This window comes from Ailuropoda melanoleuca, chromosome 10 (genome assembly GCF_002007445.2).
Source record: "Ailuropoda melanoleuca isolate Jingjing chromosome 10, ASM200744v2, whole genome shotgun sequence".
Classification (NCBI taxonomy): Eukaryota; Metazoa; Chordata; class Mammalia; order Carnivora; family Ursidae; genus Ailuropoda; species Ailuropoda melanoleuca.
Genome location: NC_048227.1, coordinates 58675880 through 58820058, shown reverse-complemented (window position 1 = coordinate 58820058; position 144179 = coordinate 58675880). Strand labels below are relative to the sequence as shown.

The 144179-nt window shown below is 40.7% G+C and overlaps 2 protein-coding genes across 7 annotated transcripts in view; one reads left to right on the top strand and one right to left on the bottom strand.

Moving 5' to 3' along the window:
- The window catches only part of SESN1 (sestrin 1), a 109538-nt gene extending 90659 nt beyond the window's left edge, over positions 1-18879 (top strand). For 3 of the 4 annotated variants that reach the window (XM_019797635.2, XM_034668956.1, XM_002917342.3), the window contains 9 exons: positions 4348-4413; positions 5184-5384; positions 5961-6143; positions 7841-8083; positions 12043-12190; positions 13330-13442; positions 15533-15723; positions 16988-17132; positions 17747-18879. In XM_019797635.2, coding sequence (XP_019653194.1) covers positions 4348-4413; positions 5184-5384; positions 5961-6143; positions 7841-8083; positions 12043-12190; positions 13330-13442; positions 15533-15723; positions 16988-17132; positions 17747-17833 — 1377 coding nt within the window. In that variant the 3' untranslated portion in view covers positions 17834-18879. Of the gene's footprint in view, positions 1-4347; positions 4414-4710; positions 4783-5183; positions 5385-5960; positions 6144-7840; positions 8084-12042; positions 12191-13329; positions 13443-15532; positions 15724-16987; positions 17133-17746 lie in introns of those variants that run through there. The other variant, XM_019797637.2, reaches the window with a different exon arrangement.
- A 23128-nt stretch (positions 18880-42007) lies between these two features.
- Positions 42008-142376, bottom strand: ARMC2 (armadillo repeat containing 2). Of its 3 annotated transcripts, XM_034668953.1 has the most exons (18): positions 142123-142376; positions 134191-134451; positions 133642-133714; positions 124516-124687; positions 117574-117781; positions 104357-104433; positions 99853-99951; positions 95616-95791; positions 90696-90798; positions 89201-89424; positions 76873-77018; positions 72744-72843; positions 58676-58991; positions 52627-52749; positions 52204-52317; positions 50255-50387; positions 49777-49937; positions 42009-43741 (listed from the first exon to the last, which is right to left on the bottom strand). In XM_034668953.1, the coding sequence occupies exons 2-18, from the start codon at positions 134406-134408 to the stop codon at positions 43584-43586; spliced, it is 2601 nt and encodes an 866-aa protein (XP_034524844.1). In that variant the 5' UTR covers positions 134409-134451; positions 142123-142376; the 3' UTR covers positions 42009-43583. The 3 variants fall into 3 exon arrangements, with proteins under 3 accessions (XP_034524846.1, XP_034524844.1, XP_034524845.1); XM_034668954.1 differs by lacking the exon at positions 52627-52749; XM_034668955.1 differs by lacking the exons at positions 124516-124687; positions 142123-142376 and having other exon boundaries at positions 42008-43741; positions 134191-134222.
- Between the last annotated feature and the right edge of the window lie 1803 nt (positions 142377-144179).

Below are 144179 nucleotides of genomic sequence, written 5' to 3'. Positions count from 1 at the left end.
CTGTGATTAGCATCTACATCTGCTTTTTAAACAAGGCCATTTGCTGTTGGCAGTTCTTTCTGCCTCTTGGTGGATTGGCCAAAATTTGTTCAAAGTCTGCAATTTATTTTCTTTAACAGCTACAGATAAGGCATAATTGAAGTAACCTTTAGGAAGTTATGAAATGCAGTTAGTTTGGCTTATTGAAGACCTGCAGTGCCTTTTTTAAATCAGTACCTGCTAGAAAATAGGGGGGGTAGTAACTAATTTTGTCATGTTGACTAGGAAAAGAAGTGTTTTAAAAATGAATTTTCCAGAAAATTGAAACTTTTAACCTTTTAGAAACCAAGAATACTATTGTATGACAACAGTGGTACCCAAAAGGACCTTTAAGGTATCAAAAACTCTTAAAGAGGCTCAAAAGAGTAATAATTAAAGACACCGACTCTGGAACCAGATTTCCTAGATTCGACCTCTACCTCCACCACTCACTAATACTAACTGAGCTAGGTGCTTGATTTCAAATTGTGTACATGTATTTATAAAACATTATGTGTAATTATTTTGTATTTATAATTGTTATGTAAATATTATATATAATTTGATATACATAAAAATATAAATCATTTGTAAAATGATCTCCTTCCTGCCTAAATCTGGACTAGGGTAAGTTGGAATGGAGTCTTAGAGTTCATTGTGTCATATTCTTGTATCGCTCTCATGTACCTAGTCTATTAAGAAAGAGAACAAAGGACAACTTTTTGAGTCTAGCCTTTAAATATAGGAGAATAAATTGATGTGAGTCTAGAACACTACTCGTTCCCATTTTATCAGTCTTGATCACCTCTTTTTGGGAAAGACTTGATTTTTTTAAGTATATGGGTGTCTCCCTTCTCCCCTCCCCCCAGTCTTTTCTTTCACTTGCTCTCCTTTTCCTTCTTACCATTTCCCTTTCTGCTTTTAGGGATTGGCACAAACCTCTCACAGCCTCTTCAGCCTGGTAGGAGATTGATCCAGGTAGTCTAAGTGTGATCTGGGTAAAATTCTATTTTACCTGGAACTATCCTTAAGTAAAATATGAAATCTCAAATGTCAGAGACTTTTCCCATTCCTTTCTTCAGTTTTTCTACTTTGTCTCCAGCTTTCTCACCAGACTGTTCCTCATCAAAGAGTGAATGTGACCTTAGCACTAAGAAGTTATTAGCATAATGGGTCTGTCATTCTCAAGAATGTCTGCTTTTGACTAACATCCTGCTTTGAAACACATAGTTTTTCATTCTAAAAGAATATATTTCTAAAGGAACCAGGAAGGAAGGTTTTGCCCATTGAGGGCAAGGAATAGGGAGACAGTGATACCAACATAACCATTAAATTTGGCTGTAGGGGTGGATTTTCACAGACTTGAGAATTACATAGGACCATTGGGGAAGATCCTTGCCATACCTACAGGAAAACATTCCATTTCTGAAACATTGATAGCCAGTTTCTTGGAATTCTAAAGGTATTCTTTTATGATAGTCAATATATTTTAGGCATAGAAACAAAACCAAATAATATAATTCAACCTCTTTGTTTTGAGGCCCATGTACTATCAGTCTTGTTATTAAAAATATGTGTATGCCACCCACATGTTGCTGTAGTTGTAAAATAAAGTCCTAGAAATGGAATTGCTAATTTTCCCCCTCTCCTTATAGACAGTAACATAATACATACGTATTATGCACTTTGTTCCTCCCACACATACACACTATATGTATAGTGTGATATATATATATATATCTTGGAGATCTTTTAAAGCTAACTCATGTGGAATTGCTTCATTCTTTGTAAGGACTACATGCTATCCTAGTCTATGGTCATACTACATTAAAACAGTACTGTTGAGAACTTAGGTTGTTTTATATCTTGTATTGTTAGAAACAATGTTGCAGTGATTGTCTTTTTACATATGACATTTCTGTGAGTACCAGTTAACATTTAAGATGAAATTGTTTACTCAAAGGATTTCTGACTTTTTAATTTCATTATTACAAATTGCCCTTTATAGGTTGTAGTAGTTTATACTTCTTATATATTTCTTGATCTTATTTCCTCACACTTCAGAACACTCCCATCAGAAATGTGTAAGTAATAAATGACTATTTCTCCACCTCCTCTTCAGCACAGCCTGTTATTAAACTTTTTATCTTAAGCAATCTTGTGAAAAAGAGTACCTCAGTGTAGTTAACTTGAAGTTTTATTGTGAGGTTGATCATTTTTCAGCCATTTGTATTTCCTTTTCTTTGAACCGCCCATGTCCTTTGTTCATTTTTCTATCAGGTGGTTGGGGGTTTTCTTTCTGATTTGTAGAAATCTTCATGTATTCGAGAAATTTAGCCCTTTTGATATAGGAGTTGCAAATATATTTTGCAGTTTTCTGTTTGCTTTTGACTTTTTATATGTTTATTTTTCCCATGTGAAAGTCTTTTATGTCATCAAACTTATCAGTCTTCATTTTATAACGTCTGGGTTTTATGGCATTCTTAGGCCTAACTTCATTCCATGAGTGTTTTCTTCTAGCACTAATGTTTTCTTATTTTTGTTTTTACACTTACCTCTGATTTATTGTGGAGTCAAGTATGATTTATGGTTCCAACTTCACTTTTTTCTGAGTGCCTATCTAGTTGTATCAAGATTATTTGTTGAATAATCTATTTCTCCTCCTTTTGAAATGCTACCTTTTTATATACTAAAGCCTCAAGAATAGTAGTGTCTCTTAGGTATAAAATGAATAATAACCCCTTGAAATGGGTGTTTTCCTAAAATGCATTTTATTTAAATAAGATAGTGAAGAAATGAGAAGGAATAAATACTGATTTTAACTTTAATGTTTTGCCCAATATATTTTGTTGGAAATCTATGTAATTGGATCAGAAATTCAGCATTAGAAAGGCTAACAGAGTCATTGTTTTATATAAATGGCTGCATTTGTGCCAAGATGATGTATTGAATAGCAGGAATGTGGGTTTTTTTCTTGCATTTTTTATAGACTATTAAAATCAAGACATGCACATGGCCAGACCAGTGAATTGAGTGCCTCCTCTAATGAAGGGTAGAGTTAGAACGTAAAGTGTGGAATAACCAGAGTAAGACATCACTGGCTTCCAGGACTTGGCTATTTGAATTATATTTCATAGATTTAGTTGGCAAGTATAGCCTACTTTGAATCCGAGTCTTAAGTTCTCCCAGTTAAGATTTTCTTCAGTTTTGTCCTGCATGCTTAATTTTTAAAAATCCATTCTGCTCAAAAGGTTTTCATTCACTTGGACCAGATTTTTTGAATTGCTGCCACATACTCATCTCTGTTTGCTGACCCCCCCCCTTTTTTTTTCTTTGAAAGGAACATCCTGAAGGACTTTTGGAAGCAGTAGAGTGTAGAAATAGTATTTGTATGTAATTATATAAGCAAGGGTTAATATTTAGATGTGTAAACTCTAGAAATTTTTTTGGTTTTTTTTCCGAAATCAGATTGATAAGACATGAACCCCCCCCCAAAAAAAACTTACATTATTTCAGTTTTGTTTCTGTAGCACTCTGTATTGGGAGAAAAGATGAACCCATATGCTTATCAGTTTTTGTTAGCCACACTATACTGTCACATAGAATCTATTAGAATCCTATATTTTAAGTACAGGATTCTAGATTCACTATGTCAAAGGGCCGAAAACCTTTATTTCTTAATTAGTTGAGCTTCTCCAAATTATAAGTAAAGTTGATAACATTATAGTATGTAAAAAATTTAAAGCAAACTCACAAAATTAGTTTCTCTAAGATTGTTTTACTCTGCCACAGAGAAAACATGCCCTGCAGTACTTTCTCTTTTGTGGATTTAAGTAACTACTTTCTATTTTTCATAGTATTTCTTTTCTTATTGTGAAGCGTTATTATAGATGTAATAATAATTACACTCTTTTTAGTTTAAGACATCTAGGTAGAAGTTAAGGCTTTTTCATTTCCTGACAAGATACACAGGGATCGATGTTTTGGTTTGAGTTTTGGATGTACAAACACATTGGTCTTATTTTGTATCACTGACAATCCACAGGGTTGGTTGCTATGTGCCGAACTTTCTGTTCTAGACTTTCTGCCAAGTACTTCATGCAAAACTCTGGTTTTAGTGAAGCAGGTTTTATTGTTTTTAGTTAGTCATAAGCTCTTGTCAGCTATGCGATGCAAACAGAGGAGTTGGTATGTATATATGGCAATGAAAACAAACCACCAAAACAAGCCTGTCTCTGTTCAACTGGTTGTTTTTCTCTCCCATTCCTGTAGCCTCAGTTCATGTTGTTTACTGCTGGAGGCTTAAGATGGTGTAATTTTCTTTTCTAGGAACTTGGAATTAGAATTCCTCGACCACTAGGACATGGACCAAGCAGATTCATCCCAGAAAAGGAGGTATGTTGTTTGTGAAAGTACATAGTGAACTGTATGCTTTTAAGGAAAAGCTTTCATGACCCACATCTTGGCATCTGAACAACTGTTGGACAACAACATGTTTTACGCAGAGTTGATCACAGTTAATCATCATGCTTTGGCAGTGACTCTGTGGGCTTAGAAAGCTGTTACAGTCATGTTGATTTCTAGTATTTCATGACGCTTTTCTAACACCCATATTTAATCAAGGAAAGGTGAGACTTGTTTTTGACCAGTGATGCTCCAACTCCTTATATTTAGATGTGTAGGTGTGTGCCTATCAGCTGAGTTAGTCTTGACCATTTCCACAGACTGGTATCAATGCAAGACTGGATCTTTAATTCTAAATATGTAAAAGCTCTTGTGCTTTGTTTTCAAAGATTGTTTGATATTACTTTTGGTTCTCCTTAAATGAGAGAGACTAGGCGTTATAAGGAAAGGGGAAAGGCTTTAGTGTCTGTTTGCAAGCTCTGCAAATTTGATAATCTAAATCTGCTGCTTTGTCTGGATCCTGGCCAGGTCTGCAAGCCGCCTATCTAGACGGCCTTTAATGTTCCACCTTTGTTTATCTCCTTCTACACAATATGTGACTGTTTATTCTTCTATCCTGCTACTAGTGGAGTTATATTTTCAGAGTTATAACATCCTTCTGAAGTCAAATTTAACCTGCTTCTAGATGACACTTAAAGAAAATAGGTATCTAACACCAATTTACAATTTATGTAACCATGGTTTTCCTCTCTTTCATACAGATTCTCCAAGTGGGGAGTGAAGACGCACAGATGCATACTGTATTTGCAGATTCTTTTGCTGCTTTGGGTCGTTTGGATAACATTACATTAGTGATGGTTTTTCACCCACAATATCTAGAAAGTTTCCTAAAAACTCAACACTATCTACTGCAAATGGATGGGCCATTACCCCTACATTATCGGCACTACATTGGAATAATGGTTTGTAAACATTATTAATCTTTTTAAGAGATGATTAATGCTTTAAACACAGGGATAAAAACTTATATTCTGACTTCTCATTGGATTCCTGTTAGGTAGTATGTGGTTTTCCTCTTTCTAAATAAGTATACTCTCAAGTTTAACAGTAAAAAAATATGTATTTATATACTCTTGAGAACCATTTTCCATTAAATGAGAATAAAGAACACAAGATCTGTTCCACTATTAAAAATAGTTCACATTGACATAAGTGGTGCTATTCTTGTTCAATTTGTAAATTATACTTTATGGTTGGCACCTTAAATGAAGTTTGTTAATCTGAGGATCTGAAAGTTGTTATATAAATACAATTTCTAAGGCTCAAATACTTTTATCAGATATTTTGTTTGTTCTTGGGATATTTCTGAGGTGCTTTCTATGGTATATGTGATTTTTTTTTTAATGTTTATATGAAACTGCATTTCTGTAGTTTATGGAAAATTTGCAAACATACTAATCAAAAACTTGCTGTTTTACACATCATAAAGGAAGATTTTAATATTTATAGTTAGATTGATCTTTTTGTTTTCTCTTAAGGCTGCAGCAAGACATCAGTGTTCCTACTTGGTGAACCTCCATGTAAATGATTTCCTTCATGTTGGTGGGGACCCCAAGTGGCTTAATGGTTTAGAGAATGCTCCTCAAAAACTACAAAATTTAGGAGAACTTAACAAAGTGTTAGCCCATAGACCTTGGCTTATTACCAAAGAACATATTGAGGTAAGTAGAAGTAAGGTATCTAGGGTGTCACTTAGAGTATTTTTTAAAAATACTTTATTTTTTAGAGCAGTTTTACAGAAAAATGGCACAGAAAGTACAGCGTTCCCATATTCTGCTGCCTTCAGTCCCCCCCCATCTTTCCTATTAACATCTAGCATTAGTATGGTATATTTGCTGTAATTAAAGAATCAGTATTGATATATTAGTATTTACTAAAGTCTGTAGTTAACATTAGGGTCCACTCTTTGTGTTGTACAGTTCTATAGGTTTTGACAAATGGAGGTCATCTATCCACCATTATACCCCTCTGTGTTTCACTTATTCATTTCTCTCTCCTTCCCCCTGAACCCTAGCAACTACTGTTTGTTTTACTGTCTATAGTTTTGCCTTTTCCAGAATGTTACATAGTTGGAATCATACAGTATATAGCCTTTTCAGATTAGCTTCTTTTACTTACCAGTATGCATTTAAGATTCCTCCATGCATTTTCTGGGCTTGATGGTTCATTTCTTTATTACTGAATAATACAATGTATGGAGGTACCACAGTTTGTTTGAAAGCCATCTTGGTTACTTATAGTTTTGAGCAATTATGATTAAAGCTGCTATAAATATTCACATACAGGTTTGGGTTTTTTTTTTTTTTTTTGGTTGACAAAAGTTTTCAACTTGGATAAATAACTAGGAATGTGATTGTTGGATTGCATGGTAAACCTATGTTTAGCTTTGTAAGAAACTGTGAAACAGTCTTCTGAGGTGGCTGTACCAGTTTGCATTCCCACCAGCAGTGGGTGAGCATTTCTCCACATCCTTACCAGCACTTGATATATCAGTGTTTTGGATTTTAGCCATTCTGATAGGTGTGAAGTAGCATCTTGTGTATCTTTTTCAAATGGCATTTAAACTCGTTCCTTCTGGTTCTGTTTATTAGTAGAATAAAGGTAGATTGACATTCTGTAAACGTCACTACCATGCAGTAAAAATTCTTAAAAATACAACATATTTTTGGGCTTATCTTTCTATTTCATAGAACATTTAGATATTATTACATAATTTAAGCATCTTATTAAGGTTTAAGATTTGAATATGATTAATGTAGTGTCTATTGTAGTGTCTGGTAATGCAAAATTACAAAAGATTATAAAAGTTATGAAGCAGAAGGGATACAGATTTGTAAGACTTTGAAAAATCGTAGACTTTACCTTGAGCATAATTTTTTAAATAAATATAATTTGATTTAGGAATATTCAGAGTCAAGTTGTTCAAACTACTGTCTTTAAAATTCCTTGAGAAAGCTTGATAATAGAGAAAAACACAGGCATATTTTACATAGTAGCTTTCACTTGAAATACATTTGGATTGAGACTTTGAAGTAACAACAGTTAATGCATTCATAATCCAGCATCTGAAATAGGATGGATTTTGCTTAAAAGCAGCTACCCTATTACATTTTTAAATCAGGATTTCAGAAAATCAAAATAATGGAAGTGTCATTATCAGGTTATATTAAGCTTTATTTGTAAATACATAATCCGTAAAAAATTATTTTAGCAAGTTCTGGGTTCTACATGTCTCAAATTTTAATTTTACTCTAGGTTTTATATAGTGACTAATCCTGTTTTAAATAAAGATGAACCATTCACTTTTACCAACTCCATAACCCAGTATATAAATATGTTCTCATTTTTTTTTCTTAAGGGACTTTTAAAAGCTGAAGAGCACAGCTGGTCCCTTGCAGAACTGGTACATGCAGTAGTTCTCCTCACACACTATCATTCTCTTGCCTCATTCACATTTGGCTGTGGAATCAGTCCAGAAATTCATTGTGATGGTGGCCACACATTCAGACCTCCTTCGGTTAGTAACTACTGCATCTGTGACATTACAAATGGCAATCACAGTGTGGATGAGACGCAGGTCAACTCAGCAGGAAATGTTTCGGTAAGTATTATCTGTTACAGGATCATCATAAGACTAATCGCAGTAATTGCTATTTTATTATTTTTTTTCATGTGACTTCTTAGAAAACCCACCCTGTGAAGTCCGTAGAGATATTAGGCCCCTCTATCTAATCATTCAGCAAGTTCCTCTAAATGCCCAGCACTAGTTTAGTGCTAAGGGATGTATACAATTTTAAGACCCTCAAATAATTTCAGAATCAGGAGCCATCAGCATGTGCCCCATCAGAGCCAGCTAGTATTGGATGGCGCTGCAGTAAGGGGAGGCTGAGACCATGCAACTTGGTGGTCCAGGACTCCCTGATGCTGATCATTCTTTTCTTTCCTTTTGCATAAAAGAAACAGGCTGGTTTCTTAGTTATCTTTCAGAAGACTTAATCAGCCTTTACCTGGAAATTTCTCCTTTTAAAATTTTTTCATGTTTAACTTGGCACAAATACATATAAAAGTGAAAGTAAATTTATTGAAATGTTTCCTATTCCTTCTCTTCTCTGGCTTTTATATTTTTTCTCAATTTTGTTATTCCTTTGAAACAGATTAAAACAAGTTGAATTTTTTATAAACAGGTTTTAATTTCCTGAATATGACGAGTCAAAATTCCCTTGCATTCTTTTGCTATAGTGAAACTTTAGTTCTTTTTCCAAAGAGAAATCACAGAAACAGCATCACAGTCTTCTGAATACTTTGCATAGATTTTGTAGGTTATATTATTCCTTTGAAACAGATTTAAACATTTGAATTACCTTTAATGTATATATTTGACTGTGGGCAAGTTACCTAACCTCCCTGAGCCTCTTTTCTTTCATGTCTAAATAAAGGTCAAACACAAGGTTGAGGTTTAAATGAAATGTCTATAAAGAAGTGAGGGGCGCCTGGGTGGCACAGCGGTTAAGCGTCTGACTTCGGCTCAGGGCGTGATCCCGGCATTCTGGGATCGAGCCCCACATCAGGCTCCTCCGCTATGAGCCTGCTTCTTCCTCTCCCGCTCCCCCTGCTGTGTTCCCTCTCTTGCTGGCTGTCTCTATCTCTGTCGAATGAATAAATAAATAAAATCTTTAAAAAAAAAAAGTGAAAGGCTTAATACAGATGGCATTTATCAGGTCCTAAATAAGAAGTAGCATTTACATATTGTGAGATTAGCATATAAGGGAAATATTTTTCCCAGAGTTGATCACTGCCTTGCTGACAGGGTTCAAGACCATCAGTTTCACCCTCTGTTGAGCTACGTGGATTAATGTTATAGGCCCGTCTATACCCACTGGTTATTTATTAAAACATAGGGGTTATGATATGGTGTAAGGGGGAGTATATATCAGTTGCTAGGATGCTTGGAGTTGGATTGTTGTCCTTCCCCACCTTTGACTTAGTACAAAGCTAAAGAAAATAAAGGGGTGGGAGGTGCCTCACAGCGCCTTTGGAAGGGCCAGAACTTGCCTTAAATCTTCCTCAACCAATAAGCATTTTGTCTATTAGTGCTTGAGAGAATTTGAATGTAGGATGGGTTTAACTTCTCAAAAGGAAAGGTATGTACCACTTTTATTTATATATATATAAATAAATAAAAGTGAAGAAGCCACTGCTTAATGCTAAAATGGTATGTAGTACATGAGTATGCCTTGTTTCATTATAGAAAATTCCAGAACTTGCACTGTGTGTGTGTGTGTGTGTGTAGAAACGCTTTCCTGGATAGCAGATGAATGAGCAGTACCTTTCCTTGTATGTAGGTACAGTTGGTACTGTGTGTGTATGTACTATGGACTACTTAGAAGTAGGTTTTTGAATATAACAAGTCAACTTGAGTTGTATATTTTGGGGAATCAGTTCACTACAAATTGTGACTGTAAACATTGTACTGTAAATGTTTCGTAGTTTTCCCCCAATAAAATTTTTGGGGAAAAGGGTAAAAAGAAAAAAATAGCACAAGGCTAAGAAAAAGTACTTGACTATTTCTAGGTATCCCTCTGTTACATGAGATAATAGTAAAATCATAGAAATTTTAAATTTCTCTCGTAAAGTCCTCATTCTCAGGTGTCGAGTTGGCTATTTTAAAAGGTTTACACCCCACACTGATGGCACTTGTCAGTGAGCTGATAAAGTTTATTCTGCACGTACGTATCAGATACCTGACTCAGTTCTTCAGATACAAATGCTAAAAAACCAAAAAGAATTTCCTCATAGATATTAACATTTTAATATTAAAATGAAATGCTTTTTTTTTTTTTTTGCACTAACAACTTTAACAGATTATTCAAGGAGCAAAAGAAATACACTTTCCTTTTCCTCTTATTTCACTGTAAATCTATCAAATTGTCTTTCCCAAAAATGCTTACAATTTGGGCTACTCTAGAAGGAAGTAGATAAACAATACAGATAGTCTAATGAAAGATAATGTGAGTTGACAGAAACCTTGATTGTTTGTTTTGTTTTAACCTTGGGTCAGTCTTTTTTTTTTTTTTTTAAGATTTTATTTATTTATTTGACAGAGATAGAGACAGAGAGGGAACACAGGCAGGGGGAGTGGGAGAGGAAGAAGCAGGCTCACAGCGGAGGAGCCTGATGTGGGGCTCGATCCCACAACGCCGGGATCACGCCCTGAGCCGAAGGCAGACGCCCAACCACTGTGCCACCCAGGCGCCCCTGGGTCAGTCTTTTATGCAACATAATCCTTTTCGGACCTTTCTTATTTGGTTACCAACTCTGTCTCGGGAGTATTTAAGGAGATGTATGTACCAGAAGAATCTTCAATACACCATAGAAACACTTTCCAACACAAAATTTTGAGAGAAAGTGCTTACTATAGGGTATTTTGATGTAACTGTTAGAATAATATGAAAATATAAAGTGCTAGTAGGACAGACTGTCTCTTAATATAGAATTATCCTGATGAACTTTCTGCAACACATGTCTACTATGTGCCAGGTACTATGCTAGGCTCTGACTATATACTAGTAAATTAAACAGACAGGTCCCCTGCCCTTATGAAGGTTTGGTCTGAGGGAGGCAGGCATTAAACCAGTATCATGCAGTAACAATACAAATTGTATTTGGTGCTCTGAAGAAAGGGCAGAGTGCTGTGTGAGAATAGGGTGGCAAGGTTTAGGATGGGGGATAGGACAGGAAAGGCATGTAAGCTGACACCTGAAGGACCAGTCGGTATAAGCCAAGAAAAAGAGTATAAGAGTAGGGGAAAGAACATTCCTTGTAAAAGATACTTATAATGGGGAAAACTTAAGCTTTGTATTTGAACAGAGATTTGAAATTGGAAGATACCTTACTATCTGTTTATTAAGATAAATTCCACAGACTTGATCCCACTTTCATAGTAAGGATGCAAGGGTGTATAGATAAATATTTTTTTAGGCTAGTTCAAGCCCAGTTGGCCAGTCCTCGTGTGTCAGACCTTACTACAGATGTTACTGCTATAGTCATCCCAGCAAGTGACAACTGCCAGACTCATTTGCAGAGGTCAGGTGGAGAATTCCAGCTCTGTAAGGACAGTTTTCATTCTTAATTGGTAAATTAGAGCTGATTACTGTAATTTGAAGATGATAGACACATGTTGACAATACGCTCAACGTGCATAGGTGATCCAAAACCACTTATACTTTGTATCTTATTTAACTGAGCAGTTCTGTTTATATTGTCAACTAGTTTTAAATTTTAATTCTTAAAACTTGGCATTAAGAGTAAGACATTATTACTGATTTTATAAGGTAAAAATATGAGTTCTTAAAATAATTTTTATTTTAAAATCTGCATATCTATATATGTCACAGGCCAAAATAATTCCATTTTTTAATCATTCATGTACTTTAAAATCATAAGATCTATTTTTCCTATATTCTGTTAATTCTGTTTCACAAGAATTTGTATCTTAAGAGAATTTTAAAATTTCATCCTTTTGCTGACATATGTAACATTAATTGTATTTTTTCTCTTTAGGTAAGTGATTCCTTCTTTGAGGTTGAAGCCCTCATGGAAAAGATGAGGCAGTTACAGGAATGTCGCGATGAAGAAGAAGCAAGTCAGGAGGAGATGGCTTCACGTTTTGAAATAGAAAAAAGAGAGAGCATGTTTGTCTTCTCTTCAGGTAAAAGCAATCATTACATAGTCAACAAAATTTCTGTTGCTCACAAAAAAGAGCCCCACTTTAAAGAACTTAAATAAAAGTTTTAAAACATCAATCCAAATATGTTTTTCCTTTTAGAGAGGCTATCATTGCACAGGTATTCCTACTTATAAATAAAGCAGGCAGCCGAGAGAAGGAAGTTACCGTATCAATAGCACTAGACTGAGAGAGGACATTTGATTTGAGTTTTAGTACTGCAATCACTGCCAATAAGCTTTGTGAATGCTGTCTTTTTCCTCTTTAAAATTAGGAAAGTGAGTTCATAAAGCCCTAAGGTTGCTTTTCAGCTTTAAAATTCAATGATTTGTGCAGAAGAGCTCTTTATTAGACAACTAACAACAAACTTGAATCCGTTATGTTTGGCCTTTATATACAGGCTTTAGGATTTAATATTTAAACCAGGCAATTTAAAGGGAAAAAAGTTGAAGTGTCTCAAAATGTATTTTGATAACAGAGTGGGATAAAGAGTATATGTGTTAGAAGCACCAAGTTTCCTAATAGCAAAGAAAAAATCAAATTTGTATGAATGAAGGTTGGATGTTATCTTGTTTCTCCTTGAGGAAAAGTTTTTGTTTCTATTTTCTTTAGACAATCCCAGAAAGGCTTAGACCAGTTCAGGAAACATTGTAAAAATGATTCATCATTCCAGAATTGTTTCTAGGACCGCCGAGGTGTGTTAGATCATATTATATATTGTAGGACATTAATATTCAACCAGAAATAGTCCAAGTGCTAAAGTATAGAGCATAGATGATTTATCACCATAAAAATTATCCTAAAGCGTGTTCAAACTTTGTGTACATTCTTTTAAAGTAGAGCTTAATATCTAAAATTGGAGTGGGGACGCAGAGGGTATATGAAAGAGAGGAATGCAAAGCATAGAAAAGTCACCCCGTGAATATTTTTTATAACATAGAATCTTACTACATTCCGTTTACTGGATAGAAGCTATTTCTCTTTATGGTTTTAAGACTTTATTTTAGTTGATTACTCTGTCTGAGAAAGGGTTATCCTATTTTCCTTGTTATAGGTAAAATGAATTTTAACTAGCATCTTGTTTTTGAAAAGCTTTCAGTGGCTTTTTTGTTTAATTATTTCAGATGATGAAGAAGTCACACCAGCAAGAGATGTATCTCGTCACTTTGAGGATACTAGTTATGGCTATAAGGATTTCTCTAGACACGGGATGCATGTTCCAACGTTTCGAGTTCAGGTAAAATTGCGACTTACTGTTGATGGGTTAGAAATATGTCAGTCTGGCCTACAATAAGAAAAAGTCCCCTAGATTTGAGAATTAACAAAATGTTGCAGAAAGAAATAACTTTTCTATGTCAGGCAGTTCCCTTAAATATATTTATTGTATTGTTAAAGTTCATAAACCAGTTGATCAGAAATCAAAACACATTCATCCATAAAACTAAATTACAATAGTGGGTTAGGTTCCCAGATAGTGTGCTAAAACTCAAGTTCCTAATATATCTCAACAATGAATAATAGCAGCGTGTAATGTATAGCACTGGTTTTTCTCCCCCTTTCCTATTGAGCCCCAGTGTTCAAATGAGGCCCTGACATGCACCAGGCCTGAGTGACTGGAGAAATGTCCCCAGCAACTCAAGTATTATATATATGTGGGTGGAAGGAAAAAAGATGAAAAAAAATCAGAAGTGAAAGATGTGCTTTATTCTTTTTAGGGAGATTAAGTTTTTGTTTTTAATTTGGGTGAGTTCTTACAGATAGCATAGAAAATAAATCATGACAATTACAGTATCCTAATTCCCTTTAAAATATGTACTGAATGTTATTTGAAGCAATGAGAATTTTTGAGGGCTTTAAATTTAAGCCTTGGGAGGATTCATGTAAATGTTATTCTAAAATTACTTAGCACTTATCTCTTAGAGTGAATAAAATTAGTGATGTAGGGAGTAGAATTATTGTTGATAGACCCAGATTCTTTAGCTCCCAAGTCACTAACTTTAAGTATACAGTAGAAGTTCCTCAGTACGACTGTGTATATATTGAGTGCATGGAAACTTAAGGACCTAGTTGTCCTCTAGGATACCAGGCTCCTTCTTTGTTTTTGCTTGGTAGGAGGCACTATGCTAAAAGTGCTTTGCAAACATCTCTCAGGAGCAACAGTAGCTAATAGTCTCTGGTTCCACAGTAAAAGTTGAGAATCATCATTTAATTAGCAAATATTTATTCTGTGCTCTAAGCTTTGTAAGGCTGCTTTCAATCCAGTCTATTAGTATAAACATACTGCAGCCTAAGTGTATTTTTTAAATAGTCTATTGTAAAAATATTTAGAGAGGTAAATATTACATTCAGATGAGTTGATATTCCACCTTCCTCAGTTATTGTGAGGGGCTAATGTTAATAACTTATCAGAAATATGAAAACTTGAGACCTATAATATTTTATTTCTTTGCTCAAGTGATAAAGATGGTGTTTACAGGGACAAAAATTAGGTACAAGGAAGAGTTATAGAGTATTTCTACTTGGTGTATTGTAATTGTGTCATGAAATATAATAGCATTGAAGAGATTGTGTGGACTAGAAATTTTATGGAGGAAGTTAGGATTTTAGAGATTTCAATGGTCCAAAAGCATGGGCAGTGTAAAGCAAAGGAGACTGTAGGCAGTAATTGAGCTTAGGTTGAGAGACAGAGTGAGGGAAGGGATCGTAAAGAAATTGGCTGGGCTGCTGAGTGCTTCAAGCAAAGGATTCCTACTTCTGATTAGTGGGAAGCTAGTTTAAAATTGGTCAGGTTTGTAGGTTTTGGGACCAGAGTGATAACATCTCAAAGAGGTGTTCCAGGAAAATTAATGTGAGAGCAACACGGTAGTGTAGGGGCTTATTTATAGCTTGAGGTAGAAAGAAAGAAAGCAGGAAGATTTAATGGAGGACAACTAAGAAACTTAGGAGGTAGGAGGAAAAGAAACGAGTGGTGGTTGTTTTGAATTAAAAATTTACAGAATTTGAGGACCACTGGAATAGCTGCATTGATGGAAATGGAGAGAGGACTCCCAAGATAGGTTGCCTCTGGAAGCTAAAAAGGGGTGGCCTATGTGTAAGAGAGAAAGAATTCTATTGATTTTTAAACTCACTGAGTTCTAAAAGCTTTGCATACTGCAGTATAGAAATTGAAAACATCAGATTGTACTGCAAGTGAAGCTGGGAGCTAGGACGCACTGGAAAGGCAGTGGATTCCAACTGGATTCCAGTAATCTCACCACACAACAGAGCAGTAGACATAGAACTATACTTGGCTACATTATTCGCATTTGTTCTGTTTTCTGTATTTAGGACTATTGCTGGGAAGACCATGGTTATTCTTTGGTAAATCGCCTTTATCCAGATGTGGGACAGTTGATTGATGAAAAATTTCACATTGCTTACAATCTTACTTATAATACAATGGCAATGCACAAAGATGTTGATACCTCAATGCTTAGACGGGCTATTTGGAACTATATTCACTGCATGTTTGGAATAAGGTTAGTCTGTTATGTTTATAAAGAAATATTTTCTTTTGGGCTAAATTATTCAGGTGCTTGGAACACAAACGCACACAGATGCATATATACAAATACTCAAAACCATCCCTTCCCCAGTAGCTTATTTTTGTGCTGCTTATGAACCACTGTCTTCTAGCTAGGCAGGAGGGAGAGTTAGGGACATGGACAAGAGTTACATGACAGATGCCTCCAGGGAAGGGGAGAGCAAGCAAGCTGGTCCTAGAACATAGAGGAGAAGTTTGTCACCAAACATCTTTGGTATCATCTCCTTCTTGGAATTTAGTACCCTTATCGTGCCCTCCTAGCTTCTGAAGAGTACCTACTCCTGTGATACATCCTCAAAATGCAAAACGTTCATGTCCTGTTAGGTATTCAGCCATACTATGTTATATAGGAAGCGCAATCATGATTGGTGTGTGTGTGCACACACACACACACCACTTCTAACATATACATACAAACTCCATACTAAAGGACTTTTTGATTATTTTAGCTGTAAAATCAGGCTTTCTTTTGCTGTTCACTTTATCAGTGACCAGACTATTGATTCAGCCTCCAGAATAGTAGAGCCAGCTTTGCAAGAGCTTTTTCCTTTTCCACTGCAAACAAGTAAGAGACTTCAGTCCCTGGTTGTTCTAGAAACCATCAGCCACTGGGGCAGAGCAGACACTGGTGCATACAGTCATCTCGGCTTAAAGCAGAACAGCCTATCCTAAGTGTACACACTCTGAGGCCATGTGTAGATCATCCTTCCCTCTGGAATAATCATCTGCCAACCCCTCACCATTTTTTTCCTCATCTGATCCCAGAAACTCCTGGAAGCATGAAGGAAAAAAAGGATAATTGTAATTGTTTTCATTTACCTAAGTGGATTACCATCTATATATCATTGCAACAGTAACCAATAAGAAATATTAATTTGTGGAATTCTTCAGCAATACTGAAACTGTTTCTGCAGTTTCTCAGTGTGTTTGCTTCTTATGATTATAAATATATACTGTTGCTTGGGTACTGGCAAATTTTCTGTTCATCTCCCTAACTTCTCTGTTTCTTATCCCTTTATATTCACTGATTCCCCCTCCCAATTGAACATTGTAAAGCAGTTATTTGCAGGGAGGACAGAGCTGCCCACACAGAGAGGGAAGAAGAATTTACTACTAACTTATTTACTATTAATTTACTATCCATACTTTCATAAGAAAACATACTATGTTGAAAATATTCTTGTTTTGTCTTTTAACAGATATGATGACTATGACTATGGTGAAATTAACCAGCTATTGGACCGTAGCTTTAAAGTTTATATCAAAACTGTTGTTTGCACTCCTGAAAAAGTTACCAAAAGAATGTATGATAGCTTCTGGAGGCAGTTTAAGCACTCTGAGAAGGTGAGTACCTATTGTGGTTTGCTCTTTAACTTCACAGTGATTCTCATTCTCCTGCACCTAACCTAATGGCCCTCAGATCCTTTCCATCCCCTCTTCCAATCCAGAGAAGAACATTCCTGCGCGTCTGTCTCTGGTATCCCCAGGAAGGAATCTCATTATAGTGTTAGAGTAAAAGAATAAAGACAGGGAAGACAGGTGGCTGGCCCCACTTCAGAAGTGCTGGCATGGCTGTCACTGCTTGGGAGAAGGAAGACCATTTTGCAAGAACTCTTTTTTAATTGCTTATAGATAGAAATGTTTGGTCTTTGAGCCATCTTTTTAAAATTAAGTTATTAAATGATGATTTGGCAGGGAAGTTGGTATTCTAATAAAGCCATGTGTAGATGTTCTGAAATGTAACAAACTTCCAAGAAGAGGTGTGATCAGATATAAATGTAAGCCCAATATCTATCCAGAAAGAACATTAGATGGCTTTCATTTTGAGGCAGAGTCAAGACTTCTAAGTTGTTCAGTAGCACACAGAAAATGTACTTAGTTTGGGGGTGTATTAGATGCACTGAAAAACTGGGAATGCTTATAACCCTCCCTTACATAATGTTGTGTTTTATATTCAGGTTCATGTTAATCTGCTTCTTATAGAAGCTAGGATGCAAGCAGAACTCCTCTACGCTCTGAGAGCCATTACCCGCTATATGACCTGATGCCTTTCCTCCATTAAAGATAACGGAATGATCAGCAGATATAGTCTACAAGGGGATGGTACCAAGCCCCAGGACCAATGGTAGATAATTCAGAAATGCATTGTGCCATGATTCCTTTAGTTTATGCTATGTTACTGTGGAAATACCACTGCTGGCACGAGCAGTGAATCCTTGGCAGCGTTCAAGTGTAGAGCTGTGAAGAAGGGCTGCCGTTCACAGTTTTTGGCTTTTTGACAGTACAAGATGCTGTATAACTGTTTTAATACAGCAGATAGTAACTCTCCAAATCCTGCTGCTTTTATGTCAAATAAGATAACAAGAATTGGAGCATGCGAAGAATGGGACTTGGATAATGACATAAGCTTTTTATACATAAAGAATTTTAGATCTTGGTGCTGCTATTTCTGCTGGTGGAATGAATAGAGTGGCTGTTCCAGTTAAGCTATTAGTAATAAAAGTGAACACTGCTACTATCTGAGCCTACATACCTAATTTGTGTGGTTTCGAATTAAACTTGCATATGTGTTAATTTTTTTGCATCTAAAAAAGCATAGAATTATTACAGCTCGGCAAAGGCCATTTTGATGGTAACAGTTCATTTCTTTCATTGGATGAGTTAAATTACAATGGCATTCTTAAATGAAAGTGTATAAATTATAAGAAAAGCTAGCTATCTTTTGATATGCTGTTTCCCAAGATTCTCTGACACTGGAGGGCAGCTGTCTTGTGCAGTATTTTGTTTCCAGCACTGAAGTTGTGGAAGTGTTGCTGTAGACTGCTGCGCAGTCCCAGGTGCATTCTGCCCCTCTGCTCCTGCCCGCCTCATGGTCCCCACCTTAAAGATTGTGCAGCTCTTTAAATGATAAAGCTGGAAAATATTTTTAGTCAGGTTATCAAATTTGATTTACAAAAATGCTAACTTTGAAATGCAAAAAAGATTTAAAAAAATGTATTAAGTATACTTTGTATTCTGGAAGTGTGAATTGCTTTTGAAGTCTGTCAGTATTATTGGTATTTTTCAATAAAGAATTTTTTCTCCAATATTATGTGCTGTCTCAAGCTCTTAAGTCATGACTTCACAATCAGTTACCATTCTGAATTTCTATTTACTTTTTATTAGCCAAGTAGATTCACACTTAAATAATGCTGTAATCAGATGAGACGCTATTAAAATGGGGGGGGGCATTAAAGGTTACAAAGGAGAGTGCACCTTCATGATCTTATCTAAGACTATTTTATGGCCTCATGCCTTGTCCCTTTTGAACTGAGATGTTTTAGAGTTCAAATAAGAATTAATAGAAACAAAGGACACTGGGCTGTCTCAGGCCCGAATAATTGATCTGTAGACCTGTTGAACCTTGCCATATAGGACAGTGCACTCAGGTTAATATTGAATGTAAGCTAGAATGAAAATTGTTGGGTGGCTCAGTTAAGCATCTTTCTTGGGGTCCTGGGATCAAGCCCCACATTAGACTCCCAGCTTGGCAGGGAGTCTGCTTGTCTCTCTCCCTCTACCCCTCCTCCCTGCTCATGGGCACGTGCTCTCAAAATCTTTAAAAAAAAAAAAAAATTGTGTTTGTTCAATTATTTTGGCTGTAATTTTTAGAAAAGGAGGCACAGGTATTATTCTATTACTGTAAAATTTTCTTAACCAAAATTTGATGAAATTCACTAGTTGGTCATCTAACAAACATTTTGTTTGGATTTCCAGTGTCTACAGTATGTTGTCCTTTAATTTGGTGAATGTATTAAACTTCTCTCCCACCCCCTTTTTTAAAAGAAAAAAAAGGTTGAGCATGAGACTTTTGATCTTGGGGTTGTAAGTTCGAGCCCCACATTGGGTGTAGAGATTACTTAAAAAGAACTGGATTAGAAACAAAAGCTAATTAGAGTGACAACAGAAAAAATGATACTGTCAAATTTAAATCATCAAATTAAATCAAGACCTAAATTTAATCAAAGCTGTTATAATAACCCTGTTACTCATCAAAACATTTGAGCTTGATCTAGTGCCTACAAATTTATAATGGATGGATGAGAGTAGGGAGGCACAATTTTAAAAAGAAGTGGGCCCTGCTTTCAAAGTTACCTATTCTGGTTAGAAGACTAGACTGTTGTTCTCAATATATTTTATACTTAAACAAAAGTCCATTTCTAATTAGCTTACAATAATATATACATGGTCCTGTAATTTTTAACTTCATGTAAATGGTGGTGATAATTTCAAATTCATTTAAAAGCATAGAGATTTTTCTAATGGTTTAGGTATATCAAATTAGCTTTAAATAAAAAACTTGTTAGATAAGCATGTTTTCCATCAAGATACTGTGAAAGTTTAATGGCATATTTGTGACTAGTGAGTATCAAGGGATAGCAAAAACCAAGTGAATAGGAAGTGACATCACCAATGAAGTTCCGGGTTCTCGTTTCCCATGGAGACACTGAGTTAACAACAACACTCAGAACCAAAATACATTTGTGAAGACTCTAGAACCCAGTTGGGAAGCTACAGCACCCAGGCAAACATAAAACCAGGAGGAAGCTATACCAAAAAGTGTAGGAAAGTTAACAGAAATACGCTTATCCTAGCCCCTCTCCCTACTATAGGCATAGCATGGCACAAATAAAGTCCCAATTCTTGGCTCCTCCCTCAGGGCAGGAAGAAAAAAGTAGAGCTTGCGTCCAACATTCTGGCTTGTCTTGGGGCTGCTTGAGACCTGACTTGGAGCACTAGTGGGAGTGGTGGCGTGGTTTGGATGCTTATCGGAAGCCACTGAAAACAGAAGTGAGCACACCAATGCATTAGAACAGCAGTGAGTTTACAGTTTTGCAGGCACTGCAGAGGTTGCAAGAGAGTACAAACAGTAAACTAAAAACTGAAACAGAAAAGTCCTGAGAAGAAACAGGGGCAAGCCTCTTAGGAAAATTCAGTTATAAGCAGATGTATATCCTGAAATGAAGCTACACACACAAACTCAGGATACATCCCCAAAAAAAGTTTTGAGAGGTTCCAGAACTTCTAGCTAGGCTGATGGGAAAAGCCATTCTGTAAAAGCTGGAAGAGGTGACTATTTGTCAAATGCCCAAATTCCAACAAAGTTCACAAAACATATAAAGAAACAAGGGAACATGGCCTAATCTACAACACAAATAAAAATCTCCAGAAACTGACCCTAAAGAAATGCAGATCTCTGAATTTACTGACAAGAATTTAAAACAATTGCCCTAAAGATACTCAATGAACTAAAAGAGAACAAGATTGACAAATGAGGAAAACAAGATGAGATTGTTGTCGAAGAGACAAACTATAAAAAAGAACAAATTATAAGCTGAAGAAAACAATTGAAAAAATTCACTAGAGGAACTCAACAGGAGACTGGATTAGACAGAAGATAGAACCAGTGACCCTGGAGACAGGTTATTTGAGATTATCAAATCAGGGGGACAAAAAGAAAAATGAAGTGCAGAGAGCCTAAGGGACTTACGGTGCATTATCAAGCAGGCCAATATACATGTTGTTGGAGAACAGAGAGCAAAAGGAGCAGAAAACTTTAGAGGAAGAATGAATGAAAATTTACCAAATTTGAGGGAAGAAATGGGCATACTAATTCAGGAAGCTCAACAAATTCTAAGATAAATCCAAAGAAACCCACAGTGGACACATTATTACCAAACTGATGAAAGTCAAAGAAAAACAATCAAAGTTGTCTTGTACAAGGGAGCATCTACAAGATTTCAACAGGTTTCTCAGCATAACCTTAGAGGCCAGAGGGGCACCTGGCTGGCTCAGTGGGTGGAGCATGCAACTCTTGATCTCAGGGTTGTAAGTTCAAGCCCCATGTTAGACATACAGATTACTTTAAAAAAAAAAAAAAAAAANGAAGAGCCTGAGTGGGGCTCGATCCCATAATGCCGGGATCACGCCCTGAGCCGAAGGCAGACGCTTAACCACTGTGCCACCCAGGCGCCCCAAAACTGTCCTTTAAAAATAGGGGACAGGGGCACCTGGGTGGCACAGTCGTTAAGCATCTGCCTTCGGCTCAGGACATGATCCCGGTGTTGTGGGATCGAGCCCCACATCAGGCTCCTCTGCTATGAGCCTGCTTCTTCCTCTCCCACTCCCCCTGCTTGTGTTTCCTCTCTCGCTGGCTGTCTCTGTCTCTGTCAAATAAATAAATAAATAATCTTAAAAAAAATTTTAAAAAATTAAAAAAAAATAAAAATAGGGGACAAATTAGGACTTTCCCAGAATTCATCTGAGGAAATTTATTATCACTAGACCTGCCCTACAAGAAATGCTAAGTCCTTTCGGTTGAAACAAAAGGATGCTGCAGAAAAATGCAAGGCCATATGAAAATATAAAATTACCTGAGAACAGTAAATTTGTGACAAATACAGAACTCTATATTATTGTAATTTGGGCACATAAATCCACTTTTAGTTCTTGTATAAAATTAAAAAGACAAAAGCATAAAAAATATAAATCTATGTTAATGGGTATAAGATATATAAAGATATAACTTGTGACATCAGTAACAAAGTGGGGGTGGCCAGAAATGTAAAGGAGTGGAGTTTTTGTATGTAATTCAAGATATCAGTTTAAAATAGATTTTTATAGCTAAGATCTTTTTATATAATCTCCATGGTAATCACAAAGAAAATATGTCTAGAATTTACACAAAAAGAAATGAGAAAGACATCAAAGCATGTCACTACAAAAAATTTAATGAAACACAAAGGAAAAGGGGGGAAATGCTATAAAATGGACAAAAATGCTATAAAAACATAAAGAAAACAGTTAACAAAATGTCAATAGTAATTCCTTCCCTATCAGTAATTACATTAAATGTAAATGCATTGAATTCCCCAAAAGATATAGATTGGCTCAATGTCATAAAAAAGGATCTAACTATATGCTATCTATGAAAGACTAACTTCAGGTCTAAGGACACATAGGCTGAAAGCAAAAGACTGGAAAAAGGTATTCTATGCAAATGGTAACCAAGAGAACAGAAGCTAGCTATACTAGTATCAGACAAAGCAGTCAATTCACCATGAAGTTATAACAATTATAAATACATAGGCAACAAATACTATAGCACCTAAATATATGAAGCAAACAACAGAATTGAAGAGAGAAATAGATAGCAACACAATAATAGGATTTTCAATAACTCACTTTTCATTATGGGTAGAACAACCAAAAGAGGAGTAAGGAAACAGGATTTGAATATCACTTATAGACTAGTCGACCTATCAGAAATATATAGAACACTCTCCATGCAACAACAGCAGACTGCATATTCTTAGGTGCACATGGAATATTCTCCAGGACTGAACACGTTACGCCACACAATGAGTCTTAACAAAATTTCTAAAAATTTAAATCAGAGTAACTTTTTGATCACAATGGAATAAAACTAGAGATCAGTTGTAGAAAGAAAAACTGGTAAGTCCACAAGTATGTGGATATTAAACACATTCTCAAAGAAGAAATCACAAAAGCAAATAGAAAATACCTCAAGGCAAATTAGAATGAAAACACAACATACCAAAACTTACGGGATGCAGTGCTAAGAAGTTTATAGGTATAAATCCTTATGTTAAAAAAAAAGGATCTCAAATCAACAATCTACCTTCACACTTCAAGCAACTAGATAAAGAAAAACGATCTAAACCAAAGCTTGCTGAAGGAAGAAAATGAAATTAAGAGCAAGAATAAATGAAACTTAGACTATAGGGGGGAATCAATAAAAACTAAGAGTTGTTTGAAAAGATCAACAAAATTGAGAAACCTTAAATAGATTAAGAAAGAAGACTCAAGTAAAATCAGAAATGAAAAGGGATATTACAACCAATATAACAAAAAAAGTATTACAAAAAAATACTATGAACTCTATGCCAACAAATTGGATAATTTAGAAACACACAACCTACCAAGACTGAATCATGAAGAAACAGAAAATCTGAACAGACCTATATCTACTAAGACGACTGAATCAGTAATCAAAAACCTCCCAACAAAGCCCAAGATCAGTTTCAGTGGAGAATTCTACCAAATGTTTAAAGAATTAACACTAATTCTTAAACTCTTCCAAAAAATTGAAGAGTGGAGCACTCCCAAATTTATCTGGAGTCCAGCATTATCCTGATACCAAAGCCAGACAAAAGAGGAGCTTGGGAAGATGGCAGAGTAGGAAGACCCCGAGCTTACTATGTCCCACATTTTCAAATAGATATCATCCACATCCAAGTCAATAAACCAGAGAGTGATCTGAAGACTGGAAGAACAAATGCCACAAATACAGAGAAGAAGCTACATCTGAAAGGTAAGGAAAGTCAGAAAGGTGGAGGGAGGCTGCTCACAGGAGAGAGGAAGCCGCATGTGCAAAGAAGACCAAGAAACAGGCCCTCATACCAGAGAGCTCACATGGGGAAGACTAATCCCCATAACATTTGGCTTTAAAAACCAGAGGGGCTGGGGCACCTGGCTTGCTCAATCAGTGGAACGGGAGGACTCTTGATCTCAGGGTCGTGAGTTTGAGCCCCACATTGGGCGTGGAGCCTACATACATACATACATAGATAAATAAATAGATAGATAAATAGATTAATTAATTAGTTAATTTTTAAAAAAGCAAGCAAGCCCAGAAAGGCTGAATTCTGTGACTTTGTAAAACCAGTGGGACTTGCAAGTGTCTTATCAGATAAAGGGCTAGTATCCAAAACCTATAAAGAATATATCAACTTCAACACCCAAAGAACAAATAATCCAATCAAGAAATGGGCAGAAGACGTGAACAGACATTTCTCCAAAGAAGACACACAAATGGCCAGCATGCACATGAAAAAATGCTCAACATCACTCGGCATCAGGGAAATACAAATCAAAACCACAATGAGATCCCACTTCACATCAGTCAGAATGTTAAAATGATAAGTCAGGAAACAACAGATGTTGGCAAAGAGGCAGAGAAAGGGGACCCTCTTACAGTGTTGGTGGGAATGCAAGCTAGTGCAGTCACTCTGGAAAACAGCATGGAGGTTCCTCAAAAAGTTAAAAATAGAGCCACCCTATGACCCAGCAATTGCACTACTAGATATTTATCCAAAGATACAAATGCAGTGATCTGAAGGGGCACCTGCACCTCAACAGTTATGCAGCAGTGTTCACAACAGCCAAGCTATGAAAGAGCCCAGATGTCCATCAATAGATGAGTAAAGTGTATGTGTATGTATACATACATACACACACACACACACACACACAAAAACATGCAATGGAATATTACTCAGCCATCAAAAAGAATGAAATCTTCCATTTGCAACAATGTAGATGGAACGAGAGGGTATTATACTAAGCAAAACAAATTAGTCTGAAAAGACAATTACCATATGATTTCACTCGTGTGGAATTTAAGAAACAAAACAGATGAACATAGGGGAAGGGAAGGAAAAATAAAAGAAGATGAAAATAGAGGGGGAGGCAAACCATAAGAGATGCTGAACTCCAGGAAACAATTTGAGGGTTGCTGGAGGGGAGGAGGGTGGGGGATGGGGTAACTGGGTGATGGGCATTGGGGAAGGCACGTGATGTGATGAGCACTGGGTTTTATATGCAATGATGAATCACTAAATTCTACCCCTGAAACTACTAATACAGTATATGTCAGCTAAGTTGAATTTAAAGAAATACTTTTTTAAAAAGGCACTGCTGAATTGTACACTCTAAAAGGATAAATTTTACAGTATGTGAATTTTATCTCAATAAAGCTGCCATTTAAAAAAAAAAGTGGGACTTGAAATGTGGAGCTTTAAGTCAACTGACACAGCACTGGGCAAGCCAAGAGGGCAAGTGATAGCTGCGTCACTACCCTTGAAGAGACAGCAGCCTATGTGGAGAGGTAACCTAAAAACAGCAGTTTACACAATGCTGGGGGCAAACAGGAAACAGATCAGTTCATACTAATTTTGGAGCATGTTGGGTCACTTCTTCGAAAACAAGGGAGCTGGCAAGCGCCATTTTCCTCCCCTGCCCCCGAGCATAAACAAAGAGCCATCTGCGGAGCTGGGGCTGCACAAACTTTCTACCTAACCTGGTAGCAGTGTACCACACCCAGTTCTCTCAAGGACTCACCCACTCCCAGCCTGTCTCAGCCCTGGGCCCAGGGAAAACTTTAAGCCACACGAGTGCACCATCCAGCTGCCAGGTGCACAGCTGCCCCTGCACATTGTGCCCAACTGCCACACTCTGCCCAGCCGAGCACCCCCAAACACCCTCTTGTGCTGGCTGACCATGCCCAACCTCACACCCCCACCAGGGCGCACAGCCCTCAGCCATCACAGCATTTCTGGGTTTCCAGCATAGGACTAGTGACCCAGCACAAGTTTTGCTAACACTGCCACCCTGCTCCCAATTATCCCAGCAAGCACACTCCCTCAGAGCTGGCCTGCCTGGATCCCACTAACACCACAGAGAGCAAGCACAGCCCACAACAGGCAGAGAGTCAGTGCAGACAACTGCACTGAAAGGAAGAGTGACTCAAGCACAACAGCAGGGCATAGGCAGCACACATAGGATACTCTCCTGAAATGCCAGGTTCTGGTGAACAGGGAACACTGCAATGCAAGGCATTCTAGGACGCCTTCATAAAGTCACAACTTTCAAGAGCAGAAGACACAACTGACTTTCTTAACCCACAGAAACAGAGAGTCAGACAAAATGAGGAGAGAAAATTTTCCCAGATGAAAGAATAAACCAAGGCCACAGCCAGAGATCTAAGTGAAATAGATATAAGTAACATGCCGGATAGAGAATTTAAAATAATGAGCACAAGGATACTCATGGAACTTGGGGGAAAAAAGTAGAACATGAATGAGACCCTTAACACAGAGATAAGGAATAATACAGCAGAGATAAAGGGCACAATAAACAAAATGAGAAACACGCTTGATGGAATGAACAGCAGGATGGAAGAAGCAGAGGAACAAATTTGTGACCTAGAAGACAGAGTGATGGAAAGCAAGCTGAACAAAAGAGAGAGAAAAGTACTATGCAAAATGAGAATAGACTTAGGGAACTCCGTGACTGCATCAAATGTAACAATATTCACATTACAGAAGTCCCAGAAAAACAGAGAAAAAAGGGGTAAGAAAATCTACTTGAAGAAATAATAGCTGAAAACTTCCCTAACCTGGGGAAGAAATCAGATGTCCAGATCCAGGAGGCACAGAAAACACAAAACAAAATCAACAAAAGCAGACCCACACAAGACATACTGTAATTAAACTTGCAAAATATAGTGATAAAGAAAAAAAATTAAAAGCAGCAAGACAAAAGAAGTCACTAACTTACAAGGGAAAAACCATAAGGCTACCAGGAGATTTTTCAACAGAAACTTTGTAAGCCGGAAGAGAGTGGCATGCTATATTCAAAGCGCTGAAGGAAAACTCTGCAGTCAAGAATGTTCTATCCAGCAAGGCTGTCATTCAGAATAGAGGAGACATAAAGAGTTTCCCAAACAGAAACTAAAGGACTTCATGACCACTAAATCAGCTCAACAAGAAGTATTAAAAGGGACTCTTAGTGGAAAGGAGAGATCAAAAGTGACAGTATAGAGATAGGAAACACAAAAGCTATAAAAATGAATATTTTTGTGAAAAAAAAAAAAGAACTCACAAAAAGTTTATAAAATATAATAACATATCTAAAACACGGGAAGGAGAGGAGAGAAGAAGGAGTTCAAACTCAAGCAACCATCAGCTTAATACAGATTGCTATATGCAGAAAGTTATATACAAACCTAATGGTAACTATATATCAAAAAACACTAATATGAGAAAAATAAAGAGAAAGAAATCCAAACATATCACTAAAGAAAATCAGCAAAACATGAAAGACAAGAAAAGATCAGAGAAAATCTTCAGAAACAACCAGAAAACAAGTAATAAAATGGCAATAAATACATACCCAGCAATAATTACTTTGAATGTAAATGGACTAAACACTCCAATCAAAAGACATAGGGTGACAGAATGGATTAAAAAAATAAGATCCATCTATATGCTGCCAACAAGAAACCCATTTTAGACCTAACGACACTTGCGGATTGAAAGTGAAGGGATGGAAAAACATCATGCCAACGGATATCAAAAGGAAGCTGGAGTAGCAATTCTTATATCAAAAAAAAAAAAAAAAAACTTTAAAACAAAGACTGTAACAAAAGACAAAGAAGAACACTATACACTAATAAAGGGGACAATCCAACAAGAAGAAATAACAATTGTAAATATTTATTCACCTAACATAGGAGTGGCCAAATACATAAAACAGTCAATAAAAAACAAGGGAACTAATTGGTGGTAATACAATAGTAGGGGACATTAACACCCCATGTACAGCAATGGACAGATCATCTAAACAGAAAAATCAACTAGAAAATAATGGCTTTGAATGACACATTGAAACAAATGGATATAACAGATATATTCAGAACATTCCATCCTTAACAGCAGAATACACATTCTTTTCAAGTGTACGTGGAACATTCTCCAGAATAGATCACATATTAGCCCACAAAACAAACCTGAACCAATTCAAGATTGAAATAGTACCATGCATATTTTCTGACCACAATGCTATGAAACTAGAAGTCAATCATAAGAAAAAATCTGGACAGACCACAAATACATGGAGGTTAGATAACCTGCTACTAAACAATGAATGGGTAAATCATGAAATAAAAGCAGAAATAAAAAAAGTACGTGGAAACAAATGAAAATGAAAACACAATGGTCCAAAACCTCTGAGATGCAGCAAAAGCAGTTCTAAGAGGGAAGTTTATAACAATACAGGCCTACCTCAAGAAGCAAGAAGAATCCCAAATAAAAAAACCTAACCTTGCACCTAAGGGAGCTAGAAAAAGAACAACAAAACCTAAAACTAGCAGAAGGAAGGAAATAATGAAGACCAGGGCAGAAACAAACGATGTGGAAACTTAAAAAACAATAGACGATGAAACCAAAAGCTTGTTCTTCGAAAAAATAAAATAAAATTGATAAACTTCTAGCCAGACTTATCAAGAAAAAAAGAAAAAGGACCCAAATAAAATCACAAATGAGAAAGGAGAAATAATACCACAAAAACACAAAAAATCATAAGAGAATACTATAAAAAACTATACGCCAACAAACTGAACAAACTAGAAGAAATGAATAAATTCCTAGAAACATACAAACTACCAAAACTGAAACAGGAAGAAATAGAAAATTTGAACAGACTGATAACCAGCAAAGAAACTGAATGAAATTGAAATAAGTAATCAAAAAACTCCCAACAAAAGTTCATGACCGGATGGTTTCACAGGCAAATTCTACCAAACATTTAAAGAAGAGTTACTACCTATTCTTCTCAAACTATTCCAAAATCTTAGGAAAGGAAAACTTCCAAAATCATTCTATGAAGACAACATTACCCCGATACCAAAACCAGATAAAGACATCACAAAAAAAGAACTACAGGCCAGTATCTCTAATGAACTAGATGCAAAAATCCTCAACAAAACACTAGCAAACCAAATTCAACAATACGTTAAAAAAGTCATTCATCATGATCAAGTGGGATTTATTCCTGACTTACAAAGATGGGTCAATATTCACAAATCAATCTGATGTATCACATCAATCAAAGAAAGGATAAGAACCATAGGATCTTTTCAATAGATGCAGAAAAAGCATTTGACAAAGTAAAACATCCATTCATGACAAAAACCTTCAACAAACTAGAGTTACAGGGAAAAACCTCAATAAACGGCATCTACAAAAAAAAAAAAAAAAACCCACAGTTAACACCATCCTCAATGGGGAAAAACAGAGCCTTTCTCCTAAGGTTAGTAACAAGACAAAGATGTCCACTCTCACCACTTTGATTCAACAGAGTACTGGAAGTCCTATCACAGCAATCAGACAATAAAAGAAATAAAAGGCATCCAAATTGGTAAGGAGAAATAGAACTTTCACTATTTGCAGATGACATGATACTATATATAGAAACCCCAAAGACACCACCAAAAGACTGCTAGAACTGATAAATTCAGTAAAGTTGCAGGATACAAAAATTAATCTACAGAAATCTGTTGCAATTCTATACAACAATAATGAAGCAGCAGAAAGGGAAATTAAGAATCCCATTTACAATTGCACCAAACATAAAAAGATACCTAGGAATAAACCTAACCAAAGAGGTAAAAGACCTGTACTCTGAAAACCATAAAACATTGATTAAAGAAACTGAATTAGATACAAAGAAATGGAAAGACATTCCATGTTCATGGATTAAAGAACAAATATTGTTTAAATGTCTATACTACACAGGGCACCTGGGTGGTACAGTCAGTTAAGCATCCGACTCTTGGTTTCAGCTTGGGTCATTATCTCAGGGTAGTGGAATTGATCCCCAAGTTGGGTTCTGGGGTCAGTGCAAACTCAGCTTGGATTCTTTCTCCCTTCTCCTTCTGCTCCTCCCCTCACTTGCATACACATACACACACACACACACACACACACACACACACACACACACACTCTCTCTCTCTCTCTCTCTCTCTCTGAAATAAATAAATCTTAAAAAAAGTCTATACTACCCAAAACAATCTAAAGATTTAATGTGATCCCTATCAAAATACTAACAGCATTTTTCATAGAACTAGGACAAACAACCCTAAAATGCGTATGGAACCACAAAAGACCCCAAATAGCTGAAGCAATCTTGAAAAAGAAAAACAAAGGTGGAGGCACAACAATTCCAGACTTCAAGTTATATTACAAATCTGTAGTAATCAAAAGATTGGCACAAAAAAAGACACATAGATCAATGAAACGGAGTAGAAAATCCAGAAATAAACCCACGATTATATGGTCAATCTTCAACAAAGCAAGAAAGAATATCCAGTGCGAAAAAAGACAATTTCTTCAACAAATGGTGTTGGGAAAACTGGACAGCAACATGCAAAAGAATGAAACTGGACCACTTTCTTACACCATACACAAAAATAAATTCAAAATGGATTAAAGACCTTAATGTGAGACAGGAAACCATTAAAATCTAGAGGAGAACACAGGCATTACCTTCTTTGGCATTGGATGTAACAACTTCTTTTTTGTATGTCTTCTGAGGTATGGGAAACAAAAGCAAAAAAAAAAAAAGCTATTGGGATTACATAAAAATAAAAAGCTTCTGCACAGCAAAGGAAACAAAGAAACTAAAAGGCAACCCATAGAATGGGAGAAGATATTTGCAAATGACATATCCAATAAAGGGTTAGTATCCAAAATATAAATAACTCATATAACTCAACACCCAAAAAACAAAAAATCCAATTAAAAAATGGGCAGAAGACATGAACAGATATTTTTCCAAAGACATCTAGATGGCCAAGAGACACATGAAAATGTGCTTATCCTCACTTATCAGGGAAATACAAATCAAAACTACACACTTGTCAGAATGGCTAAAATCAACAACACAAGAAATAACAGGTTTTGGTGAAGATGTAGAGAAAGGGGAACGCTCTTGCACTGTTGGTAGAAATGCAAACTGGAGCAGCCACTCTGGAAAACAGTATGGAGTTTCCTCAAGAAGTTAAAAATAGAACTATGCTACGATCCAGCAATCAAACTACTGGGTATTCACCCCCAAAATACAAAAACACTAATTCAAAGAGATACATGCACCCCTATGTTTATAGCAGCATTATTTACAATAGCTAAATTATGGAAAGAGCCCAGGTGTCCATCAACTGATGAATGGATAAAGAAGAGCTGGTGTGTGTACACGTGTACACACACACACTGGAATCTTACTTGGCCATAAAAACAAATGAAATCTTGCCATTTGCAACAACATGGATTGAGCTAGAGAATATAATGCTAAATGAAATAAGTCAGGCAGAGAAAGACAAATACCATATGATTTCACTCATGTGCAACTTAAGAAATGAAACAAACAAGCAAAGAGAATAAGAGACAGAAACAAATCATGAAACAAATTCCTAATTACAAAGAACAAACTAGAAGGGAGGTAGGAGGGGGGATGGGTTGAATAGATGATGGGGATTAAGGAGTGCACGGTCATCACGAGCACTGGACGATGTATAGAAATGTTGAATCACTATATTGTATACCTGAAATTCATATAACACTGTATGTTAACAAGAATTAAAATAAAAACTTAAAAAAAAAACATAACAAGAAAACTACAGACCAACACCCCTCATGAATACTGATGCAAAAATCCTGAACAAAGTACTAGCAAAGAAAATTTAACAGCACATTAAAAGTATGAAGTAGGATTTATTCCTGAAATGCAAGGATGGTTCAACATCCTACCAATGATCAACACACTACACCACATTACCAGAATGAAGAAGGGACAAAAAACCCCATGATCATCTATATTGATGCAGAAAAGGCATTTGACAAAATTCAACACCCTTCCATGATTAAAAACACTCAACAAAATAGAATTAGAAGGAAACTACCTGAATGTAATAAAGCCCATATAGAAAAGCCTATAGTTAACATCATATTCAGTGAAAGACTGAAAGCTTTTCTTATAAGATCAGGAACAAGACAAGGATGGCTACTCTCACTGTTTCTATTCAATATTGTTCTGGAAGTCCTGGCTGGGAAAGTTAGGCAAGAAAAAGAAAAGGCATTCAAGTTGGAAAGGAAGAGTCAAATTATCTGTTTGAGGGTGACATGATCTTTTATCCAGAAAACCCTAAAGATCACACACACACACACACACACACACACACACACACACACAAACACACACACACCTGTTAGAATAAATTCAGCAAAATTACAGGATACAAAATCAACACACAAAAATCAGCTGAATTTCTATAACCTAAAAGTGAACAATCTGAAAAGGAAATTAAAGAAACAATTCCATTTACAATAGCATCAAAAAGAATAAACAGTTAGGAATAAGTTTAACCAAGACGATGTAAGACTTGCACCCTGAAAACTACAATACACTGCAGTGAGAAATTAAAGAAGACATAGGGGCACCTGGGTGGCTCAGTCAGTTGAGTGTCTGCCTTCTGCTCAGGTCATGATCCTGGAGTCCTGGGGCTGAGCCCCACATGGGGCTCCCTGCTCAGGGGGGAGCCTGCTTCTCCCTCTGCCCCCTGCTCTTTTTCTCTATCTCAAAATAAAACAAAATCTTAAAAAAAAAAAAAAAGAAAGAAATTAAAGAAGACACAAAAAAATGGAAAGACATCCCATGGTCATGGATAGAAAGACTTCAAGATATTGTTAAGATGTCAATATATCTACAGTAACCTACAGATTCAATGCAACCTCTGAAAATGCAATTTTTTGCAAGAATAGAAAAATTCATCCTAAAATTCATATGGAATCTCAAAGGCCCCCAGGAGCCAAAGAACAAGGTTGGCTTATTGCAGAAAGATGGCAGAGTGAGAGGATCCTGAGCTTACCTTCTCTCACGGACACACCAAGGCAACAGCTACATATAAGGCAACTCACCCTGAAAATGACCTGAAGAATGGTAGAACACATCTTTGACAGTTAAAGACAAAGAAGAACCCACACTGAGAAAGGCAGGAGGAGAAGAGATGTAGTCAGGAATGAAACCTCCAAGATGGCCACCCACAGCAGGAGGGATATCACAGGTGTAGATGTTCTCCCTGTGGAGCAAAGAGACTAAGCCCCACATTGGGCATCCTGACCCTGAAGACCTGCACTGGGAAAACAAGCCCCTATAATGTCTGGTTTTGAAAATCAGTGAGGCTTCACTCCAGGAGAGCTGGAGAGCTATAGGAAACTAAGACTTTGCTCTTAAAGGGGTAGTGGTTTATGACACTGTCCAAGACCCAGCACAGAAACAACAGTTTGAAAAGTGTTTGGATTATACGTGAAAGAGATTCATTAACTAATTTTACGATATGTGCCAGAGAGGCAGAGATCTGTAGGAGCTTTCTCCAGGAACAGAAATGCAAATAGACACCAATTTTTCTTGCCTTCCTTCAGCCTAGCTGGCCAGATGCTGGCAAGAGCCAGTTCTATTGTTTTCCAAATACCCTGCTAGTAATGCTCATGTTGCCCTGGCATTTCTTTGAGGACCCGCCCCAGCAGCCATCCCTCCAAAAATGGCTCCACCCACACCATACCTGGCAGGTAGCCTCAGTTAAGACCAGCATCCCCCAAAAGTCACTAGTGCCCCACCACACCCAGTGGGCAGCCCTAGCAGTACTGACACCCCTCCGAAGCAAATGCTTCTTTGGGAAGGGGGTGAGCTAGCCTTACCCACCAGCATGCTTGCAATAGTCATGCCAGTCATTGCAGCCAGCCACACCAGGCGCCAGCTCTGCCTACCGGTTTGCCTGCAATAGCTGCACTGGTCATTGCAACCAGCCACGCCAGGGGGCCAAATCTGCCCATCAATGCACCTGCAATAGTCATGCCTGTCATCAAAACCAGCCACACTGGGAGCCAGCCCTGCCCACCAGTGTGCACACAGCAGTTGTGTCATAACAGGAGGGGACATGCAGCCCACACAGGGGACACCACAAGGGCGCTTGGTTCTGGTGACCAGGGAGAATGGGGGCCCACAGGATGCTGTCTACATAAGGTCACTCCTTTCAAGACCAGTAGACGTAGCTGATCTACCTAATACATAAAAACAAACAGAGATTCAGACAAAATGACAGCACAGAGGAGTATGTTCCAAATGAAAGAATAAGACAAAAATCTCAGAAAAGAACAAAGCAAAATAGAGATAAGAAATCTGATAAAGAATTAAAAGTAATGGTCATAAAGATACTTACCAGATTTCAGAAAAGAGGAGACAAACTCAGTGAGAACTTCAACAAGGAGAAAGAAAATATAAAAAAGGACCAATCAGAGCTGAAGAATATAATAACTGAAATGAAAAATACCCTAGAGGAAATCAACAGCAAATTAAAGGATGAAGAAGAATGGATCAGTGATCTGGAAGACAGAGTAATGGGAAGTATGCAAGCTGAACAGCATAAAGTAAAAACAATTTTTAAAAATGAGGATAGGTTAAGGGGTCTCTGCAACAACATCAAGAATGAAGACTTTACATTATAGGAATCCAGAGGAGAAGACAGAAAGGAACAGAAAACTTGTTTGAAGAAATAATAGCTCAAAAATTCCCTATCCTGGTATAGGAAGCAGACATTCTGGCCTAAGAATCACAGAGACCCCAAACAAGTTGAACCCAAAGAGGTCTATACCAAGTCACATAATAATTAAAATGTTGAAAGTTAAAGGAGAGAATCTTAAAAGCAGCAAGAGAAAAGCAAATAGTTATGTATAAGGGAAATCCCATTAAGTGATTGGCTGCTTTGTCACCAGACACTTTGTAGGCCAGAAGAGAGTGAGTGGCATCATGCATTTAGTGCTGAAAGGAAAAAACTCTGGCCAAGAATACACCACCTGGCAAGGTTATCATTCAAAACTGAAGGAGGGATAAAGAGTTTCCCAGACAAAAGTTAAAGGAGTTCATCCCACTAAATATTAGAAGAAGTGTTAAAAGGATGCTTTTAAATGGAAAAGAAAAGGCCATAACTAGAAGTTAGAAAATTATGGAAGGAAAAAATTCACTGGTAAAAGCAAACATATAAAGGTATAGATGAAACACTTCTAAAACTAGCATGAAGGTGAAAAGACAAAAAGTAGTAGTAAAATCAATTATATTTATAAAAATTAATTAAGGGATACACAAGATAAAAATATGTAAACTATGACATCATATACACAAAATATGCAGGGAATAAAAAATATAGTGCTTTTAAAATGTGTTTGAACTTCAGCAACCATCAACTTCATACGGACCGCTGTACACAGAGGGTGTTCTCTATGAGCCCCACGATCACCACAAACCAAAAGCCTGTAACAGACACCCAAATAATAAAGAGAGAGGAATCCAACTACAAGACTGAAAGTCATCTAATCACAAGAGGCAAGAACGAGAGAAGAATAAAGGAACAGAGAACTAGAAAAACAATCAGAAAATAATTAACAACATGGCAATAGGTACATACTTATCAATTAACTGTAAATGAGCTAAATATTCCAATCAAAAGAATGAATGGATTTAAAAAACAAGATCCATTTATATGCTGCCTACAAGAGACTCATGTCAGATCTAAGGACACAGAAAAACTGAAAGTAAAGGGCTAGAGAAAGATATTCCATGGAAGTGGAAAACAAAAGCAGGGGTAGCAATACTTACATCAAAATATATTTTAAAATAAAGACCATAACAAAAGACAAAGAAGGGCATTACCCAATAATGAAGGGATCAATCCAACAAGAATATAAAACAATTGTAAATATCTATGCAATTGTAACATATCTAAACAATAGTAAATAAATATTCAGGAACACTTAAATATATAAAACAAATATTAATAGACATAAATAAAGAAACTGACAGCAATACAATAACAGTAGGGGACTTTTCATGCTCTACTTACATCAATAGATAGATGATCCAGACGGAAAAGTCAATAAGGAAACACTGGCTTTGAAAGACACAGACCAGAATGACTTAACAGATACAGACAGAACATTCCATTCAAATACAGAATACATTCTCTTCAAGTGCACATGAAACATTCTCCAGGACAGATCACATACTAGGCCACAAAACAAGTCTCAGTAAATTTAACATCAAAATCTCATCAAGCGTCTTTTCTGACCATGACATTATGAAACTAGAAATCAATTACAAAAAAAAAAAAACTGGAAAACACAGATATAAGGGGAGGCTAATCATGCTACTAAACAACCAATGGGTCAATGAAGAAATCAAAAGGAAATTAAAAAAAAAAAAACTGGAGACAAACAAAAATGGGAAACAATGGTTCAAAATCTTTGGAAGCATCAAAAGCATTTCTAAGAAGGAAGTTTATAGCAATTTCAGGCCTACCTCGGGGAACAAGAAAAACTTCAAATAAACCGTCTAACCTCATACCTAAAGGAATTAGAAAAGGAACAGAAGCCAAAGTTAATAGAAGGAAGGAAATAAAAAAGATCAGAGTGGCAATAAGTACAGACTTAAAAAAAAATAGAAAAAAAAAACAATTAAACTGAGCTGATTCTTTGAAAAGATAAACAAAATTGATAAACTTTTAGCCAGACTCATCAGTTGAAAAAGATAGGATTCAAAAATAAAATCAGAAATAAAAGAGAAGTTACAACTGATACCACAGAAATACAAAGGATAATTAGAGAATAGTATGAAAAACTATATGCCAACAGATTGGACAAACTAGTAGAAATGGATAAATTCCTGGAAACACAATATTCCAAGACATAATCAAGGAGAAATAGATAATTTGAACAGGCCGATTACTAGTTACTAGTCAGTAATCAAGTAACTCCCAACAAAAAGAAGTCCAGAACCAGATGGCTTCACAGACGAATTCTACCAAACATTTAAAGATGAGCTAATACTTATCCTCAAACTATTCCAAAAAATACAAGAAGGAGTGCTTCAGATTCATTCTATAAGGCCAGTATTACCCTGATACCAAAACCAGACAAAAAGACACCACAAAAAAAGAAACTAATAGACCAATATCCCTGATGAACATAGGTGCAAAAATACTCAGCAAAATCTTAGCAGACCGAATTCAAAAATACATTTACAGTGTCACTTATCACGATTAAGTGGAATTTATCTCAGGGATGCAAGGATATTCAATATCCAAATCAACATGATACATCACATTAAGAAAATGAAGGATAAAAAACATTTGACAAAATTCAACATCTGTTCATGATTAAAAACTCACAACAAAGAGGGCATAGGAGGAACATACCTCAAGATAATAAAGTCCATATATGACAAACCCACAGCTAATATACTCAATGGTGAAAAACTGAAAACTTTTCCTCTAAGATCAGGAACAAGACAAGGATTTTCCCTTTCACCACTTTCATTTGATATAGTACTGGAAGTCCTAGCCACAGCAACCAGACAACAAATAAAAGACACCCAAATTGGTAAGGAAGAAGTCAAACTATCACTATTTGCAGATAACATGATACCATATACAGAAAACCCTAGTGACTTCACCGAAAACCTATTAGAATAAATGAGTTCAGTGAAGTTTCAAGATACAAAATTAATATGCAAAAATCTATTGCATTGCTATACACTAATAACAAACAGCAGAAAGAAAAATTAAGAAAACAATCCTATTTACAATTGCATCAAAAAGAATAAAATACCTATTTTGAAAACAATAAGACATTAATGAAAAAAAATGGAAGAAAACACAAATAAATGGAAAGATATACCATGCTCATGGACTGGAAAAATATTAAAATGCACACACTACCCAAAGTAATCTACAGATTCAGTGCAATTTCTATCAAAATACCATTAGTATTTTCACACACCTAGAAGAAATAACCTTAAAATTGTGTGGAACCACAAATAATCCCAAATAGCCAAATCAATCTCGAGAAGAACAAAGCTAAAAGATATCACAACCTCAGATTCAAACTATACTACAAAGTGATCAAAACAGTATGGTACTGGCACAAAAAACAGACACATAGATCAATAGTAAGGAATAGAGAACCCAGAAATAAACCCACACTTATATGGTCACAAGGACGTGATAAAGGAAGCAAGAATATACAATGGGGAAACAACAGTCTCTTCAATAAATGGTGTTGGGAAAATTGGAGAGCAACATGCAAAAGAATGAAACTGGATCATTCTTACATTATACAGAAAACAAACTCAAAAGGGATTAAAAGACCTAAATGTAAGATCTGAAACCACAAAACTCCTAAAAGAAAATATAGGCAGTGAACTCATGGACATCAGTCTTAGTAATATTTTTTTTGGATCAGTCTCTTCAGGCAAGAGAAACAAAAGCAAAAATAAACTGTTGGATTACATCAAACTAAAAAGCTTTTACACAGTGAAGGCAACCATGAACAAAATTAAACGGCAACCTACTGATTTTGGGAGATATTTGCAAATGATATATCCAATAAGGAGTTAATATCCAAAGTACATAAAGAACTCATTCAACTCAAAGCCAAAAAACCCCCCGAAGAATCTAATTTAAAAATGGGCAGAAGACCTGAATAGACATTTTTCCAAAGAATGGACATACAAATGGCCAACAGACACATGAAAAGATGCTCAACACCACTAATCAGGGAAATGCAAATCACAACCACAATGAGAGATCACCTCACACCACTCAGAATGACTATTATCAAAAGGACAAGAACTAACAAGTGTTGGCAAAGATTGGGAGAAGAGGAACCCCCTGTGCACTATTGGTGAGAATGTAAATTGGTGCAGCCACTATGGAAAGCAGTATGCAGGTCCCTTAAAAAATTAAAAGTAGAAATACCATATAATCAAGTAATTCCACTACTGGGTATTTACTCAAAGAAAAGGAAAACACTAATTTAAAAAAATATATGCACCCCTATGTTTATTGCAGCATTTTTCACAATAGTCAAGTTATGGAAGCAACCTAAACATCTATTGATAGATGAATGGATAAAGATGTGGTATATATACACACAATGGAATATTATGCAATAATAAAAAATGAAATCTCACTATTTGCAACAACATGGATGGACCTACAGGGTATTATGCTAAGTGAAATAAATCAAAGACAATTACTATATGATTCCACTTACATATGGAATCTTAAAAACAAATGAATAAGCAAACAAAAAACAGAAGCAGACTAATAAATACAGAGAATAATCTGGTAATCGCCAGAGTTGAGGACATGGGGGGGATGGGAAAGATAGATGAATGGGATTAAGAGGGGGGCACCTGGGTAGCTTGGTTGGTTAATCGTCCCGACTCTTGGTTGCAGCTCAATTCATGATCTCAGGGTTGTGTGATGAAGCCCCAAGTCAGGCTCCATGCTCAGCAGAGAGCCTGCTTGAGATTCTCTTCCTCTCCCTCTGCTCCTCCCCCACTCACTCACACGTGCACACACACACTCTCTCTCACTGTCTCTCTCTCTCTCAAATAAATCTTTTAAAAAAGGGGATTGGGGCGCCTGGGTGGCACAGCGGTTAAGCGTCTGCCTTCGGCTCAGGGCGTGATCCCGGCGTTAGGGGATCGAGCCCCACGTCAGGCTCCTCCGCTATGAGCCTGCTTCTTCCTCTCCCACTCCTCCTGTTTGTGTTCCCTCTCTCGCTGGCTGTCTCTATCTCTGTAGAATAAATAAATAAAATCTTTAAAAAAAAAAAAGGGGATTAAGAGGTACAAACTAGTTATAAAGAAGTCATGGGAATGAAAAGTACAGTGTAGGGAATATAGTCAATAAAGTTATAATAACTTTGTATGGTGACAGATGGTAACTATACTTACTTTGGTGAGCATTTCATAAGGTAAATTGTTGAATCATCATGTTGTATACCTGAAACTAATATAATATTGTAGGTTGACCATACTTCCATAAAAAATAAAAAAAAAATGTTGGAGGTTTCACATGGCCTGATTTCAAAACACATTACAAAGCTAGAGTAATCAAAAGAGCGTGGTACTGACATACAGACAGACATATAGAGCAATGAAATAGAACAGAAGCCCAGAAATAAACCTTCACGCATATAGCCAAATGATGGACAAGGGTGCCAGGAATGTTCAATGAGGAAGTGACTGCACTTCAACAAATGATGCTGGGAAAAGTAGATATCCACATGCAAAGGAATGAAGTTAATACCCTTACTTACATCACACGCAAAGATTAACTAAAATGGATTGCAGGCCTAAATGTAAGAACTGAAACTATAAAATTCCTAGGAGAAAACAGGGGAAAAGCCTCAGGACATTGGATGTGTCAGTGATTTTTTGGATATAACACCAAAAGCAAAAGTAAAAAAAACCCTAGAACTACAACAAACTTAAAAACTCTGTGCATCGATGGGGTGCCCGATTGGCTCAGTTGCTAGAACGTGCAACTCTTAATCTCGGGGTCATGAGTTCGAGCCCCATGTTGGGCATAGAGATTACTTTAAAACAAAACCCAAAAAACCTTCCGTGCATCAAAGGGCACAATCAACAGAGTGAAAAGGCAACCTATGGAATGGGAGAAAATATTTGCAGATCATATACCTACCTGATAAGGGGTTAATACCCTGAATACATAAAGAACTCCTTCAATTTAACAACAACAAAAAACCCAAATAGACCAACTAAAAAAATGGGCAAAGGACTTGCAAGGACATTAATCCAGGGATGATATACAAATGGCCAACACACATATGAAAAGATATTCAACATCACTAATTATTAGAGAAATACAAATCAAAATCACAATGAGCTATCCCTTCACACCCCTTACGATGGCTACTATAAAAAACTTAACAGGTGTTGGCAAAGATGTGAAGAAATTCGAACCTCTGCGCACTGTTGGTGGTAATGTAAGACAGTGCAGCCTCAATGAGAAACAGTTCAGATATTCCCCCCAAAATTAAAAGCAGAACTACTCTATGATCCAGTAATTCCACTTCTGGATGTATACCCAAAAGAACTGAAAGCAGGATTTCAAAGAGCTATTTACACAGCCATGTTCAAAGCAGGATAATTCACCATAGCCATGACCTAGAAGCAAACCAAATGCCCATTGACAGATGACTGGATAAACAAAATATGGGATCTGCATAAAGGAAATATTACTCAGCTTTAAAAAGGAAGAACGTCCTGTCACATTCTTCAACATGGACAAACTTGGAGGACATTATGCTAAGTGAAATAAGCCAGTACAAAAAGAGAAATACTGTATGATTCCACTTATGTGAGGTATCTGAACTAATCAAATTCACAAAGTAGAATGGCGGTTGCTAGGAGCTGGGGCGGTGGGAAGAGGATATGGGGATTTTTTTTTTTTTAACAGATACAGAGTTTAAGTTTTACAAAACGAAAAAGTTCTAGAGTTCTGTTGCAGAGCAATGTGAATATACCTAACATTATTGAACTGTACACTTCAAAATAGTATGGTCAATGTATGTTACAGGTTGTTTTTTTTTTTTTTAATCACTTTTTTAAAAAGGCTGGGGCTCCTGGCTGGCTCAGTCAGTAGAACATGTGACTCTTGATCCCAGGGTTGTGAGTTCGAGCTTCATGTTCAATGTAGAGATCACTTGAAAAATAAAATCTTTTAAAAAGGGGCGGGGGGAAGGTAGATGGCTCCAAAAGGTCCAGCTTGCATAGGAGTCCGAAGGTGAGGAGTTTACATGAAGGAGAACAGGTAGTGGTACTCTTACCATGAGTTATTATATTAGTTATAAATACTGAGGGGGCTGTTTGGGGGGGGAATAGTTTCATCTTTTTCACTGGAAGTAGAACATATAGCCTGCTATGGATAAAAAAAATTTTTAAAGACTTAGATCCTTAAATCGTTTTGACATGAGCCCATCACACTATACAATAAGGCGTGTCCCCAGGGGATTTTGCTGAGCCCTCGCCAGAGACAAGCCCCAGACTAGAAGGGCCCTAGGAAGGTCTATTTCTTCCTGGAAATGTAGGTATTTTCTAATGGTCTCTGAAAGCCATCCAGTCTGGGGTACCTGCTTTCTTCCCATTACTCTTGGCATTTTGGAGGGTGAGGAGCCATTGATAACAGCTTTTCTCCAAGCCGAACAGTACATCTACTTTTATTTCCAAATCTTCACTTGGCTAAAATGGGATAATGGTAATCTCAGTTTCTTTGGCTTTCGTCATTTATTCAAAGGCCAAACTTACCCTGCAAAGAATGGCAAACTAATAAGCTAATTACCATCATAATGTTACCATTTATTGAGCACCTACTAACCACATCAGACACTGTGCTAGGCAATTTGCCCATTTAATGTTCCCCCCCCAAACTGAACTATAATAAAATATTCCCATTTTACAGTTGAAGCTAAAGAAATTAAATTGCTTGCCCAAGTCTGAAGCAGGAGATAGTGAGGATTCAAACTGAGATCTGCCATATAGCTAAGCCTAGACCCTTTCTAGGACATTGTATCACCTCCCTACTCACAGAAAGTTACAATTAGAAGGACTGTCTGGTCTCGTCCTTTTATTTCAAATGAGAAGAAAGAGGTAAAATACTCTTTTTTCCATCTATTTTCCTTATTTAATAAAGAGTAGATTGTCCAAAGTAGTCTTTTCTATATGTTTCTGCTTACTCTTGCTCTTAATAGAAGAGCCAGAAAAATCCTAGTACCTAACCAGAAAATTATTATTAGAGGTTACAAGAATCAGTAATGTTAATGAAGGAATGTGTTCCTCATAGTGTTGACCACCACTCTTCCTATATGCAAAAATCTAATTTCTTCATTGCACAGTTCATTTAACTACTGAGCGGACAAACGCTTAAATTCCAGAATTGTTAAATCGGGATTTTAAGATTAGAATTGAAGTAGTGAATAGAGAACAGAAGAAAAAGTCATTTACTTAGAAAAACCATGGATATATTTTCATCTTACATTTCTCACAGCAGAAAGTACACTTATATTCATTTTTCCATAATACCTAATGAGAATAAAAGCTTATTTCTTTTAAAATCCTTAGACTACTCCCTAAAATCAGTATTTGAAGAACTTTCAATATTTGTCACTACCGAAAAACAAATGTCCGTGTCTGTTACCACTGCTTAAGAATGAAGGAGACCTGACTTCCTGCTCCTGTTGTTAAATCTGCATCGTGTTAGAAAGAAGGAATAGGCAGGGGTTCCAGGAAGGTGTGATGACTCTGAATTCGGTTTAGAAGCTGCTGTGCCACAGGCTTGAATTCTGTTTCCCACTGGAGTTTGTGATAGTTTCTTAGGTCTTGGTCAAAACTGCCATCCAGGGCTAGCTCTTCATCTGTATTGGAAAAATTAAAATTACAGCAATTATTTGGAAATGTAATCCTATTGGATAAAGTTTAATTTTTGTTGGCAGAAGTTAAACTCATCCTGGGTCATCTCTGATTCCAATACGACACACGGATACGCTTTGGGGATTAAGATTTTTTTTACAGAAGTAGTTCTTTACTGTCTTTGGTGCTTTAAACTAGACTTATTTAAAAATATTCATAATCTCTTAATAAAAAGGATAATAATCTTCTCAAAAGAAAAAAATCCTAGGTTGAAATGAGCTCTTATTTCAACTAATCCCAAAATGTTTCTATGTAAGTCCGCATCCTGAAGTCAGATCACAATTTCTCAGAAGAGACAAAATATTAATAGTTACTTCCTTATCTGCACATTAGAAAAGTTAATTACTTTAGCGATTGGCAGATATAAAAGGAATCGGGAAGTCTTTGGGGGAAAGTAGCACAGTTGAATTTGACACTGTAAACTTGACTTTAAAGTCAATTTTGCTGGCTTCAAAGTAGCCCCAACGTGCTGCTTTGAAAAGGCAATGCCCCATGCTCTTGCCAATAACAGTGAATAGGAGACTTTGAGAATCCCAAGGAGTATTAGAATCCCAAGTCACTCTATGTATAATGCAAAAAGCGCTAGTAAAGAAAAAAAAAGTGAAATTACAACCTTAATTTGCTTCTTAGTCCAAGGGCACCCTGAATTCTGCAAACATCATAAGTATATCCAATCCAAATAGGAAGATAAACGGCCACAGAGGTTTCTGTGCCAACCTGCCACACCATTTTTACCTGTTTATATTGGGCCTCACGCCCCATGTGAAGGACTTCAGGAAAATGCACCGGCCTGCCAGTCAGAAGATTGGCTCTGCCACTTCTGAGGTCTGTGGCAGAGGCGGACTTTGTAAGTGGGAACCACTAAGCCCAAAAGTGACCACAAATATTGCTACTTACATAACTAGCAAACTTTTTTCCATGGGGCCAATTAAAATCCCATTGTAAAATGCTTCATCACTGTTTACATCGAATTTTCTACACTGACTATCTTCCTTGACCCTGTGTACTTTGGCACCGTTGGTGTTAGCGTCGGCACTCAGAATAAGATAAGGGGGCCTGGAATCCCCGTTTGTACCCTCCCCTCCTCTTCTCCAACCAAGAGGACAGCTATGCAGCACTGAGATAAGTTCTGGACAGACACAAACACTTCAGCGAGGTGCTCCACGGAGGCCTGTGAGCAAACCTGGATCTCCCCACCCACACGCTAACCAGGGCCTTGAGAGGACAATGCAGGTGGCTTCTGGTGCCTCAGAGCCCTTCCCACCGGGCTACTTCCAGACAAGAGCAGCCTGAGACACAGCACTTTCAGATTTCTAGATCATCTTCTGACTCACTCTTTTCCAGGTTTTCTGAGCACACACTTCTATTAAACAATGAATTCTCTTATTTTATGCCCTTTTTTCCCCAAGAGGTTTAGGGCCAACAGCTCCCCAGGCACTGGGCGTTTCCCCTGCCCCGGGGCTTTGGTTGGATTTAGTAGGTTTAGCAAATCTCGAGTTGGGTGTTTTGGGGCTTTTTTCAATCTAAGGTCAAGACTAATATTACTTTTCTTGAGGTTTGGCCTCGGATTAGTTAATCCACACTCAGACCCTATTAATTTGTAAATCGGGTTAGACACCATAACAAAAGTGGCCAAATAGCTACAGGGAAGAGAAAAGCAGTCTGTGGTTTGAAAGTCAGTACAGCAAATACCTAAGAAAGTGCCCCTCTGACGGCTCAGTATTACATTTTGGAACTTTACTGCCAAGAATGCCAGAGGTGAATTCAAGAACTATTTATTGACATCTGTGATTTTCAAACTCTTGACTGTGACCTAAAAAATACATATGTCATGACTGGACATTGAGACTTACCAACTTATGTATAAGTCACTGTTTCACAATAGTATACTTAGCTTTACCACATTTGCTATATTCTGATATTTTCTTCCTTTGCTACCTCGTTTTTTAAGGATGCTGGACACGTGTGAAGAGCACGGATTGAGATAACCAAACATTCTAAAGCTTTCTTCGTGCAAAGCACACTTCTAATACTAGAACTTAAGGCAAGGTACTCAAAAGGTATAGAAAGAGGTAAGGAACTCAAAACGCTAAATTTCTTGGTGATCATTACATCAACATCTCTAACATAGTTTCAGTATTCTGCGGTATCAGCAAAAGCTTGTCCTGCTCACTGCGCTATCTTGCAGCTTGCGGTTGGCACCAGGCAGCTACTGAGGGTTTAATTATTGCCCTATTATAAGGCACAGTCCTCACGGTCCATGCTGTTTGGCGTGGGCTTATTAATGCAATTTTCTTTCTTTTTTTTTTTTTTTAGAAATTTAAGTCATCTCTACACCCAATATGGGGCTCGAACTCACAACCCCGAGATCAAGAGTTGGATGCTCCACCGACTGAGCCAGCCGGGTGCCCCTTTAACGTGATCCTTTAACTTGAACATTGGGCCCCACGCTACCCCTTGTCTCGTAATGTAGGTGCTAAGTGGCATATACTATAGTGAACAAAACACAACCTGTGTACTTTACGTTCACAATACACGCTCTGATCACCAGTTGCCAGCTCCTGTGAGAGCAGCTCAGGGTAGACTAGGGCGCCAGGGTACAGCACTTAAGAACTTCAACATAAATACACGGCTAATGAGTTTGTAAGAAGTGACTGCAATCATCGGGAAGTTTTAGACAACATATGTTTTAAGCCACTTTCCAAAAAGAAAGTCAGCCTCCCAATGTCCCAACCATGTGGAGGACCATTAGTTTCTCCTTCCACCGCCCCCCATCCGCCTCAGTCACCCAGCAAGAAAAACTCAAATAACTTATGTTTCTATATTGATTGCCTTGTCGTCATCTCCAAAAACAGTGCTCACGCTTCAGCATGGGGCTCTGTGACATAATGGCTCAACCTGTTTCCCAAATGAGTGGCTTTTTAGCTGTCTTTGTGAAAGGATGGAAATTCAAGCCCACTCTCACCCCCATATCCATAGGGCTTGCTGCTGTCCGACTGGTCAGACACAGCTGCAACCCTGTCAGAAGTAAGGGTCTGTGGAGGGAGAAACCAGGAAATGGCCCAGTCCTGAGGGTTTGTAAGGAAGGCCTTTGATCATGTGAGAAATCCCTGACACACGGTGCTGGTTACTTGGCTCCCTAATCAACTGGCTTTATTTTTGTTATCCATGCCACAGTTCCCTTCCAGGGGTTGGCGTGGGGATTTAGAAAGTTAGCCACTCCACAGGCATCTATCAAGGACCTCCTTCATAGGCGGCAATATCCTTTCCCTAACGTGGCTCAACTGGAGTGGGGAAACAAGATAAAAGTTACAAATCAAGAACACAGGAGACGTTACACCGTTCATGATTGCTATTTAAGAAGTACAGATTTCCTATGACTAGACCGCGGACTTGGAAAGGGTTGTGAGAAGGGTCTGCCGGGATAGGCAGCACCTGGTTAGGCAGGTTAGGGGTACGGCACACGCAAAGGCTCGGTGGTTGGGGAAGCACAAGGAGAGGCCGACCTGGTCCTAAGGGAAGGCCGAGGGAGCGGGGAGCAGCCACTAGGCCTACTAGAATGAAACACCTGCCAGGTTCTGTACCTGCTGAGAAGCTGGCCATGCCCACACCAGCTTCCAAGGGGCCCTTGTAGCCCGTGGGCCCACCATTTTGTTATTTATGGTTGGCTCCTCCAGACCTAAGTGCCCAAGGAAGCCAGGGCTAGCCTGCGGTGGAAGCAGCTGCTGCCTAAGCCCCGAAGGCCCTATAGCCCAAGGGAGTGATGCACAGACCAATTACACCTCTTCCCCAAATGGGAGACGAATAGAAAGGTGAGCCAACAGCGGAGGAGTGTCACGCTGAGGGCAGCAAGAAGCCCCCCTGAGATAGCTGAAGTCAGGACCAAGTGGGAGCTTACAAGCCCCCCTGAGATAGCTGAAGTCAGGACCAAGCGGGAGCTTACAAGCCCCCCTGAGATAGCTGAAGTCAGGACCAAGCGGGAGCTTACAGGCACTTCTTGCATAACAGCAGGGACAGAGCAGAGCTGCGTCCCCAGCAGGGTGGAGCGGATGATGGCCTGCTGCTGAAGCGGTCCGTCAGGGACTCCGGTTTCATCTGAAACGACTGTCCAGGTCCTGAGTGCCTCTCCAGGAGGTTTTGGGTGATGTGCCCCCTTTCCTTAAAGTCCTTCCTTAACCAGGGCAGGGGTTCTCAAGCCTGGCTGCCTAGCAAACTCAGCTGGGGAACTTTGGGGAAAAAATGCAGATAATGGGCCTCACCCCCAAGTTCCTTAAATCAGAATTTCTGGGGATGGGGTCAGGATAAGTGTGTGTTTTTTAAATTCCACACCTGATTCCAATGTTCCGCCACACTTGAGAGCTGAATTAAGACAAGCTGAGCGCAGACTTCAGCTCCTGGCACCTGAGAGCTCAGCATTCCCAGAGCACACCATGAACCTCAATAATTGAAAATTGTGTTTTTTCTTACTCCTACACACACACACACACACACACACACACACTTTTACCAGGAGAAAGCAAATTTCACATCAACTTAGCAATCCTGAGCCTTTCAGATAACTTCTGGTTCTGAGTTCCTGTTTAATAACACTGTTAACAACACTTAGAATTTACAAAGCACCTTCACGGCCCTGTTTTGAGGACCTGCTGTGTGGCCGGTGCTCTGCCAAGCTCTCTGCACACGTCTCCTCCTTTACGGCGCTAATAACTCTGCAAAGTGCCCATCAATTGCCCCTAGCTTAGAGACGAGAAAATACAAATTCAGGGAGGTTAAGCACAACGTCAAAAACTTAGAAGTGACAAAAGCAAGGTTTTAAACTCCAAACTGGTCTTTTCATGACACGCTCTGTTTGATCTTCACTACTCCCTGCAGCACGGCAGGGTTACCATGTCCCCATCGTACAGACGGGAAGACAGGTGCTGAAATTCTCTTGTCGAATCACAACATAAGAGAACATGGGGATTTGAATCCATGACTGCTGAGTCACACTGGGCCTTTCCACGTGGCCTTGCTGATCCAACACAGTGGCTGGGTAATGGCAGGCACATTGCCTCCGTTTGGGGGAAAGGATTGTTGAAAACACTCATTTACTTACTCAAATCATTGTTTTTAGACCTAACCCAGGACCAAAAAAAAAAAAAAAAAAAAAAAATCTCCAAAAAACCTTTTTTTAAATGTAAGGAACTATCCTCTTTCCATTGGTTTCTATCAGTGATTTCCTTCCTTTCAATGGTCTGAACCCCACTGTAATGTCAAAATAGTTTCACAGACACCCTTCCACATTATAATTGATATAGCTATTAATTAAAACGTATAGCTGTGGAGGTACCTGCATGGCTCAGTCACTTAAGCTTCCCACTCTTTGCTTCAGCTCAGGTCATGATCTCAGGTTCGTGAGATCAAGCCCCGCGTGGGGCTCTAGGCTCAGGGGGGAGTCTAAGATTCTCTCTCTTCCCCTCTCCCTCTGTCCCTCCTCACCCCCGGTGCTCTCACTCTCTCTCAAAATGAATAAGTAAATCTTTAAAATAAAATGTATAGATACATTAAAACCATGACTTAATTCAGAAGAGCTTTCAGCCATATTTCTCAATTACAACATCTATATATTTTTAAACAGCAATAATTTATGCTGAGATCTTTGATTCAGGCAGTCTATAAAAAAATGCAAAAAAAGAAAAGAAAAAGCGACAGAAATCATGACAGTATCCAATGAGTTAAAAGTCCTTGTGCCCCCACTGTAAATAACATTCAGCCTCTTCCAGATACTTCCAAATTTACACAGCTACTCAAACACATACCAATCTTTATTCATGCAGGTCAGAGAAAAAAACAATTCTCTTACTCTGATAAAACTCACGGACTCACAGTCAGAAGTTATACGCAAGTAATGAATCATGGAACTTTACATTGAAAACTAGGGATGTACTATATGGTGACTAACAATATAATAAAAAAATTATTAAAAAAAAAGAAGTCTTACCTAAAAATGATGGCAGCAGGACTAAGAGTGTGTTGGTGTCTTCATCTCCAAAACATGATGAAGCATTGGTGATATTTTCACTGAAGTTCCATAAAGTTTTGCAAACCAAGCAGGCCAGCTGCCAATCGGTAGGACCAAAATGTCTTAAACAATCCACCAACCTGAGTTTTTAAAAAGTCAAATTGAGAAGTCATTAAGGTCAGAATCTCTTTAATTTTCATATTTTTAGCATAATGATGATTATCCTTCCGTATTATTTAATATGTATTATATGTAATTTGGTGATTATTTTTAAGCATTTCACATCTACAAACTTAAGTAGCTACAAAGTAGCAATAACCTACTTCTGAATTATTTTAAGAGTCTTAGTTTGGCGGTTCCAAACGCTGAAATACCTCCACCCTGGGAGAATGACAAGAGGGGCCCAAGCTCCCTGGGGAACTATGAGAAAGTCGGGACTCCATGCCTTGAAACTTACTTTTTAATGCCACCTCCTTCTTTTAGGATGACACGCTTGTCTTTATCCACAGTGAGATTTAGGAGAACGCCACAGGCAGAAAAGCAAACATCCTGATGCTCGGCATCCAGCAGAGCGATCATGAACTTATGTACTGGGAGGGTAGAGAAAAAACGCGGACCGATAAAGCTCAGGGTTCCCAGCTGTGCCTCAGTTTACAAATGGCAAAGGGGGAAATGGGGAGTGGCTTACAGAACTGGAAACTGCTAGGGGGCTTAATCCATTCTTCCGAAGGCTTTCGCCATGCCCAGCTGCGGGCCCGCCAACACCCGCTGCACTAGAACCTGCCCCCGCCCCAGGTCCTCGGTCCCCAGGTAGTGCTGTATCTGACCCAGGCAGCAGCTCCCTCTCCAGGGCACTGATACAGTCCCTTCTCATAGAAAAGGGGAAAAAAATCTTGGGTCCAACCACACAGGTGACATTCATCTCTAACATCTGATTCTTCTCAAAGGCCCTTTTGAACCTTCACCAGCAATTTTCTTTAAATACACAACCCTGGGGCAGGAGAGTAGGCTCCGGTTGAGATCTTCTCTAAAGTCTTCCAGGGTTTGTAAGAGAAGACATGCTCAGGGGGCTGGAAAGCAGCCCGTAGCAAGGTAGGACTTCCAGGGTAGGGGGCAGCTCAGGGCAAGACAGGCCCCCCACCTTTGGGAACCACTTTCCTTTACTTCCAGGAAATGGAACTCTTCGTCCTGTTTTCTTCACACCCCCAGCAGGGGCAGGGCAAAGGGCTGGGGGAGGCTGGATAAAAGTGTGTGCTCTGGGGCTCCTGGGTAGCGCAGTCGTAAAGCGTCTGCCTTCGGCTCAGGGCGTGATCCCGGCATTCTGGGATCGAGCCCCACATCAGGCTCCTCCACTGGGAGCCTGCTTCTTCCTCTCCCACTCCCCCTGCTGTGTTCCCTCTCTCGCTGGCTGTCTCTCTGTCACATAAATAAATAAAATCTTTAAAAAAAAAAAAGTGTGCTCTGCCTCCTCCTGTTCTCCCCCACACCTGACAGGTGGCCATCCTGCTCTGACTAAGCTCCCACGGGTGGGTCACATATGTGTGTGTGTTTCAGAGTCTAAAGAATGGGGGCTCCTGGGTGGCTCAGTTGGTAAAGCGTCTGCCTTCAGCTTAGGTCGTGATCCTGTGGGGGGGGGCATCCAGAGATCGATCATAAACAATACTCGTGATTGTTATGCATGTTCTAAAACCTATTTAATGGCACTATTCTTTATATACCCTCCTATCACTAGCTCTTCGCTACTGTATTACATGTCTGAGGCTGATTCATGTTGATCCATGAAAATCTAGTTCACTTATTTTAATTGATGTAGAACTTTTTTTTTTTTTAAGTAGACCCCACTGCCCAGTGTGGCGCTCAAGGCAGGGCTTGAACTCATGACCCTGATGAGATCAAGACCTGAGCTGAGATTAAGAGTTGGATGCTTAACCAACTGAGCCCCCCAGGCACCCCAATATAGAACTTTTTGTTGCATGAATGTCAGAATGTATTTTACACTTAGGATTTTTCCATTTTTTGCTATTACAAGTCATACTGTTATGGACGTTCTAGTACATGAAGGAGAATGTCTCTTGAGTCCATTCTCAGGGACAATAGTGATGACTATAGATTACTTGTTTCCCTTAAACACACACACACACACACACACACACACACACACACACACACACCGTCTCAGAGCTCTGAAGACCACTCACAAAGGAGAGAGGAACAGTGAGAACACTGCCCAGATCTATCTTGGCATACCGAGCTGAAGGCCTTAAGTTCAGATGGAACAGAATGTAAAGCACTACTCGTCCCAGAGCAGAAACAAGTATCACATTGTCATTACCCAAGCTCTAAAACTGCTTAGCTGTTTATTGGCAAGAAGAACATGTTTATGAACATTAAGTGCCATTAACTCACCATTTTTCTGCACAATGAAATCGCAGATGTCATGGTCCTGGGAGAGGTTTCCAAAAACACGCACAGCCTCTAGGATTCCATCCATATTATTACTCACAAGAAGCTTTATGAGCACTGGGTTTGGGGACCAGAGAAAGAAAATCAGTGAATTTAACCTTTAATGTAAAGGCTACCAGACACCAGCATCGTACTAAATACCGATAACTCAAAAATCTTAAAGAGACAATAAAATACAAAGTATAAGGGACTTTAGCAAGAACTAAGACCCTAATTTTCCCCCATATTCTGATTTCTTAGGAACAAATCAGGCTCTTTGATATTTGTACAAGAAATCAGAAAATATGAATGACACCAGTTCTATGTTCCATTAATAAAGTCAAAGTCTTAAACATTCATCTACCCAAACCCAGTTCTGAACCTTACATTCAGCAATATATAGCTTTTTGTCTTGAATTACAGAATTCTTCACTTGATAGTAAGATAAGTTGTTGATTGTGGCCGTAGTATTGATCACCAACTCCTCACAATCCTCAATTGACTTGTATTCTGAAAGAAGAGTAAGGAGAAGAGTAGAGTATGGAAGACTCATTGCTGGGGCAGAAATATGACCTCCTAACTGCCCCAAAGCAGAGCCAGGGCCAAGCCGTTGTCCCAGACGAGGTCTGTGCAAGGGCACTATTTGCTGCTTTACCTCCCAGGACTCTTCCTGCAGGGAAATGCACCAAACACAGGAGACCACTCTTGACCAACTTCTAGAACACTCTAAGCTCAATCCCTCCCCTCAGGGGTTCTGGAAAAACTGGGCTGATGTAGGCCCTGTGACTGTAGTCAAGTGAGGGCGCCAACACACTGGCAAGCCGAGCTGTGTCTCATCCCCACCGGTTTCCGGGGTTCCTCGGCTCTCCTGGGGGCTCCACCCTGGGAATGTGTGCCTCACACCTCCACCTGTCAGCAGAGTGACCCTGAGGGCATAATATCTCCATAACTCCTACCCATGCTGCCCTCCAAACACAGAATCTGATCACTTTTCACCTCCTCTACTACCTTTTAGCCCATCCCTCACCTCTTAACTGGCTTTTTGTCTTCCAGCTTCCTCCCTGAGTCTATCCTTAACACGGCCATCCTTTCAAAGTAAGTCAGCCAACATCACTTGTCCTACTTGGGCCTCAGGCTCCCTGGGCGGCCCCAGTTCTTTCTATTGTGGGGGGTGGGGCCCAGAGGGAGAGGAAGAGCAAGGATCTCGAGCAGGCTCTACGTCGATCTCACGACCCCGAGATCATGACCTGAGCTGAAATCAAGAGTTGGATGCTTAACTGACTGAGCCACCCAGGCGCCCCTGGGCAGCCCCAGTTCTAACATCTCAGGCCTCATTTGCTGTTCTAGCCCTTAGGTCCCCAGTGCCAACCACACTGGTCTTGCCTCCCCCGCTTTTTTAAATATATCAGCATGATCCTGCCTGAACCTTTGCACTGCTATTCCCTTCTAGAATATACTCTGTTTCCAGTTATCCACGTGGTTCACCCCTCACATCCTTCAGGTTGTTGCTTAGATGTCACTTTATTGAACATAGTTTCCTTAACTTTCCTATATAAAATAGCATCCATTACTCTCTTCCCCCAACCCTATTTTTATCTGCTCCATAGCACGCGTAATCATCTGACCTGTTATGTGTTTAACGTTTATCTTCTAGTCCTAAAATGCAAGCTCTATGAGACTAGGGATCTGTCTGTTTTATTTATTGTTGCGTTCTCAGCAGCTAGAACTGGGTCTGGCACATAGGGGGCTCAATAGATAGTGGCTGAATGCAGCAACAAGTGAAGGATTGAACTCTTACTCAGCATGTGAGACCCTTAGTAATTCTGCCCCTGCCTTCCACTCAGCCTCCAGACTCATCTCCCAGCAGATGCAGAAATGCCAGTGAGGAGCCCAATTCCCCCACCCCCAGACTGATGACACGAGACCTTGGGCAGTGTTCGGGGACCTGGTTTTTTTCTCTTGCCTTGGAAGGAGAATTCATTAGCTCTCTAGGAAAGGAAAGGGTAGCTCTTCTGTGTCACCACCTTTCCTGTAGCGTCTGGGATCTAGGGCAAGAGGGTAGGTACTCACAGCTACCAGGCATCTATCACAGCAGCACCAAGCGCCGTATGCGCACTTAGCCCCACAAAATTAAATGACGAATAATGCTTTAAATGCACTTACGAGCATTCGGACCCAGCATAATTCATACTCTGAAGGTCCATCTGTGTCAACTCAAGTGCCCTAACAAAGTACTACAGATTTGGGGCTTACAAAGCAGAAATTTCTTTTCTCACAGTTCTGGAGGTTGGAAGTCTGGGATCAGGACTCCAGCATGGTTGGGTTCTGGTGAGAACACTTCCCGGCTTGCAGAGGGCCTCCTTCTTGCTGTCGCCTCACATGGTGGAGAGAAAGCAAGAGCAAGCTCCCTGGCGTCTCTTCTTATAAGGACACCAATCCCACCATAAGCACCCTAGCTTCACGACCTTGTCTACCCCTGATTATCTCCCAAAGGCTCCACCTCCAAATACCTTCACACTAAGGGTTAGGGGTTCAACATATGAAGCTGGGGAGTGGAGGATACAATTTAGTCCATATTAACCTCCTAATATCTCATTTTACATGTGAGAACACTGAGGCTGACTCGGAGCTCCTAGAAAGCAGACACTACATGTTTTTAAACCTTGTGATGCACTGAATGTCTGTGTTCCTCTCCAAATTCATATGTACAAACCCCAGTGTGAAGTCACCCCCAGTGTGACCGAATCTGGAGCTAGGGCCTGAGGGGAGGCGATGAGGGGTTAAACGAGTCATCAGGAGGGGGCCCTCATCCAGTAGGGCTGCTGCCCTCATAAGAGGGGGAAAGCAGCATCTACAAGACAGAAAGAGCATCCTTGCCAGACACCAACCCTGCTGGCACTTGACCTTGGGTGTCCAGTCTCCAGAACTGTGATGTGAGAAAATAGATCTGTGGTTTAAGCCACCCTATCTGTGATAGTTTGTTATACAGGAGCCCGAGCAGACTAAGATAAACCTCCTTTAGCATAGGACTCAGTATGCACTAAGGACTCAATAATGGATCTTCATGAAGAGCAGGGGGCAAAGTTCAAATGTCACCCCAAAACATCATTTTCATCAGGTATTAATGTTTCTTACAACAAGAAGATATTTCAGAGCCCGGTAAGTAGTAGCTAAGTTGATCTCTCTGTGCGGCAGTTGATTTCCCTGCTCACTGGTGGGCAGGGTGCCTGTGGGAAATGACAAGGCCTGAACAGCGGAGGGGCATGTTAGAGACTGAACTACGCCCTCCCCAAATTCATATGTTGAAGACTTAATGTAACTGTATTTGGAAATACAACTTTTAAGGGGTAATTATGATTACATGAGGTCATAAGGGTGGAATTCTTATCCAATAGGGTTGGTGGCTTTTATCAGAAGAGGAAGGAGGATGCCTGGGGGACTCAGCTGAAGCGTCTGCCTTCAGCTCAGGTCATGATCCCAGGGTCCTGGGATGCAGTCCCCCATCGGGCTCCTTGCTCAGTCTGCTTCTCCTTCTCCCTCTGTCTGCTGCCCACCCCCCCACTTGTGTGTGTGCGCGCTCTCTAACAAATAAATAAAATTTAAAAATAAATTTAAAAATAAATTTTAAAAAAAGAGGGAGAGAGAGAGTGCATGCTCTCCAAGTGCACATGCCAGCAGAGATTGTGTGCGGCCACAGCGAGAAGGCAGCCATCCTCAAGCCAACAAGACAGACCTCCCCAGAACGCAGCCATGATGTCAGCCTGATCTCAGACTTCCGGTCTCCAGAGTGTGAGGAAATAAATCTGTTGTTGAAGTTACCCAGTCTATGCTATTTTGTCATGGCAGCCCTAGCCGACTGGGATGGGTGTTGGTACCACGAAGTGGGCTGCTGCTGTAACAAGTCCCTAAAAGTGTGGCAGCAGCTTTGGAACTGGGGAATGGGGGAAGCTGGAGGAGTCTGATGTACATGCTAGAAATATGAAATTTTAGAGACAATTCAGGTGAGGGCTTAGAAAAAAAAGAGAGCAGGAGAGAAAGCTTCCATCTTCTTAGGGAACACATCCATAGTCATGAACAGAATGTTGGTAGAAATATGGACATAAAGGCCACTCTGGTGAGGTCTCAGATGGAAATGAGGAACAGCTTACTGGAAACTGCAGGAAATGTGATCGTTGTAAGGTGGCAAAGAACTTGGCTGAACTATGCGTCTAGCGTTTTGTGAAAGTTAGAATTTGCAAGCAACAATATTGGGTATTTAGCTGAGATTTCTAAGCAAAAGTGTTTGAGGTGTGGCTTGGCTTCTCCTGACACTATAGTAAAATATGAGGAGAGAGATGAATTGAAGAAAGAATTGTTTTTTGGGTTTTTTTTTTCAAAGATTTTTAAAATTTATTTATTTGATAGAGAGAGAGAGACAGCCAGTGAGAGAAGGAACACAGGCAGGGGGAGTGGGAGAGGAAGAAGCAGGCTCCCAGCAGAGGAGCCTGATGTGGGGCTCGATCCCAGGACTCTGGGATCACGCCCTGAACCAAAGGCAGACGCTTAATGACTAAGCCACCCAGGCGCCCCTGAAGAAAGAATCGTTAAGCAAAAGGAACTGGAACCTGAAGATCTGGAAAATTTTCAGTCTACCCTATGGCAAAAAGTGAGAAAGCATGTGCTAGAGAGAACCAAGCGTGCATTTGGAATATCATTCAATACAGAGTTTCTGTGATTCTATGAGCAGAAACACTGCCAGTTTGAACGGAAAGCTCTGAGACAGGAAGGCTATCCTTGCGTGTACAGATCAGGAGAAGAGAGCTATTGAGCTGTGAGGGGGCATTATTTTTACAGAGGAGTGGAAATGACCCCAAAGGTGAGTGAGAGATCACCAGGGCCACCGCCTCGGTTTCAACAGGCCAGACATTTCCCCCCCCCGCCGGCGCCCCACAAGCCCTGAGGACAAGACCAACCTGCAGAGCCCCGGCACCCTAACTGACAGAGAGGTGGAAGCCAGACCACTGCCCCAGTGGGTCGATCAGGAAGGCAGAGCACTGAACCAAAGACGATTGCTTTCAAGTCTTAAAATAAGGTGGAATTCACCTTGCTAGCTTGTAGACTTGCCTGGGAAGTGCCACCTTTTCCTTTTTCCCTCTTTCTCCCTTTGGAATGGGAATGTCTATCCTAGGGCTGCCCCACCCCTGTATTTCGGAAGCATGTAATCTGTCCGGTTTCACAGGTTCACAGGAGAGGAATTCTTCCTCAGGATGTATGGTATCTTGAGTCTCACAGTATCTGATTTAGATGATATTTCAATGAGATGTTGATCCTTAAACTTTAGAGTTGATGCTGGAATGAGTTAAAATTTTTGAAGCTATTGAGATGGAATAAGTGTGTTTTGCATGTGAGAAGGACATGAATTTGGGGGGGGGCAGGAGCAGAATATTATTGACTGAATTGTGTCCCCTCCCCCAAATTCATTTGTGGAAGCCCTAACCTCCAACGTGATTGTAACTGGGGACAGGGGTTTTAGGGGGGAAAGTTAGATGAGGTGGTCAGGGTAGAGTTCTTATCCGATAGAACTGGTGGTCTTAGAAGAAGAGAAAGAGAGAGAGAGACCAACCTCTCTCTCCCTGAGGGCACGCTCAGAGGAACCGCCATGTGATGACCTGGTGAGAAGGCAGCTGTCTGCAAGTCCAGAGGACAGCTCTCATCCCAGACCCCACTGGCCGGTCCCCGACCTTGGGCTTCCAGCCTCCAGAACCACGAGAAACAAATTTCTGTGGTTTAAGCCACCCAGTCTGTGGTAGTTTGTTATGGAACAGTGCAGTGGCGAATAACGGGGGGAAAGGGGACCTGAACAACTGGGGACCATAATTACAGATACTGTAAAAACCTGTAAAAGAAAAAGATACCCTCTCATCATGTGGACTAACCCAGGAAAAATTAAGGATTTTAAACTCTTTGTGCTTAGTTTGGCCAATTTCTGGCAAGTTGATCGGTACACTTTTTTTTTTTTAATTGTGATAAAATCCACAGACCATAAAATTCACCCTTTTCAAGGTGTATACTTCAGTGGGTTTTAGTAACTATTTTTTCTTTTTTTTCTTTCCTTTTCATACATATATATGTATATGTATGAAAAAATATATTTTAATATATTCTTTTAAATCTGGATTTTCAAATTTAAAACATATATGTATGTATACATATGTATACATTATAAATTTATAAAATTTAAAACATGTATATATATGTATACATACATATATATATGAATTACTTTGGGGGCAGTTCTGAACAGAAGAGGAATTTTCCTGCGTGCAGCTGAGAAGGCTCACTCAAGTGAGCCCATTGCGCCCCTGAAACCCTCACCGGGGCGGGGTGGGGGGGCGGGCGGCAGGGTGTCACGGGACTGCGCCCCCTGCAGGCAGCAGCCGGCCGGCGCGGGCCTTACCCAGCGTGGCGAGCAGCAGGCCCACGGCGCGCGGGCTGGCGGCCAGCGCTGGGCCGATGCCAGGGTGGATGGCTAAGTTGGCGAGCACGCGGGTCAGCTTGATGAGCACGTCCTCCGCCTGGGCCCGCGGCCTCGGCGCCTGGCGCTGCTCCGCTCCTGCCGCCCGCTTCTCCGCACACTGGTCCAGTTGGTAGAACGTATGGAACAATGACAGCAGGGTCGGGATGCTCCCTTTCTCTTTGGAAAACTGTTCGCGAGCCTGGTTATTTTTCGCTGTCAGGTTGCCGAGGATAAAGACAATACGGACGACTAAATCCTGCAGTAAAGGGAAGACGGTTACAAGTGCACAGGGGCCGGGAAGAGTCGTGCAAAAGAGTACAGTATTTAATTTATTCACGAGTTAATTAATAGTAGAATGGAACACATCTGGCTTCTACTAACTTGTCTAGCATTTGATTCCCAAGATTGGTGCAAATTGACGGAGGAGATTAAAAGCATTTGGCAACAATGAAAGAATACAAACTGAGGGATGCTATTAGCAAGGGCTATTAACTTCAGATCCTTCATCTGAAATTCTGGCTGGCCTTTTTTTTTTTTTTTTTAATCCCCCAGAGAACAATTAGTTGAGTGGGATAAGATTACTGACAAGGTGTTATGTAAATCTAAGTTATGACACTAACAGGTTTCTTGAACACCCAATTCTTTCCCCAAGAGTCCACCTCCTGGGGCGCCTGGGTGGCACAGCGGTTGAGCGTCTGCCTTCGGCTCAGGGCGTGATCCCGGCGTTATGGGATCGAGCCCCACATCAGGCTCCTCCGCTATGAGCCTGCTTCTTCCTCTCCCACTCCCCCTGCTTGTGTTCTCTCTCTCGCTGGCTGTCTCTATCTCTGTCGAATAAATAAATAAAATCTTTGGAAAAAAAAAAAAGGTCCACCTCCGACTGAAGCATTGTGTTTCTAAATATCGGGTGTTCCCACAAGGGTTCCTCAGATTAAGGGAGGCTTCTCCAGCTGGGGCTCCGGAGACTTCTGAGGTAGGATAATCTTTGCTGTGGGGGCTGTGTTTAGCACCAGTATTCCTGGCCCCTACTAGAGATGCCAGTAGCGCCTCCCCAGAAGTCACGACCAAGAAGGTTTAACCATTTTTTTTAAGAAGGCTTCACACCCAACATGGGGCTTGAACTCACAACCCCGAGATCAAGAACTGCATGCTCTACCAGCTGAGCCAGGCAGGCGCCCCACAACCAAAAAGGTTTAAATGTCCTGGGGGCAAAATCACCCCCAGTTGAGAATCACTGTGTTACACAAATATACCACATTATTTTTTTTAAAAGATTTTATTTATTTATTTGACAGAGAGAGAGACAGCCAGCGAGAGAGGGAACACAAGCAGGGGGAGTGGGAGAGGAAGAAGCAGGCTCATAGCAGAGGAGCCTGATGTGGCTCGATCCCATAACGCCGGGATCACGCCCTGAGCCGAAGGCAGACGCTCAACCGCTGTGCCACCCAGGCACCCCAAATATACCACTTTAAAGCAGTTCTTTTCTTTCTCAACCAGGGTAGTGGTTACGTGGGTGACACCTTTATCATGATTTGCTAAATTGTGCTTGTGTGTTTTATGTACTTTCCTGCATATCAGCTATATTTCACAATAAATAAATGTTTCTAGAAATCCCAAGCTGAGAACAATTTACAACTAAACAGGATACAAAAACAACTCCGTTCTTAATTCTACAACAACAGACAAAGGAGTACAGTTGGCCTTCCCCCCTACCCACCGATGATGAGGGAATTCCTCTGGGAGGAAGAGACTTTAAAGGACACTCACGGAAGAGCTGTAACTGATCTGGGTGCTAACTCTCATTGTGCCAGGCGCTGTGCAATTTGACAGACAAGACACTGGGGTTTGTAGAAGCTGCCTTGTCACACAGCTAGTGAGGAGTGAGGCAGGGTTTGAACCCAGATTCCCCCTGAGCTGGAGTCCTTTCTATAGCCAAGCCCTGCCTCCCACAGGGCCTGTCCTGTAGGATCGCCTTTGCCTGGACTTTTGGAGAGCACTTAAGGAATTATCTCCTTTTAAAATGCAAATATGTGGGGTGCCTGGGTCCCTCAGCCTGTTAAGCCTCTGACTTTTGATTTTGGCTCAGGTCCTAATCTCAGGGTCTTGAGTTTGAACCCGGGAGTCGGGCTCTGCACTCAGCTCAGAGTCCGCTTGTCCCTCTCCCTTCTCCTCCCCACTTGCAGGCAGGCTCTCTCTCAAATAAATAAATTAAATCTTTCCCCAAAAAAGTAAATAAAAAATAAAATGCAAATATGTCACCAGGAGGGATTCCCAGTAAACCGGCTTTATCAGATCTGTAGTAATTAGCAGCCTTAACCAAAGGGGACAAAGGGCAAAGGCCTGGACCTGTTATAATGGGGAGCCAGGTCTAGCTGGGACCTGGGAGTGAGGGCGGGAAGCACAGGAACCGTGTGTGGCAGAGAGTGGAGGGTCACAGACAAAGGACAAGACTTCTGGATTTGCCTGGGGCTACTTGGCCAACACCGACTTGTTGCTGCTTGTTTTTGAAAGAAAAGTTTTCCCTGGCACTGGCCGAGAAGAAGCGAGGCCGCTGCTTGTGCAGCTGGGAACCATTTGTCAACATGAAGAAAGTCGGAGGCTAACACGCCAGCAAGTACTGGAGCTGGTCCAGGAGAGAGGTCACACTGGGAAACACCTCCGCTCAGCACGCAACCAATGGCAGCCAGTCATCCAGTTGGGAGAACCCGCTCCTGGGCTGCCGGGAGCCCGAATGCCAGTCCATAGATAAGTCTGAATGCTGGGGGCCTGGGAGAATACACTCACAGGAACAATATGAGACAAGGGGCTCTGAAAAGCTTCTAGTCTATTTGTGAAGACGAGGCTAACATATGTGGGATAAGAGCAAAGACGAAGAGGGCCAACCAGGAAGCCAGACACGGAAAGGGATTAGGATCCCCAGCTTGAGAGCCAGGCGGTCTGGTTCATACATGTGACTTCACTTAGCCTCTCCGTGCGTCCATTAACTCATTTGTAGAATGGAGAAAATACTGTATCGTGAGGGCAAACAGACAGAACGGGGAAAGCACAAATCATGAGGAATGATTCGGGCACTATCTGAACCATTTTCATGTACTATCAATAACACTTTAGTAGCATTAAACTGTGTAGGACAGACCCGATGGTCTTGGAGAAGTTTGTATGAAAGGATGCCCAGGGAACAGTAAGTGTGTGTGTGTGTGGGGGGGGTGGTCAGCAAAATTACCTCCAATGGATTTGAATTCCACCTTGAAAAAGGTGTGAAATACAGCTCTCTGGAGGGGAGGATAGGGTGGGTTGGCCAGTAGAAAGCAGTGGGTCTTGAGAAAGAGTACCTGGGACAGTCCCCTTCCTCGGAACTGGGGTCACTTTGTCTGTCTCTGATCACCAGATGGTTCCCTAAAAAAGCTGAAGTCTGTGGGTCTTACATCTAACACAAGCAACACAATTTCATTACAATACCCATCACTTCACGTAAAACCAGTGGTTACTTCACATAATTCCTAATAGCAGAGGCTCCTCCCTGGGTTCTGGAAGGAAAGCACGCCTCCACCCTGGCCACACCCAACAGAAGAACAGGACATTTTCCAAACCGGACAGAGGGTGTTTCTGAGAATTAGGTTCCTCAAAGGATATTCCATTTTATATTATCTAAGCTGAGGAACAGGAGCTTTTTGCATCAACTTTGGTGTATGATTTCTGATTAAAGGCACGCCACGTGAGTTCTACCTCTGAAAAATGAGTACCAGTCAGCCATGATGGTAGCAGCAGCAGCCATGAACACACATCATTTGTGATGAGCTAGGCACTGTTCCAAGCATTTAGATACACAAATTAATTCATTTAAAGTGATAACTTGTAGTCCTTTCATCTGAACACAGCTGTTCCAAGCTCTACAATCCAGGTGGTCACCTCCCTCCTGCACTTGACAGTAGCCCCGTCGATGTTTCTGGACTTGACACTGTTCCCCGGATAGTGTGCCTCTCCCATCTCCTCAGAAGCACGGTAAGCAAAACGGGGAAGACATTCTATGTGATTCTGAACGACTTCTTAACAAATTTAAAAAGGAGTTGTATTCTTTTTCCTAAGTCCTATCAGGCTACTCCGTTTACCCCGTAAAATGTCACAGCTGTCTTTGGAAGGATGCTGGACTATTTCTTCTCTCTTCTCCCTCTTCCCAGGCCTTGCTACTTCACCTCTGCCTCCCCGTGTTTGTTCTCCTCCTTCGTAGAACCAGCAGGTGTCTCGGGCCCTGTGCCGTCTCTGCCCATCATTGCTGACTTGCCAGGAGTATTCAGACCACATCATCCCAGGCTGGAGAAAAAGGCAGCTTTCCGTAGAGATCACTGTCCTTCCAAATTCAAAGGAACTCTGTCCACTGTCACATGTGGTCTAATCTGGGGGAGACTAAGTCCTGCTTTTCTCCTTTGAAAAATTCCCTCAGCCCCTTCAACTTCTAAAATTCTTTGATTGTAGTATCTGTGTGGACCCTAACATGGCACAGATTATCGAGCCCCGCGTGGGAAGGAGAAACTCTAGACTTCAGGGCAGGAAGAGTTAACGCTGCCACCAAACCTCTTTCCCTGCCTTCAGATGGAAAAAGGAGGGGGTGGTTCCTGGCAGCCGTGCTGCCAACTGAAGGATGGCATGCGAGATCGACAAATGGGGATGGCAGATTGCGCGGCTCACGGCACCAAGCTTCCAGCAACTGCTATGCTGTGTCTGTCCTCTTTCTCAGGGTTGGCTAAGGCAGCTTTTCATCCCCTCTCACCCCACCTTTCTCAAATGTATTCTCTGTAAATCTAGGAAACATGGACTAGGCCAAAATAGAAGCAGTCTCCCAGGAGGCTAGCAGAGGTGGTGCTTGTCTTGACTCATCTGGAATCCTGAGAGCGCCAGCGGAGCAAGAGGGCCGCGGGATGCCGCTTGGCTGGCCATGGGTGGTCCGCAATGTGCAGAGGACTGCCTCGGACAGTGTCATAGAGAGGTAATGTATTGTCCCACAACCCAGTCCTTCTCAAGCCCACAGGGTGCCACTTCATTAAATATTCTATAAAGATGTGAAAAATTAGACAAAGGCCAAAATTATCAATTTGTAGAGTCCATGGATTGAATCCATGGCAGAAAATCATTGTATCAGTATACAAGTCTCCTTCGAGATACAGGTTCTCTCCCTGGTTCTCAGACAGCATCTGAGAACCACCCACAAATCAACCCTGAACTTTTAGAGCATCTTTAGTCAGTTTAACCCAAGGTTGCAGATTCATACCACAGCTATGGATTTTGAAACGGCAAAATGAAGATGAATCAGGAGAGAAGATTTTTTGTTTCAAGAAAGCAGTCTGGTGTAACCAGTTCCTACGGACTTTCTCATTTTGCATAAAAATGGAATGGGCCCAGCAACAGCTAGGACCAGCCAGGGCTCAGACCAATAGGTACGCCTACTGCAAGACGCCTGACCTCCAGTGTGCCTTCCAGTCACTGCCTGCGGGGTATTCTCTTTAGTTTCAAGTATGTCATGCCCTCGCAACCACGAACGGGGCTCAGTCTCGATAGGCCCTGTGCTGCTGTAAATGAAATTGCTTTAACTGGCACGAAGCATGGAGCCGACACGGCTGAACTGCTGGCAAGCTCCAGCAGCAGCGGGGTGTTGGTGTGAGAGAGATTGGCCTCACATCGGCGAAGGAGGCTTTCCTTCTACTCAGAGACGTGGAGACTCAGGCTTCACGGAGCTCGCCGAGCCCAAAGTCCAGTCCTGGTGAGAAGGGGCAGGACTGGGACCATCTGTGCTTACAGACGATTCCCAAACTCCTTCAGCCCCTCTCCTCCTACCCCGTCCCCCTCACCTGTCCGATCCCCCTGACTTGGCCCCACAGGCATCTGTGATTCCTCACTCCCCTCATCAACCAGTCCCCGAGTTCCCTTTGCTCTGCCGTCTCAAAGCCTCCCCCTACCCCTCCCTCCCATGCCTGCTCCAGGGGCCTGGCTGTAGACTCCTGCCACAGACCCTTGATGGACTCCCCCTCTGTGACCGACATTAACACCGCTTCCTGAAGCTCAGCTCAAACATATCCACTGCCTAGTAAATGTCAAAGCCAGCGTCTGATGCCCCGTCCGGCCCGTGTGACCAGTTTCGCATGACCTCACATGGTTACTCCTGCCCACAGTCAGCCAAAGCGAACACGGTCCTCCTCGAGGCCCACACCCTTCCCACCGGGCCTTAAAATAACTGGTGTGCATAATGTTGACCATAGGGAAGGAACCATATCAAACTATCACAAAAAGAATAAACCACATTCAGCAGACTCCACTTACTTAGGAGAGAACTACTTGATCAAGTAAAGAAAACATTTTAGAAAGATTTTCAAGATGGCCCATTTAAAATTTGGGTAGAAACGTCTTATGCAGAGTGGATCTGAGAGCTGAATTGGGATCTGCAATTTGCAACACATACCCAACTTCCCACCCTCAAATGACACCTCAACACTGGTCGAACTTACAGGTGACTTGAAGAACAGATCAGTTTTACCCACGTGGAAGTCAGACTGCACTACGGCAAAAATGCTAATTAACCTTAGGGTCCTGAAAGTGGGTCAACATTTTGCAGAAGTGCCGAACCATGCAAGAAGATGGGAGAATCTAAGATACTGGAGGCTGAACCCAGAATCTAAGTGGAAGGTCATTTAAAAATCAGAAGAGAGTACACTCGATGCCTCATCTATCCATTCCGTCAGCGGCCATTCATTGAGCACCAACTGCGTGCCTCTGGATGTGGCCGTCACACCAAAGCACCAGGCAAGGCTAGAATTTCACTGTGCTCTGTTCTTTTTTAAGTCCACAGACATAAATCAGGCGTTCAGGTTCTGTGCTGAGCGGGGGAAGAGCCAGTTCCACAAGGGCAAAGCAGCAGGCGCTGGAAAGAATGAACGAGCTGAGGGCTTATTGTGCCACCCACCCGGTCAGGGGTGCAGACCAAGGCCAAGGCTGAAAAAAGGAGCGAGCTCAGCCAAATGCTAGCAGTACCCACTGGGAATGTGCCTGACGAGGGGCTGGGAAGAGAGCCACAGGGCACGCTCCTGCCAGGCAGGAGGCAGAGGGCAAGCTGGGAGCCAAGTTGCCATATAAAGGCTCCAGGGGAAGGGGTGGAGGTGCCTTCCTAACCAATCCGCACCGGCCCGGCACCAGATGGAGGGGAGAGAGGGGTCACGTTCCCTCTGGACTGTCACACAGCTAGAAAGACGGCAGACGTTTGTGCTTTCAGCCCACACTCTTCAGACATTCCAGGTCTCGCTGTCGACACGACGATTTCTAAGCATTCCAAATCAGATGGTGCCCACTGTGCGTACGTGGCCGAACATGATCGCTTACCCGAACAGGCATCTAAATGGAATGAGGGAGGCATGACTTTGAAAACAGCACAAGCAAGGACACGTCAGGCAATTCCCAGACAGTGTCTGCGAATGCTCTGCTGATGGTCTCGCCTCTGGAAGTTCTGTTTTAAAAAAAACAAGAAACTGACCGTATCTAAAAATGGGGAGGGTTAGCAGGCAGCTGCTCGATGGGTTCAAGTGATGGGAATGTAGATAAAGGTGGATCTTTTTGGACCAGGACCTTTGTAAAATATTGCCCATCTTACAAAGCTTATTTGAGGCATTTCACCGGATCTCCTGCCCAATAGATATTTACAGAAGAAATGGGGAAAAGCCCTTCATGTTCTTCCAGAAAACAAACCCAAACATATTTTGTGGAGATGCTAAATGCAGCCACGCTGACGTCAGAGGCACCTCCTAAGGCAGGCCCTGATTTGCAAGGATGATATCGACCCTGCTCATTCCTGCATTACGAGGCCCATCTGTTTGTACATTTGGCTTGTACCAAATGTAGTTTACACCATAAAGCATACAATATGTGCACATTTCTTAAATGAGATTTGTCATTTGATCGAATTTTGGTTAGCATTTGTAATAGATGTTCTACCCAATGCTAGAGTTTAGCTTTCAAACTGCATCAAGCTGACCGAAATGTTGTGTTTTGGTCTGTGTGTGTGTGTGTGTGTGTGTGCATGTGTGTGTGTGTGTGTGTGGGAACTGGTTATTAGTTGTACCATGGATCTTGGGCTAATTAACCTCCTTAGACAGGAGCCAAAGAAGTTTCCCTTGTTCTCCCTGAGGAAGTCCTTTGTAAGAGCTGGGAGGAGTGGATTCCTTTTCTCTGAGACTGTTGATAAACCAGAAACCCTGGCTGGGACCACAAGCATCAGCCACAAACAGGCCCACCTCACTGGAGGGCTCTGTGCAAAGAGGGCTGGGCCATTGTTTGTATATGCACTAATCTTCCTCAAATGTATCTGTTGCAAACTTACCACGTTCAGATATGGGTCTATACTGAACTTTCCCAAAGCAGCACATCGGCAGGAATATTTGGTGATTACTTGAACAATAAAATTTGGGGGTGATTTCACGAACTGCAATCAATAACTCATGGTTTATCTAGTTATTTCAGATTGAGGCCATTCTGAGGGTCCTGCAGTAAAAAGCCTGAACTTGCCTCTCCCAAGCGGTTCCTTCCAACCCACGCCTGAAGCCTCACCAATGTGAACGCTGCGTTATAAAGCATTATCAATGTTATCACTGGGTGTGCTCCCACGACTCCTTTTTTGTTTGTTTTCTTTTATCCAGGACTAGGCAATTGTTTTAACGTAAGTCTGGTGGAAAAAAATTCATGGAAGAGTCTAATAAGCCCTCTCATTTTCTCTAGCTAAGAAAACCTTCAGTTCTTGGTGCAAAAAGCAAAAGGCATGGTTGTCACCGCTCGGGTTGTCACGCTCGCTGGGGAAACCTACACCAACACCTGCTTTGTCTTGCTAGTTTGGCTCCACTTTGGAAGGGAGATTCACTGTCAGCCACAGGCCTGCAGAGAAAGACTGACCCTGTGTGGCTGATTTGATTCATCACTTTAAAATCTCTTGAGATTTTATAGAAATCCTCCGCAATCAATGTTGGAGAAAATTGTTTTAAGGAACCACCTTAAGGATTTATACCACAGGGTCCCAAAGCTGCTATGCATTTCGATCACTTCAGGAGCCTCTAAAAAGAGGTTCTTGGGCCCCATTCCAGACCAGAATCAGCATCTCCAAAGGTGGGGGCTGAGAACCTGTGTTTTTAAAGCTCCCCAGGTGATTCTGATGACCAGCCAAGTTCAGGAGCTACTACTGATTTAAATCAAGAAAGAATCAGAAATCTCCCCACCTTAAGACCTACTGTCTGTTTACCCATTCTTACATGGAGAAGTCAGACTTTACCTTGACAAGAGATGAATATGAATAATGTAAAAAAAGTGGGCGAGGGGAATTCTTTTTTTTTTTTTTTACTTTTGGCATTTTCTCATATAATTCCTCCCTTCCTTCCTTCCTTCCTTTTCTTCCTTTCCTTCTTTCTTCCTCTCTTTCTCTCTTTCTTTCTTTTTCCCTTCAGTGGGAAAAACAGCAGATAAGTGAGGAAATATTCTACTCCTCCCTGTAGCTGTCAGCCCTGGCACTACCTGGGTCAAAACAGAATTTCCCCGTTGGTGGACCATAGAGGTGGCAGGCACGGTTTCCTGCGACGTGCCTCACCAGCTTGATAAAATCACTAAAGAGGTGTGTGTAGGGGTTTTCCTTTTTCCTTCCTTTTCCTTTTTTTTTTTTTTTGAGGTTTTTGTTTCTGTATTCTTTGAAAATATGCTTAGCCATGAACATGATTTGATTTAAAAATGAATCTCAGAAAAATGAAATCTCTGCTGATTCCCAGTGTAGCCCTCAAGACTTTTAAGACAAAGTTCATACTGACCTCTCGGAACAAAGATAAGGTACAGAGACTCTTTCTGCCTGTTTAATTGCTTGGTGATAGCTATGTATATTAAGAGACTACCAATCTTCCAAAGTATACATGTCTACATCCCAACTTAGTCTTGGATTTTTAGAAACAAAAATAATTATAGGAAGCAATAATTCTATAAATTGCTGGAGGGTTGGTGGGTTTTCCAAAGATTAGTTCAAAGCCTCAACATCCAAATAAATCTCAGGTGTGGCAGTTTTTAGCCACTGCAGATTAATACACTCCCAGCAGAACATGCATGGTGTGGGATTTCAGGATTTCCTTTTATTTCTAAAAGAGAGGAAATACAAATCATATTCAGCTGGCCACTTGGGAACATGAACCTCAGATGCTATGCTGATCTGAAGTAATTTAAAATCCACTACTTCTGTTTTACTCTTGCATATGGCAGTTCACCAATGTGAAAAATGTGGGAAAAAATATTATTATTTCCTCCTCCAAACTAGGAAAGTGAAAGTAAATACTTAAGGAAGAAGTATTAAGATACTAGAAGAAATATTTTATAATGCTTTACAGATTCCAAAGCATTTCAAATACTCAAAATTCATTCTTTCAGCACTTTATCATGCATCTACTACGCCAAGCATCATCTCAGGTTTATCAAAACGAGGCCGGTGTCCTTCAGGAATTCCCAGTAGTGGGTGAGGCAGCTATACAAAAAAATAACCATTTGGGGAATCACGAAAGAAATACTTACAAAGATCTATGGAGTATGGAGCTTTTGGTTAATGATTTCAGGAAGTAGTTGGGACACATAACTACTTCCTTGTAGCCTGAACAATTTCCCTGCTCTTCTAAAATATTTTGGTCTTGAGGAAAATATAAACTATGTATCCATTTTTCTTACTAGAAAAAAATCAGAGATGGTCCAAAACTATAACATTTCATTCTTTAGGATAAGTAAAACACAGCATAGAGTCAAAGTATAATTTTTGAAGAGTTAACAACATGACTGTGATACAGATATAAAATTAACCCATTAAAAAATTACTTATCTCATTAATGAGGGAGCCAATACAATGGTTAAGTTGGCTCCAAGAACAATCAAAGAATTGGGTGTTTACAAGCATTAAAAAATAATGTTAGATTACTAGGTTAGATACACACCTGGCTAATAGCCTACAGGGTCATAAAACCATAACTTTTGAGGTTATCTTGGCTACCAGAGAAAAATCTACAAATTAATGTGTAACTTTATAGTGCCTGGGTTCTAATCAAATAGTAAATAGCAAGTTTAAACAAAGATACATTCTCCAGGAGAATTAAGCCCTGACTATTAAACATTTCCGCAGCATGACTTTGTCAGGACATGTAGCCTCCCAGCCCAACATCTTATTTCTAAGTTTTGGATAATTTTTCTCAATTATAGTGAAGTGGTTAAGGATAGGGATACTTTACATGGGTCCTTAGCTCTGGGTATACTAGCTGGGTGTACTGGCTATGCTTAAATCTTTAAAATCATATGCGGATGCGAGAGGAATTGAGGGTCTTGAAAGTCTTCACAGAGGAGGGGACATGAGAGCTACATCTTGTAATATTAATTGGCCCTTCAAGATGAGAAGTGACAAGGGATAATTCATCAAAGAGTCCCCTCAGGTCCACTCACTAAGAGTCTATTCATATTCAATTTCATTTAAGACTTTTTTAGCTGATACTTTTAACAAGTTTTATTATGCGTTTCCCCTCCTAATTGTAAGCAAATAATCACAAAGGGTAAGTGAAGATTACCAAAGGCAGAGTTAACAATCAATAGAAAGGAAAAAGAATGAAATCTACAAAAAGAAGACACAGACATTTAAAGAATCAGACTTGTGTTCCCAGGATGGGGCAAATAGCCTCTAGAGCAGTAATTAATGCTCGTAATATTGACCTATGGCATCAAGAAGAGGTTAAATAATTTTTAGTGTCTTTAAGAAGGCAAGGAAATATGTAATATATCTGAATATGATTTTTACTACAATGATAAAAATAATTTCATAAGTTAAGCATTTCTTTGATGGTTCTGGAAACAACATGTACTATATATAGTCTGCAAGGAGCTCTGAACACAAAATTATCATATGGATCAACAGAGAAAAATATGGCTTTGAAACACCAATTTTGCTTTACAAATAACTGTTGGTCCAAAGTGAAAAGTAGTTCACCAAGAGGCATGGTAAAATTTTATACTAATTAAAGACAGTTAGTCCCTTGAACGAGAAAAAGCACACTCTTAACTGTGTTGACGTCTCAAGTGTCTCATATTGGCAAGATACCAGGATATTTGTCTATTTACTAAACATGGCCATCATCCGAGCTATAATCAGAAAAACAAACAGCTATCTACTAGTAATGCTACAAAACAATAGGACTATTTGTCAGTACTGAACTGGTGGGTTTTCTTCCTTTTTAAAAATACAGGTTATGACATAACTTGAAATCAAACTGTTAAACGGAAATGTTTTCTTTCACCCACATTTGAAAATTCTAGTGCAAGCGAGGGTGTCTTCTCCAGTTATAGTTATCTAAATCATCCATGATCAAAACACCAAAGCAAAAGAGAATAATGATGACAAAATGAAATTACAATAAAAGTCCATAAAATAACATTTCAAAATAATATCCATAGCTAAACTTTTTAGGTATAAGATCTAAAAGAATTCTTTTAATGCTATAGTAAAGTATCTTTTCTACCATTTAATTTTTTCCTTACAAAAGAAAACCAGGAATAGGAGTGCCTAAGCTTTTCATCGGATTAATTCACTTGTCCAAAGATTATAGTTCAGATAATATATTGTACCAAGATCTAGATTAATAAATGCTTAATGGACACTTCAATTAATAGCAGATTAAGAATACTTTCAGGTAGATTAATCAAATCCATTCTTCCCCTGACATAGCAAATTCTTGTACCTTAAAATCTTTCAAAGGGTATAATTTAGAGAAAATACAAAATATGTAGGGGAAAGCATCTGTAACCAAATACTCAGAATCAGAAACTCAAGTACATATTTGTAAATCACTGCTTAAAAGCTAAATAAAAACTTAACACTTCAAGCAAGGTTTTATCATCTTCAAAATGTAGTAATGGTATAATATGAGCATAGAAACTTCTCTGTCATCTGTATAACCAAAAAGAGACTAGTAACCTTTTAATAAATTAGCTAATAATAGCATCAAATCTGACCAACTTAGTCACTCTCAGCAGAAGTATTTGGCTGGGTAAAAATAAGTTCAATGCTATTTGTGGCAAATAGGGATTATATTTTGAGGTGGTTTTGAGATGGCCAAGATAAACAAACACAAAGCTTTACATTAAAATGTTCTTAGTATACACATACATTATTTGGTTTTAAACTTAGTATGTGATTCTGAAATTTTACCATATTTGAAATGAATATATATTGTGTTCATGTATAAAATGTCTCACTAAAGAGTTGATGTTACTTTAATCATTTATAAAGCTGAATACAAATAAACTGCATTTAATGAATATTCAAAAACTTATAATAAGGCTTAATGTGTGTACTATTATTATTTTATTAAGGTGGAGTCACTTGTGACTACTTTCTTTTTTTAAACAGCTAGATATATACTTTTACCATATCCATCAAAACCAAATTATTTTCTTTCTAATACTTACCTTACTTTAGAAGAATTTCATCTTCTAAATACTCAAGTGTCAAAGAATTAGAGACTTTCAGGGCTAGAAGAATCTTTAGAGTATAGCCAGTATGGGGATCCCAAACTTTACTTTGCATCAGAGGTCCCCGTGGTTCTCATTGACGTGCAGATGGCCAGCCCCCCTCAACCCATCTGACTCAGCGAGCCTGGGTGGGGCCTGGAAATAACCCCCATCCCACCCCAAGAGGATTGTCATGTAAGGGTCTATAAATCACTGGGAGGAACAACAGTGTGCACCCACCCTCTTCCCTAAACTGGCAATCCTACCACATCAACCATCCTATTGTAGCCATTTCTGCCTCAAACTACTCCCTCCTCAACGGGGAACTGTCTCCTTGGGGCCGCCCATTAACACAACAAATGGGAGCTTCTGATAGAAACTGGTATATTCAAAACATAAGGCCCCTTGACCTGAGCTTACACAAACACACCAGTGCAAAGACATTGAAGAATTAAATGCATGAAGCACTGACCTGTTTCTGCTGGTATTTGTTTATCAGTTTCAAAAACAAGGCGTAACATCTGGAATAGTTGGCCAAGGCTACACAGCAGTCATGGTAAGAAGTAAGTTTGCTGCAGAAATGCCAAATGGGAAAATAAAAATAAACTTTGTTTTGTTTTTTTTCTCAGAAAGTTCAAATACACATAGGGTTATTTTAAATGCAGACTTTCAAAGTGTTGGCCAGTGCCTGAAAAGGACTCTAGAAATACTCCACACACCAGTCCAGAGAAGCCACAGGAGGCTTGCTGTCTGCTCTAGACTCTGGGGGCACAGAGGGTTGGGGGGNTGGGGGCTTTGAAAAAGAGAAACCTGAAGCCTCTAAGACACGTATATGGTGTAAATTTACACCATCCATATTGTTCAGAAAACACAAACTAAGAAATTTATACAAATTCTGTTTGGATACCAACCACTGAATCCCTTGGGACCCCATCAGAAACAAATGTTAAACTGTTTGAATATACTAGGCTGGTAGTGATATACTAATATCAGGCCAACTAGACCTGAAAGCTAAAAGCCTTGAAAACAGCAAAATTTTGAAGGCATGCAAATAAGCAACCAACCAAAACCCACAAGGCAGTACTGACAAACCTACATCAAATTGGGAGATGTTCATAAACCTCTCACTAAGTGATAGATTAATAGGTAAAACATCATCAATATTGTAGAAACTTGACCAGGTACCAGGCCATTAACAAGTCTCAGTAAATATTCAGAGAACTGGTGTCTTCCAGCTCACATTCTCTGGTCAAAGAACAATTAAGTTAGGAAATCAATGTAAGAATGCATATCTTAGAAAACATACTTTTGAAAACTTAAAAACATAACTTATGGGTCAAAGAAACATAAAAGTTTAAAAATAAAATACTGAGACCTGAGTAACTAAAAATACCACAAATCAAAAATTTGTGGGATACAGCTAAAGCACCATTTAAAGGAAAATTTATAGTCTTCAGAAGGATTTTTAAAAAGGAATTGAATTTCTAACTAAAACAGGAGAAAAATATAATATATCCAAAGATAGTAGAAGAAAAGGGTTAATACAGATAAGAAGAGAAGGAATATAAGAGAAAACAAACCTACAATGGAATGGATCAATAAATCTGCTGGTTCTTTGCAAAAACTAATAAAATTGGCAAACCATTGGCGAGACTGATTGAGAAAAAAGGAGAAACATCATAAGCAATTAAAATAAGGAGTGAAAATCAATATCAACGAGGCAGAGGCAGTGTGACATAGTGGTTAAATTAAATGTATGGATTCCAGAGCCAGACCACCTGGTTTGAATTCCAACTGTATGATACTAAGAACAGTACTGAGCTTCTCCATGATTCAGTTTCTTTATACATAAAATGAAGACAATAATGACAGTACTCACCTTTTAAAGTTGTTATAAGGAATAAATGAATTCATATTTGGAAAGTGTTCAGAACAGTGCCCGGCACATAGTAGTCACCATGTAAGTATTTGTTAAATAATATTAGTAAATATTATTAGTAAAATAATAAAAGGGGACATGGTTTGAAATGCAACAGAGATTTAAAGGATAATAAGAGAATATTTTGGAATGACTTTATATTGTTTGAAAACTTAGATAAAATGGGCAGATTCCTATAAAAAACATAACTTTCAGAAACTAACCCAAGTACAAATAGGAAATATGGCTGGATATACAACCATAGAAAGTGAATCAGTAGTCAGTGATAGTCACACGTTAATGGGTGCAGACACACACACCAGGATAAAATAGCTTCTCAAGGAAGTTCTACAAATTTTTTCAAGAAACAGGTAAGTTTAATTTTCACAAACTCTTCTAGAAAAGAGAAAAAGCGGGAATATTTCCTAACTCATATTATGAGACCAGTATAGACTTAACACTAAAACCAGACAGGACAATATGAGAAAGGAAAAGTACACGTTAATCTAATTCACAGATGAAAAATCCTAACCAAAATATTAGTTAATTAAACTGAGCAATATATAGTGATTTAACCTGAGAAAATCTATTAATCTGCGATCTAGTGTATTAATGAATTTTTAAAAATCCACATAATCAAAATAGATTCAGGGCAAGCATTCAAGAAAAGTAAACATCCATTAGTGTGAGAAAATTCTTCCTTAACCTTCTGAAGGATTATACAAAACCTACAATAAATACTATTTTTAATTGGTAAAACCACAAAAATATTTCCTTTAGAGTCAGGGGAAAGGCAGCAGGTCCAACACTCTTACAACTTCGTATGGGACATCCTGAGCGATGCGGCAAGGAAGAGGTGGGGACAGCAGAAGACTTGTAATAATTGGGGGAAAAAAACCCCAAATTATTCTTTGCAGACAAATTGCATAGAAAATCCAAGAGAATCTACAGACTAACAGTTAGACCTAAATTTCATCAAGATTCCTGGATAAAGATTAATAAGCAAACATCAATACTGTTTATATAAACCAGCAACAACCTATTAGGAAGTATTTTATACACATATTTTATAGTCGGCATGTGCTACTACATTACTTTCAGGTGTACGACATACAGATTCGACAATTCTATACATTATAACATGTTCACCATGGTAAGTGTAGTCGTCATCTGCCACCATACAAAGTTATTACAATATTACTGACTATATTCCCTATGCTGTACTTTTTTCCCCTGCAACTTATTTATTTTACAAATACAAGTTTGTACCTCTTAATCCCCTTAAAAATATATTTAAAGATTGCATTCATAGTTGCAGCAAAAGCCATGAAGGAATAAATCTAACAAAAGACATGCAAAATCTTTTTGGAGAAAATTATAAAATTTTATGGGAAGACATTAAAGAAAATGTCATGAATGTTTATCGATGGAAGACTCAGTATCATAAAGGTGTCAGTTCTCCCAACTTGCTTCCCAATTGCTCTATATACTCAGTGTTATTCCATGAAAAACGCTAAAGTTCCTACCAAGAATCCTTAGCTGATTCTCCAATTCTTGAGAAAGAGGGAAGAATTTGGATCTTAAAGGAGAAAAGGGCTGAAGGATCCATCTTATCTTATAGCAAGACTAATCTCTAACGGTAAAAACAGTGTGATATCGATCTGAGAATAGACCAGGATGCCCAGAAACAGACCTACAAGTATATGGAATCTTGTGTTTGACTAAGCAGGCACTTAGAATCGGTGAGGGGAAAAATGGCCCTATTCAATAAAAGGTGCTGGGACAACTGACGATCCACATGGGAAAAAAATTAAATTGGATCCCTACATGCCACCAGATACAAAAACAAAATGAATGATTTTATAGTGCTTCAGAATGGGAGCAATAAGTACCCAGAATGAAGAGGCCGGACAGGAAAGTACCCTGCTGAAAAAATCAGATCTGGACTCCCATCCTCATCCTGGGGTCCATTACCAATTTGGTCTTCAGAAAATGTTCTGTTTTGTTAAACAACTACAGTGAAGTTTAAGAAAGGACCAGGTCTCTTGAGAAGAATAATTATGTAAAAACACTGGCAAAGAGCAATGAGAGAGGAAATATAAACGCATAATTTAAAGACAGGTCTGAAATTGAACATCTTGCTTTGCAGCAACCTGGATTCAGATGGTCCTCACGTCTGGAGTGAAGTGTAATAAACATGACGAGCGAATATGTGAGCCACAGTTCAGTCACACAACTGAAATAAAGTAGCCTTCTATTACAAATCAGGTTAGATCAGACTTTCTAAGCAACGCTCCCCTTTTTGAGTTATAATCCTCAAGTACGGTTTCCAACTATACCAGAAAGTTTATTCTGTTTTGTGACACAGTTCTTTATCTCCGATAAGCTACGAGGAATTTTTGTTTATTCTGTAAAAACCCTAGGATAACTCACAACTCACCAAAGAACTAAGGTGACTTACAATGGATGAGTTTAGAATCATATTAGGAATACAGAGGAAATGGGGTCATTCGTTTACATCATTTATTTTGAAATTGGGCCACGAGATATGCTTTTTCAGCTAGGGGAAGTAAAAAGCAAAAACAGGATTCCTTGCCAGTCACACACACACAAATATCAACGATAACCCAAAATTTAAGGCTTAGCATTTGTGTAAGGTTACTTTGTTTCCCAGTCCACCTACCTGAATATTCTGGCAATGTTGGTGCAGATGTCTTTGTCAGCCACGTACTGTCCCATCACCATGCAGAGCTGGGGAAGGGCACTGAGGCTCAGCATCTTACTCCTTGCTAGTGGCGAATCAACCAAGTTTCTCAGTGTAGCAGTCATCTAGGATAAAAGCGTGTTTGCGCCATTGTTTTTTAATTGGAAAATACAGTCACGCCAAGCTGTACCGCACAATTCATCCTTCATTAAATCAGTAGCAAAACCAAGTCCCTGTTAGATGTCTCCTACTAGACAACATGGGCTTAAGGACAAATAGCATGAAATGAAAAAGATAAATGAATACAAAGAAAGCCTACTTTGGTTCAAAGGTAAAGAATGAGAAATTCATGTCAATAAGCAATTAGTATACCAAAACCCTAGGGTTAAATAAATCATCATCTGGGTTTGTTAGCTGACCCTCATAAGACTGTCACTTCACCCTGTGACATGCCACATTAGTTCCACAGATTAGAAACCTCTCCTTCCATAGTTTTAAGAGTAGAGTCAAATAATGCAGTGGCCAAAGGATATTTGAGACTGTTCGTTCCATTCTTTTCCAAGAGGCAAGTATTGATTTCTTGCAAATTTGCCTTATTTTGTAAAAAATGTTCAGGAAAGATATCTTTGTCTAAAAGTGGAGAAGAGAATGGGACGCCTGGAAGGCTCAGTTGGTTAAGCATTTGCCTCTTGGTTTTGGCTCAGGTCATGATCTCAGAATCATGAGATTGAGCCCGTGTGGGGCTCCATGCTCAGCTCATTGGGGAGTCTGCTAGACAGTCTCCCCTGCTCTCTCTCTCTAAAATAAGTAAACAAATCTGTAAAAAAAATAAAAATAAAAAGTGGAGAAGAGAACAATTTCATAAATCCAATTTACTAAACGTAAAATTTAGTAAAACTAATGCCATCGTTCTCTAGTACTTTCGATACGCAGTGTGATCTTTCCTCATGGAACAGGACAAGACAGGCCCTTGGTGAAGAAGAGTCAGCTCAGGAGTTGGACACCTGGTCAAACCCCAGCCCACCACTCACTAGCTTTGGTTAGCAAGTGAACCTCCCAGGGAACATTTTTCTCATCGGTAAAGTGGGGATGGTGATAGCTGCCAAAAAGTTGTGAGGGTTCAACGAGATGAGATGCGTGAAAGGTCACCCCTATCACCTAACAGGAGCTCAAACATCTTGGCTCCCATCTCCGCGTTTGTTGTGGGACTTCGCACCCAAAACGCAGAACAGAGATCACTGGCCTTCGAGTCAAATGATGAAGATGCAAGTACCAAATTTCCTTCTAGTTCTGTGACTGAGGCACCCACTCATTGTTCAACTTCCCCACTTTCTCATGCGTGAAAAGCAGTTACCATCCCTGCTCACTGCCTGGGGTGGTTGTGTGTGTCAAATGGAAACATGGAACAATGTTTGTGTGCACTATGAATAAAGCATTATGTAAATATAAAGCTTCATTATAGCCATAGTTAATAAACTTTAAAAACAATTATTAAGATATGTATCTTTGATTAGTTTTCTTTTGTCACAACAGCAACAAAAATATAACTAACTACCTTGAAAGCAGAGAAAATAAAAATAATGCTTCAAGTAAATGTGTTCAAGTCTTTTGAAATCAATTTCAATTACACAGCAATTCCGTATAAATTATTCCCTGAAAGCTTCAGCATCCAAAACATCGGAAGGGGAGACTAAGCACTTGAGCATTGCACTTCACCGTGGAATCTGCAACATAGTCTCCGAAACTAAGGAATGGTTCTTTGTGAGGGCTAATACATCATTTTAGGCGTTCCAGGCTGTCACAACCATAAAATGGAAAATTCTCATCATCTGACCCTGGCTCTACCTGTTCTCCTTCTCTAGAGACAGCCCAGGCACTCAAGCGCTGCTGGATTCCATCAATCCAAGGGATGACTCACAAGCGTTCCCACTTGGGAGTCCAAAGAGCCCAGACGCCCGTGTGAATCCTGACTTGAAGTCAGGCAGCCGGAGGCTGTGGAATACACATTCTAACCATCACCGACAGAGAAACCCATCCTCTTCCCCGGTGCCCAAGCCTTCACGGATTGGGTACCTCGATCTACAGCTGTCCTCTTGCTCCCCACATCCAACCTCTGGCAAGGGACGCTGTCACCAAAAGGGATGGTAGTGTTCTTAGGAAGCTTTTATTTTCTTGCTTCGAACTCAGTTTGTTCCTTTCTCGTAACCATTTTTCTCATCTCATTAGAAAAAGTTAAAACAAGGGCGCCTGGGTGGCTCAGTTGGTGAAGCGCCTACCTTCGGCTTAGGTCGTGATCCCAGGGTCCTGGGATGGAGCCTTGCATCAGGCTCCCTGCTCAGTGGAGAGCCTGCTTCTCCCTCTGCCTCTGCCCCCTCCCCTGCTTGTGTTCTCTCTCTCAAATAAATAAATAAAATCTTAAAAAAAAAATAAAATAAAAACGAAGAAGAAGAAAAAGATGAGGACAAGGAGATGAAGGGACAAAGGAGCAGAAAAGGAAGACTTTCCCCTTTAAGAAGCCTCTGGCAAGAAAGTGCAGGGGATTAGCAGAGGCCTGGTGGTAAACCCAGCCTAAAGCCCTGAGGGCTGAGGGTCAGGGGGAGGTCACCAGGCAGAGGCAGCAGTGCAGGCTCCCCATTTTGAGGGGCTGGCAGAGAGCCGTGAATCTCAGTGCGGGGGTGGGGGTGCAGCTGACTGCCAAGCACAGACAAGGGGCTGTTTCTGGGAAAACTGTGTAAAGATCGGTGGGAGGAGAGTCTAGTTAAATACTGCGGTAACAGTAAAGGCGAATTTCTAGTCAACCCACTTAACTTTCAGCCTGGCTCCTGCTTTTAACAGAGATATATTTGCGGAAATCACTAATTCATTTTCCTGCCCTCCCCCCAGGAAAGCCCACCCATTGGGCCTGCCCCCAGAGCAGGAGTTCACCAAATTCCAAGTTTAAGCTTGCAGAAGTGTACCGGGCTCTTAACTTTCCATTCCAATTTATATTGTTCCTAACTCTGCTTAGTTATGTACTTTTCTGTTTTACTGTCTATAATCTTTTAAGCCATCTCAAATCCTCTAGGACAGAAAAAGAAGTGCAAGTTAGATGATTACATCGATGCCTGTTGAGCTTCCAGAGGGCTCACTGGAGCAGTTCCCACACGTCATCTCACCAAGAAAGAGCAAACAGGAAAACATGTTTCGATTCTTTTTCTTCCCATCTCCTGACGCACAACCGCATGGGGCAGCGAGGCAAGCAGGGGGAAGAAGAGAAAGGAGAAGAATATGGACTTGATCATCTACAAAGACAATTTATAAGAATTTAAGTGTCCTTGCTTCTTAGCAGTTGTTAGATGATGTCTGAGGCATCACCCTGCATTCTCGGTATAAGCCAAGAAAGAAATGTTCTGGTGTGATTCTGGTTACTCATCTTCTGAAAACGGACTGAGCTACACCCTACAACTTGATGGTGCTCATTTATTTCTGAAGCAACTTCTTCTCTCTGCGTCCCCAGATTCCTTGATCATAAGAGGTCCTGGGCCCCACCCTCAATTAGAATCTCCTAGCAAAATGCCTGATGAGTTTGGCAAAGCTGTCCTCTCTAGCGTTGAAAGTTCTCACTGTGTTGTCGACACCGGGAGACACATTGGAAAGGGAAAAATGATGTTGAGAAGTGATTAGATAATTCATAAAGTCTTTTATAATTTATAAACAGCATTTTAGTATAGCCAAATTAGAATTCAAAAGCATCTGGGTTTTTTTTTTTTTCAAATTGATTATAGGCATTTAGTTATCGATTTCCAATTACATTTTCAACTACTAATTGAAAAACCTTAGCAAACGCAAGAAATCATTGTCTTAAAATTGGAGGTCCTCCTGATTGATATCACGGGATTTAAGAATGATGACACAGGCCCAGCAGCTGGGGGCCCTGTTTCTGCAGCCTCTACTGCAGGGGGGTACATGCAGGGCGGGGTGGGCGCAACGTGGGGAAGGCTGGTTGGTTGACTTCAGCCTCCACACACTGCTCATTTCCAGAGTGGATGGCCCTCTCTCTTCCCTTTGCACTTTTCCTCCATCAGAATCCTCAGTCCCCAGGGATCCCACCAGCTTCTGCCCTAGAAGGCATTCAGCCACCAGAGCTGCCCCAGAGCACAAGGGCTTGGAGCTCACAGCCCACCACAGAACTCCTGTTTCAGTGCGTCAGAAGTTAAGCAGTCTTTTTTGGCTAGCCTGGGAACTTCGCCATCAATCACAATATTGTTCCTTGGAGAAACATTTTCCCAATTTCAAAAAGCCAGCTTTCAAAGAAACCTCTGGAACATAAGGCAATTAAAAACCACACCATTAATAGTCTGAAAGTTATTATGTTTCCTCTACCAAAATCAGCCTGAGGATTCAGTTTTATTTATTTTTATACATAGAACGTGATTATGGAAAGAATTTGAGCAGCTTACTTTATGGTTTATAAACTACCCTGTAAACTTGATCTCATTGGCTCCCTAAACCAGCCCCATGAGGCAGACAGGAAGGGTATTACCAGCCCCACTTTTCAGATGAGGAAACCGGGCTCAGAAAGTCCATCAGCCCCCAGGTAGGTGGGCATCCTAAGCTCCAGCTCCTTGCCTGTTGTCTCCCCCTCTGCACTTGGCTGTCTCTGAAAGCATTCACTTTATTTCTCAATCATCTGGGATATCCATAACCAAAATCCCTCGAGCTTTATCTCCACTTAACTGCCAACTGCAAAACGGTTCACTTCCCGCCAATGATGTGAAAGAATACACACGGCCGCCAGAGACCGCAAACAGTGTCAAGTGATTTAAGAACCAAAGCCACACCATTTTCCAACCTCAGCAAAACCATCTCCCTCTATTAATAAAAGCACATTCATATTCTGGATGTGTGCCCAAATGCAACCACATATATGCCAAAACCAGAGCCTCTGTGGTAACCAGAGGAGTTTCGGATTGTCTCATATATGGTTCATACAGTTCTGGCTGAGACAAGAGAAATCAATGACAAGATGCCACCGTACCCATGAAACCGCTAGCACCCCAAATGCCTAAGCATTTTATTGGAGTTCAGATTGATGCATATGAAAGTAATATTAATTCATATCCTTGATAATGCTTGGTGCCTGGCTATGGAGCCCATTTGGCACATTCCTACCGTGGGCGTCCTCCTTCAGCAGGGAAATGGTTCTGTCCTCCTCAAAACCCCAGGGCCCTATTCTGAGACTCTATTTAACACTTGCTTGTGTTCGCTACTCTCCAGTTACTGCCTCTATGTCAGCTGCCTAGGTAAAATAAGCAGGTAGCTGACTCGGCTAGTGGGGGCTAGTCCCCGTGTCAGCAGACCTGAAATTCCGAATGTCATATAAACTACGTAGTAGGTCAATGCAGTAAAATGAGGAAAATGAGTCTGAGAAAGATAATGCAATACCAAGAGCTACCAAGTAATAACTCCGATTTTCCCTGATTACATGTTAAAGTTAGTGACATTTCTTTATTGCCACAACTAATATGTCTACAACGAAGAGATGTGGCTGAGCAGATAGGACAGCAATTAAGAAGCCAATGTCTCTCCCCGTAAACGATAGGCACAGGAGTATCTATTTCCCACGCTTGATGTTGCTTGTGAAGAGCTATTCTTCAGCATGATCCTCCTGGCCACTCTCCGTCCCTCACTTCCTGCCTGGGCAGCACAAGGTGCTCCCCTCTGCTCCTCCTGGGCAGGTGCCGCTTGTGATGAGGTGAGCAGGTCTAAGGCAGGGGTTCAGGATCAGAATGCCTGCCTGCCTCAGCTATAAAGTACAGCTTTCAACCATGGTGATCATCTTCTCCCCCTCCCCATCGGCCTTAGTTTTGCTCTTATTTCCGGGCTCAAAACCCAAGGCATTACATTACATGTCTGGAGTCTCCGAGCCTCCCCAAGTCTTTAGATATGCCATCCTTGGAGAGTCTGAGGTGAACACAGGTTACCTGTTCATAGGTCCTTCCCAAGAAAGGGAGGGGAAGTGGAGAGGAAGGGCCGGAGCTCTGCCTACCTACTCTCTCATGCCAGTTGGGTGAGTGAGTTACTAGTTATAGCACTGCTATTCCTCATAGAAAAGAAGCCTCCTAAGTAGTGAATAGTGGTCCCCTTCCCACTAACAAATACATCACTACAGAATTAGCAAGCCTAATAACCAATACCAAAGATTGTGACCCAAAAAGTTGCGTCCCATCTCCAAAGCAATATACTGTAAGCAACATGAGCCAGAACCAGTACTCTAATTGTACAATTTGCTGGTTTCAATAATGTCTGTAGTTATGTAAGATGTCACCATTGGGAGAAGCTGGATGATGGGGACACAGGACCTCTCTGTGCTATTCTTGCAACATCTTGTGAACCTATACTTAGTTCAAAATAAAAGTTAAAAAAGAAAAGCCAGACATAAAAAAGCACACATACTGTATGTTCCATTTATATTAAATTCTAGAACAGGCAGAGTTTATCTATGGTGAAAGGGATCAGAAAAATGGCTCCCTTTGTGAGGTAAGAAAGTGGGAATTAACTGGAAAGAGGTAGGGGGAAATTTCTGAGGTGATAGAAATTTTCTGGCTGTATGCTTTTATCAAAACTCATCTAACATGTAAGATCTGAGCATTTCACTGTATTAGAAATTATATGCAATTAAAACAATAAGAAAATAAATGACCTCATTTGCTGCTTCCTAGTCAAACAAAACCTTCAAAAAAGATGCTTTAAAAATATTTTTTCTAAAACAATAAAAATAAAAAAATAAAAAATTTTTTTCTGTTTATTTTTTAAAAGATTTTATTTATTTTTTTTTGAAAGAGAGAAACAGAGAGAGAGAGAGAGAGAGCATGAGCAGGGTGAGGGGCAGAGGGAGAAGTGGACTCCCTGCTGAGCAGGGAGCCCAATGTTATGCTCAATCCTGGGACTCCAGGATCATGACCTGAGCTGAAGGCAGACACTTAACCAACTGAGCTACCCAGGCACCCCTATTTTTTTGTTTAATTATCAAATCCCCAATAAAATTATAAGAATTTAAGAAATATTAAAAAATAATTTAAGAAATACAACCATGGGAATATTTGCTCTCATAGGTATGCAATTCATTTCCTCCAATAATCAGAGCAAGGTTTCATTGGGTGGAAGTTATTGCTTTGGTTCGAATTTTATGGTCTGTGAGGTAGGCTTCCCATAGGCAAGGGTAAGCCAGAGAAAGGGAGTTAACATCCTTTCCTACTTAAGTATGCATACTCATAATAATTAACTACCTAAATACATATTAATCTCTACATTTTAAAACTATAAAATATAACTAAAGCAAGATTTAAAGGACCCCAACCACGTTGGTACAGTCGTTAATTACTAACATAACGTAACTTACTGCTTCATTGAATCCCCAGACCTCAGTCAAAGGCATCTCTTAAATCCCCCAGATCCTTGAAGCAGGGAATAGTTGGCTCTGACACTTGGGCTCCATTAAGTACCCAGAATCCCATGCTGCTGATATAACACCCCCTTCCAATTTTAGTTTCTATTCAGCATGGTTCCCCACATAGCTTCTCAAAGACAGAAAAATGAAAAAGATCCAAGATTTGAAATCCACCTCTAACTCTGCCATCTTAATTTCTTGTGATTAATTTTTTTTCTCAGCAGAAGAAATGGCTCTTTGAAGCTTCAGGTTTTGGTAATTCTGACCTTACTTTGTTTAATAAATTTCTGCTGAGTGCCAACGATGTACCAGCTATGTGTCATGTCCTATTCTATAGTGTTTTCATAGATCGGCTAATTTTCCCAATGACCCATTAAGATGGCCCTTTATTTTTTTTAAGAGGTTTTATGGATTTATTTATTTATGAGGGAGAGAGAGAGAACATGCACAAGCCAGGGGAAGGGCACAGGGAGAGGGAGAGAATCTCAAGCTGACTCCAAACTGAGCACAGAACCCAACTTGGGGCTCCATCTTGTGACCTTGAGATCATGATCTGAGCTGAAACCAATCAGCTCAACGGACGGAGCCACCCAAGCGCCCCTAAGCTGGTCCTTTAAAGATGAGGAAAGGAAGGCTCAGAGACTGAGAAGCACTGCTGGGGTCAGAGCTGAAAGGCCAGCTCAGGCTTTTGCCTTCTTCACTAGAGAGCCCTGTCCCAGCACCGAATACAAAGCCAAATGGACCATCAGGCTCTTGCAGATGTGGTAGGGGAAGAGCCAGAACAGAATACAGTGCTGAACTCAGATCGGTCAAAGCAGGGAGTTTACTCTGGGCCTTGGAAATGCTTTTTAAAAATCAACTATATCAAAACACCTTTTAATTAAAAAATACAGAGATAAAAAAAACTCATGCAAGCTTCAAAGAGAGCATGGACTGCTAGCAACATGATTCCATCCCGCCCGCCTACTCAAACTTCTCCGTACAAAGGAGCACAAGTCCTCTTCCCGTGGGCGCTCACCACAGCATTTACCAAAGCTGACCAACCCAATCCATGCTTCTAAGATCTCTACTCTCCTGTATGTTGATCTTTCTTAGTTTTCCGGCCGCTTTTTTTTTTTTTTCCCATTTAACAAATTTGGCCATTTTATAGAAACTGTTCTCAGCCCTCCTCTATAATCTTTCTATACTCTCTCCTTCAGTAACTTCCTCGTCTTTCTTCACTTCAGCTATCACCTCCATGCAGATGACCCTAATTCTGTTTTCTTAGCTTTCCTTTTTCTGTTAAATAGCCCACTTGGCTATTCTGCTGGTACCTTAAAGTTTTCAGTGAAGACTAGTAATTTCCTACTCTCACCAGATCAGTTCCTTGTAGAACTCTCTAATTTCTCATGGTAATAGTATCATTTTCTGAACCATCCAGGCTCATAATGTTTAATTCACCTAACCTAGTGTTAATTCACTTTCCTTTTCCCCAAACTCAAGTCACGGTGAAGGAATGGAGTGGGGAGTGACAAGGGCCAGGAGGACTGACATTACTGAGAAATTTCCTCTTAGAAAACGGAAGCAGATGACACGGGAGATGTACTGAGCAAAGGAGGGGGAAAGATTAGGATTTGAGGGGCCCTCTGGGGTGACACTTGCAGACCTCGAGAAGTGAGCCCGGCATGAGAGGTGGGGAGGGAAGCAAACCATGGGATCCTGGTGCTGCAAAACAGTCTAACTTCAAAAACATATCTGAAGCAGGTAAAGAATATACTTCTCTATGGATTGAACTCAAAATCAAATGAGTCAGGCTGTAAAGAAGAAAGGTTGGAAATACAAAGGAATAAAAAAGAGGAATGTTCAAGACGATCTGGGTTTCAACGGTTACATTATATACCTATAAATTACCTAACTACACATGGGATGCCTTGAGATTTTCTTCAATGACAGCAAAGCAGCTTTCTGCACCCTGTTCTCGAAACACAGGGGAGAGAACCAGGGGAATCAGGGCTTGGTTGTGATGATGGCTTACACAGAAGGCTCTTCTCCATTCCCCAGGAAGGAGGCACGAAGGAAACCACAACAGACTTTTCTGATGGAGTCGACTCCAGCAGTTTTCCTGTGTTAAGCCTTCCCATATGTTAGCCTTAGAAGTCAGAGATGGACCCTAACACCTCCTGATAATCCATTCCAGATTGACACTGACAAATCCCTACTTCTTCGGTCACCTCGTTGGGTGATGCAATGAACTACTGGCATGGAGGGGGCCTTGACTTTTCCCTGGCCTTTCTCTTTTTCCAAGTTCTAGGGAGCTCTCCTGAAGTTCTAGGATTCTAGAATTCAGTAAATGTGCACCGTTAAACTTTCTTTACTCCTGCAATGTTACAGACCAAGTCATATCTCCAGGCTGGGAGTATTAATACTTCCACTCGGTGCACAGGTGGTGGCCCTCAGATCCTCGGAGCAGCAACGCTCATCCTCTTAAAATGTTGTTAAGCATCTGATTGGCAGAACTGAAGGTGGCACTGCATGTGCAGAAATGTCGCAATTTTGTAGAAGAATAAGGCTTCAGAAAACTATTATCTGGACACAGGAAGCTCCAAAAAGTAGGCCCCTACTGGCAGCTGTCTTGTCCTTCACTATCTTCCCCACCACCCAGAACACACCTGGCACAGAGCAGCCCCTCCGACAACACCGTGAAATCAATGGCTCTTGATTTCGGCCCCACAGTGATAAACAGAAACATACATGGATATGTCTATATATATAAGAAACACCATAAAGAAAAACTTCAAAATCTCAACACTTCAGTACTTTTCCTGCAAGGAGCGTTAGCCCAGATGCTGTGGAGGATCTTTTCTCCCACACCCATTCCTGGATCTCATTCCTTTCGCTCTATTACAGTCCTCCTCCAAGCTAATAACCGTAGCAACACCACCTGGCGGGGTGCAAGGATGTCAGCGAAGGAAAAGGGCATCTAACCTAGTGAGTCAGTTTGCACCTAAGGATGTTGAATGGGGGGGAAGGGAAGGAAGGGAGGAACGCAGGGAGTAGGACCGTACTTACTGCTATACCAGAGGTCCTAGTTCTGCACTGGGTATATTTTGGGTCACAATAGTAATGTTCCTTTATACCAACTGACCTTACTTCTATATGTTATATATTTTATTGTAAATATATAAATAGATATAAATATAAAAATAAATAAATATATAAGTAAATTTGTATATATTTTAATTATATATGTATTTTATTATATATTGTAATATATTATATTATATATGTTTTTATATATGTATATAAATGGGTTGGAAAGAGATTTTTTAATCAGACAAGAATTTAGAATCTGTTGCATAAAAATTAAAAAGAGTGAACACCCCGATAGGAAAACAGTTCAGAATTTGAGGTATATCCTTACCACGGAATATTATGCAGTCATAAAAAGATGTAAAATAAATCTACAAGGGGTTCTTACTATGTATTGTTACATGAGAACACAGAAGGGCATAGAATATCCCATCTTTGAAAACCTATGATTGCATTAAAACGTGCTGAGCACATCAGTGTTTAACGATGTTGGCTACCTGGTTGGAACAGGAGAAATGAGGATGGAAGAGAGTAATGGAAAATAAGCAAAAACAACTATTAAAAATGAGACAGACTGTGATAAAAAGCAAGAATTATATAAAATTATGCATGTGTAAGTATATATTTGCATGAAAAGGCAATGGAAGAATGGTTACTAAAATGTTAGAGGTGTGCTATCTCAAGGTAAAAATATTTCAGGTGAGTTTACATTCTTCCTTATACTTTTTTGCATTTTAATAAGGAAATATAATAATTATATAACCAAAATAATGATTTTCATTCAGGAAAAATTTTGAATAACTCACTAACACTGGCAGCATGAAAATAAGGTTTCTAAGTCTTCCTAGACAAAAGATGGCACATGCAGTAGAATTTTGAATCACTCACAACTAAAAGGGGTTTTCACAATCTTTTTTCAAAATGGAGACAGACCGCAAAGTCCAAAATTAATGATCATCATAAACACTTTAAGCATCTTTAAGGCAGGGTTTAAATCTAATTTTTAACACACTTTCCCAAAGGCCCCAAGCACTCTGAGTGCTCAATCAATCCTCATTAATTGACAAGCACATTTCAAATCTCATGAATTATTACATCAAAAATGCTATTATCTGATATACAAATGCTATTAAAAAGTAAAATCTCATCTAAAAATGAATATGAGAGCTGAAGCAGCTCCAGTGAAAATAATTTAACTATGAAATTTAATCTGCCACAAAAGAAATAATAAAACTGACACGTAACGAATTTTTTTCATCTTGCATCTGGTCCTATTAAATGTATCTAGTTTTGCTACCTTCATTCCTGTAGTCTCAGGCCTGAAGGTCATCCACACACCCCGCAACAATTGTCCACTCAATATCATTAACTTTCGCTTTTTATGGCAGATGCAAGATTCATGACATTAGCTACCCGTCCTCATGAACAATATCCAGTCTTTGAAACTCGAAAGATTAAAACTCTGCCTGTTAAAATTCTGATTATAGAATGCAATTGTTTTGCAGAGAGATGCTACCGTTTTATTCTCCTAGGCCTGCTTTCCCTGCCGAGTAGCAGAAATGGAGGTCAAAGCTGTGTAGAGAGATGCTGCATGAATAGTCACGGACCAGCCTTTCCAGGGGAAATGGATACACACTGGCTGTGTGTGGGGCAGTGGCTGCTTCTCTTGATCCCCAATGCCAGGTATCCCCACCTGGCTGTAGATAACAGCCCTCTTGCTACCTGTTAACACCCACCTGGCAGGTAACTGGTACTGGGGAACGTGAAAACTAATTTTACACATATAACCTTTTCAAGTACAATACTTACTTGGACAAGTAAGTGGCCTGAGTTAGGCAAACAGGTACCACATTTCTTGGTGTTCTCATTTATTTGCTTTATCAAGTTCATCAGTATTTCCACAGCATCTTTACTGATCATTTCATCGAGAAATCGTGGATTTCCAGAAATGAATTTGATAGCCCCCATACAGTATAGAAAAGCTTCAAGGTTAGTTTGCAGATCTTCGCTTCTCAGGACCCCCAGTAATGATTCTGTCAAAAAGATGAGTTATTACAAATGTGTAACAACTGAAGAGAGACATTTTAAAGCACTTGTATGTGAACATCAAATACAATTTGTAAAATGTTAGTACTGCATTCAAATGCTTGTTAAGTGTTACTCATGTGGTATAAAGAGGTAAGCTTATTTGTAGCTAAGACAAATCTCTGTAATAATAATGACAGTAAAAGGATGGGATTATTAATATATAAATAAGAACATGTTCTTTTAATTAAAATGCCATTTCTTGACTCTTAACTAATATTCACCGACATTTATTTTTAGTTACAAAAATGTTGAGTTATAGAATAATTGATAGTTGAGACAATTTAAGAGTTAAATTTCAACAAACTTTTGAGAGTATACTGGTTGCTGTATAGACAACCAGGGTCTTTTAAGAAATCTCAATCACCACAGAAAGGGATACTTTAAAGATAACATCCACTGTTTCCAGAGACAACTCAAGAACGTCCATCTGAATAGCATATAACTACTAGATTTTAGGGGTAACCCAGGCAATTCTGATAAGGTTAATTATGCCTCTTTCACATGTAATTTTATTAATGTCAGTGTGATCATTTGTCAGAATCTTTCTTTGTCCCTGACTGCTGGGGCCGGAAAAAAAAGAAATCATTTATCCTAGGTCACAATAAAAGAACTCGGGGCGTTGTCCATGTTGTGGCCTTGCCTTAGATCAGCAATGCAAATTCATAAAAGATTTCTATAAAGGTAACTAAGCATCTTAATTATTTAAGGGTGTATCAAGACTTAAACGGTATTAGCTAGGAAGGTAGAGTGTAATCAAATTTCTCTACATACATATCTGAAACACATTTGACACACTTTGATGTCAAATGTCTACATCAGCTGTCTTCCAGTTTGTCTTCCAAGTTTGAGTCATTCCTACTACATCAAAAGCCCCAAAATTTCAATTATGTCAAATACCATTAAATGTATTTTGTCTGATAATCAATCCGAGACCAGGAAATGAATTTTTAAGTAGGGAACGCTTGATAAAGTCACATGATGTTACTACAGGCATTTAAAACAAACAGCCAGCTATCCTGCTCAGCTCCAAAGGACACGTTAAACAGAACGTGGAAAACACAGAGAAGGACAGAGCAAAGCTAGGCATCACATAACTTCTGGATATGACGAGAAAATAAAATATTCTAGCTACCATTAATGATAACTTTGCTCCCCTAACTTCTCACTCATACTCAAGGGCAACATTTGCTCAGTGGTAGCACTGAATGATACTCACCCAGAATGCTGTCATTTTCAATCAGAGAGTCATTCTTCTCACTCCTGCTAATTTTAAATATAAGTTTGCAGACATTAAGAAGATTCTTTCTACTCACTTTAAGCTGCCGAGAAAGAAAGCACGTTTTTATTGCAGAGGGAAAGAAAGATGCACCATCGTTTTTTAACACAAACATCTATTTTAAAAGTGCTGCAAGGGTATTTTTAAAACACAAAGAACAATTCTAAGGTTAGGCTCCATATTTGCCAACTACAGTATTTCATTAACCTACTTATTGTAAATACAGTATAAATATCTTTAGGGTACGCACACTTCACTGACAAGAATTTATTTCTTACTTCATAGAGTCTCAGCCTTATATGTGAGATTATTAGTGACTTTTTAAAGAGGATATGAGAATAAAGAGGGGAGGGTGTTGGTAAGTTTCATTAAATGGAGTAATTGCTTTAACACAGAACAGTAAAGGAAGACGGATACCAAAATTTCAGATTAGACTAACTTGGAAAAGAACACTTAGTGGGCGTGGAGGAAAGAAAAGAAAGGGGAAAGGTATGATTCTCTTTATTATTTGTATAAAAGAAAGCAAAAAAGGAATAATTTTTTATTAGATAATACATATATATTTATTTTTCAGGCTATATCTGGAATGCTTTGAGATAATAGCAAATAATGTTCAAAATTTTAAATTACCTTCTAAATCATACAAAAATACTTAAGTAAATTAAACATAGGGGCAATAAGGAAGTATACTTTAAAAAAAAAGCACAGTAGAGGGGGACTAACTTCATCAAATAGTTCAATTCACTATGTATTTATCTAAAGTAGTAAAAATTAAAAATATCCTAAGTGTCCAATATTAGGGGATAATTTAATAATAAACTATAGAACAATACCATTCATATCAAGCAGTCACAGAAAGTGTAACTGTGAATACCATTTTTTTAATAAAAGATGGTAAGATGGGAATATTATATGCTCTCATTGCAAGAAGGTAAAATATGTAAGATGGGAATATTATATGCCCTCATTGCAAGAAGGCAAAATATGTTTGTAGGAACGAGGTCATCTGAACAAATAATATATATCTGTGTGAAAATCATGGCTTATGGGTCATTATTTTATCATTAAAAAGCATCTTTAAAATTATTTTCAATATTGTTTATTAATGTCTTCCCAGTTAATTAAAAAAAAAAGATAATGGAATTTGTCAGACATGTTTTTAAAGATTTATTCTGTGTTTGATCCACAAATATTAATGAGCTCCCGCGGTGTCCCAGGCACAGTGCTGTTCACTGTAGGAGACGTGAGGAGGCACACGGTCAGCCCGGGCCCCGGGGGGCAGAGGGAGGGGTGCATTATCCACAGACAGAGCGGTTTCCATCCGCCTCCCTGCGCTGGGCCCTCCACAGGTTATCTCAGGGCAATCTTGCAAATAAGGCGTTATTTCCATTTTGCACCTGGGGAGTCTCGGTGAGTATTAGAAATGCAGACTCTCAGGCCCCAGCCAGCTCTGCCGAATGAGAATCTGCATTTTAACAAACTCCCTAGAGACCTGGTGCTCCTGCAAGTCGGAGAGGCTCTGTTGTGGAAGCATCAGAAACTGTGACATGTAGCAGGATGGTGATTCCTCCTGTTCTCAGGAGGAAAAAAGGAAATGGAAATTAGAAGAAAAAAATGGAATGCTTAGGTGCTTAAAATTTTTTTTCAAAAACCCAGAAGATAAGTCGACTAAAGAAAATAGAAATAAAATCTAAAGGCAATCTATGCTGTCCTTAATACTTGGGAATATATTTTAGTCAGTGAATTATCTTCCGCTGCACTGTGAGCCCGTGTGTGTGTGTGTGTGTGTGTGTGTGTGTGTGTGTGTGTGTGTGTGTGATACGTAGCATGGGCTATGTACTTAACAAACCATGTTGAATGAATGAATGACTACAACTAACCTTGCCCCCACCCAAGTCTTCTATTTTTAGTGAAAAGTGACGAAAGGAAAATGACAACTCGTGTCAGGTGTCAGGGTTTTCATTAAAGATCAAACAAACAAAAACCCAACAATTTCCAAGCTTGTTATAAGGTCAGTTCACATTCAAAGCACATTCCTATACCTTCTCTTTGGGTAACTGTAAGATTATGACTTTGAGACATGAAAATATAATAAAATATTAAATCATATGCGAGGAACATAAACAACCTTACACAGAACAGCTCTTCCCCCCACCCTGACCGTCCCCTGCACTGTGCTTCCCATTCTGCTCGCCCCCACCCCATTCTCTCCGTTTTCCCAGGCTCTCCTGCTACAGCTACAGCTGGAAAGGCAGGGGCAAGTTTTTTCACTTGTATTCCCAGTGTCGAGTCCCTGGCACGGAGGAAGTTTACTTCTTACATTAAAAATAGCAATCTTTTCTATTTAAAGCAAATTTGGAAAATTAAAGAGAAGTTTAAAAATACTTACACTACTACCACTACTCCTATTACTACCACCACTACTCCTATTACTACCACTACTATATATAATCACTGTTGACAGACTGGTAGGGTTTCTTTTTCTGTTGTTTTTTTTATCCCCTGTATAGGGTATAAGATTTTTCCCCCTCCTGAATATAGTTGCATTCATTGCATATATGTGTGCACTCCAAAAATTCTTAATATAGACTGATACATTTTTGTAAGATCCTTTGACAGAAAGGTTAAAGTTAAATGGCTGTCTGGCAAGACTCCCAACTTACTTAACCAAAAAAATGCAAGAAATCAGAACTGACATTGTGCTCACTGAATGTTTTTAACTATAAATAATTTTTTTAAAGATTTTATTTATTTATTTATTTGACAGAGACACACACACACAGAGAGAGAGAGAGAGAGCACAAGCAGGGGAAGCTACAGAGGGAGAGGAGAAGCAGGCTCCCCACTGAGCAGGGAGCCCGAAGTGGGGACCCTGGGATCATGACCTGAGCCGAAGACAGATGCTCAAATGACTGAGCCACCCAGGTTCCTCTAACTATAAATAAGTTTAAGTGTCTGAATCTTAATACTGAACTGGTAGGTAAAATATTGGCAGAAACTAGAGAAGATATTAAAAACATCTCAGTACCATATATCTTTTTTTTCTGATTTTTTAAAAATATTTTTTATGATGTGGTCTTTTGAAAACTTACATAGAATTCCATCACCAAGGCTTATGCAAAACAATGTCTTGCTTGACATTAGGGGAGATTCAGGTAGTAGACGGGAAGTCGGGCTTGATGGCCTTGAAGGTCCCTCCTGACCTGGTTCTGTAGTGAATCAGAAGGAACAGCCTGCCCATGTCTGCAGCCTGGAGTGTAGTCCAGCCAGAATCACCCCTGATTCAGCAAGGCCGTCAGTGTCACCCCGAGAGCTTTATCTAATCAAGTTTAGTTCAGAACGCGATCAGTGCCTGGCAGATCACCTAACCTTTTACCCTAAAATAGTCGAATTGTGTCATGTATGTAATTAATTTGAATGGCATCTTTAATAACCAAGATAATATTTTCTCGGCAAAACATTGATGAATTCATGGCATTTTCCTCCTCTCTCTCTCTCTCTTTCTCTCTCTCTCAGTTATCTATTTTTTTGGCTTGGTATGAAGCAAAATGCCTGGGATCCAGATGACAAATCAAGACATGGATCCCTCGGTAGCTGGCAGCCTGGGTCTCCCCAGGGCAGCTACACTGGTCCCGGCCTCACACAGGGGCTCTCCTGGGCCAAGGGGGCACCCCAAATCCAGGGCCAGAAAGGAAATGGGCCAAGCATGGAGATATCTTTCCACCTTTAAGTACCACCTCCTTTTTTCTTTTTCAAGTTTTTATTTAAATTCCAGTAGGTTAACATAAGTCTACCCACAACTTTTAACTTCAATGATCTCTGGTTCATGCTCTTTTTTGTTTCATTAAAGCTGACGGATCAGTTCCCCTCAAAGAGGGGATTAAAATACAACCCAAATCACTATTTCAAAGAAATATTACTTTGAGTCACCTATCGTATCACAGTTTTTTAAAAGAGGATGAATAGTTGGTAACGACAGCTAAGTAAGACTGTAGTTTCTCCAAAAAATTTACAGAGTACGTAGTCAAGATATTCCGCTTCATGAAAGACATTAAAATAAGGAACAGCGGGCACTCTGATTGAACTCTCAGTCAGTGCGCCAGCGTCTCCTTCACTGCATACGCTCAGATGTTAAATTATATGAATTATGGGTGTTAACATAATAGCTTTTACTTTCATGAAACCAGGTAAACAAAGCTTCATTCATTTGTTTTAGCGGCTCTTTTAGAAGGTTCTCTAATAACTCTGTCTTATCTTTTGTTTCCAACTGCTTATGACTGTGAAACAAAGTGTTCCCCTCAAACAATGATATCATTTTGTTCAAGACAGAGTTTATACAGACTTTTATTTGGTGTCTGGCCTTTTCTTCTAACACCTCCCGGGAGCCTTCTGTTCCCACCTTCCCATGACCACACACAGCTGTTTCTCTGTTTCACAGAGGTTCCTAAAGCACCTGGCCAGTGGGTCCACCGCCCAGGTTACCCTCAGTTATTTATTAAATCATGCAGCAGAATCAAGGACCCCGCAGAAACCACAGCTTGGATTCTCTGATACTGACCTCCAGTCGAGTTACTTGAGAAACTGTTTTGAATGTATTTGCCTATTGTCACCTTTTTTAAAAACCTAGCCACAGTCCAAATGTTAAGAGTTTATTTGAACATTTTCCACGTACTCAGCCTTAGTTCCTTAGATAGGGTTCCTAGTCAAATTCGGAGACGGCAATTTATTACCTTGATTTTTCTTCAAGAGTCTAAACGAACACACTGCATTTCTAATCTTCTTTGTAATATTTACAAATAAAGCATTAAATAAAACTGTTATGTGCTACAGTCTACTAGACCAGAGGAAAGAAAAACTTACTGCTAGAATAATTTTTGCAAGTTTAAGGCTGAGCAAGTCTGAACCAATATCAACTAGTTTATATAGGGTCTTCAGGAGAACAGTTCTTCTCTTAAATTTATTTCCAAGCATGTTTCCTTCCTCTAAAGCGTGATGAAGTTGTGTGCAAGCAGCACAAATCGTTTCAATGTTTTCTTCTGTCAGAGCAAAGAGAGTAAAGCAGCACTTACTAATTAAGGTCACGTTTTCAAGTGTGTCAAACACAGTGTAAGTAAAACCCCATAATTATTTCCCCGAACATCTTCAAATTCCTGAACTATGTTTTTTCCCTTCTCTTGCAATTTCCATTTACCTGAATTTTTTTTTTGACCTCGTTGATCCACCTCCTAGTTGCCTTATTTACTAATCAGTCAGCTTATCTAGAACACACAGTCTTTCAAAGAGTGTATTAAAGAATGGAATTGCACCAATTCCAGATGGTCCGCTTTATTCCAAATGCCCTGCACCTCACGGTGCTCGCTTCAGTCTTGAGGAAGCACACCACTGTGTCTCCATCTAGTTCCACTGGCCTCGAATGTTCTCCTCACCTTCATTCCTACTGATTTGGGTCCGTTGAGGCTCTATTTACATTGTGGCTCCTCCAGAAAAGATGTAGCATTCCACATTCAGCAAGTACTACTTTGTACTTTGTTATTTTTCACATACTTATGTATGTCGTGTTCCATATCCAGGGCCCTCAACAGATGTCACATTAAGTGAGGAGGAATCCTGTCTTTGTATCTTTGTATCAACAGAGCATGCTACAATGAGAATACTGGGCTTGCAACCTATAACATAGTTCAATAGATACTCGCTTTCTAATATATCTGCTGATGAAAACAATAATCGCTATTTTTCTTGAGAACAATGCTCATCATCTGAGAAAAGAGGGCTCAGAGGAAACAAAAATCGCTCAAAACTGCCACCTCATCCCCTATTACTTACGGGTGGTTACTACAAGAGAGGAGAATAAAAAGACTTTAGTTGGGAAACAGGAGAACCCTAGAACATTTTATTTTATAGTGAGAATTCTGAGGACAGCAATCTTTGAAAGTAGTGTCCATACCAATAGGCATATAAGGAAGAAAACTAGCACACAGAATGGAGCGTGAGGGGAAATCTAAGAATCCAGGTCTGAGATATTCAGTTGAAAAATATTATCTGATAGATTCCATCACAAAATTTAAAATTAGGAAACTAATCTTAAATAAATACCATAATGTGCTCTTAAAAGCCCACATAGAGGAAGCGTGCGCCTGAAGAAGGAAATGACTCAGGCCATTTTTAGCTCTTTTCAACAATAACATCTAAGAAAAAATGTTAAACCTCAATAGCTCGGTAACCTTCAATGCCTTTCGGTTATGCACTTAAATAAATGAATTTTTGGGAAATGACTTAGACTAACTTTAAATAAAAGGAAAAACCTGGGCTCTATTGTAAGAACACTTTTGTTTTGTTGTTTTATTCTTCTGTTCCTGGCAGTTTCTTCACAAACCCCAAGTCCAGGCCGTGGGCCACCCTCTGGCAGTGGGGAGACCTCAAGGCATTTTTCTAACACTTCCCTCTGCAAACTCTTCAGCCCGATGGGTTCCATAAGGAGTAGCTGTCTTAGCTTAAAAGAAACTAAAAAAAGGAAGTTTCATGGGTCAAAGTATAAACTGTCAATCAAATTAACTCTTTATGCCAGTTGGTTTGTTATAAATGCCACAGAGCCTCGAAGACAACTTGAACTTAAGAGCTTTCAAGATTCTCAAGGGGCTAAAGCTAGTGGGTTAAAGTTTGATAAGTAATAGAAAGCAATGTAGCCTCAAAGTAACTTCTTCCCATAAGATACTTATTAATTATAAAGGGGAAAATAGTAACTTGAGAGTAGAAAAACCTGGACACCGCCTTCCCCAAGTGATCAGAATTCCCGTCCCTGGTAGGAGACCAGATCAGCATCACGTGCCTGCCGCTCTGATGCACCGAGGAGGGCACCGCACCACTCAGGCCATATACCCGCCCCCAATGCCTCATGTGGGGCTAAGTGTGAGAAAACACCAGACCAAGCTCATCTGTCTACCAAATAATTGGCCTGTACTCCTCAAATACGTCAAGATCACAAAAAGAGACATGACAAATAACTTGAACTTATGATCCAGGATTTTCTTTTTCTATAAAGGAAATTATTAGGATAACTGGCAAAATTTGAATAATGTTTGTATAGTATGGTATGGTTGTTTCCAGATATGTAACAGAATGTCCTTATGTCTTATAATATATGTTAGAGTACTAGGGATATGGGACATCATGTTGGAAACTTGTTCTTAAATGGTTCAAAAAAGGAAAAAAAATGTGTGTGTGTGTGTGTGTGTGTGTGCTGGGGGGTTACAGAGAAAACGAGAGCAAGAGGGAGGAAGAGAGAGCGGGAATAATGAAGCCAATGTGGTAAAATATTAATATTTGGGGAATCGAGGGAAGGGAATACAGGATTTCTTTGTATTATCCTTGACACTTTTCTGTAAGTCTGAAATTATGTCAAAATAAAAGGGAAAATAAGAAAGAAAGGCCCTCAAAAGCTCAAGTAATCCAGTCCTGCTACCATTCACTGTTCTTAAAGTTGAGGGGAGAGATGCCATACTTGAGGGCCAACAATGCTCTGGGAGGAGAGATTCATCCACGTTTCAAATCCCAAACTCCAGTTCACTTTTCTCTGCTGGTGTCCCCAGAGCTCTCTTAAATCCTTCAGGCTGAAGACTTCCTTCGAGACAGGCCATCGTGCTGCAGGCCATCCTCCCCACTGTGCTCTTCCTAGCATGTTCTCCTTTTGAACCCTTGCTCAGACTGACTGTTCTCCTCACTAGTTCTTGCACATGTCTCCTAAAATAAAGGGCCCAAAGGTAAGCTGGCTTGCTAATCTGAGGTGAAAATTAGGAACTCCAGAAGGAGAAGTCATCCCTCGGGATTTTGAGCTGCCGTGGACAATGATGATTGTCCTGTCTAAGCCACCCCCACCTGGCATGTGAACACTGCCACGCACAGAGGTTAGGTGGCTCCCCACAGCCACATGCTTAGTTAGTAGCAATATCAGGACCAGAACCCCTGCCTGGGGCTCCCATTGAAGCCATCAACATGCCCAAGTACTAAAAGGGAGCCAAGGAGCAGTGAGGTTCTTTGAACCTTTTAGGAAGTAGGTCTTCTGCCTGACTTGCTTGCTTGCTGGGGAGGACTTACACACCCTGCTTCTCCAAGGGCCTCTTCCCGAGCCTATCATGCTGGTTTGCTCACCCATGGGGTACTTGTTCCACAGTGTCTACTGAGGGCTCCTGTGTGCTGTGTGCCAGGTGCTGAGCTTAGCGGGGCAGTGACGGTGACTACAGAGGGGCCCATTTCAACCTCAGAAATGGAATCCCAAGGGAGTGGCAAAGGAGAGAAAGCAGGCACCATTCCTCTCTCTCTCTCTCTCTCTTTTTTTTTTTTTTTTAAGATTTTATTTATATTTGACAGAGAGAGACAGAGAGGGAACACAAGCAAGGGGAGTGTGAGAGGGAGAAGCAGGCTTCCTGCTGAGCAGGGAGCCCAATGCAGGGCTCGATCCCAGGACCCAAGGATCATGACCCGAGCCGAAGGCAGACGCTTAACCGCTGAGCCACCCAGGCGCCCCCAGGGCCTATTCTCTTGACAGGCTTTCCATGTCAAGAGACCCATTCATCATGGGCCTTCCCTGTTGGGGAACTCCACAGTGCAAGGGCTGGGCACATCCCACGCCACTTCCAGCTCTGAGCGGCACTCCCAACAGGTGTGGTAACCTTAGGAGAGTAGGACATATACTTTTGGATCTAGAAAACCATGGGCATGCCTCCCGGTTATGAGACTTAGTCAAAGTTTCAGGGGATTGAAATCTGTTTTAATCTTTCACTTTCATATATTAACTGCCACCCCAGAGAGTTCAAACCAGCATTTTCTTCAGCAGACAGAAGGTGATAATTAACATGTATTCCATGGGGAGTTTTAGAAGTAGGCTCTCTTCCCAAATTTAAAGTATAATTTTTACTCACTAAAAGTTAGGTTTACATGTATTTCGTACGTACACTACTGGGTGAATAAAGCGATAACTTCATTTGTTTCTGAACATGTTCGCAGAAATGGTAGTCAAAGCATACTAAAAATATCAGGGCAATGGGGAACATAGAAATAACTACAGGTGTTCTCAATTTAAAACAAAAACTTTTTCTGTTACCCTTTTCTAATTGGTGCAAAATCGGTGCGATCCTTGTATTCCAAAAGACTTCGTCTGCTTCTGTTTCTGTCTCCTTTTCTTGCACGTCGGCTTTTGAGACTGCAAAAGAAATCCAGAGCGGGAGAAAGCCGTGAACACGGAGCTGTGTCCGGAGCACCATCACAAGTCTGCTGTTCATCACTAAAATCAATCAGCTCTGGAATTAAATGACACCTTGCCCCCTAAGCCCAACTAATTCTAATTAGAACTACGTGTCTTTTCATCAAATCACCCCACGTCAAACTCAGATAAGATCATGTAAAGAAATCAGAACTTTAAACTCTGGTGAGGACCCTGCATGATGTCTTAAGCTTTGAAATGTTGGAATTAATTGTAAGGCAAATGGTCGTTTTTGTTTTTGTTTTTGTTTTTTAAGTCAGCTCTGCACCCAATGTGGGGCATGAACCCACGACCCCGATATCAAGGGTCGCACGCTCCACCGACTGAGCCAGCTGGGCGCCCTATATGGCAAATAGTTTGAGTTATTTTTTATTTAAACTTAACCACTCTGTAATGCGGGACAAACAGAAAACTATAGATATGTAAAGAATGAGGATTTTGAAAATGTTTAATGAAAACTTCTCTAAAAGGAAGGCCTGCAGAGAGGCTTTCTTTCCTATAGAAAATGAAACGGCCACATCCTTTTAAGGCCACTGCCATTAACACCAAGTGAATTTGTGCGGGGTGGTGGGAAAGGCCCGTGCTGTGGGCACTGACAGATCTCGGTTCAAATCCCAGCTTCATTATGGATGCACTGGGTGGCTGGGGTCTGGTTCCTTATCCTTTCTGAGCCTCATCAGTGAAACAGAGATGAAAATCTTTGCCTTCGGGGCTATGAGAATTAAAAGACATGACATAGGTAAAGCTCAGAGCCCACTGCCTAGCATTTAGGATCACTCAATAAATGTGAATTTCATTTTCCTGATTAAAAAACAACAGGCCACCGCTGTCTGAGGTTTATCCGGCTGCATGTTACCACTGACTCAAGATTAGATGCTGCCTGGGAACGTAGGCTCAGAAGAGGAGTAGCTACCATGGGCTGGGTCCTTGAAGAGGCAGCGTGCCTCTACGGAATTTTTATAACACAATGAGGAGGTCCCCAAATTGTCTCCTTTTTCCAGATTAAAAAAGTGGGGCTCAGAGGCATTAAGCTACCTGCCCAAGGTCATACAGCTCCACAGCCCTTGCTCTTGACCTCTATGCCATTCCACCCCACAGCAAAAACAGTAAACTGAAAGGTGACTTTGGAGGGAAATGTGAAACATATTAGAAACTGCAAACCATGATTACATTTCACACAGGAAATAACCCCACTATCTAGAGCACAGACAGTGTAGCTGGAGGGGGCACCACAGTACAGACTCTTAGGAACAATGCCAAAGACATAGTCCTTAGCTTCCCTTCTTCTTTCCTCTCCCTCCCTCCTCATAAGGCCCTCTCGTGGCACCCAATCTATATTGGTTCAGAGTGGACCCAGTGCCAACACTCAAATGCCCACAGTGGGTGCCTAGCTCCCAAAAATGTCACACGAAGAGTTAGAAATGATAGGGACAATCAGGGTTTCATAGAAAGGGAGGAAGAGAGCGAGAACAGTGAAAAGGCATATGGCCTATATATTTCTAGGCTATTTTAACTGGGGAAAAATAAAAAGACCAGCTGACCAGGGATGCCTGTTAAGAGCATAGGTTCTAGAATCACAGTCTGGGTTTAAATCTAGCTCTGCTGGTTGACTGTGGGCAAGTTCCATCACTTTCCCTCTATAGAATGGGGTAACGATAGTCATCTCCATGTATTGGGATTATTGGTTATTAATTCCTTTTATATGCTCCTGCATTTTCCAAAATCTCTCATGCATTTGTGTTACTCCTGAGAAGAAGAAAAAAATACTGTACATATTAAACTTCCCAAGCACATGGTGGTGATGTCACCCAGGAGAAGCAGGAAAACTATGCAATTCACCCATCCCTCCAGGGCCTAGGCCTTCCTCTAACACTGCACACTGGAACAGCCACCCCAGGTGCAGTGAGTCCAGACTTGCCTTTTATCAAACCTTCCTGACACCAAAAGGGGACCATGCACACCAGGCATGAGGAGCCCTTGAGCAGAAAAAGTAGATAGAAAGGGGCTGTCAATAAAGCTGTAATGCAATAGTGTAGGTGTGCTGTCTATAGTTTAAACAGCAAAGTTTCCCATCACTTGTCTAACCCATAAGGAAAAATCACAACCCCTTATCCAAAGCCTTTGGACCAGATGTGGTTTGGGAATCCAAAAATTTTGCGTTTTAATAAGGCAAAGGGTGCACACGCTGCACATCACACACCAGCCCCAGTAGGGTCTTCTGGGGCGGGGTATGTGCATATTTGCACAAACAAAGCAAAGACGATTCTTGGCTTCCCATCAGTTCAGGTCAGGCATTGCCACCAAATGAGTTTGAAAAATACTTCAGCTTTCACAGCCTTCCCAAGCTTCAGTGTGGGGATTTCAGAACTGCAGATAATGGACGGTAGACCACCATCTCAATCGTTTGGGTCATCACTTTTATGAGTCTACCCTAACATCTATAAATTACAGGTATGGACTCGAAAAGTAAACCTGAATGTTCAAGCAGTATAAAACCCGTGGTTGTTCATATTCCAGGTATCAGACCAAGTCCAAAGCATGTGAATACAGTCAACATATATCAAGGCAAGCGAAAAGCCAGGAGATAATAAGTCAGACAAATGACTTAATCACCAAATATTTATGGCACACTTAAAATTTACTAGAAATACAGACTCCAAGTCCAATAAGTTCAGATCAGCATTTTTACCTCCTATGCAATATGCTCTTTAATAGAATAGCTCTATGAGGAACGATGATTATCAATCTGTTTCTTAAGACAAACAAAATCAATAACACATTCACCCTGGGGAAGAGTGGAATTACAGGGGTGAGGCAGAAATCACGGAGCGGTTTATTTAACCTTGGGAAAGGAAAGGCCTTTGCAGGCCCTTCTGAATGGTTCTAAGACTTGTTCCTTCTCAGAGCAGAAGTCAGCCAGACACTGTGGCGTAAGGGTTCCCTTTCAACCCTCTCCCAAGAATTGCAGGGCGAGCAGTTGTGTCCGGCCATGACCTTTCCATGCTCCACCCACTCATGCACCTCCCCCAACTCTTTCTGCAAAAATCCCGTTTTATATAACTAAGTCACCCTCCACTCCAGCAACTGAAGCATGGAATCCTGTGATTACTCTTTAAGATCCAAAAAAACTAAATAAAGTTTGCCTCAGTCTTGGGCAACAACCTAATATTTTAGAAAGCACTTTCATCTAGGTTCACAGCTTGCTAAATATAAAAATTATGATTCAACAGGAAATTGGGTAAGTCAAGCAGAAATTTCAGCATGTTTTTGACGATTTTGCTGTCTCAGTGGTTACAGTTTTTAACCACAGCTTTGAGTTCTGGACACAAAAACTTGACACAATGTTTATTGGCTGATGTTTTTAGCAAGTAAATGTAAAATCCTTAGCAACAATGCTGATGCGGAAATCAGTCTAAGATTTTCCTGAGTGTTACAGAAATTCCTACTGGCCACAAAAGTCATTTTATTGATAAGAAATTAGTTTTGAAAGTGATAAAATATTTTTTGAACCTGATATTAACTTGGTTTTATGAAATTTCATGTGTGCAAAAAAAAAAGTGTGGAAAATATAGCTAACACCTGTGTACCCATAAATAGTTTGGTCAAATATTAACGGTATTTTTATCTTTCCCTTTATTTCAAAGAAATAAACATTACAGCTATAGTTGCCTCCCCCTATCCATCTCCCCCTCCTCCCTCTCCCTCCAAGGGTCACCACCATTCTAAATCGGGGGTTATTTTTATCATGACTTTACGTGTCACCACATAGATCCGTATCCATAAACAACATATGTCATTGTTTTTGCAACTTAACGTTTTCATGTAATATTATGTTTGTACTCATTTCAGTCAATATTATAGCGTGACTGCTCTATTTCATTGCATGAATATGTTTTGCATCATTTCTAGCCTGTGATTTATATTGTTATATATTTTTTTCTCAAACAGCTTAAAGCCCCCAAAGGCTGCTTTCATGCAGTTAATGTAGTTTCACTTAAGCGAGCAATGATTTTGAACTCCGGTTTTGAACTCAAGAATTATGTTGATGTCAAGTTTTGCAATTTTCCAAATGCTTCTACAAAATAATTTCTTGCACACTCATTACGACTGTCATCTATAGATTTTGAGGCACTGAAGCTGGGTAATGGTTAGAATTTTAAGACTGTTGTGAAAATAATAAAAATTTCTAAAAATAAATGTTGACGTGTGGCCAAGTTGGATGCAGTGACCGGAGTTTGCAAACAGTGAGCCAACATGAGACATCTTCAGTGCAAATGTTTTTCCTACAAGTGGAAACGCTGAAGATGAAAAAGCCCCAGGGACCTCTCAGCGACAAGCACCTCACCTGCTCTGGTGTGCGGTCCGCTCAGGTCTGAGCCGTGGAAATACGATGAGGCTCTCGAACGCCTCTTCCCGTGGTCCCTAGGAGGGAGAGGAATACACACAACACTCAGCACAAAAACCAAAGCATTTCTCTTTCTGTAAGTGTGGAGTCGGCTAAATGCAGGTTGTGAAAAAAGCACAGAGGATTGCTTATAAGACGGGGTTTGGTGAGCTATAATCCTCCAATCAACATCCGATTTCCAACAAAGATTTATCTATCAAAAAACAAGTCAGAGGTGTTTCATAGTATTAAATACAGTTACTAGAAACAACAACAACAACAGCAACAAAAATCCCAAGTTTACTTTGCAAATCGAAAAAACTGATGAAGGATATATACCACAAGAGGTCACTGTTACAATGAGAAAGAACTTGGGTCTTCGGGAATCACGGAGGACTAGCGCTGAGCAGCTGGAAATGACCCTTTCTCTGCGCACAAGGAAATTGTTCCCAAATTGGTCAGATGTGCCCCAAGGCACAAAGCAGGGTTGGCTTTAGAGCCCCACTCTCATAATTTCCAATTCACAGCTCTATTTCATCACAGAGTGTCCTGTTTCTACTTTTAAAAATTCATTAAATTAAGATTCTTTGAAAAATGCTTTATGTTCCGAAATAATTTAAATGTGAAAAAAACTGAAGGTAAATTCAAGCAGCCCCCAGATGACAAATATTTTGTGTTCTAAATAAAAGAGTAGCAGTTGGCCAATAGTAGGGTTATATTGCCAGGGTTTTGTTTTGTTTTGTTGTTTAGGTTGTATTTCATGTAGAGACCATCCAGGAAGGGTACAACTTTTCTTTAGCTACAGCTGACACTTAAAATTACTTACTTAAAAATATCTGTACACAATTCCAAGGTAAAAAAAACACTGAGTGCAAGTTTTACAACAATATTTTTTTTTGGTCATCAAATAAAAGATTTGCTCCAAAAAATCACAAAGAATGCATACACGTGTGGCCAGGGTCACTCACAAACACCCAGACGTGTGCCTGTGCAGTAAGATACCCGGTAAATGTTCAGTGCTGTTCTTGGCCCTTGGCCTTTACTGCTGCCCAAGGATTAGCTTCTCCAAATACCATTTTCCCCATAAACATGTCCCTTTTTTAAACACTCGATCTAACACTTCTTTTAATCATTTAGTAGAGAAAAGATCAAGCTAATCTTTCCCAAAATGTCTAATTATTTCATACCCTGAAACAATTGCTTTATTTCCACGCAGTGTAAAAACATAGATCTGGTAGCAAGAGGTCTCTGGCCAATCAAAGGAAGAGTATGGGGATGGGATCTTCTGTGTCAACGCTCTCAGAGCTGAGATTCAAATGCAACAGATCTAATCTACCCTATGAGAAGGTAAAATACCAGAAGTCTGACAGGGTGTGAAGCCAAGGAAATTCTTAATACTTGTCACTCCTAAAAATAACGAGAAAGTCTGAGAACGATAGAGGCAAGGCCTTCTTTTCATTATTGTCCTAAACAATTATTGAAACTTAGCAAGATAGTTTTCAACTAATGGCTTTCCAAAGTCACTGGTCCACTTTCTTTGAGTCATGGCCACTGATGAGGTTGCCTCCCTACATACCACTTCTGGGTTGGGGGAGGAGGGTGGAAAGAAGGGTCCTTCTTAGGATATACCAAAACTCAACAGTGCTGGGTCCTACTGGTTCTCAAGAAGAGCACAGGATTGGGATTTACTAATACTTCCTATGATCATCATTGTACCATGGTTGAGCTTGCGGGCTCTGAACCCAAACTCCTGGGTCCTGGGTCCAACATTTATCAGTTTTGCAGATTTGGGCAACTTACTTAAGCTTTTGGCCTTGGTTTTCTTATCTTAACATGAGGGCAATGCCTCTCCTTAGTAACAGTGACTGGTACATTCAAGAACTCCATAGTCCATATTAGTTTTCTCTTTTGTTCTGAATCACCAAGCACCTGTCTGAATAGTCCAGTACTGGATGTTATTGTGATAAACAGCAGATAAAGTGTTGGCCTGAAGAAGTCTAAAATCTACTTTGAGGAACTAAGCAACTTTTTTTTAAATGGAAAATTCCAAGGGAGTCTCTACTCAAGTGCTAGATTGTGAAAGCCAGCAGGTTACGAGAACTAGACGGATGCTGAGAAGGAAGTGATGAGTGGTGAGAGGGAGAAAGGGGCCACAAAGTGGGTCTTAAAAGAATAAAAGTGGGACCAGGAAGTGATAGCACCACTCTCAGGAGGGGAGGAGCGTGAGTGAAGGTAAAGAGGAACAAGAGCAGCCCGGGACTCAGGGCAGGGGATAACTGCACAGGACCAGCAAGGTAGGAATAGGAGGTTTCTGCTGGGACACACTAGGAACAGCTGTCTGCATCTCTGGGGAGAGGCGATGGCCCAGGCTGATCGGCACTGAGGAGCTGTCATGGGTTCTAACATGAGGAAGTAATGGGCTCTTGGAGTTGTGGCAAGAGTATTTAGGAGACTTGGAGACAGGTAACAAGAACTAATTCTTTGGGGGTGCCAGTAGGACCGGAGAAAAAGGAACAAATTGAAGAAAGCCTGCAAATGAAAAGTTGACAGGATTGATTTCAGGCAGAAGAAAGAGCAGAAGGTAGGCGTGAAGAACAGGATAGCAGGGTTGCCATCAACAGAAACGGGAAGGTTAGGGTGTAGAATCGTTTGAGGAGTAAAGCACACGTGAGGTTTGCCATATGGAGTTTCAGAGGAAAAACGGAGGCTCAGCAAAGGAGATGTGGAAATCAGGGAAGGAGTGCTGTTATAGATCCAAGTGGTACACAGGGACTAGAATCATCAGGTTTGTGACTCACAGACCAGAATCTCAGGACCAAGCCTTGTCAGATACTCGTGTAAAGAATAGAAAAGGGGAAAAGAAGCCCAAAGAAGAGAAGAAATTAAATATGTTGTCATGCAGCCCAAGCATGATTAACAGGTCAGAGGTGAACACTGAGGAAGAACGTCCCATCTGACCAGGGTAAGCCTAACCAGGTTTCTGGGAAGCAGGACAGCTGAAGTCCCACAACCAGAGTGAGGTGGGGAGAGAGGCATCAAGAAAAGAAAATCCCTTCTCCGCCAAAGAAGAGAACAGATGCACTTATAGTTAATGGAAATCGTTCTCCTGTAACTTCTACCCCCAAAACCTTAGTTCTATGTACGAATCGAAGCCACATGAAACAAAGCTTTATCCTTCTTCTTCTTGATAATTCTTCACATACTTCAAAATGTGGTGTTTACCACTTAACGTCCTCTCCTAGGGTTTCAATCCCATGGTTTTATTAGCTACATTATCAGCTAAATATTATCACATTTATTAGCTGTGTGACGTCGGTGTGTTTTTCACCTAAGCTTGGGTTTCCTCATCTATAGCTGAGGGGTGGTTAACACTAGTAACCCTCTGTATAAGGTTGTTGTGAGGGTCAGATGATAAAATGTGGAATCACTAGAAGAATGCCAGGTGCCTAGTAAGTCCTCAGTGTGGGCTATCATTGCAGCTGTCATCACTGATGTCACTGACAAACTTCTCAGTCCCTTCAACTCCTCCTTGTAGGACGTGGTTTCACATCTCTTTGTCAGCCTGTTCAGTTACTCCGAGCGAATGTCATTTTGTCTGGATCCCTTTTAAAGTCTGGAACCCAGCACTGAGCTAAAAGTATGGCCTGAGGAATAATGAAGAGAGATTCTAAATAATACAGCCAAAGACTACATTAGTGGTTTTAGTGGTCACATCACAGTGTTAGTCAATTCTTGTATTTTCTTACATATGCAGCTAAGGCAGATCTCCCCCATCCAGGGTGGACTCATTAAATTTCACGGTGTTATATTTGGCAAAAGGTTCCCATCTATCAGATGTGTCTAGATCTTGCTTCAGTCATCCAGTATAATTCTTCTTCCAAGCTTCCTCTTCCAAGTTGTCAAAGACCATAATTAATTTTTGTGCAATGATATTTGATGTCCAACAATAAAACAAATCCAGAAATTATTCTTTAAAGCTCTTTTGTGAACTTCTTCTTAGAGGCAGAATAACACCATTTAATTAGTTAGGGTATCTTCATCTACAAATAACAAAAAAACTAATTCTAACAGACTTAACCAGTAAATGGAATGTGTTGGCTCATATAACCTAAAAGTCGGACACTAGTGTGGGTTTTAGGTGTGGTGTGATCAGGGCGTTAGCTCAATCTTTCTGCAGTTCTCTCAGTTCTGCCCTTCCTTCAGTTCCGTCTGTAATCAGGTGGCAGTATGGAAGACAGCAAGATGGCTATGGCATTCCCAGGCCCCTGATCTACTGCCAGTATGTTTCAGGGCAAAAGCAAGGTCTTTTCTTCCCAATCACCGAAAAGGGTCCTACATTTGACTGAATAATGAGAACCAAGCTCACCAGCTAAGGCAACGCCATACACAGACTGCCTGAGTTACTAGAGCTCATCCACCACTCAGTCACATTGGCAACATCTACTTCGGGACCATATATACACTGAAGAAATAAAGTATATTTCTGTAAAAATATTCGACAACTCAGATTGTGCTATTATTTAGACAGCTTTTCCAATTAAGCCAGAGATCAGAAAACTTCTTAAAAAGCCAGACAATATATATTTTATACTTTGCAGGCCATATGGCAAAATAGAGGCTACCATGTAGGTACTTTTGTAACCATTTAAATGTAATGACTTAAAAACGTATAAACCGTTCTTGGCGCAAGGGCTGTAAAACAAAATGAAACAAAACAGGTGGCTGGCCAGACTTGGCTCCTGGGCTATAGTTTGTTGATTCCTGCTTTAAAGCAGTAACTACAAAGACATTAAGAAGGATTTGGAATTAAGGTGAAAAAAAGCAATAAATTTATTTCCATTTGGAAAAAATTACATGTAAGAAAATGGGAAAGGAAATCTTAAAGGTATACTTAAAATTTTAAAGCTTATTTAAATTTTAAATGTGCTCATTATCATAAGCATATGATAAAAAGAAAATTTAGCAAATTTGGAGCTAAACTTTCCCTTTCCCTAAGAAAAAGATACTTCATTTTTAGAATTAGACTTAAATTGTATAGATTCAAGTCAGGAAGTAAATATTGTAGGCTTTGCAGTCATACAGTCTCTATAGCTATTCAACTCCGCTGCTGGAGTGTGCACGCAGCCACAGACAAGAGCTGAATGAACGTGTCTGTGTTCCAATAAAACTTTATTTACAAAAATAGGTAATAGGTTTGATTTGGCCCATGGGCCTTAGTTTGCTTACCCTTGCTTCATAGTCTCTTAGATTCTTTACCTGCAATTTGAGAAGGCCACCACCAAGGAGTGGGGGGTGGGAGGCCGGAGGGAAGGTCCCTTAATCATGTCTTTGTGGCCTGAAGCGTCAGATACATAGTTTCCAGACATATTAGCATTAAGAACATTAGCATTCTGTCTCAATAACTAATGTTAAAAATAGAATTCTACTTAAACAGTTACACACAAGCACAAAGAAATTGAAGAATATGAGTTTAAGGTAAGGTTCATAAGGTCAAAATTTTAGTCCTCCAAGTTATCTATAGCATTGGGTTGTGGCCCAAGATTTAAAAAATACATATTTAAAAATTACACATATAATCTTCGTATCTTTTTCAGTAACCACGAAGTGGTTATTATTCGAGCTCAAGGTGTATAAACCTGATTAGACACGACTTTGTAGCTAACCATGTTAGCTTCACTTAGTTAAGCTCAAATTCCCTTGGCTTCGAGTACAAGCCCACCGGTTCATGCTTCCCTTAACCTTCAGATCCCCACAACTGTAAGGCACTTCGTGTGAAAAGCCCTGTAACTTCCTACTGCTGCAGTCAAGAGGACTTCCTCATGGGGGAGAGCGGCTGAGCCTGCCCTCTTCCCCAACACGTTACCGTAGACGCTGGCCCTACACAGCTTCCCGTCTCTTCTTCCCCCTACCATCCTGATGGGCTGCTGACACATGGCCATCTTCCACCTCTATTACAACCTCTGCTTCCCCATCGTCTCCTCTGTCCCAGGCTCTCCCCTCTCCTGGCCGGCCCTTCATTCTGCTGCTACAGTCAGTCTTCAGCTGGAAACTTCCCAGCGGCTCCCTGCAGCCTACAGTCCTGCCGCACCAGCCCGACTGCCTTTCTTCGAACCTGCTGCCACCAAGTCAAACACCCCTCCACTTCTGCTGCTCCTTTAGCAAAGAACACCACATCCCATCCTATTGAAAATCAGCCTCCAGAGGCATCCCGATCCCACATAACCCAGGAAACCTCCCCTGATGGTCAGGTCAGAATGAGGTGCTCTCACACCTAAACTCCCAGGGCACATGCTTTCATTCCCCCAGCATAGAAGTTAATCACTGAACAATGCTTCCCAAACTTTCCTGTGCATTCAAATCACCTGGCTGTCTTATAAAAATGCAAATTCAGACCCAGTAGGTCTGGGATGGGGCCTGAGATTCTGCATTTGTAGCAAGCTCCCAGGTGATGTGGATGCGGCTCTTGCAGAGACCGCACATGAGCAGTAAGCCCACTGTCACGTACGCACCTCATGGGCAGAGTCCATTTCTCTGCTCCTATCGCCACCATCCCTCCTCCTGCACCCCTGACCCCTCAGCACGGGGCTTTGCTTACCAAGAAAAGCTTATTAAATGGAAATGGTTGAATAAGGTGGGATTCTGCAAAACCATTCTGGCCAGTGCTTCTCTTTTCCGAATGGAAACAGTTTCTCAGCCACGTGACCCTTAATTTCTTAAAATAATACTGACTTCATTATTTTTGAAAAAATGACATATTTATTAATTTTTAAGGCCAGGCGATATAAGAAAGTACAAAGATTTAAAAAAAAAATCATCCAGGATCCCACCACCCAGAAATAAATATTAATATACGGTAAACATCATTCCAGACATATTTGCACATATTCAGATGAAAAGAGAAAAGAAAGAACAGAAGAGTGATTTGGAGGGAGGGCAGGTAAAGGATACATATAAATAGGATCATACCATACATGTCACTGTAATTTTAAAGTATTAAGTATAAATTTTACTTGAATTTAACAGAGAAACAGAAATTGAGATGAAACGGAAGGAATTGTAGAACTTCAGATGAATGAGTCTTCCCAAGAGATATTAGTTTCTAAAAGATCTCTCTGAAGTTAAGGGAAAAAAAATAAAAAACATTAGAATGCTGAAATATTCTTTTTTAAATTTATATTTCAATTTCAGACTGTAGCTACTGACAAATCTATTCCCTCTTATCAAGTGAAATAATTGGCTCTCACACTTCCTCCCGAGTACTGGTTTGGGTTATTTATATTACCATTACATCACTAAGGCTTCTGCTCCATAACCAGCATTTTCAGAGTTTTGATTCACTATGAAAATAAAGTCGATACTCACCATGAATGCCTCCTCATTTCTGAATTTTGACTCATCATTTTGATGGCAAAGAGTTTTTTAGGGGCACCTGGGTGGTGGCTCAGTCGGTTAAGCGTCCGACTCTTGGTTTCCGCTCAGGTCATGCTCTCAGGGTCATGTGATGAGCCCCCTGTGGGCTCTGCGCTCAGCACAGAGTCTCTTTCCCACTGCTCCTCCCCCTGCTCTCGCTCTCTCTCTCTCTCTAATACATACATACACTCATTCTTTTTAAAAAAAAGTTTTCTAGAAAGTGTATGTGTGATATAGTCCCCAAGTTCATTCACATTTGGAAATGTCTATCTGTTGCCTTTTTCCTGAACACCAACACAATCTTGGGCTATCCTTCTCATACTCAGGACTTCATAGACATCACTGCACTGTCTTCTGACACTGAGAGGTGCTCTAATAAAGCCAGAGGCAGCCTGCCTTTTCCTCCTTTCATGGGACTTGCTTATTCAGCCTGGATGGCCACAGGATACTTTCTTCCATTTATCCACCCAATCGACAGCTACTAAGTGAGTGTGTACTATGTCCTGGGTAGTGTTCTAGTGCTGCACATGGTTGGAAGTACCGAAGTGTGGAGTAGTCCATGTAAAATTTTATTGACGTGTCCACTGAGATTCAGATTCAAATTTTTATTTCAGAAAGATGTCTCTTCCCTTGTCAGTTGGTTCTTGTGAATATCAAATGAGCTAACATATGGAAATCACTTGGAAGAGTACGTGGCACTGAGTTGTTGGAAGTGAGCTAGTACTAGGAAGGGGTGGGGCGAGAGGAGGAAGACTCTCTCCTTGGGGATGCAAGTGCCATGTCTCCTGTCTTACCTCAATTGCTCTAATCATTTTCATATCTTCGCATTCATTTCTTTTTGTCGGATTTCTTCCAGCCTGTACACCATGTCTCATTGCATTTTTTGTTTTTATTCTCACTTTATTTCTCATATGACTTTCCTCTCTGTGTTTATACATTTTTCTTTCATTCATTGAGAACTGCAAACATATTTTTCATCTCTTTAGGGGGCTTAGAATCTCTAATTAGAATTCTTATAACCCAAAAAAAGAGCTTCTTTTCCCCTTTTATAAAAAATTTTTTTGACATTATGGAAAATTGTTTTAATTCTTGTTTTTGGAGGGGAATACCTTTTGTGATCCATTTTCTTCATCTGTCTTTTGTTATGCTTTTTACACATGTGTGCTCGAGTTCTATGTTAACTCTTGTCCTCCTATTTATTTATCTTTGAACAGAGCCGTTTATTTGTTGAAGAATGAATAGGCTCCAGAGAGGGGGCGAACCGGGGTCTTCTGTAGCTTCAACTCGAGTCAGCTTTCTTGAACTTCACTAAGTCTGTTATTTTTCTTGACCTAAAGCGTGTGGCCGCTTAGTCTGTGTGTGGCAAGTTGCTGTGACTCACAGAAAAGCCCTGTTCCGTGATAGGCTCCTGGAGTTTGACCCTAGCGAACTCCCTCCCCCCACCTCGACACAGCACGCACACAGGCACGCACCAGCTGGCCTACAGGAAACCAGGAGATCATCGCCCTCAGCTCCATCCCCTTGTCCTTTCACCATCTGGATCCTGAATGAGGTCCTTACAGGGACATCTCCACATTTTCTGTGGCTGGCCCACACCCTTAAGTCTCATTTTTTAATTATAAGACTATCGGATGTATACCTTTCTGAACTAAGAGACTCACTCTTAGTGAAATCTGTTTCTTGCTCTAAGTCTGAGGAGGTCGGTGTCTGCTCTCGAATTACCCCTTGTCTTTTATCTATACTTCATAGAGTCCAGCAGTTTAACTACACTCCTGGCTGCACTACTGCAAGTGACAAAAATCTAATCTGAAGTACTACAAGCTGTCCCTGTCAAAATAATGAAAGGCAAGAAGAGAAAGAAAGAAAGAAAGAAAGAAAGAAAGAAAGAAAGAAAGAAAGAAAGAAAGGAAAAGAAAAGAAGGAAAGAAAGAAAAAGAAGGAAAGAAAGAAAATGAAGGAAGGAAAGGAAGGAAGGAAGGAAGGAAGGGAAGAAAGAAAGAAAGAAAGAAAAAGAAAGAAAGAAAGAAAAGAAAGAAAGAAAGAAAGAAAGAAAGAAAGAAAGAAAGAAAGAAAAGAAAGAAAAAAAGAGGAACATATTGGTTCACAAAACAGAGCAGTCTACAATGTGGATACGGTGGCCTCAGGCACAGCTGGATCTAGGGGTATATACAAATCATCAAACTTGGTCATGATCTACATTTCCTTAGCTCTATTTATATATCACATCCCCCCTCAGAGTCACCCTCCACGAGGCAATGAAACGGCCACCGTTGGCTCTAAGACCACATCATCTTTACAGCTTATAACTTGAAAGAGCACTTTCCTCAAAGGCTTTGGCAGAAGGCCCAGAGAGGAATTCAGCTGGCCTGTTTTGGATCATGTGCCCACCTCTGAAAGAACTGCTGTGGGCTGGTGGATTAGAGAAATTGGAAGGCCAGTCCAAGGCCACATAATCACCCCTGGACCCCTGGGAAGGTGAGCAGGGAAGATAGGGCCAGCCCTTCTCTAAACATGGACTGAGCATGATGCAGGATGGCTCGCTCTCCAAAGGCAAGTATGCTGGGTAGACAAAAAAATAAAGCCCACGCTGCGGTGCAAAGTTTGTTCCATGTTTTGTCGTTTCGGGCTGGAACCAGTTTTATGCTTCGTTGATGGCATTTATTTCTGTGTTCTTCATTCTTTGCTGCTTTAGTTCAGTTCCTGCAGAATGCCTTTGCTTTACCATCTTTAACCAGAAGCCCTCTTTTCTTCTTTTTGATTCCAAAAATACTGTTGGCCCTTGACAGTTTACAGATAAGGCTTTCGAGCCTTATAAATCATCCCACAACCCACAGTGAAGGCCAGGGGGAGATGGGAGTGGAGGAGCACGGTTATTTCCACTTTACAGAGTAGAAAACTGAGCCCCTGAAAGGGTAAGAGACTTGTCGGAGAGCATACAGAGAAGTCAAATGGCTGACAGAGAACCAAACCTAAATCCAAGGATCGTGGTACCCAGCAAAGAGTTCTTGGGCTTTCCTCCTGACGGTCACATTTCCAAACCACAACAGTTTGAACCCTATTTACATAGAAAGCCTTAAGAGGTTTTTAAGCAGGTATATGAAGGGGTTCATCAGACTGAACCACCAGATGGATGGATAGATGGATAGAGATATACATACATTCATATTTTAATGAAAGCTTTATTATTTTCAATCCACATGACCACACAAAATAAGAGAAAATGGAGTGTCACAAAGGGACAGTCGTACCAAAGCTTAAATGGGCCCTTAACTAGACACACAGAGACTGTCGGAGTTGCAACACTGTTTGAAGATGATGGTTGGATAAGGGCTTCAGAGTATGTTCTCTTTGGGAAAGTTAGGAAGTCCCCCAAGATCTTGTTTATGATGATGGCTTGCTTAGCAAATCCTTATCCCATCACAACCAGTATAAAGTGAAGCTCCAGTCCATCCCGGGTCTGAGTTATCCATACTCTAAGTTAAGGGGGCACAAATCAAAGCTACTCCGCTGGAAGAAGCTGCTCCCTTCTCTCCCCAGCCCAGAAGCAGGCAGCCTGAAAGTGGCCACCCCCCGCCCCCCTCATTGAGTGAGTGGGTAAGGACCCTGCATGGGAGGAAGGTCCTCGCTTCCTTTGTCCCCTTTCCGAGACCGGCTTGTGCTCCTTCTCGAGCCAGTGTCCTCTCAAGCCTCCTCCTTTTCTAGTTTTTGCATTCACTTCCCTCCCTTCTTCTGCCAGCCGGGCTCACTGACAAGTCTTCATTTACCACATTCGGGTTTAAAGACAGAAAAATGTTAATTGAGTAAGGCTTTAGCATCAAAACTGGGAATACTCCACTGCATAGCAAAGATCATTTCTTGGAATTCTTCACTTAAATGTTTACGAGAAACAATTATCAAGTGTCCCAGATTGATTCACAAATGTAATTAATGAAAAAATTGCTAATAGTTTCCATTTTCTGGTTTGTTTTAATCCTACTGTATAAACTGGTTGTTTGGCACCACATCAACAAAACCCCATCCATGATTCAAGGAGGTAAAGATTCATAAAGCGGAAATGTTATTGGGAGTTAAACTCGCTGGAGTGCGTTGCAGACCCGACTCAGACACGGTCATTACCCGACGCAAGAGCTGTCCTCACCAAACAAAAGGAAAACAATTAGGGCTGCCAACGCCTCATAATTTTGGACGGTCAGGAAGAAGTGCTTCCAGTCCCTAATTGATTTCTCCTTTGCTGTTGGTGGGATAAAATATGCCACTGAAAATGCCGCCGCTGTCCCCAACTGAGGAAGACATAATGAACTCTGGCTTGCCAGATTATTCTGCAACATCTGAAGGTTTGCAAAAAATAAAATAAAATAAAACAGCTCTTGTCTGGTTTTTCCTAGTCAACTTTAATTACTGTAAGGATGGGTGAAGCAAGATAAATGTTTCCTTTTCACTTCAGTGCCGAAGGAACACAAGCTCTCCGGCCGTCTTTTATGTTTAAGCTCTGAGGTCTGCAGCCCTATTCTTACTCACCAACTGGAAAAGATTGGTTGCAATGGCCAGTTTGATGTTTTGTGCTCAGCTCCCAAAATCCCAATTTGAAGTCATTCTCTTCCACTTAAGGAGACATTTCATTTTTCCCTTCATTTAAAAAATGTTCTGAATGCAAAACAACATTACCAGGACTACTAGGTTGCCTAATATAAATTCTGCATGTGCAACACTCTTCGGGCTGTGTCAGCAGACAAGGTCAGTTCAGCTAAACTAACCAGCTGCCAAGCAGCCAGTTCCGGGAAAAGTTTTAAGCGTGCTGCCTGTGTACAAGCCAAAGTCAGACCCAAAATCTAAAGTGAGGGCAACAAGTACTTGGTCTTAAAACGGCCCATGGAATTTAATCTGGTTAAGCAAATTGGAACCGGGCAGTTGTCCACAATGACCCAACGGAAAGTCATAGAAAAATATCTTTAACTGAATGACCCAGTCCAGTCCAAGACCTTCTGCCTATCTTAGCATCATTACTGGCTGGGGCTGGAGAACAGAGGCTGCTCTCCCCACTCCCCCCACCCCAGTCCCCAGTCAATCAAGAATTCTTTAGGAAAACACCACGGTGAGAATTCACATGGTCCGTACAGTGAACATTTCTCCACAAACCTTAATATGGTAAGAAAATTGCTCCTCAATTTTCTAGGGGAAGCCCCAGAAAGCCCCATCTAGGAACATGGTATGAAATAAAGTAATTCCCAATAATTCATTTTAGAAGGGATTAGGAGAGGGCTATCACAGACAATAGAAATCTACAGGATTCTCCTGTTTTAACTATTTACTTATTTGCAAAATAAATATTTAAATCCAAGTTTCTACCGGGGAATAAAATAAGTGTCTACTCTTCGGTGGAATTAACAACAGTGAACTAATCCAAAGGGAGGGAATGAAAGATTCCAGGCCAGGCAAGAATCCCAAATAACACACAAACAGAACAATCACTCATCACTTGAGGGCTGGCTGGGAAAGCCCAACTAAAGCCAAAACTATTCTGACAGGCCTATCAACGCAGCGTGTGGCAGGTATGAATAAATGTTTTCCTGAGGATTAAATAAGGAATGATGTAAAACCAACTGCATTTAGCCATGAGAAAAAAATCTTTCCTATTGATGCATCATTAACTTAAAAATTTGTTTATGTAAAAGGGAGAATGCGAATCAATCATCTACATAAGATTAGGAAACAAACTAGTATATGACACATTTATCCTAACGAGAAAACTAAATCAAAAGAATACTGACCCTCCACTTCTGAGATGAGACGGCAAGGATGTTGTCCCTTTGAACATTTCTTGCTCCTTGATTTCGCTGAAGCCTCCATCGTAAGTTAGCTGAAGTGGGTGACTCTTTAAGTGGCCAACAGCATTGGAGTCTGTTAAATAAATCCCATTTATTTTCACCATAGGGTCCCCCATCACAGCTGTTTCCTTGGATTCCACTGTCTTCTTTGCTGTAACAATCAAGGAGATGTTTTGTCAAAGCATTTCTGATTTTAGGAATCACTATTTCAATATGTTTTTCCAATATAAGAATTTATACAATTTAAAAATTTTATACTACTTATAATCAAGTCTGGAATTCTGTGGCCAAAATCTACAAGACTTCACCACTGTTCCAGGCTTGGCAGCATCAGCTCATCAAAAATGAATGGGATCTTCTCTCTACTCTCTCAGAGTCTACCCGAGGACAAACACGCAAATGCAGGTTTATGAATAACTCAGTCCACATAAATACTTTTGCATCTCAGAATGATGACTCCTTTTCCTGAATTTGATTATGTTAACAATTTTTCATTCAAAAAATATTGAGTGCTGGGGCATCAGGGTGGCTGAGTCGGTTAAATGTCTGACTCTTGATTTCAGCTCATGTCATAATCCCAGGGTCATGGGATCGAGCCCCACGTCAGGCTCCACACCCAGTGTGGAGCCTGCTTGGGATTCTCTCTCTCTCCCCCTCTCTCCCAAATAAATAAATAAAATCTGTAAAAAAAAAAATACTGAGTGCCTCCCTGATGTCAGGCACCGGTCTAGACACTTGGGATGTATCGGTGACAAAACAAAGCTCCCTGACTTTGTAGGTATAAACAGATAATAAATAACAAACCATAATAAATGAGGTACATGATATAAGATAATACGTACTATGGAAATAAAGCAAAAGTAGAAAAATGGAGAAAATTAAAGAGGATTGGGGATGGCGGCAGGCAGCAGTTTTGAACAGGGTGGACATGGTAAGCAACGGAGGTGAGACATCTAGCCACTGGTTGACCAGGGAAAGAATTCCCTGCAGAGGGAAGAGCAGGTATGGAGGTCTTATGGCACAAGCGCTCCTGGCATGCTTAAGGCACAACAGGAGTATGTGAGGGAGAAGAGGAAGACAGCTGATCAGAGAGGCAGCACCCAGATCGTGGAGGCCTTATACGCCACTGCTAGGCAATAGGAAGAGGAGGGCATTGGCTTAAAAGGCTTTGTAAAGAGGACTAAGACGATAAGAGTTGCAAACAGAAGTCCACTCTCTAAACTGAAACATCTATTGTGTGTATGACTGCAAATTCTTAGGCTTATGATACAACACTGTTTCTTTATCAGCAAATGGCCATTAGGAATAGCTCATCTGTGAGGCTGCTGCCACCCTTGGGTCTCTGATAAAGGGGAAGGTAGAGATGAGGTTCATATAGAAAAATACTGTTTGCAAACTTCTCCAAAACAACTCAAGGTTTCCTTTTCTGCACTTGAATAAACCAATAAAAACCAACAAAACCACTTAGTCTACTCCAACCAAGCTCCCTGCTTTCAAAACAAAGAATTTTAAAGCTGAAAGGAACCTTAGAGATCAGCTAGTCTAAACTTCATTTTTCAGATGAGAAAACTGAAAACAAGAACGTTAAGTGACCAGTATAAGTTCACAGACCAAGTTCGGGGGGGGGCAGGCAGGACGGGACAGTGCGAAGAGTGTAGGCTTTGCCTTCCATCAGACCTAGGGTCACGGGCTGAGTGATGTGGGCAGGTGACTCAACTTTTCTCTCACCTTCCTCAGTGGTCCTCACCTCTTACGGATGTGCTGAGAATCAAATGATATGGCCTAGTAAAGTGATTTTACTCAAAACCTAGAAGTTACTGTCATCATTATTAAGGGAACCCAAGAGTCCCGACTTCGGGTCTACGGCTCTCTCTATGGCACCCCGCTGCCTTAAATATCTTCATTACTGAAATACAAAGCACAAATTTTGTATGAGGTAATGCATTTTTAGCCAATTCCTACATTTTAGCGTTGGTTTCTTTCATTCATTACCTCCATGAATATTTATCAGGGACTCGCTGCTAGGTGTCAGGTGCTGTTTCGGGTGCTGTTTCGGGTGCTGGCGGTCTCGCAGCGAACAAGAAGTCCCAGCCATCAGGGAGCTTCTGTTCTAGAAGGGAAAGCACGCCCATACTCATGGGCGGAGTTGCTGCAGCCCCTCTACCTTCACAATCTACTGGAGAGAGCTCATCAGCTATTACTGCACCGAGGAGCCGCCTGGGGCTCACTCCGACCCCTGATGGAAGGTCCACCATTAAACTGAGCAGGAGTAACAGTGCCCTGGGTGTCCCTGGTAAATGTCTGTGGCATGCTGTACTAATTTTGTAATGGATCACGGGTCTACAACAAGCAGTGTTACCGTGTGGGAACTGTTCCATCTCACAGAGAGGGCTCTGGCACCTACTATACCCTCATCCCTGTTTTAGGTTCTCAGGCTACAAATAAAGAAAACCTCTTTTCTTACTGAAGTTGCTGAGTCTAATAGGGGAAGACAGAGAGGCAGACATGTAAAGAGAGAAATGCAGTACAGTGTGGTCCGAGCCAGGGAAGGATGGTACAGGGAAGAGGAGAGTCCTGAAGGGTTGGGAACTGGTCAGAGAAGGATTCATAGAGGAGGCAGAGCCTGAGAAGTACTCTGAAGGATTAACAGGAGGCAAAAAGGAGTTCTGAGAAAAAGGAACAAAAGTCCGGAGTCAGAGCTAGCTTTAGGTGTATACCAGCTGTACAGTCAAGCAGGGTCCCACACTTAGAAGGCCCTACACTTAGTTGAATGCTTTGCTGTCGCCATCTTGAAATTCTCAATAATTTTTGAACAAAGAGCTCCACATTCCCATTTTGCACTGGGTCCAGCAAATTATATAGCAGATGCTGCAAGAAGTTTGAAGCAGCAGGATAGGTGTGGGGAACTGCAAGGAGGTCCATACTGCTGGTGCACAGGCTGTGGATGGGAGGCAAAGGGAAGTCAAGAGAAGGGCCTGGAATGCTGGGTTGGGGCCAGATCACTATAGAGCTGTCCACGCTGAGGAGTACGGACTGCATCCCCCAGGCCAGGAGTCAGCCAACTACCCACCAAATCTAGCCTGCCTCTTGTTTTTGTATAGTCTGCGAGCTAAGAATGGTTTTCACATTTTTAAATGGCTGGGAAGAACTCAAAAGGAGAACTCTATTTTGTAACATATGAAAATGACAGGAAATTCAATTTTCGGTGGCCATAAATCAGCCTAATGTTGCTTTCCCACTACAACGGCAGAGTCGAGTAAGTTGGACAGAGACTGTATGACCCATTCAGTCTAAAATATTTACTCTCTGGCCCTTTACAGAGAAAGTTTGCCAGGTCTATATTTCCCAAACTGCATTCTTCAAAAGACAGATTCCCCAGTCAAGCACGTTTATAAAATGCTGGGTTGAATTAAGATTAAATAGGCATCTTTACCAACCCTCAAGTATGCCCAGGTGCATTGGGACTCTCCACGAGTGGGGGGAAGCAGGCAGACTGATTTGAGTGCTAACCCCTCTTCCAAGGGAAAGCTGGGACTCAGTTTGGCAAACACTCCCTCAGGCATAGGGAGCCCTCTGCAGGGTTTTCAGCAAGAAGATGATGCAATCTGATTTTTATTTGCCTCCTGCCCCCTTGTCCCAGATGGCACACACAGACAACAATCAGTTTTCATGGTCCACTGGGATGAGGGGATGAGGCTGCTGCTCACAGCCATGTGTGGTTGGCAGCTTGGTTTCTCCAGGCTCTTCTGGCTGCTCTGAGGGTGGAGGGTCCTCAGTGGGCTGAGCGTGGAGCAAGACAGGGGCACTAGAAGACCAGGCGCAAGGTGAGAGGTGCTGACAGCAGGGCAGCAGTGGTGGGAAAGGAACGTGCAGAGCCAGGAGACACTTAGGAAGAACTTTGGGCACCTGTTGAGGGCTCTGGGAAGGCAAGGAGGACAGGGACGGTGAGAAGGTGGAGACCGCCATCTCCATCCAGCTCGGCATTAGCAACATTGCCACCACCAGCCGAAAAGCCTATTTGAACAGAGCAGTTACACGGCGGGCCCTATGACAATGACTACTCCTATCTCTTCCCTCTCATTTTCTCAAATCAGCAATTCCAAACCTGCCACCACGCCCCTCACCCGGCCTGTGGCAGAGTCAGCTACAAATGACTTCCCATCAAAGGCAGGGATGCACCCTCTGTCTCCAAGCACGCACCCTCTGTCTCCAAGCACACTGCCCTTACACCCCCCCAAAGATAGCGGTGCTAGACAACAGAGACTCCAAAACAAAGCCCAGGGAGCTCTTGCACAAATGACAATGATTCCGAGCCTGGAGCATTAAAACATATTGTTCTCATGGGGGCAATGTGTGCTTTTAACATGACAATGACTTTTTACTGCCATTGTTTTCTGAGTGCTGACCCAGACCTCCGGGCTGAGGAGCCGTGGGAACCTGCAAACAGGGTGGGTACAAGAATGGCATCAAAGCCATGCTTCTGACCCCTCCCCAGCGCGAGGATGGCCTCAGGGCTGGGAAATGACGCAGCAGACAGCACCTCCCAGAGCACCGTTGTGCCGAGGCTGTGCAGACAAGGGCAGGGGGCCCAGAAGGGAAGGCGCAAAGCCACGAGGGAAGCAAAGACAATGAGGATGGTGGGCTCAGCATCGTCCCCTCAGCCACCTGCACAGAGCCGTGAGCAGCTCAGTAAGCAGCAGGGCTCTCACTTCAGAGCTAAGAGTTAAATGCACAAAAAGCGTATGCAGCCTTCTGGCTCAGAAGCGAAACATGTAGCAAACAACAGTGCCCTCACACCAGCTCTGCCAACCCCGTTTATAAGGAGTGACACTGTTCCTAGTGACACCGTCTGACCTCACCCCCAACCCTGGGCTCCAGATCCCATTCCCTCTCATGTTGGCAAGGACTTGGCTCCTGCAAATACCACTCCTTTCTGGTTTAACTGGTCTGACTGGGTCCCTGGTGCTGGAACGTTTGAAAAGCTCCTCAAGTAATTCTAATGTGCAGCTATAGTTGAGAAACTTAAGTCAGACGAGGTCTGTCCCTTGCTTAAACCCTGCCCTGGGTTTTCAGGGCTCGCAGCATAGAGTGCGGGCCATTTTCCCCAGCCTGGCCCTGCTGGGCTGTGGCCTCCACTCCCTCACATCCCGAGGGTTAATCATCTTCCAGCCACACCAGCCTTCGGGTCCTCCTCCACCTGAGTGACCTTCCTCCCCTCTCGGGCCTTGCTGTCCCCTTAGTGCAGGCACATTGTCCACAGCTTTCTACATGGCTGCCTCCTTCTCATCAGTCACATTTCAACTCAGGGGCCACTTCCTCAAGGACACATTCCAATGCCACCTGAGCTCACACAAAGTACTCCTGCCACGGACATTCTCCATCTCATTATCTTGCTTACCTTCTTCATAGCCCTTGTTGGAACCCAAATTACCTCATTTCCTTGTTTTCCTGTTTACCGTCTATCTCCCCTCACAAGCGCTTTGAGGGCAGGACCCTATGGGCCTAGGGTGGTACCTGGCTCTTCTAAGGGGCTCAGTAAATACCTGATTGCCTGTTTGACAAGAAACAAACTGGGACATTGCGGTAAAGCGAGTAGTCTAATCAGACATCCCGCGACAGCACCCGTTATGGTGGGACCTGCACACCCTCTATTGCTCTTTGTCTCTTCCTTCCTTCTTGCTTCTACCTCCTCGGCTACGTCAGGCATCATGAGGGATTGGAGGGGCCAGGAAACGAGGAAAGCGGGCCAGGGAGACACAGGGAGCTGCAGCTCACACCCTGGGCTAACAGGGGTGGGTGCTCCGTGGAACGGGGGCCCAGTGTTGCTAGATCTTCCAGTTTCCCACAAAAGGCCATAAATCTGGATTCTTCCATGAGGTTTTCTACATTTAAATATTAGTGACTAACTAAAAGAAAACGCTTGTATGTCAAGCAAGTGGGGTCCTCAGGTGGTGGCTTGTAACTTTGGAGATCCATCTTTGGGTATGTCCTCTCTGTAACTGTAAACCTACCCTTCTTCATCAAGCCTTACTGACTGAAGGAGGGCCAGTTGGGTCAGCCCCTGGTAAAATAGTTTTCCAACTTTTTGACTACACATAATAATAAATTCACGATATAGTTTAATATAAATATATAATAAATTGGTAATACGACCCCGAATACACATGTCCATGACTACAGTGAGGTCTCTTTGAAGCAATACCTACCCTTATTGTCTGCGATATGCCCTGATGTTTTCCATTCTATTCTACTTTATTTATTTTTTAAATGCTGGTGATCCGCTAAATTGATTGCCATCTCACTAATGGTCATTTCCTGCAGAATTTGAAAAACTCTTAGTATACTCCGGACAGGGGTGGTTCCAGCGGTTGGGGCACACCTTCGAACTTGAGGTTTGCAGCTTCTCTATTTCCAGGTTTAGATACCCACTAGCAATTCTGTGGAAAAGAACTGGAAAAGCTCCATCCAACTTCAACTTACACTGTCACATGGGATTGGAAAGGTATTTTCAAAGACCTAAGCTTAGGGCATATCGTTTGAATCTTAAATGTGCCTAATGAAATTAACAACTCTTTGAACTCTAATTTTAAAAATCACTTATTTCCAATATAGGTGAACTCCTTCCTCAGAAAACACTCACCCTAATATTCTTTCCCTACCAAGTAACTTATTTTTTAAAAAACTGTGCTATTTAGGTATTCTTCATAAATGCCCAGAATATACGAACACTCTTTCTTAACCAGGTTTGCACAATATTCATTAAGTGTTAGTTAATGTAAAATTCTTGTGGGGTTTGAAAAAAAAAAAAAGTAAAAACAGCCTTTGCGAGCCAATTCAAAAAAACACGCCCGCTCCCAGATTTCAAAGGATGCCACCCGGCCTTACACTCAGCGGGAGGCAGGGTCCTGTCAGGCAGCAGGGTCCCCTGGGAGGCTGCCCTGAATAAGCGAGCCCGGGCACTGCTTATCCTTCTGATCTTCGCAGGGTCCACTGGGGGTTTGGGAAATGCAAGGCAAGGTTCCTCCTCCATGCTGGGAGATGCCGGAGCTTTCGGTTTCTGGAAAGAGATTTTTCAAATGATGGGCATGAGTTTCCGTGTCTCAAATAAGACTCCTCCTTCCTCCCCCACCCTGGAGCTGGTGCTGACACTTCCGGATGGACACAGGGTTTTCTGCTCGGCTTCTCCTGGCCACCTGATTCTACATCTCGCTGGCCCATTTTACTGAGTGTGGTACATATAACAGGCTTTCATTGTTTTTGTCGAGTATATTATATTAAATACTTGATTACCATGCTCAGCCTGTTTGAAAAAACAATTTATCCATGCTAGGGAACGAATATCTGTATTAGACTGTAACATATGAGACAATATATTCAAAATGCTTTGTACGTTTTTGTGTTCTCGCCAGCTCAGTAAACAGTTACCGGGCACCTATATATGCCAAGAACTATAGGGAATATAAATACTATCTCTACATATTTTGGATTCCACAAAAGTATTTTTTTAAGATTATAAAAATTCTTGACTAATTTGGATTATAAAGTCTAAGAGATAAGAATAAGAAGTTGTCTTGGACTTATAAAAATGTTTTGTTTTGGGGCACTTGGGTGGCCCAGTTGGTTAAGCGTCTGCCTTCTGCTCAGGTCATGATCCCAGGGTCCTGGGATGGAGCTCCCCCCCCCCCACTCTGAGCTCCCTGCTCAGCGGGGAGTCTGCTTCTCCCTGTGCCTCCACCCCACACCCCTCCCCCAACTTGTGCTCTCTCTCTCTCAAATAAATAAATAAAATCTTTGAGGCGCCTGGGTGGCACAGCGGTTGGGCATCTGCCTTCGGCTCAGGGCGTGGTCCCAGCATTATGGGATCAAGCCCCACATCAGGCTCCTCTGCTATGAGCCTGCTTCTTCCTCTCCCACTCCCCCTGCTTATGTTCCCTCTCTCGCTGGCTATCTCTACCTCTGTCAAATAAATAAATAAGATCTTTAAAAAATAAATAAATAAATAAAATCTTTAAAAAATGTTTTATTTTCTACATCTCAAGAATTCTATGCTGATACCCTTAGAAAAGGAACATTACTGGCAAAATTCCAATTCCTTAAAGACTTTAAAAAATACCAGCACCAAAGTACGGGGCACTATGCCGCCTAGAGCACCCTGTAATCTCACCTCCAGCCCAGGGCCAGATCCTCACAGGGAGCTAAACTCCCACTTTTGGTATTGCTTGGTGATCCACCCTTCCTCCCTCCAACTTTAACATGGTTATCTGCTTATAAAAGAGCAATTTTATGGCAAGTGCTTTTAGCTCTCTGACCAAAAACAATCAAGTTGAAGTTTCTAAAGTCACTAACGTAATATGGGAAATGAGCGACTCTCAATCCAATAGGTAAGTCAACACACTTTTTAGAAACCCAGTGTGAAATTCAAATCAGACGATTTGGAAAAGTGGGTGAGGTTATCTATCATATATGACACCTAACTTCGTACACTCATCTTCTCATATACATTAATAGAACATAGAATATATTAGAACATACTAGAGTTCTCCTTCTAAGAAGTTACTTATTTCAATAACGATGATATTTTTTGTATCCTCTTCTTCATTTACATCCAGAATCAATCCATAAACCAGACAGACAAAAAAAATTAGCTTTATGACTTTAAAGACACATTTTTCTAAACACAGAAAAAGGGTAAATAAAATAACCAGTCTAATATAGGGGAAGAGTAAATGACTCTGGGATCAAACCAAACTGGAGTGTAATTCATTTCTAGTTATGTGAACGCAGGCAGTCCATTTACTTCTCTGTACTTGCCCAGCTATCAAACGGAGGTAGGCCCCTTCTTGCAAGGACATTGACATACATACATCTCTGGTTATAGAGGCTTGAGAAACGCTAGCTTCCTTCACCCTTTATTTACCAGATTTGGTTTCAAGTTACTTTTAAGTCTCAAAAGCCAAGACCCTAGCCTCTGACACAACCGTGCTGGAAAAAAAGATTTTGAATTCAGAGGGGTCTCTTCTGAAGGAAACAACACTCACTTGTCTGCATAAATTATGCTATATTTACTTAATAGTCCCTTTCCTTTTTAGTCTCCCTAACTTGTTGCAAAATATTCATAAGAATGTGACTTAGGCCATGAAGCTAACAGTAATAAAAAAGGTAAGAGTATACAATACGGGGAAAAAAGTGCTTTAGTTATAGTGAAAGATGAAATCCATAAGGATAATAACAGTAGTAAATGTAGTCACGAGGTTTTCTTATCTCAGAATGCCTGTCCTCTGTGGGTACCTTGAATCTTGAAACAAAAGATTGAAAAGTCTGCTGAATAATAATAATGTGAATAAAGTAAACGGCTTCTTTTATAGATGCCCTAACCATTATAAATGTTTTGGGTAGTAAGTAAAAGATCTTATAAAAAGAGAACACATGCAAAGCTAATTTTTACCCAAAAGAAAATCACTCAATTATCTCTGGATGGTGAGATAAAACCCCTTAACTGCTCCTTGATAAAAGACATTATTTTCCTAGTGCAAAATCCATCATTGTATAATGAAAAATTAGTCCCATGTGACTACTGTCCTCAACGAAAATTACTTGTTCCATTTAAACATGTATCTCACTGGACTACATAAAGTGTAAAGTAATACATGTAAGCATTTTTCGTTCTTCAAGGGAAAACTACTAAACAAGCCATCAATTTCCATCCTGCCACCTTCTACCACACGTTCTTCCACCTTGTGGAGGAAATTGGCTTTTATGTAGCAAAACAGTAAAAACTTTTTTCTTGTAAGATTCACAGAAAACAGAGCAAGGAAGTTGAAATTTTCCCTTGAGCACCTCACCTCCCTTGTTTTGTGTGCCATGACGCTAACCTGTGACTCAAGTATAATCAAGGACACTGGGAAAGTCAGATTGTAGGATTTGTTCCGGCTGATAAAACTGCTGGAGTCTATTGAAGAACGAAAGACTATTCTCATAGAACACCCCAACAGAAAAAGACAGAATTCCTAGAACATTTAAAGAATCTGCCTGGCCTTGACCCTTACCCCCGCACAGCGGGCCTTGCCCAATCTTTGATATGGCCCCTCTGATCACCAGACGGAAAAGCAGGGTCTCCCCTGTTCCATAGGAAGGGGAGTCGGCCACATCCCACCTCAGAAAGTTGCTATGATTTAATTTGTAGAGCGACAGAACACACACACTCACACACACTAAAAGACCTCTTGGAAGTTAAAAAGCAAATATTAAAAATTCCTGCAAATGAGGAAGGGTGTTTTTGCCCTCTCTGCTTTGGCTGAAACATCCTTCTTTTCCCCTTGGACACTGGTGCTTCCGGTTCTCGAGCCTTCACATTCAGATGGGGACTCACACCACTGGCTCCCTGGTACCTTCTCCCCCACAGCTTTTCAGGCCTTTAGGCTTGGACTGGAATTACACCACCAGCTTTCCTGGGCCTCCAGCTTGCAGACAGCAGACTGAGGGACTTCTCAGCCCCCCTAGTCATGTGAGGCAATCCCTCAAAATAAATCTCTTCCTCTCTCTCTCTCTACCTATCTGACTACTGGTTCTTTTTTTCCAGAAAACCCTGAGTCATACAATATACAATATATGCAAGGTGTATCAATTACACCTTAGTAAAGCTGTGTTGCTTTTTTTTTTTAAGATTTTACTCATGTATTTGACAGAGAGACAGCCAGGGAGAGAGGGAACACAAGCAGGGGGAGTGGGAGAGGAAGAAGCAGACTCCTAGTGGAGGAGTCTGACGTGGGGCTCGATCCCAGAACGCCGGGATCACGCCCTGAGCCAAAGGCAGACGCTTAACGACTGCGCCACCCAGGCACCCCTACACCTTAGTAAAGCTGTTAAAAAGAATCCCTACAAGCACATAACCTTTGGATGTGGCAGCTGTATGTGCATCTCTATTACTATGGTTTTCTCCACAGGTCGCTGGGCTCCTCTGTCATTCTCAGCATGGGACTCACTGCTCTAATGTTCCCATTCAGAAATAGTGACAGAAAAAAACATGGCTTTGACATTCTCATTCTGCTTTCCCTTACCCTGGATTTCCCCTATCCCCAAGGTACATATGGGATTCCAAGTCCCTTTCTTTTAAAAATATATTATATTATTTTACTTGTCAAATACTTGGAGCATGGTTCCTGTAAAATGTAAAAAATGGCTCCAACTAATCTATGCCGGGGGCGCCTGGGTGGCTCCGTCGGTTGAGCGTCCAACTCCTGATTTCAGCTCGGGTCATGATCTCAGGGTCGTGGGATCAAGCGTCCTGTCGGGCTCTGAGGTCAGCGTGGAGTCTGCTTGTCCCTCTCACTCTGCTCCTCCCCCTGCTCACTGTCTATCTCTAAAATAAATAAATACAATTTAAAACAACCCTAATCTATGCCGTGAGAAATCAAGACAGTAGTCACCCTGGGGAGGCAGCTTCTGGGGTGCTGGCAACGATCTATTTTTTTCTTTTTGAATGCTGATTACAGAGTGTGGTGAGTTTGTATAAATGTATCAAGCTGCACTCTTATGATTTGTGTCTTTTCTGCAAGTCAATAAAAAGTTTAATAAAAAATTTGGGGCTTAAACAACTAGACTTTGTAGGTTTAGGAAATACAGGGAGAATTTTGTTTTGACCAAAATCATGATGAAAGACAAAATCCCCTATTTATTCACAGGGGCACATCTCTTTTCCTACTTCATACAATCCAAAGTAAGAGAGCAGCTGTTCCTGTGTATATAAATCTGAACACCAGTTAACCAGGGTAGCAGAATGAAAACAGAAATAACTACCACCACCCAACAGCTCCACGTCTCAGAGCTGTTGTGGGAAGGTGGAGAGCTGCTACAAAAGAAAACAGATGCACTGAGGCATACCGATACAGCAAGTAGGTACACATGTTTCCCTCCTGTCTGTATGATTACAGGTGCTAATGGGAACCCCGCCCTGTCAGTCAGGCCGGGCAGCCAAGGCCGGAGTGGTCAGGGGCCAGGACACCCCTGAGCGAAGGCAGCCCACCGCCTGCTGGAGGGGGTGGGGGGGAGCACAGGCCAGACCAGGGAGGGCGGGTAGAAACAGGGAGAGGGGAAAGCATACAAGTTCAAAGAGGTGAGCTGATTTGTTAAACGTAGCAGCTGGAATGGACTGCTTTCTTGGTCCCTCTACCTTGATTAGCTGAGGAATTATTAAAAGGCAAACTAGCCTGAGAAAGTAATCTAGAGGCAGAAAGTGTTGAAGTTCAGACCGTTGGTCTTCGCAAAGTCTTTCAACAAGTGAGCCTCTTCACAAGGGTATCTCCTAGATACCCCAGTCCAAGCCTCCTGTTGTCTCCTTCTCCCACTCCCTCCTCCTGCCCTCCTCCTTCCCCTTATCTCCCTCCTTTGCCAAGATGGTGGTTCTCAGAGTCAGAGGGTTCTCAAAGGTGAAATGAAAAAAACAAAAGAAGGTGGAAAGGCAGGTAGTATAAGTTCGCTTTCAGAATTTTTTGACTGGGGGCTCCAAACTTTAGTTATGGTTTAAAATGAAATATATACTTAAGACCCTTACATAATCTACCATAACAAAAGGAGTTCAAACTAAAGGAGGTATTTTCCTCCAACACGGGGATTTCTGAGTCTACTTTTACTTTGCACATAGCACCGAACCACTGTGCAGTAAAGAAATGTAACTACGATGACCCTAGACAGAGGCAAGTGGCAATATTATCGTTGCCTAATATCTAATCATGCAGTCCAAAGACTGTGCCAGTTTGACAAGGACTGGTTTTGACAAGGTTAACTCTACAACTAGAGATTTTTAGGAAAGAATAGGCCCAAACTGAGTGAATCTCCCCAAACTACAGAATATTAAAAACAATTCTTGGGAGTCAAATGACAGAATCATAAAACAGAGAGCCACTGCACAACAAGGTAGACCCATTGGACTTCTAAACTGGGGGCCCTCTTGCAGCTGGCTCAAGACCCACGTGGTTCCCAGATTGCAAGCATAAGAAACTACGAGTCGACAGTGGCTGGCAAAGTGTTTACTGCACACTGGTTCCTGCTTGCTATATTGGAAACATTTTTGCCATCTACAATATAAGAAGCATAATCTTCCTCATGGAGGCATTTTGATGAGTAGTTCAAGAATATAAGATACATTTTGAGACAGTTGGGGTCATTTGACCATAGACTGTACATTAGACGATACTGCTGAGTAATGTTAATTTTGTGAGCTCTGATCATAATATTGTAGTGATGTGGGAGACTATCCTTGTTCATATGAGATGCACACTTAAATTTTTATGGATGAAGTCTTAAAAGATCTAGAACTTACTTTCAAATAGTTCATCAAACACACACACACACACACACACACAAATATGCGCACATATATGCGTAAGAAAAATCAAGAAGCAGCTTGACTAACACTCCGATTCCATGAACGTCTGAGGGACTAGTATCATGAGGTACTTGTGGCCGCAGAGCTATAAGGGGAAGAGATATTGAAATAAGGAGGATTGGCTGAAAGTCTGTGTAACTCCTTCCCTCCCAGCTCCATGTAGTCAGGCTACATGGTTGGGAGATTTGCTCCATAGAGGGGGTAAAACAGAGGTCTCTGAATCAGGGTAACCATGCACAGTTAGGTGTCCGGGTACTTTTTATAAATAGAGATATTAATTGAATATTTACCGACTGAATGCTAGGTATTCCTACCTTCTTCCTCCAGCTGGTTCTTGGAAGTTAGCAACCAGCCCTTATCCTCCAGGCAAGAGCTTAGAAGATACTTCTACAGAGAATTAACTAGCCACGAGGAAATCCCTAAAGATACTGCTAATCCCTAAAGACACCGCTACTGGGGGTTTCACAAACAACACAGCCCACCCAGTCCTCCCTGATGTGGGTAGGTATCACCTATGGGTTGACCAATCTATTCCACATGTTTCTACTTTCAAATAAGGGCAGCCAAACAAGCAGCATGAGCTATCAGAGGCTCTCCTCTGATATGAAAAAGAGAAACCAAAATAAACGTTAAAATGCAACAGAGACACAGGGAGAACATGGCCATCTATAAGCCAAGGAGAAAAGCCTCAGCAGAAATAAACCCTACTGCCCCCTTGATCTTCGACTTCTACTCTTCAGAACTGTGAGAAAATAAATTTCTATTGTTTAAGCCACACACACACACACAGAGTACAATAGAGATTTTAAAGGAAGAAGGAAATAATGCAAAAATCAAGATTATCATTAACATACTCAGACAAGATGCTACAACCGTGAAACACAAGAATACTATATGTAAGAAAAGATAACTTAGAGCAGGGAAAAAGCTTTTGGGAAATTAAAAATAATTAACTAATTTTTTATTTATTTTTTTTTAAAGATTTTATTTATTTATTTGACAGAGATAGACACAGCCAGCGAGAGAGGGAACACAAGCAGGGGGAGTGGGAGAGGAAGAAGCAGGCTCACAGCAGAAGAGCCTGACGTGGAGCTCGATCCCATAACGCCGGGATCACGCCCTGAGCCGAAGGCAGACGCTTAACCGCTGTGCCACCCAGGCGCCCCAATAATTAACTAATTTAAAAATATGATAGCAGAAATGAAAAGAACTCAACAAAAGAATTAGAAGATAAAGTCTCTTCCAAAAAAAGATGGGCAATAAAAATTTAAAAAAAGAAAAGAAAACTGAAGTACCACTCCAGGGACTCCTATATATTGGAATAAAAATTCCAGAAAGAGCAACCAGAACAAAAAAGAGGGGAAGACACACCAAAATAATTCAAAGACATTTCCCAGAGTTGAAGGGCATGAGATTCCATTGAAAGTGCCCAGCACAATGGATGAAAATGAACTAACACAAAGGTCCATTATCATGAAATTTCAGAACACTGAAAACAAAGAGAAAAATCCTACAAACTTCTAGAGATGAAAAACAGCAATCAAGGTCTCAAATAATGTACTTCCCATAAACCCTTTCTCTAGAAGCTACTGGAAGAAATACTCCAAAAGTAAATCAAGAAAGAGAAAAACTTGGGATACAGGAGACAGGAAAGCCATCACAAGAGGGAGAAGCAAGCTGTGTGCCAGGTACCAAGGGTAAATGGTCTGGGAGAAACTGGGGAAAGTTCTCCAAAAAGATGAATCAATAGAATACCTCATGTACCTGAATATGTGAAGGAGATTTAGATCCCTGGGGACGAGTTTGGATTTGAAATGGTAATAATAGAAAACAAAAAAGCAAGGCAATTATTAACACCAGGGAAAGCAAAAAGTGGTGTGGGGAAGGAGAAGTAATTGTCATTAGTTCAAGACTCAGTTGTAAACAGGGTTTATATAACCATAGTCAGAGAAAAGGGATCTAACCAAAAATATGATATATCTATATTGGGAATAGCAGTGGGGACAAAAAGGATGAATGTGTTGTGAGGATGTGTGGGAGGACAGACAAGAGTTAAATCTTCATCTTCTTTAGTGAGAAGTGTTTAGATAATTCCTCAAACTCATAAGTCAGAGAGGAACAAGACACCGTTATTTAAAATTTTGGATGTAAATACCTAAAGAATGTGCCAAGAGAGTTAAAAGTGAGAGTCACTGGTAAGGGTAGAATGAAGAATAAGGGAATAAGAGACCCCTGGAGTGTTTTGGGTAACGAATCTTTGACTCTTTAGGTACACATATATATAATTTATTTGTATATGTTACTATTAAAAATAAAATAGCATATATGCTAACAAAAGACAAAAAAATTGTGAAAAACAAAAACTGTTGTAATACACTCTGTTTGCCAGGTTACTATTTCTGATATTCTTTGTTATTATTAAGCTATAGGAAAATAATAGAAGTGTTTCATTAGGTTCGAAACATTGTATTTAAAAATATAAAAGAAATTGTTTTCATATTAAATTATCAGTATAGTTAAGTCGATGTGATCCTTTTCTTAGCATATGCAAGTACTGATTTCAAGTATGTTGGATCAATTTGGGTCAATTCCATTTCACAGCACTCATGGTCATACAAAGTACTCACAAGCTCTAGCGGACTGAGACGAGCCCCAGAGATGGGCCTGGAATCAGATGACTCAAAACTGGATGCATGGAGGCTAGCACAGGAGATGAACAGAAATATTAGTTTGTGAAGAATCATTTATTTCTAGTACATGTTCGTTAACTCTAGCCCCAAAACAAGTAAAAGCATTTGAAGCATAAGCCTTGAGGAAGAAGCAATTAAAAAAAAATCATAGTACTTAGAACATTTTATTAATAAGCTTTTTCATTGCTTTTAGGGGGATTAAAAAATACTGAATAATGAAAAGAAGAAATGTATATAGTGATTTTTTTAAAACTTTGTTCATATCGCTTTATAGAGTTGGTACGGCAACCACTATCCACCACTTCAAACCAAAGCAACTTTTTGGACCCAAGGTCTAGACTTATCTTCTGGAATCTTGAATAGATACAAGAGGTGTAATTAGCAGATACCAAACTTAAAAAAGCAACTATCCATAACTAGAATTAAGGGAAAATGTCATCTGGTGGCTTACATATCCGAGTGTACAAGCAAGAGAAAGGTCATTACCTGAAGGAGGAAGGAGGTCTATTTTCCGGTGTTCTTGAAGATGCAGGCCCAAACAGTTTTCTTTGGTTTTCTCGTGGTGTAAATGGTCTTTGGGTCCCAACTGTTCTTAATGCATTTCGTGCTTCACTTATGATTTCTGCACTGGTCTTCTGCTTGGACATAGAAGGTCGATAAAACGGATCCAGCTTTTCTAACTTTTTATCATTTGGAGATAGCATCTTTCCTTTTGAAGTAAAATGTTCTTCAGGTAGACACTACACTCTGCAAATATATGGTACAAAATATTAACTATTTTCATCCAGGAGTTTAGAAAAGAATGTGTAAACCCATCCACACATGCTTAAGCCATTCCTCTATATTAAACTAGAAAAAGTCACAATTTTTGAAAGATTTATTATTTATTTGAGAGAGAGAGAGAGAACCCATGAGCAGGGTGGGGGCATGCAGAGAATCCCAAGCAAACTCTGCGCTGAGGACTGAACCCTATGTGGGGCTCGATCTCACGACCCTGAGATCATGACCTGAGCTGAAAATAAGAGTCCGTCTCTTAACTGACTGAGACACCCAGGTGCACCACCACAAACAATTTTTAATTAAAAATCTACCAGGCAGTTACAGTTAGAAGATCAGAGTGGAAGAAAATCTCTCAAAAATATAGGTCGATGTGCACAATTATGCCTATGGGAATACGTGCACTCGAGGGAAATGATGTGCAGGGAAGAGAGCCAGGATGAAAGCTAAACCTGGAGAGAAAGAGGATAAATCGTGAAAGAGGACAGACAAGGAAGGGAAAATCATCTCGTGTTCTCCAATCTATAAAAAAACAATACTGGGGGGTTCTGTTAAAATTTTAACTAAATTTTCCTTTTTTCCCCTCTACTGTCCTCCACACAAACTGTGAGTATAAGGTTAGTTCTAGACAGATGGGGCCTATTTCCAAGCTATATTTGCTTTTATAAATGTAGTTTGTAAACTCAGGGAAAGGTTCAGTCCCACATTTACCCATGATGTATTTGAATCAATGGATTCAAATCACCGTCAATGTGAGATAGTATCCTAGATGAATAAATATCAAATATCAATATCAAATTTTCTTTCCCAGGCTAGCTTTCTCAGTTAAAGTCATGCACAAGGGCCATGAGAATGCAGACCCTTCTTAAATGCTGGTATGTCCCCATGGAGGCCTGATTACCTTGGCAGGACACCTCTATAGCTCTAAACTTGAAAATAGTCGAGATTTCTAATTAGTATATGGTATTAGGTGTTCATTAAAAAAACAACAACCCAGATCCCTGAAAATGTTGTATCTCTAAGGAGAAAGGGCCTGGAAATTTTTCCTATATTTCAGTGCCCAATTTTAGAATAACTTTTGCCAAAAAGAAACATTTTTTGTGACATATGCCCAAGGAAACTAAAAAGACTTCATTTCCATAAGTGGAATCAACAGACGATTCCTTAGACAAGTAAAGAGGATTTACTATATTATGATTCTATACATTAAGTTGTTATATAACAACAGACAACAAGAACATTTGTTTAGTTCTACCAAGGCCCAACCCTAAAAGTTTTGAGGTAAAGAGTATGATAAAAACTACAAATACGCTTTTCCTTTCTTTTCTTTTCTTTAATATTAAATGTACTTTATTACTTCTGAAAATTGGTTACCTGTACATTATTATTTTTGGTCAGGCATAATACCTGATTGGCCAATACAGATAAATATTTACAGAGAACGCTAATACTTTAAAAAACTAGCCTTTGGAAGGCATTTTTTAATTTAACAACTTTTAAATGTTAAAACCAACATGAGTTGCAGGTCTTTCTGCTATTCCTTTCACACGGAAAGGCCAGGTGAGGTAAAAGAGTAAAAAATTACTAGATAAGCAGTCCTATTCTAGGAGTTTTCTTTCTAGGAATTTTTGATACAGGATTTGGAATTTAAGCAATGTCTCCAAAAATCATGTACATTAATACAACTAACAGAAACTATGACAGGCCAAGTACATTTTACTTCTCATGGTTCTGATATGATTGGCTGTTTATTTTTAAAATAGTCAAGGCTAATTATTAAAAATATGTACAAAGTGTTTTTCGTGTATATATACAGGTTTCCCCTGCTATCTAAAAGCAGAGCATTCCTATGAAAACTGGTAAACCGAAATGGTGTGACGTGCACAGTGTGCCCCACTTTCTGCCACTTTGCTTTTACAAAGGACCTACATTAATACCTGTTTTCACTCACGGAAAGAAATCTGAGGAGAATTTTCGCTTTTCTAAGAAAGCTCTATTGCAGGCCTTGCATAAAAGCAAAGTGATATAACACGAACCTTCAGAAAGCAGGAGATACCTGTATTACCTGTATTACCTTTGGATGCGTAATAATGTAAATTTAGTCCCAGCACATCTAACTCAAGTGGACATATCAGTTTTGTTTGCTTGCTTGTTTGTTTTTAAAAGGCCCACTGCAGTAAGAACGCAACCACTTAGAAGAAGTTCCTATACAATGAACGGGTTTCTCCCAGAGCCCAAATCAAGTTTGTGATTCCTTTGGCCCCACATAGCACTAATAAGTCCAGCAATGTCAAAGGTGATCTGGCAAACCTAATAAAGATTTCTCTAATAAAGATTAGAGAAAGTGCTTTGGATGAACAATAATGGACCATTGTGGGGCTCCTGGGTGGCACAGCGGTTAAGCGGTTAAGCGTCTGCCTTCGGCTCAGGGCGTGATCCCGGCGTTCTGGGATGGAGCCCCACATCAGGCTCCTCCGCTATGAGCCTGCTTCTTCCTCTCCCGCTCCCCCTGCTTGTGTTCCCTCTCTCGCTGGCTGTCTCTATCTCTGTCGAATAAATAAATAAAATCTTAAAAAAAAAAATAATGGACCATCGTTCCTGACCGAGTTTGTGTATTTTTGTTTGCATGGAAAACTATACTCTTTCATGGAGTACTGAAGCAGGAATATTTACTCAGATTGAGTGCTAGCAATTCTGTGCTTTATTTGGGCATACAGGAAGTTATATTGATCAAACATTGGTGGAAATAATGTAGAACAATGGGCTTAAAAATCCTTTTGTTCATAAGTTTTTACCACAAATTCTAAAACAACTTCCTTTCTCCCTCTTCTTTTCTCTTTCTCCCAAACCTTAAGAGTTACATAGTAAGAAGCAGTTTCAATAAGGTAAGATCTGCACAGTTATTATTATTATATTACTGTTAATATGTCATGAATGAAATCAAATATGGAAATTTTCAATGACACAAGTGAACTGAGTTAGAAGCGTGATTTTAGGGGAGAGGGAAGGATTTGTTAAATTACGAATTCTTATTATAGAGGATTTTTGCCAATTTAAACAATCACTCAGCGTTTGAAAGCTTGTCTGTAAAGTACACCTGAACCATAACACAATAGTATCACAAAAATTTTGACTTTACAAAAATTCTTTTGACAGCTGGAACAAATCCATTCAGCTAGTATGGATTAATTGTCTCCTATATGCAAAGCTCTCTGCCTGGCTCTCTGGGAACACAGGGATAAACACTGTCTTCACTCTCCGGCAAGAAGGACCACCAATGCCAGTTCAACACTTGCTTTAATACCAAGCACTACGCTAAGCAGTCTCGCGTACATCATCTCAATGGATCCCCACAACAGTTCTGTGAGAGATGAAGTCTTAGACAATAGCACAAAAGCTATGATATATGCCCAGAGATGATATTCAAACTATTACTCATGAGATGGGGTGGAAGGAGGCAGGGCCATCAGAGGCCTTGGGGCTACGGCTATTTATGCATCAATATAGAGACATGTCAATATTTTTACAACTGGAGCAGCTTTCCTGGAGTGTCCCAGCTGAATGTCAGGTGCTTGTACCCAAATGATTTTAATACAAGGTAGAAACTGATAGCAGCAAAGAAAAAACTGAAATAACTCCCATGTGATGACAAAAAAAGGAAGGGATTTCTGCTGGGGAGAAGGTGTCAGGGAGACCTCCTGGAGGAGGTGATGATTGAGCTGGGTTCTGAAAAATGGGCTGAATTTGAAGCATGTAGCAATGGCTGACATTAGGGCTAGAGGAGAGAAGGAATTTCCAGCAAAGTCAATGCGTGAGCCAAGGCAGAGAGCCAAGAACATATGGGATGTGTGCTGGACAAGAATGAGCTCTGGAAATACAGACTGGCGTTGGACCAGAGAGAGAACTGAATGGCAGGTCAAGAAATAAAAAAAGCTGGTGAGCAAATTAATTAACAGATTTGGAGGCATGGTGTGATCTGGCAGGAGTGGGCAGGATGGGAAGGAGGGAAAGGACTAGAAGGGACAAAATCAGGTAGCTCTTATGTAATCAGCCAACTAATTCTTAGACGTCCTCAAGGAAGCATTCCTGGACATGCCTCTCCCCGTCCTCCAGCCTCCGTGAAGTCTTCCTCCTCCATACTCCACAAGGTCGCCGGTTGGCCTCTGTCAGTACACCCTCCCATTATGCACCTGGGGCTGCCTCGCCAGACTCTGAGCCACAGTTCCTTAGGCGAGGCATGGCTGGAGGTCAACATTTGTAGAATCGCTGAACTCCATTTTCTCTCTCTCTCTTTTAAGACTTATTTATTTATTTTTAGAGAGAGAGAGAGCACCCATGAGCAGGGGAAAGAGGCAGAGGGAAAGAGAGAATCTCAAACAGACTCCCCGCTGAGCTTGGAGCCTGACTTGGGGCTCCATCTCGCAACCCTGAGATCATGACCTGAGCTGAAATCAAGAGTCAGGCGTTCAACCAACTGAGCCACCCAGGTGCCCCCGAACTCCATTTTCTAATATAGATCTGAGCTAAGCAATATCAAGCTGAAGGCAATATGGCTTCTTTCATTGGGACATTTGTTACAGTGGATTAGCAAGGCATATGGGACTTTATTTCAAATGGCACGTGGCATTTCTGATTCTTTTTTTTTTTTAAGTCGGCTCCATGCCCAGTGTGGGGCTTGACCTCATGACCCTGAGATCAAGCCTTGCATCCTCTACTGACTTGAGTCAGCAGGGCATCCCTCAGCAGGGCATCCCATCAAATGGCATTTGATGCTGGATGCCAAGTGGTAATATGAGATCAAATTCAGCCCCCTTTTCCTTTCTTGTCTTCACTGCAAGTTGCCTGGCAGGGAGTAAGACTTGATAAACAGCACGATCTGTGAAATGAGGTATTGAAAGCCTGAGATGAAGGAGTAAAGGTGAAACAGAGGTAAGAAGGGAGATGAGAATAAGTGAGGGGCAACAAGAACAGAAAAACCAACAGGATTTGGCAGCTGAGAGGACAGGAAAAAGCCAGGGGGGACACTTTATGCAAACCTGGAGGGGCAAGGTCAGAGGGCCAGGAGACCTTTAAAAAAAAACCCAGGAGAAGTAGACTTTGGAAGGGAAAGAAGAAAAAGGCAGTGAGCTGTCTTGTATCACTGTCTGGATTGTATGATGTCCACAGGACCTCTGAAGGATGACCACCACCAGCGGTAGGAAATTTGAAGCTGGATAGCTTCATTTTTAACAAAATACTCATCTGTAAAAATTTGTTCCTAATTATCAAGACCTGTCTTTCTCTTTGCCGCTAATAGTCACCTGAACCAGTCTTCCTGCTAAATGCAGTACTGCTCTATCAAGACATTCTACAACAAGAAAAAGGCTGACCGTCTCCATCCTCTATTCCCTGCAAATCAAATACAGATCTTCCTCAACTTACGATAGGGTTACGTTCTGAAAAACCCATCTTTAATTGAAAATGTCATTAAGTCGAAAATGCATTCAATCCACATAACCTACTGTACATCATAGTAGAACAGAGCCTAACTTAAATATGCCCAGAATACTTACATTAGCCCACAGTTGGGCAAAATCTTCTAACACAAAGCCTATTTTATAACGAGTGTTGAGTATCTCGTGTAATTTATAGAATACTGTGCCTAAAGTAAAAACAGAATGGCTGGGGGGCACCTGGGTGGCTCAGTTAGTTAAGTGGCTGCCTTCTGCCCAGATCGTGATCCTGGGGTCCTGGGATGGAGCTCCCCCTCCCCGCTCCTCACCTTAGGGCTCCCTGCTCAGCAGGGAGTCTGCTTCTCCCTCTGCCCCACCCCCCCATGCGCCACACTCTTTCTCTAATAAATGAAAAAAAATTTTTAAATTAAAAAAAATTAGAAACCAGATGGCTGTATGGATACAGAATGGTTGTGAGTGTATCACAGTGAGTGGCTGCCGCTACCCAGCATCACCAGAGAGTATCACAGAGCCTATCGCTAGCCTGGGGAAAAGACAAAAATTCAAAGCATGGTTTCTACTGAATGTGTATTGCTTTCGCACCAACAGTAAAGTCGAAAATTTCTAAGTTGAACCATTGTGAATCGGGGCCATCTGCACTCAAGACCCTTTCCATGATTTTGAACTACCTTTCTGTTAACATGAGCACGCAAAGAGGCAGGGGTTAAGTGCTTTGCTGGAGCAGAGGTTCAAATACTGTGGGCTACAGAGGGGAGGGGGGGGGGGGAATGGGATAGGCTGGTGATGGGTAGTAAGGAGGGCACGTATTGCATGGTGCACTGGGTGTTATACACAACTAATGGAGCATCGAACTTTACATCAAAAACCAGGGATATACTGTATGGTGACTAACATAATATAATAAAAAAATATTTAAAAAATAAAAAAAATACTGTTTTGACAATTCACAACTATGTGACGTTGGCAAAGATTGTAATGCCTCTAAGCTTCAGTTTCCTCATCTGTGAAATAGGGATGGTCATAACTGCCTTATAGGACTGTTCTGATAATTAAATAACATAATTCATGTAAAGTTCTTCAGCATGGTGCCGCGCTCTTGAGAAAAAGTTCACTGCTACCCAGGCACTATGTCATAAAAGGATACAATAAAAATTCTCCCATGAATAAAAAACTGCATTTAAAAAAAGAAATTGCAAATGAAAGGGAATGACGTTTGTTGAGTGTTTCCAGAAATTTTGCAAGTTAAAATTTAAATGGGGGGGTATGCAAAATAATTTTTATTAGGTATTTTATTGAATATAAGGTATGCCAAATCAGCAACTAATCAGAGTTTTACAGGTTCACAAAACAGGTTACAAATTGAGTGCTTCTTGATTTTCTACCAAGCTAAAATAATTCTAAATTAGAGTGAGGTCAAAGAGCCGCTGTGATGGTCGTGGGAACAGACGATAAAAGGCATTATATGTACATATGATGTATTTTATTTTATTATTTTTTTTAAGATTTTATTTATTTATTCGACAGAGATAGAGACAGCCAGAGAGGGAACACAAGCAGGGGGAGTAGGAGAGGAAGAAGCAGGCTCATAGCTGAAGAGCCTGATGTGGGGCTCGATCCCAAAACCCCGGGATCACGAAGGCAGACGCTTAACCGCTGTGCCACCCAGGCGCCCCCATATGATGTATTTTAAAGTATACTGTTACATTTATTTATTTATTGACCCTCTCCCTATCTGTTGCCTAAAAGAACCCAGGTACAAACTGTATGACCGTGGCGAGGTAGCTGTCTGCCTACACAAAGTCCCTTGGTTTACCACTTTCATTCAGTAAGTATTTCCAAGCTTCTAGTAAGCTCCGTGCACTTGACTAAACGCTCAGTGTACAGAAATAAGGGCAGCCGCTGCCCGACCCCGAGAGCATGCACAAGGCCTCTCTCCCCTTCTGGGGGCAGAAAGGCGGATAACAGCAGGAGAGGTCCCCGGTGACCCGGAGCGGGGACGCCTCACCTCTCGTGCGGACAGAGGTTTCCCCGCTCCCGGCAATGCCCCCTCCTCCACAGTTTCAGGCCAGGACACAGCTGAGCAACGCGGTCACTCTGCCTGCCGGCCCCCCCTCCTGCCAGCCCCCTAGACCGCCCGCTCCGCCAGGCGGTCCAGCATCTCCATGGTAACCGTACACAAACTACCTACCCCGGGCGCCTGGGCCGCCTGCAGAGCCAGGTCGCTGCTGGGCGGGCGGAGCGGGACAGGAAATGAGCTGGGACTGGGCGCAGGGAAGGGGGCTTCCGGCCAGACCCAAAGCCTCTATGATTAGCGCTGGTGACAGTAACAGCTGCGGAGGTTCAGCTCATCCTTTAGCTTTCCCAAGGCAGCCGCAGCCGCGAAGGAGCAGCGGGGCGGAGCGGAGCGGGGCGGGGCCGGGAGAGGAGAGTCTGGGAGGTTTCCCGGCGCCGCCCGGCCACTGGGCCTGCGCGGGTCCCCCCAGCGCATGCGTAGGAACGCTGAGGCCACGGGCCCGCCCGCGAGCAGATTGAGTGGCGGGAGGATCCTGGGCGAGTGCTGGAGGCAGGGAGTGCGAGGAAACTGCTTAGAAGATAGGTGTGGAGAGGAGTTCCCTTTTAAATTAGCAGCTTACGGAACCATATTTGTTGAGACTCTACGAGATCTCAGCACCTCTGGTAAATAACAAGCAGGAAGGCAGCTTAGTGCTTAGGGTTAAGAGTCAGGATTTGCTGATTTCAAGTTACAGCTCTGTATAGCCTTGAACTAGTTGGCTTAACCTCTCAGTTTCCTCATTTGTAAAATGGAGAGAATTAGTAGTACCTAGCTCGGTCTTGTGGTTCTGGCGAAGATTGAATGAGAAAATAGATGTAAAGCGCTATGCACGTGGCAATGAATGAATGTTAAACTGTTGGCTGTTTTTAAGCCCTTGCACGGGTGCAGCACTTCAGAGTTTACAAAGGGTATTTTATTGTATATTTTCTTTTTAAGTGCCCTTACCACTCTGAGGTAGCAAGCCTGGCATCCCCATTCACAGGGGACAAAACGGGTCTGAAGTGTAGTGAATGACAATGGTAGATTCAAGTCTAGGCTTCCTATAGGCAAACATTTGTTGTACTTAATGCGCCATCACAGTTGACTGGCAAAAAGAACCCCACTTTTATGTTTCTGGTTTAAATTCTGCTCCCTCCTATAAGACCATTCAGCAACACTTTACAGAGTGAAATACAAGTGAGACCATAATCACACTCCATTTGAGTTTGCACATTTTATAAATATGGAGATTTTTCAGCTGAAGTGTTGTTGTCAACATTTAAAAAGACCACATGCCTTGGTGCTAAGTATCTTGTAAAGAATAATTAAATTGAAAATATTTTTGAGCACATATTATGTGTAAGCCATCATGCTAGATGGGAAATAATACTAACCTAAACTAAAGGAATGTAAATATTCTTCAAAGTATCCAAGAGGACATACTTATTAGTTGACTGGGTAATTTTAAGGCCTGAAACATAGTATTTGTGTTCTTCCAGGTTGAAATTTTTTCCAGTTAGTCAACATGTCATCACATCATCAAGTCCGTTTTACTGGCCACTGGACTCCATTATGCAAAGGGAACTTTGCCCATTTAATATAAAAAATATAACTAATATTTTGCATTCGCAGCTTGTGAGATGTGATTGAAATGCAACTTAATTTTTGTCTCTCACAGCTGTTTTAAGATATATTCAGTGTCAGTTGTCTTCCCCTGCCCCTACATGGAAAGTTGGATAGAGTGCATATTATTTTCTGCTCATTTTTAGATAATCGTTAGTCCTATAGTAACTAAATCTCAACCACAGCTTCATTCTAAAATTATAATGTTGGATACAGGATATAAACAAATGCATCAAACTTTACTTGAAAATAAGACTTCATTCCCATCTCCTGTCTCAGGTCTCCAGATGACTTTCCCAGAAGGAATGCAGCTGGCTTAGGCTCAGCACTCCCCCATTCACTAGAGGCCACTTTAGGACCAACCTGGGTGAAGGTGAGCAGGAAGTGGGGAGAAAGGAAGTCCAGAGATGGAGCACTTCTTCCTTGATTTGAATGGCTTTGAGCTTGCTGTGCCTGGGCTACAGTTAAAGCAGACCATGTGGGGCCCTCCTGGATTCTTCAGCATTTCCTATGAATGAAGGCCTCTTTCCAGGGGACTCTTCAGCTGGAGGCTGAGCTATTCCACTGCTTGTTTACAACTCCTTCTCTGA

Excerpts from the sequence above, each read along its gene's own strand:
- ARMC2 (XM_034668953.1), bottom strand. The coding sequence starts at position 134,408 with ATGCTATCTCCAAATGATAAAAAGTTAGAAAAGCTGGATCCGTTTTAT. Across the intron at positions 90,799-95,615 it reads TTGCAAAAATTATTCTAGCA|CTTAAAGTGAGTAGAAAGAA; the intron begins GTAAGTTTTTCT and ends CTTTCTCGGCAG. Across the intron at positions 89,425-90,695 it reads TGAAAATGACAGCATTCTGG|AATCATTACTGGGGGTCCTG; the intron begins GTGAGTATCATT and ends TCTTTTTGACAG.